General features: G+C 49.6%; 3 protein-coding genes, 1 long non-coding RNA gene and 1 pseudogene across 11 annotated transcripts; 4 read left to right on the forward strand and 1 right to left on the reverse strand.

Moving 5' to 3' along the window:
• Positions 1–6940: 6940 nt before the first annotated feature.
• On the forward strand, positions 6941–7248 carry LOC123858398 (large ribosomal subunit protein P1-like; annotated as a pseudogene).
• Positions 7249–65816: 58568 nt separating this feature from the next.
• CSF3R (colony stimulating factor 3 receptor) lies at positions 65817–80422 on the forward strand. Of its 3 annotated transcripts, none has more exons than XM_045898076.3 (17): positions 65817–65912; positions 67093–67147; positions 69157–69240; positions 71049–71345; positions 72284–72407; positions 72565–72752; positions 73572–73741; positions 73855–74008; positions 74096–74175; positions 74418–74625; positions 75549–75737; positions 76174–76275; positions 76894–77040; positions 77170–77310; positions 77547–77640; positions 77881–77959; positions 78497–80422. In XM_045898076.3, the coding sequence occupies exons 3-17, from the start codon at positions 69177–69179 to the stop codon at positions 78974–78976; spliced, it is 2517 nt and encodes an 838-aa protein (XP_045754032.1). In that variant the 5' UTR covers positions 65817–65912; positions 67093–67147; positions 69157–69176; the 3' UTR covers positions 78977–80422. The 3 variants fall into 3 exon arrangements, with proteins under 3 accessions (XP_045754032.1, XP_045754031.1, XP_054368957.1); XM_045898075.3 differs by having other exon boundaries at positions 77878–77959; positions 78497–80421; XM_054512982.2 differs by lacking the exons at positions 65817–65912; positions 67093–67147 and having other exon boundaries at positions 68876–69240; positions 77878–77959.
• A 676-nt stretch (positions 80423–81098) lies between these two features.
• On the forward strand, positions 81099–88158 carry MRPS15 (mitochondrial ribosomal protein S15). The gene is made up of 8 exons (XM_045898077.3): positions 81099–81341; positions 81637–81681; positions 82772–82847; positions 83948–83996; positions 84482–84566; positions 86156–86214; positions 87477–87668; positions 88002–88158. The coding sequence occupies exons 1-8, from the start codon at positions 81209–81211 to the stop codon at positions 88137–88139; spliced, it is 777 nt and encodes a 258-aa protein (XP_045754033.1). The 5' UTR covers positions 81099–81208; the 3' UTR covers positions 88140–88158.
• A 50-nt stretch (positions 88159–88208) lies between these two features.
• On the forward strand, positions 88209–117823 carry OSCP1 (organic solute carrier partner 1). 6 transcript variants are annotated; one of them, XM_064589452.1, is made up of 12 exons: positions 92417–92555; positions 94676–94748; positions 95679–95759; positions 100444–100598; positions 104731–104898; positions 105788–105868; positions 112965–113068; positions 113519–113647; positions 114187–114256; positions 115665–115804; positions 116758–116821; positions 117041–117823. In XM_064589452.1, exons 4-12 carry the CDS (start codon positions 100467–100469, stop codon positions 117155–117157), a joined length of 1005 nt encoding a protein of 334 aa, XP_064445522.1. In that variant the 5' UTR covers positions 92417–92555; positions 94676–94748; positions 95679–95759; positions 100444–100466; the 3' UTR covers positions 117158–117823. The 6 variants fall into 6 exon arrangements, with proteins under 6 accessions (XP_064445523.1, XP_054368959.2, XP_045754034.2 ...); XM_054512984.2 differs by lacking the exons at positions 94676–94748; positions 95679–95759 and adding an exon at positions 96483–96512 and having other exon boundaries at positions 91943–92555; XM_054512983.2 differs by lacking the exon at positions 95679–95759.
• LOC135364199 (uncharacterized) lies at positions 104814–107089 on the reverse strand. Its single transcript, XR_010411017.1, has 3 exons — positions 106957–107089; positions 105742–105910; positions 104814–104951 (listed from the first exon to the last, which is right to left on the reverse strand). It is a non-coding gene; the product is annotated as an uncharacterized LOC135364199 (long non-coding RNA).
• Positions 117824–121896: the final 4073 nt, after the last annotated feature.

Raw genomic sequence — 121896 nt, forward strand, 5'->3', positions numbered from 1 at the left:
TATACACCAACTCCCCTCAGCAATTGGCCAAGAGGAGAGCTGAGAAGCAGGGAGGGCTCCAGAGAAACTCTGCAGGCTTTTGGAAGTAGGGCAGGCAGGCACTACCTGGATGGAAGGCCCAACGGGTCTGGGCAGGGGGCCGCCCAGTGAGGAAGCGGGTATGGTGGTCCAAGAAGAGAGGAAGAGACGCGGACAAGGGCAAAGGGAGGAGAAGGGAGGCCTTTAGGAAGCAGAATGGACAGAGCCTGGGGATCTGACACTGTGAGGGTGTGGGAGGGAGAAGAGACTGGGGTGACCCTTGGATTTCTGGCCTGGAAGAGAGGATGGATGAGGGAGAGAGGACCTAAATGGAAAATCCAAGAGGTAGAGCCAGGATGGAGTCTGGAGCATCAGGGAGATGTCCAAGAAGCAGATGGGTACATGGGCCTGGGGCACCGTTGGGAGGTAAGTAGAGCATGGGGAGTCGTCTCTGAAGCCATTGAAGCTGGGGGTGTGCATGAGGAGGGTGCATGCTGAGGAAGGATCCAGATCAGGACTGGAGACAGGGTGTGCAAGGCCTCAGGGAACACCCCACAGATGTGCAGGAGAGATTGTGAGTGAAGCTCAACATGGGCTTGTCTCCCCCCTGGTTCCCCAGTGACTGAGAGGCCCCTCCCATCCTTCTGGGGCCAGGAGGGGTGATGCCAAGGGAGAGGATAGGAGGGGAGGGAGGGGACAGGGTGATGTGGATTCCAAAGGAGCCGACAGCTGTCAAATAATATAAAACCTCATATGTTAATAATTCTTACAATTTTGCCAAAGACTTAATGGCTGGCCTGTCAAGAGCAGTGACAGAAGCTATTATGGAAACAAGATGGGAATATTTTGGAGGCAGTGTCGACAGCACATCTCGTGCCGGGCCTCCAAGGACCAGGAGGAAGACAGCAGGGCCTCCTGCCCAGCAGCCCCAGGAAGGCCACATGCTCGGCCAGAGAGGAGCTGGGTCATTGTGGATTCAAGCCACTGACTGAGGATTGATCACCCATAAGGACATTTTAATAAACCGTCAGATCCCAGAGTTGCCCCATCCTGCCTGTCCACCACCCTGCCTGATCTGCAGCCACCTCCATTCCCAACACACACACACACATAAAAGAAATAAGCAGCCAAGAGCACAATCCAGCGAGAGGTAGGCACCAGGAGGGTTTCGGTTGCGGGAGGGAGGGGCTGGGGCCTGCTCTGGCTGCTCTAGGAGTCCTGGAGGGGTCTGGCACAGCTTGAGGCCAGCAGGCCTGGAACCAGACTCAGTTCTGTAGCTGACTCACTAAAGGAGCTTGGACTCCTCACTTGGTTTGAAGTGCCTCCATTTCTCATGTTTAAAATGGGAACAATAGCAGGAAGAGTAAATAAAACATATGCAAAAATGCTCTGAGAGCTTCAAAATCTCAGAATCCCCTCCCTCAACTCCCAGAAGCACCTTCGCTTCATCTTCCTGAACTCTCCAGTCAGCTCCAGAAGGTGGCATCATGATCTCCATTTCCACCGGCGGAGACGATGAGGCGGGGAGCAGAGCTGAAGCCGGTACACATCACTCACTTGCACAGCCAGACGTGGAGCCCCCCGCTTCTCTCCAGCACCAGAATCTGCCTTCCTGTGAGGGATTCTTATCACTAATGATCATGACAGCTACCACTTGTGAGCGTTTACCCTGTGCCAAGAGTTGTGCTAAATCAGAGCTTCTCAAACTTGGCTGTGCGCAAGGAACCTCTGGGCAACTTGTGGAAATGCAGACTCGGATGCAGCAGGTCGGCGGGGGGGTGCCTAGGACTCTGCATTTCTAATAAGCACCCAGGAGATACCAAGGCTGCCAGTCCAGAAACCATACTCTGAGTATCAAGTATCAATGCTTTCCCTCATCTAATTGGCACAACACCCATTTAAAAAGAAAACCACAGGGGCGCCTGGGTGGCTCAGTCGTTAAGCGTCTGCCTTCAGCTCAGGTCATGTTCCCGGGGTCCTGGGATCGAGCCCCGCATCTGGCTCCCTGCTCGGCGGGAAGCCTGCTTCTCCCTCTCCCACTCCCCCTGCTTGTGTTCCCTCTCTGGCTATCTCTCTCTCTGTCAAATAAATAAATAAAATCTTTAAAAAAAAAAAAGAAAAGAAAAAGAAAACCACAGTCTAGGGGTGCCTGCGGCTGAGTCAGTCAGAAAAGCGCGAGACTCTTGATCTCGGGGTTGTGAGTTCGAACCCCACGTTGGGTGTAGAGATCACTTAAAAATAAAATCTTAAAAAAAAAAGGAAAGAAAGAAAAAGAAAACCACAGGCTTAAAATGGCTTTGCTGAGGCCAAGTCATCCAACCTGGGGCTTAATACCTAACCCAATCGCAGTTTCAACCTCCCCAAGAAAGTTAAGTCTCAACCAGTCAGTCGGGAATTTTGTGATCAACACCAAGGAGGTAACCTGTCACCTGGGCCCTCTCCATCCCCCAAAGATGAAGTAATCCATCTAATGAGACCCCCTGCCCTGTTTCCACCTGAGGGCCCGTGGCCTTGCCTGAAAGAACCCTTTCTTTCCTTTTGCTAATAGTTTTCTTGCCCCACTGTCCTTCCTATAAAAACTTTCCATTTTGTACAACTCCTGGAAGTTCCCCTCTTCTTGCTAGACGGGATGCTGCCTGATTTGTGAATCGCTTAGCAAAGCCCATGAGATCTTCCTATTTACTCAGTTGAATTTTGTTTGTTAACAACCCCTATGAAATCAGCATTCTTATTATCATCCTGGTTTACAGAGGAAACTGAGGCCTTGGGAGATGGAATAACTTGATCAGGCCACAAGCTAACCAGAAGAACCAGGATTTGAACCCAGGTCAGTTGGCCTGTGTGCCCACTTAGCCCGAGGGCTCTACCACCTCCCCAGCATTTGCCCAGAAGGTCAATGACCAGGGGTGAGTCTCTGAGGAGGAGCAGGACCCACCTCCAAATACCATCACATTGGGCGCCTGGGTGGCTCAGTTGGTTAAGCGACTGCCTTCAGCTCAGGTCATGATCCTGGAGTCCTGGGATCGAGTCCCGCATCGGGCTCCCTGCTCGGCGGGGGGTCTGCTTCTCCCTCTGACCCTCCCCCCTCTCATGCTCTCTCTATCTCAGTCTCTCTCTCAAATAAATAAATAAAATCTTAAAAAAAAAAAAAAAAAACAAATACCATCACATGGACAGGTAGGGCTTTAACATGGGAATTTAGGAGGGCAGGGGGACACAAACTTTGAGTCCATAGCACCTGGTATGGGAAGAGGGTGCTTCCCCCAGGAGAGCCACCACCCCCCCCGCCCCGGGGTCCACTCTCCCACAAAGAACAAAACCACAAAGCTCCAGGCCGTCCCCAGTGCTCTCTTTCCTGCAGCCAGGAAACATAAAGACACCCTCTCGGGGTCCCCCAGGGCCCCACCTGATCCTGCTCCCAAGCCACTGGGCTACAAGCCCACACTGCCTGCAGCCGCCTGCCCAGGAGCATTAATTGAAAATTAATCCGCTCACTACGTGCCGACAAGCAAATCAAAGCTAAGTGTCTCAATTAGGAAGAGAAATGGAGTCAGGCACTCTTCTCAGGAGCCGGCTTATTTATGGGAATAATATCATTTTTAATGAGGGGAGCTACTAAAAGGCACAACAAATGCAACATTTAATAGAAAAATATTACAGCGTTCCATCAGCGGAATGCTGCTGGGAGGGTGGACTCGGGGCTACACGAATACCCGGCAATCTCTCTCCGGCTGTGTGGGCACCTGCGTACAAGCATCTGCGTGCACGCGTGTCCGTGTGAGCACACACGTCTATGGACGTACGCGTGCACGTCCGCACACAGGTCCATGTCTGGATATGTGAGCAAGTGTACATGTGTGTCTGGGCCTGGGGGGAAGGGTGAAGCGTTCCTGAGTTTTTGCCACGGAAGGTGGATCTCCCACCCAGGACCTAAAGTAGCCCCATTCAGGGTGCTGGGCCAGTCAAATAAGGATTCAGAGTATTTCCCAATACTAAAGGGGACCATTAGTCCCTGGAGAACTATTGGTCTCTGTCACCCACCTCCCTGGAGGGTCGTAACAAGGGAAATTAGATTTTGGGCGCCAGCCTCCTCTGGGTTCTCCTCGCCACCGGGAGCCATGGATGGTTCTAGCCCCCCCATCACTGACAGCTGCAGGACGAGGCTCTCGGGACACTACTGCACTGCCCCAAGCTGGTACTTGGGCCCAGCCACCCCCTTCAGCCTCGGTCTTGGGCTCAAGAGCCAAGGACTTTGCTGACCAGGCTCAGGTCCAAGTTCCTACCCCCACTGCCCCTCTCCTCCACCCAACTACAGCCCAGATCCAGACCCAGGCTCCGTGGGCCCCACCCAGGATAGCCTCAGCTTTAGCATCTGTGGAATGGGGAAACAATTGAGGCGGGCAGCTCAGAACCCATCCTGCCCTCCCCTTCCCCCAACACGGCATGCACACGTGGACCTGCTCGCCTCTGCTCACGTCAGAGCCCTCCTGGAGCAGGTCCCAAATCCTGCCCTCACTCCCAGGCCCGGAGGAGCACCCCACCACCTCCCCCCACCTCAGTCCCCACAGGCAGCTCCTCTAGTCACCTCGCCCTCCTCAGGCTCCCAGGGAGGCAGCTTGTGGTCCCCCCATCAGCACATGGGCCGGAGGGGCTGGTAGTTAGCACTAGCCTTATCTCTGTGACCCCAATGACAACATCCACCTCTGCCACCACTCCCCAGTCCCATACAAGCCTGTGGAGGCACACAGCAGGGATTTTTTAATCCTAGTTTCTCAGAAGAGAAACCTGAAGCTCAGAGAGGTTGAGAGACTTGCCTGAGGCCACGCAGCAGGTGTGAAACATCCGAGGGTTTGCGGAGGTTCCAGAGGGCACCAGAACCCAGGCACTTGTGGCCAAGACCTGGGCTGTCCCACCGCAGAGAAACTCAAAGAAGCCTCTAAGCCAGGGGACTCAAGTTTCACCCAGCAATGCTTTCCACCAGCTATGTGACTTTGGACTCGTTCGTTAACCTCTCTGCATTTCTGTTTCTTCACTGTAGGGTTTTGTCAGGGTTAAAAGAGCCAATACCCATCCAGTGCTTAGAATCGGATGGCACATGATAAACCTCCAGTATGTATTGAGATGTTGTTGCTAATATTAGGCCACCCTACCCCCAAATTGCTCTCCCCTTGGTCAGGTAGCAAAAATCATCCATCGAGCAGTCTGCGGAGGCCCTCGAGGCAGGGCCTACCCCTCCCCCAAAGTCTCGCATGGGAGCCAACAGTTAGTTTCCTGACCTAGGCCAGGGGGGCCCTCCCGTACGCTGTCATTCACTGGGTTGCTGCTTCTGTGTTCTGTATGTGGGTTGAATTTTTCAAAAGTAAAATAATAATAATAAAATAAAACCCAGCAGAGATTTGTGCCCAGCAGAGGGTACTAACCGGGCTGTAGTATTGGTGATTATTCATCTAATGTCTGCCTCCACATGACATGATGCTCCACGCGGTCAAGAACATCGTCCATGTCGGGTGCCTGGGTGGCTCAGTTGGTTAAGCGACTGCCTTCGGCTCAGGTCATGATCCTGGAGTCCTGGGATCGAGTCGCACATGGGGCTCCCCACTCAGTGGGGAGTCTGCTTCTCCCTCTGACCCTCCCCCTTCTCGTGCTCACTCTCTCTCATTCTCTCTCTCTCTCAAATAAATAAATAAAATCTTTAGGAAAAAAAAAAAAAGAACATCGTCCATGTCCTTTCCTGCAGTACCGTCCACATCTAGAAAATTGTCTGGTTGGGGTAGGTAAGCAATTATCATTGAAGAGAGGAAGGGACCTGAGGGTGGGCTCTTCCCGGGCTAGAGATCTGAGTCTTTGAACCCTCAGTCTCAGGAGGGGAGACTCCCACCCCAAACCAGGAGTCAGAACTGGGGGCCTCCCCTCCCCCCCCAGACCCTGGGCACCTCCAGATTGATGACATTTGAAAGTTCACTTCCCACAAAAGTCACTCTCCAGGATTAATATTTATTTCTTATGAAATTTAAATTTTTCAGTGTAATTAAATTTTTATTCGTCGTGAGTTATAGATAAAAATATTTATAACTTCCCCTTTCACGCCACTGAGAATGAGTCTTGGATGGAACCAATTACCCAGGCCTCCTCCTGGTGACTGCTCCAGGGTTGGGGGCAGGAGGGGGTCAGAGGGGCCGGTGGGGGTGAGAGCTAGCCTCCATCTCCCCAGGCAGCATGTCAGCATCCGAGCACCACCGAGCACCCTAGCACCGGAGGTGACTCGTAGAAGGGGAGAGCTCAGACCTACCCCACCCCCAACTTCCTGGCAAATAACTCAGTGGGAATTGGAATCAGGGCCAGACAGAGGCCAGAGGGAGGCCTAAGAATGAGAGCAAGGGAGGAGGGAAAGATTGCAGAGAGAGAGGACCCTCATCTTCCCACCAGGGCGCTAAACATGGTAGAACAGCCTATCGAAAGCAGCCCATGTTGCCAGGAGACTGTGGCTCTGGGCTCTGGGGCCTTGAATCATTTTGTGCCCAGAATCATCGTGAGCATCCTCCTAGGGGAGGAGCAGCCTGAAGGGCGCATCTTCAGCAGAGACGGGGAGAGGCATGGAGGGGGAGCCCCGGGTCCTGAAGCAAGACAGGCCAGCGTTCCAATCCTGGTTCTGAATGTCCTGGTATCCTGGTACATGTTACATAACCTCCCTGAACATCTGTTTCTTCATCTGTAAAATGGGACCTGAAGATCATCTGATGTGTGAAAGGCCTGACACACAGCTGGGGTTCCATTAATAGTAGAGGATGCTGGCCCTTTCCTCAGCTGCTGCTAAGGTGCTCGGTCCTTCCAAGGAAGCTAAGGCTGCACTGGGGTGAGGCCCTCACCTCCTCTGGCGGCGAGCACCACACCCGGAAACTCTCACTCAGCACTCACCCACACCATGGCCTCCGTCTCGGAGCTGGGCTGCATCTACATCCCACACAACGATGAACGGACGATCACAGAGGATAAGATCAATGCCCTCATTAAAGCAGGGGGTGTAAATGTTGAACCTTTCTGGCCTGGTTTTTGCAAAGACCCTGACCAATGTCAACGTCGGGAGCCTCCTCTGTAGGGGCTGGGGGAGCCGCCCCTAGCAGCTGGTGCTGCACCCAAAGAAGGTCCCACTCCCTCCACCAGGGCTGCCTAGAAGCAAAGAATGAAGAATCAGAGGAGTCTGATGTTGGTGTGGGCTTTGGTCTCTTTTGACCACACTTCTTCTGTAACCTGGTCAATAAAAAGCTGAATTCTTAAAAAAAAAAAAAAAATAGTAGCGGATCCTGGGCTGTCTATCCACTGACGGGGAACTCACTACCTCACAAGGATAGCTCGTTTGGAAAATCCATCTTCTCACTAATCCTGAACCCTTCACCCTTAAAAATGGAGCTATCTGGACCTCCTGCGATTTCACATGCGTTGCTCTAGAATACAATTCCCTCAGGCCCTGGAAGATCAGAACCCACCCTCAAAACTTGCCCACGCTGATGCTGACTGGCTGTCAACACAGCCTCAGATCCACCCACGAACTTGTTGCCTTGCTAGGAGACTACTTGGGTCCCACATGGTCCTCATGCAGTCGCGTTACCTGTGGCATGCCTCCAACAGCCTTCCCAAGGAAGACATACCACCTTCATGGCAACATTAACTAGGGAAGTCCATCAGGCCCTTGTCACCCCTCCCTGCCCCTCTCCTGTGTGCCAGAGCCCCCAGACTGGACAAGGGTCAGGACCCACTTCCCTAACGCCCCTGGGCAGGGACCAGGCTCCCTCTTCCTCCTCCCCTCACCCAACGGCTGTGGCTGCAGTTTGTGCTCACTAATTAGACCCGTCACTGGCCCTGAATCATTGTCAGGCCGGGCTGGGGAGGTCATTAAGCCAGAGATGGATAAGTGCTAAGCTGGCCCCACTTGGAGATTTACAAGGCTCAGGCTAGGGAGGATTTATAAGGTTTGTTAAATTTCTAATTGAGTTTAGAGTGCAGTGCCAGAGTCTCAGTGACCAAACCGTGTGGATGAGAATTAAAACAAGTACACCTATTCCTCACTTGTGGGAAGACAGGGGCCTCCTGCTCCATCCCCCTGTCCCGGCCAGCCTGGCTGCACAGGCCGGGGGGCCACCAAAACACCAGCCCCAGCCAAGCCACTCAGCACACCCCACCCAGCCTCAGGCCCAGCTGCAAAGAGGGGCAGGCCCAGCGTTTGTTTGCAGTTGGTTCATTGTCGGGATTTGTTGTTTGTTTTTTCTTTTTTTCAAAAATAGTTAATGGGGGGTGCCTGGGTGGCTCAGTCGTTAAGCATCTGCCTTCGGCTCAGGTCATGATCTCAGGGTCCTGGGATTGAGCCCCGCATCAGGCTCCCTGCTCGGCGGGAAGCCTGCTTCTCCCTCTCTCACTCCCCCTGCTTGTGTTCCTTCTCTCACTATGCCTCTCTCTGTCAAATAAATAAATAAAATCTTAAAAAAAAAAATTTAAAAATAGTTAATGGACTCACATGGTTCAAAATTCAAAGAGCAGAAAGGACACCCAGAGTAAACCTCTCTCCTGCCCTGTATCCCAGCCACACAGTTCTCCTCCCTGGAGAAAACAACAACAACAACAACAACAACAACAGTGGTGTTATCAGTTTCTAGCAAATCCTTCAAGATACACACACACAAGCAGATACATACATGCACACATACATACATGTGTATCCTTTTATACGTATGTATACTCTCCTTCCCCTTTGATATACACACTTATGTATCTTGCTTCTTTTCACTTAATACCAGATCTTAGGAATCTAGAATGCTGATTGATCAGCACCAAACAGGCCTGGGTTTTAATCTCAGCTTTGCCCCACCATGTGCTGAAGCTGGCTCGTACCCACACCCAAGAGCCGATCGTGAGCATCTCTTCCCAACCTCAAGTTCAGCGATGCCATGTTGGTAGCTTGAAATTCTGTGGGAATATGTGCACCACAGAGAGTGACAAACACCTCAAACTCAGGCTTTTTTTGTTTTGTTTCGAGAGCTAGTTGTTAAATTGACCAGCACACCACTAGTTTTGCCCCTTATGAGTTGTGTGACCTCAGGCAAGTCACTGAACTTCTCTGAGCCTCAGTGTGTTCATGTCTAAAGTGGGCATAAAATAGCGTCACGGTGTGTCGGTGAGGACTCAGTAAGATAACGTGGGTGAGTGTTCAGCACCATGCCTGGCACGTGGTAAGTTAGGGGCTCCCGTTGATGTTGTCCCACTCTGGGCAGCCCCACTGAGGAGGTACGGGAAGGGCCGGGAGTGCTGGATGGGTTCAGGGCAGGATGATGTGGATGGCAAGTTTGTCCCAGAGAGACCACTGAGAATAGAAATCAACCCAGTCTCAGCGACCAAACTCACGCGGTATCACCACCATATCTGTGGCGTGTCTGCCTCCATGCTGGGCATGATGGATGCAGAACTGAACAAAATTTCAGGCCTGCCTGCAAGGGGCACCAGTCCAGTGGTGGGACAGACATCTAAACAGACAATGCCATTGTGCTATAGACATCGGAGGAACAGGCTAAGTCCAGGGGAAGAAGAACCTGACTCCCCAGTTGGGGGGAGGGGTGACTTCCCAGAGGAGGTACACTTTAGGCTGGGTATTGAAAGATGGCTAGGAACCCAGGTCAGAAACGGCTGGGCCTGGATGACTGAGTTTCAGACACAATCCCAAAAAACAGAGCTCATTTCTTCTTAGCTCAAAGAGAGAAAGTCACTTGCTCAAGGTGGCACAGCATGGACGTGCCTGAGCCAGGATTCTAATTCAGGTCTTCTGGGCCCAAAGCATGACTCACCTCCTGCTGCATTGTCTGCTCTGCGCCCGAGCACCAGGCTGTCCTGCAAGCAGGCACTCACGGCTCTGGGAGGGATCTCGGGAACACCTAGCACTCGCACACAGCGAGGGGGTGCCCTCTGCAGCCTCCTGACAAGACTGGTCCTCTAACCGGGAACTCATATTCTCACACAGGGCAGTCATCATGGTCAGAAACCCCATCCACACACTTAGCCTGAGTTTGGAAAAGCAAAGGCATGGAACACCTATGCAATCCCTGGGCTCCCCTCTCTAGAACACCAGGTACTGAACCCCACCCTCAGGGTCCATTGTTCCCCTCCTACCTCCTCCCATATCTTAGCTTTGGTTCATAAATCAGACACGCCATAGCTTCCTGTCCGAGAAATATGCTGCTTATGGGGGAGAGGATGAAGGAGTAAGTTTTAATTTTTTTAAGATTTATTTATTATCATTTATTTGAGAGAGAGAGCAAGCATGCGTGCACACAAGCTGGGGGAGGGGCAGAGGCAGAGGAAGAGAGAGAATCCTCAAGTAGACTCCTGCTGAGCACGGAGCCTGATGTGGGACTTGATCCCAGGACCCTGAGATCATGACCTGAGCCAAAATCAAGAGTCAGCCACTTAACCAACTGAGCCACCCAGGCACCCCGAGGATGAAAGAGTAAGAAGCCCAGAGAGGAATGGGCACATCAGCCACAGAGCATCCCAGAGCCCGGGGCCTCCAGAGAAGGGTCAGTGTGACTCTGCCCTATTGTCTGGAGACCTGCACGGTGACAGGTGACTCTCCATCCTCCTCATTCACTCGTTCAATAATACCCATGGGTACCTCCTACTGTGTGCCATGTGTGAGACACGGCCCATCAGGAAGCAGGCAGGCAAGGTCCCCGCTCTAGTGGCAATTTCATCCTGACAGGGGAGATGCAGCATAAACCATAAACCAGGAAATTGACTGATTTCAGATGGTGATAAGTGCTCTAGAAGAAATACAACAAGCTGCTGAGATGCGAGGGACCAGGCGTGGTCAGGGAAGTTTTCTCTAAGGAGGTGACATCTGGTCTGTCATCCAAACGACAGGAAGGAAACAGCCACATGAAGATCTGCGGGAAAAGTGTTCCAGGTAGAGGCAATAGCAATGCAAAGGCTCAGAGGCCATGTCGGCTAAAGGAGCTAACGCTCTGGAAAAGGAATCGCCCAAAGGGGCATTGGACACACACCCAAAACAGAAGGTGCCGTAGAACCAAGTACACTGCACGCCGATATGCAACCTCAAACTGATCTTCCTATTCTCTGGGCCTCAGTTTCCCCATCCATCTATGGGTCAGTAGCAAAAACATTCCCACTTCTTGAGAGAATGAAACGAGCTTGTGTCCATGTGAGCCTCCCCACTCAGAAGGCAACTCCCCGCTTCTCCTGGGATTGCCCTGTTAGGGCCTCAGAGTCTAAGGGACAATATGCAGGCCGGGGGTCTTTCATGACCCGAGAAGGGACAGTGAAGGGCTCAACCCCAGAGGAAGCCAAAGAGCTGGAACAGGTTTGCCAGGTTTCTAGCTTCTTTGATGGACCTCAAGGATAATAGGGTCACGCTACTCAGTGATGTCAAAGGGTTTACTTGTCCAGTTGATTTGGGGGTCCCAGACATATAAGAAGCCACTGAGCACCCTGCACAGTTTCCATCTTAGTGGGCCCACTTCTTCCCTTCCACAGGAAGACACAAGTAAATCATTTCATGGGGTCTGTCAATGGGTGGGGAGCCATGAGAAGATGAACAGTGAGAGCTGAGACCCCACACCTTGAGCTCTGGAGTCAGGGCTCCTAGAAATGCCTTCCCATTCCCCACATGCATTTACACCACCTGCATGCAGAAGTCCTAACTGATAGTCAATCACAGTGACTTCTACCAACCCAAGAAGAGCTAGTGCACAGAGCCCATGGTCAAGAAGCTAAGCATCGAGCACCCCCTGGTGGTGATCATGGTGATCGGAAGCCTGAAGCCATCAAGCCCTGGATAGAAAACATCTGGCCCAACCCCCTCCAGTATGGTGGGGAACAGAACAAAGAAGCCCAGGGCTCATTTGGCATAGTGCACAGTGGGGGAGGATAAGCTGACATTCAGCCACAGCCCACTAGAAAATCTAGGACATGCCCTGAGGTGGAACAGGACTTGTCTACAGTCACACAGCAAGCAGACTGAAGTGACCAAAAAGAGCACTCATTCACTTATTCATTCATTCAATCTGCTTCACTGAGCATCTACAGTATGTCAGGCACTGTCCTAGGCATAGATAACCTAAGAGTGACCAAGACTAAGTCCCTGCCCTCGTGAAGCCTGCATTCTGTGGAGGAAAAGGATGATAAGCACATGAACAAATAACTATGCAGAGTGTCAAGTGAGGATAAGTTTTACAATGAAAAATAAAGCGTGGTACGAAGAGAAGCAGCAGAGGTGCTATCTGAGATCAGATAGCCATGGAAGGGCTCTATGAGGAGGGGACACGAGCTGAGACCCGGTGAAGAGGCAGACAGAGAAATGTCTAAGGGGAAAGCATTCCAGGCAACAGAAAGAGAAAGTACTCCCTGATGCAGGGGCATCCTTGGCATGTTCCAGTAACAGCATTTAATCTGTAACTCCAAACCCAGCAGAAATGTCTTTCCAAACAAAGACAAAATAAAGACTATTTCAGACATTCAAAACCTCAAAGAATTCATCAACAACAGACTTTCACTATAATAAATGTTAAAGAAAGCCCTTCAGTCAGAAGAAAAATAATACCAGATAGATATATGGATTCAAGGAATGAAAAACACCAGAAATGATAACTACACAGGTAAATATATTAGTTTTATTATTATTTAAACCACTTTTTAAAAATAATCCTCTACTAAAACAAAAACAACAACGTATATTGTGAGGTTTATAACAGGTATAAGTAAAACGTATGACAACAATAGAATAATGGCTGGGACATGGGAAATGGAAGCATGCTATTATAAAAGTCTTATACTATACCTGAAGTGGTACAATACTATTTGTAGACTATTGTAAGTTAAAGACATATAGTATAAATCCTAAAATAGGGGCTCCTGGGTGGTTCAGTCAGTTAAGCATCTGCCTTCAGCTCAGGTCATGATCCCAGGGTCCTGGGATCGAACCCCACATCGGGCTCTCTGCTCAGCAGGGAGCCTACTTCTCCCTCTCCCTCTGTCTACCTCTCTACCTACTTGTGCTCTCGCTCTCTCTCTCTGTCAAATAAATAAATAAAATCTTTAAAATAAATAAATAAATCCTAAAATAATGACTAAAATAATAAAACTAAAAGTTATAGCTAATAAACCAATAATAAAGTTAAATTAGAATCCTAAAAAATATAGCCAATCCAAAAGAAGACCAAACAATATGAGAAGGGAAACAAAGAACAGCTGGGACAAACATAAAACTAAGTAACAAGATGATAAGCTTAAGCCTAACCATATCAATAATCACATTAAATGTAAATGATCCAAACACCCCAATTAAAAGACAGAGATTGTCAAGTTGGATAAAAAAGCAAGAACCAACTACATGTCTCAAAAAAAACCACATTAAATATAAAAACGCATATAGGTTAAAAGGATGTACAAAAGTTATGCCATGCTAACACTAAACAAAAGAAAGCTGGAGTACTTATATTAATATCAGACAAAGTAGATACCAGTTCAAAAACTATCACCAGGGATAAAGAAAATCATTTCATTAGTGATAAAGAGATCAATTAATACAGAGGGCATAATAATCCAAAATGGTGGGCATCTAAGAACAGAGCTTCAAAATACAGGATGCACAAACAGAACTACAAGGATAAGTAGAAAAATCCACAGTTATAGTTGAAGACTTCCATAGTCTTCTCTCAATTGTTGATAGAACAAGTAGACAGAAAATCACTTATGATATAGAGGATTTGAATGACACTCTAAAACAACTTGACCTAGTCAACATTTATAGAACACTCTCCTCAACAACATCAGAATATACATGATTTTTAAGTATTCATGGAATATTTTAGAAGAGCCATAAATCGTCTGAATGAATTTTAAAAGATTCAAGTCATACAAAGAATGTTCTCTGACCATAATGGAACTAAATTTAAAATCTATAACAGAAAGATATGAGGGAAATTACCAATACTTGGAAACTAAAAACATACTTTTAATAACCCATGGGTCAGGGATGCCTGGGTGGCTCAGTGGGTTAAGCATCTGCCTTTGGCTTGGGCCATGATCCCAGAGTCCTAGGACCAAGTCCAGCATCGGGCTCCTTGCCCAGCAGGGAGCCTGCTTCTCCCTCTGCCTGCCACTCCCCCTGCTTGTGTTCTCTCTCCCTCCGACAAATAAATAAATAAAATTTTTTTATTTTAAAGATTTTATTTATTTATTTGACAGAGAGAGACACAGCGAGAGAGGGAACACAAGCAGGGGGAGTGGGAGAGGGAGAAGCAGGCTCCCCGCAGAGCAGGGAGCCCGATGTGGGACTCGATCCCAGGACCCTGGGATCATGACCTGAGCCGAAGGCAGTCGCTCAACCGACTGAGCCACCCAGGCGCCCAATAAATAAAATTTTTAAAAAAATAATCCATGGGTCAAAGAAGAAATCAAAAGGGAAATTACAAGGTATTTTGAACTGAATGAAAATGAAAACATAACACAAAATAAAAACACAAAATTCATGGTATGCTACTATGATAGTACTTAGGAGGGAATATATAGCATTAAACACCAATATTAAAAAAGAAGAAAGGTCTCAAAACATTGACTTCAACTTCCACCTTAAGAAACTGGGGAAGCGGGGCGCCTGGGTGGCTCAGTTGGTTAAGCGACTGCCTTCGGCTCAGGTCATGATCCTGGAGTCCCTGGATCGAGTCCCTGGATCGAGTCCCTGGATCGAGTCCCGCATCGGGCTCCCTGCTCAGCAGGGAGTCTGCTTCTCCCTCTGACCCTCCCCCCTTCTCATGTGCTCTCTCATTCTCTCTCTGTCAAATAAATAAATAAAATCTTAAAAAAAAAAAAGAAACTGGGGAAGGGGATGGGGTGGTAAGGGTCAAAAGATACAAACGTATAGCTATAAAATAAATAAATCCTGGAGATGTAATGTACAGCATGGTTAGGGTTAATAATAGTTAATATTGTATTGCATATTTGAAAGTTACTAAGAGTAAATCTTAAAAGTTCTCATCACAAGAAAAAATGTATAACTATTTATGGTAATAGATGTTAACTAGACTCATTGTGGTGACCATTTGGCAACATATACAAACACTGAATCATTATGTTGTATATCTGAAACTAACATAATGTTATACATCAATTTAACTCAATTTGAAAAAGAAAAGGCAAAGAAAACTAGGGTGGGAAAAGCAAATTAAGCCTGAAGTAAACAGAAGAAAGGAAAAACTAGAAATGAGAGCAGAAATCAATTTAAATAGAAAACAGAAAAATAAAAGAGAAAATCCCTGAAGCCAAAATGTGATTCTTGGGATGCCTGGGTGGCTCAATCCATTGAGCATCTGCCTTTGGCTCAGGTCATGATCCCAGGATCCTGGGATCGAGTCCCGCATTGGGCTCCTTGCTCATGGAGGAACCTGCCTCTCCCCCTGCTTGTGGTCTCTCTCTCTCTCTCTCTGACAAATAAATAAACAAAATTTTTTAAAAATGTGATTCTTTGAAGAAATCAGTAAAATTGATAAACCTCTGGGTAGGCCAGTAAGGAAAAAAGAAAAAACACAGATTATGGGTATCAAGAACAAGAGAAATGGCATCCCTACAGATTCCACACATATTAAAAGGAATAAGGGAATATTACGAACAGCTTCCTGCAAATAAATTTGACAACTTAGATGAAATGGACAAATTCCTTGAGACACAAACTATCGAAGTTCACTCAAAAAGAAGCAGATACCCTGAATATCCATGTATCTATTAAATAAATTGAATTTGTAGCTAAAAACCTTCCAACAAAAAAAACCTGCAGGACCAGATGATTTCAGTGGAGAATTCTAGCAAATGTTTTAGGAAGCCATAATAATGCCAATTTGGCAAAAACTCTTCCAGAAAATTAAAGAGGAAAGAATACTTTCCAGCCCATTCTAGGAGGCCAGCATTACTCTGATAACAAAGCCAAAGACATTATAAGAAAACTACAAACCTGGGCATCCAGGTGCCTCAGTCGTTAAGTGTCTGCCTTCGGCTCAGGTCATGATCCCAGGGTCCTGGGATGGAGCCCCGCATCGGGCTCCCTGCTCAGTGGGGAGCCTGCTTCTCCCTCTCCCACTCCCCCTGCTTGTGTTCCCTCTCTCGCTGTCTCTCTCTCTCTGTCAAATAAATAAATAAAATCTTTGAAAAAAAAAAAAGAAAGAAAGAAAGAAAACTACAAACCAATATCCCTCATGAACACAGAAGTAAAATGCTAAACAAAATTGTAGCAACTTGAATCTGACAATATATCAAATGGATTATATATAATGACCAAGTGGGGGTTATCCCAGGAATAAAAATTTGGTTTAACATTCAAAAATAAATCCATGTAATCCATCATAGCAGCAGAAATTATTAATGTCCTAGGGCTGCTATAACAAATTACTACAATCTTAGTGGCTTACCACAATACAAACTTACTCTCTCCCGGTCCTGGAGGTCAGAAGTCCAAAGGGGCTTCACGAGGCTAAAATCAAGGTGACAGCAGGATTGCATTTCTCCGGGAAGCTCTGGGGGAAAAATGTTTCCTTGCCTTTTCTGGCTTCTCGAGGCTTCCTGCATTTCTTGGGGCATGGCTTCCTCCTCCCTCTTCAAAGTCACTAGCAGCCTAACGTCATGGGAGAAAAGGACTCCTGGGCAGTGGCTGTCCAGGTGTTCTTTGTAAGATGGTATTAATTTTTGTTTGTTTGGGTAATGAGTATCCATAAGGATGAACTGTCACATAGTCCAGCCCCCTGCACCCAGAAAAACACGTACCCCAACCTCCAAAAGAGAAGAGTCTGATGTTAGTCTTCCTAATGGTCAGAGGTTGGGAGGAGCAGGACCCCCCAGAGGAGACAGAGAAGGGCAGCCAGTGAGGTGGAAGGAGAGCCTGGGTGTGCGCTGCCCAAGGGCAGAAGCTGCACAGAGTGTTTCTTTCAGGGAGAAGAGAGAATGGTCCAGAGAGGTGCGAGAAATGACTGCTGAGAAGTGACTGGGACTTTGGCAAGAGCTGTTTCACCAGGCTGGTAGGAGGCAAGGGCTGACTGGGTGGGAGAGTGGGAAGACGGAGGTGGTGACAGTGAGGACAGACGATGCCTTCCCAAGATTCTGCTGTGAAGTGGGGGAGAGACACACTGAGTGCCTCTCAGGGAATTTTTTTTTTTTTTTTTTTACAAAGCTCCCACTTCTAGAGCCAGAGTGACCACCTGGGGCTTGGTCACACTCAGTGCCCAAAACTTTGAGGATCTCTAGGAATGTTAAATGTTCTCCTGCCCCAGAGGAGTCTGGGACCTTCCCCCCCTAGGTAACTGCTTAGGGGCCACTGTCCCCCACCCCATCCCACCCACATCCTCAGCTCGCGCCCCACTATGGTAGAACAGTAGGTCCTACTTTACAAAATTCCAGGGGCAGTGGAACCCCAGAGGGGGCAGCTTATACAGAGAAAATAATTCTGGCTTCAGAGCCAAGAGGCCTGGGCTCCAGCACCTGCTCCATTCTCACTGCAGGACCCTGGACAAGTCCCCCCTGCCTCCATTTCCGCACCTGTAAAATGGGGTGTGCCTGACAGAGGAAGTCTCCCAGCAACCCGGTGTCCCCAGGGCCCTCACAGAGGGTGGAGGGGAGATGTGGGAGCCCCACGCGAGGACATATTGAGCAAAGTGATTAAGACTGTAGCTCAGGACCCTAGTGTGAATCTAGGCTGCCCACTTACTAGCTGTGAGACCCTGGGCAAGTCACTCCACCTCACTGAGCTCCGGTTGCACATTCTATAAAGTAGTGTCTACTTCCAAGTTGATGTGAGGATTGAATGAGATACTGCATGAATGTGCTTGACCCCATCCCCGGCCCACAGTAAGCACAGTGCATGGGGGCCATTATTTGCTTCCACCCATCTCACCAGGAGGCTGGTGCCCCCCTCAGTCTGAGTCTCCTGTGAGTCTGGGTTCAGAGAGCCAGGGAGCGGCTCCCTCCTTCCCTCAGCTCAGCCAGGGGCTTCAGAATAATAGAAATCCCCTAATCCCGCCAATCACCCTCTTGCGGTGGGATTAGCCCTGAGATCTCCAACTCAGCTGCTCTCCTGCCCCAGCCGGCCCCTCCCACCTCACCCCTGCTGCTCCCAGTTTGGGAGCAGGGTGGAACCCAGTGGAGGAGGAGACTCCTCGTCGCCCTCAGGCATGTAGTAGCCTAAAGGCTGAGCGGGGACTCTGGAGCCTGGCTCTGCCTACCCCCAGGCCTGTGACTTTAGGCAGGTCACTTGACCTTTCTGTGCCTCAGTTTCAGAATCTCTGAAACAGAGCTAAGAATGGCATCCCCTCAGGGTGTAGATCAAAACAGTGAATACATTCCAAGTGCTTACGAGAGTGCCTGGCACCACTAAGTGCCATGTAAGTATCTGCTCTTATTATGCCTATTGTCTTTATCCAGCACGCAGCCAAGCACAGAGTAGGTTCCAGGCCATGCTTACTGAATTAATAGGCGGATGGATTAATCAATAAACCAGCCAACCTCTGAGGTTCCTTAGGTCACTGATAACTGCTAACAACAGCTACGGATTTTGAGCCCCTCGCAGCGGCCAGTTGCTTCATAACACGTGATCTCAGGGAATCCTCCCCAAACCCAGTGAAGTGGCCACTGTCATGCCTGTTTCACAGATAAGGAAAGCACGACTCTTCGGGGTTAACCTGTCCAAGAGCACATAGTCATTTTTTCCTCCCCTTTAATTTTTAATTGTACCCATGGTACAAAATCGCTGAGGAAAAAATTTAAATAGAGAGAGGCAAAACAAAAACAATAAAGATAAAACCACCAGGGGTTCCACACCCAGAAATTCCCATTAAGTTTTTGCTGACTATCACGTAGACTTTCTTCATGCACATATATATATGTATATATAATTTTTTTAACAAAGATGGGCTCACATTATGCATACACTGCACTCTAATAGACTGTGGCTCTCTTTCTATGCCAATAAATCTGTGCCACGGCCAGCAGCTAGTATTCTATTGTAGAGCTGGATCACAATTTATTTAACCAATTTGCTGTGGGATATTTAGTCTGATCCAATTCTCACCATTTTATGTGATGAATATCCTCCTTATCCATACAACTTTCTGAACTTGTCCAATTATTTCTGTAGGATAAATTCCTAGAAGTGAAATTTCTGAGTCAGAGACAATACATTTATTTTGGGCTTCTCATAGATGCAAACCGCCAAACTGTCTCCCAGAAACACTGTGCGGATTCATGCTCCCACGGGCAATGAATGAGATATGAGCCACTAATGTTGAAGATACCCAAATAGGGCCGAAATGGCACATTAGTCAGGAAAGGTTAGGCCAAGCTGCAGGAACAAATTAACCCCAAATCACAGTGGCATCAAACAACAGAGATTTATTTTGGGTCACATTGCAGGCTCAACCTGGGTCAGCAGAACAAGGGTCCTCTGCCTCGCCCAGTGAACTTCAGGGACACAGGCTGATGAAGAGAGACCCCGCCATCTTGGAGGTCTACCATATGGAACACAGGACCTCCAACGTTGCCCCAGAGAGTAGAGATCTAAGAGAATTGGAAGAGTGAGCACCCAGGTTCTGAAATGCCTCGGCTCAGAAGTGACACATGCCACCTCCAGTCACTGTGTCAGCTAGAACCATCACATGGCCTTGTCTACCTGCATGGGAGCCAGAAAGTGTGGTCTTCCATGGGTCCAAACCTGAGGTGCATGAACACTAGTCAAGTCTGCTACGGGGAGGAAGGGGTCAAAGTCATGGAAAGTTTCCTTTGACAAGAGAAATCTGAATCGAATCCTGTAACTTGCACTGGGTATGGTTCTTCTCGAGAAAGAACTGTCTCAGGATAATGAAGACAAGGGGGAAGGCCAGGCAAGTGAGTCAGGCAGTGGGCTGGTGCCAGGTCCCCTCTTACCTTCAGGGCAGCCCACCCCCAGTGCTTATTCTGTGCTCCTCATCCAGAGCCATGTGGACCCCAGGAAAGCTGGGGACCAAGTCTATTCTTCCTGCAAAATCTATGGGAGGCACAGAAGCCGTGTTCATGAGAAATTCTGCTCTTTGGAGCCGACTCAGCCAGCCCCTGACTTGTCAGCAGACAGCTGCAAGAGGTCAGCCCACCCCCGTGCGTCAGGTGCAAACAGGAAATCCAGGGACAAGGGTGGTGAGACTCTCTGGAGCGAGACTACCTGGGTTTGTGAACCAGCTAAGCCACTTACCATTTCTGTGACCTTGAGCAAGTTATTTATCATCTCTGTGCCTCTGTTTCCCTATCTCTACATGGGGATAATTAAGAGTAGCTATTTCCAAGGGATGTTATGAAGCTTAAATAAGTCAATGTTCATTCCCTCACTTAACAACCATGCAACAGACACCCTTATAGACACTGGGAAGCAGAGGTGAACAAAACAAAGCCCCTTCCCTCAAGGAGTTTATATTATCTTAAGGGGACAAGCAACAAATAAACCAACAACAAATAACACAGCTTTTCAGGCAGTAGTAAGTGCTATGAAGGAAAACTAAGCAGGGAGAGGTGGGGAGGCAATGATGGGAAATGCTGTTTTAGCCAGAGTAGATTCCTCTGTAAAGTGACATTTGAGTAGAGATCTAAGTGAAGTAAAAGAGAGAGCCGCGTGGTTATCAAGGGACAGAAGTTCAGACAGTAGGATAAGTATGTGCAAAGGCCCTGAGGCACGGGGATACCAGCAAAAAAGCCCGTATGGTTGGGGCAAGTGAACAAGAAGCAAGCCAGGCTCAAAATCTACTCAACACATGGAGCTTTCTGTAAACTGTGCAGTCCAGAGTCACCTTCAGATTCCTCACCTCCGTGGCCCTTGGGTGCCAGCTTCTGTGCTGCCTGCCCTGGGCACGTCACTTAGTCCTCCACAGCCCACTGCCTATCAGGAGTCTTCAAGCCTGCAGGGAGAGGGACCTGGTTCCCTTCGCCCCAGGACAGCCAGGTGGCCACAGAGAGAAGGTACAGAGCATCGTTCCTATCTGTTTGCATGAAGAAGAGAAGAGGAAGGAAAACAGGTGGAAAGGAGACAGTTCTGAACGTAGTCAGACCTGTGCCTTGGCCGTCAGGAATAGTAACTGATGTTTATCGAGAGATTACCTGCCAGGCACCGTTCAAACCACCAGTCCTACCAAGTAGGTGTTGTTATTCTCCTGGTGACACAGAGGCGGAAACAGAGGAACAGAGAGGTTGACTTGCCTGAAATCACATAGCTGGAGAGAGACAGAGCAAGGATTCAAACTCAGGACATCTAGTGGGAGTTTGGGCTTTTATCATTGCCCTAGACTGCCTCTTGAAAGGCAGATTTCTGGGGTGCCTGGGTGGCTCAGTCGTTAAGCGTCTGCCTTCGGCTCAAGTCATGATCCCAGGGTCCTGAGATCGAGTCCCACGTCAGGCTCCCTGCTTGGTGGGGAGCCGACTTCTCCCTCTTCCACTCCCCCTGCTTGTATTCCCTCTCTTGCTGTCTCTCTCTCTGTCAAATAAATAAATAAAATCTTGAAAAAAGAAAGGCAGATTTCTTCTAAAAAATTAAAGAACTGAATCTCCCATCCCTCGGTCAGCAGGTCAGTTCACTGGGGAGCCGCTCTGGGCTGAGCTGGTCACCCAGCAGGATGCACCAGAAAGGGACTCACCTGCTGAAGGAGGGGCATGAACAAGGAGGAGGAGACAAAGGCGCTGTGGCACCCCACCAGGCCCAGGAAGGCGGCCTGTGCTATGGGCTGGTGTGTCCGTTCTCCATAGTCAGCAGCGTAGAAGCTTGGCTTGCAGATGTCCTATCACTGATCTACGGGCAGGGAGACAGGGCAGAATAAACGTGGCCAGGGAGAAGGGAGATGGGAGCCACAAGAAACTATGGGCCAGGGGCTCACAGTCCTCAGCTCCATCGGCATCGCTAAGCCCCGTGCACATCTGCCACCTTGCACAGACCCAGACCTTACACCGACCCGGAGTATGTGGGGGTTTCAGGAGAGGAGACCTCGGGGTGTGATAGGGACCCAGAGACAGGGCTGATGGCCCTGGAGGCCGCCAACCAGGACAAACCAAATCCAAACAAGGATACAGTCAAGGCTGTAGACCAGACCCAGTGGGGGAAACCCTACAGAACAGGCTCAGCTTTAGAAGCTTTCGAGACAGTGAGCTCGTCCAGTGAAATAGCTGCTTCTGCCATCTGGCTGGGAGTAAAGAAGGGTCCCTCCCAACATCTAGATACCAGAACTCAGCAAAAAATTCCCAAATGAAGCGAGCCAGCTGTCACCTCCCAGCTCAGGGCCGGGGGTAGGACTTCGGAGTTGACTGGAGAAGAGCAGGGAACAAAATGCACAGTCATAGATGCTCACCCAGGGCCCCGTGAGAGCCAGAAGAGAGAGAGGTTAATCCTGCTGAGCTCCGGGGCAGATCTCAAAGAGCTGGACTGTGAGGACTCAGAGCAGTCGTGATTATATCTTATCCCACATCCCGCATTTGCTATGTGGGAACATCCCAGCCATCAGGGAAGGCTACAGTCTCCAGGTATATGGACTGCAGAGAGCTCTCCCCACAAAACCTCACGCTGCTGGGGAGAGCCACCTTTAGTGACTGTCTAATTGTGCCCCATGCTTAGGTCAGTGCACGTGGCCACGGCGTGGAGATAGCCAGAGAAGGCACCCAGACTCAGTCTCCAGGGGAGAGAGAAAAGATGCCATGAACCACAATGCAGGTTGGCAGTGGGCTGAGAATCTGTTGGCTACAATCCCCGTGTCCCATTTGGGGCCACCAGCACAGGCCCTACAGACGTCCCAGTACACCACGATACCCAGTGCAGTGGGTTGCATTTGTAGCCTCCAAAGATATGTCCGCCTGTGCCCTCTGGCTTCCAGAGGTGATCCCTCCCTAGAGGTTCTGCCTCCCAGGTGCAGAGGAGGGTGGGGGGAGTGGGCAAACCCCAGAAAGATCAGGAGAACCTGTATTTGCAGAGCATACCCGTGCTAACCCTACTGTGTGCCTGGCGATTTCTGTATGTTGTGCCTCTTCCTGAATTTTCCTGGACTGGAGACTGAGGCAGGGCAGGGGCTAGGCTGGGGGCTGAGGGGTCCTGCCCAGGTATAAGGCGCTGGCAAAGACTGAGGGTGGGGATGCTCCTGACCCTGCTGCCCAGAGGTGGTTGGGACCCCTCCAGCCACATACCCCCACCCCTACTCTCTGATGGGCCCCTCAGGACAGGTCACCCCCCCACACCCAACTCCATCCCTGGCTCCCTCCCTCCCCTGGCTAGATCTCACCCTTACTTAATGAAGTTCCCCAGCTGACACCTCCTAATTCCCCAGTGATTAACTTTCAGCGGATTAGAACCAGGACAGCTATTTAATTAACACGCATGTCTGAGATTACTCAAGACTCATTAAGACTCCATGATTGACTTGTTAACATACAGGAATTCAATTACTTGCCTGGCACTGAACTCCTGGCCAGGGCGTGGGGGCAGGGGGAGGGGTGGCTACAAAGGCCCAGCCTGAGAACCCCAGTCTGAGGGAGGAAACAGGCCTGTCCCAGAAAAGCCCAAGTGTGAGATAGGAGATACAACTTGACCCCAGGGGAGCCCCAGTCTGAGCAGGAAGTCACAACCCTTGTTCCCAGAGTGCCCCAGACTGAGGGGGGAGATATAGCCTCTATCTTTGAGTGTCTCCAAGTATGAGAGGAGAAATAGATTTCTTACCCCCAAGGAACTTCCTGGGCCGGGAGGGGGGGGACCTAACTCATATCCCTAAGGGGACCTGGCCTGGAGAAACACAGCCTCCCTCTTTGGATACCCCCATTCTGAGAGGGTACAAGACAGCAGTCAGAAGGGGACAGTCTGGGGGACCTCGATGGAAAGACACACCCATCATTGGAGGCCCCAGTCTGAAGGGGGAGACAAAGCCAAGGCCATGGGACGTCCGGTCTGAGGACACATGGTCCCTTCCCAGGAGAGCCCCTGATCGAGGAAGGGGGACAGGGCACAAGGCCAGTATCTCCCTTAGAGAAACCCAAGGACCAGGAAGACTGAGCAGTCACGGGGTGAGGGAGGGGGTGTCTGGAATGGCCCTCCCTCAGAAGGGACCAGGGAGTGGGCCTCAGAAGCTGATGGGGAAGGGACGGGCAGAGTAGGGGACAGGACAGACAGAGCCAGTCCCAGGCTCCCTTCCTCAGGCCCAGCTGCCCCATCCACACACGGGAAGTTTCAAGGGTGGGACCAAGATTATTCTCCTCTATAGCCCCGGCCCACCCAGCTAGGACCTGAACTGCACCACTGGAGAAGGACTGAGGAAACAGGAGTAAAAGGGGGGCCTAGGTAACTGAAGTTCGACAAATAAGGTTGGGTTGACCACAATAATGATGGGGAATTTACTCACCACCTCCTTGACCCTGAGCATTTTCCACACATCCTCTCAGTTGCTCCCCCAGGATGGGGAAACTGAGGTCCAGACAGGTTAAGTAACTCGTCCAAGTTCACACCGTAGTAAGGAGTGGAACCTGGTTGACATTCAGGTGGTCTTGATCATTACCCTTCCTGCACTGTGCCCAGGCCCTTCCGGGGGCCTGTGGGAGGGCCGGCTCCCGCCTGCTACTGCAACCCCTGTGATTAAAACCCTTTCCACAAAACCACATGGAGGAAATCCGCAAAGGCAGAGCATGGGTCAGCCACTGAGCGAAGCCCTCTCTGCAGCCCCATGAAGAGGAGACCCCATGAAGAAGCCTGGACCCCTGAGCCCAGTGGGTCCAACAGGATGATGGCAGTGCAGGGACAGAAACTTGGCGCGGATCCCTGCAAAACTCTGCAGCACATTTTTCAGCTGACAGATAAGAGAGTTAACTCAGACCGTGGGGCGGGAGGGGGGGTGGCCAAGAGGGTGTGGGCTCTGGTGGGAGCCAGGGGGTGGGCTCCAGGTGTGGCTCTGCCTCCTACAAGCTGTGTGGCCTCAGGCAAGTGACTTCACCTCTCTGAGCCTGTTTCCTAACCTTGAAATAGGGCTGGTATGGGTACGTTCCTTAGAAGGTTCTTTGGGGGAAGAAATGACCTCAGGTGTGTGAAGTAACCTTGCATGGCAGGTGGAACTCGCTCAACCCTCATGGTCATTTGTTAACTTTTCAGGAAGAAAAGGGAAGTCCCCAGGAGCCAACAATGGTTCCCTTGAAAAAGTTCCACCTGCTAACCTCCACGAGGAATCGTGATTCTGGAATGATGCGTGGGAAGAGCACTAAGGATACTTCAGAAACACATCCAATGCTCTCCCGAGGGAGCCTCGTCGATCTCTGTCAAATGTGGGCTGGGTAAGATAGTCATGTGTTGACTGAAGATGTGCTGAGAGCTGATTAAATGGTGCAGGGGCCACGGCACTGGAGAGAGTCGTTGCAAATACATCTGAAAATGACAAGACGTCAGAAAGCCGGAAGGGCTGGCGGAGGAATGAAAACTGACCCCGCGAGTCCAAAACAGCGCATTCAGGCCAAGAAGACAACGTGTAACAGGAAAAGGGGAAAAATCTGCTCTTTGAAAACCAACAGGAAAAGAGTTCCACCTACATCTGCTGCTTAGCAGACAAAGCCGCGAATAAAAATGGGGCGTGGGATGGAAAACGTGTGTGTATGATTGTGTGTGTGTGTGTGTGTGTCCTCCCATGGCTTAAAAATACCCTTTAAAATCCTTTCAAATTGCCTTACAGTATCTTAAAAGATCTTAAAATAGCCTTATATATCTTAATATATCTCTGGAAATATCCATAAGAAATTAATAACTTTTTTAGTCTGTGGAGAGAACTAAGGCTACAAGACAGGGGTGTGGGAGGGAAATTTTCCCCTGAATAATACCCTTTTATGATTTTTAATTTTGAACCCTGTGAATGTATTGCCTATTCAAAAATTAAATTAAAGAATGTTAACACTGCTTATCTCTAGTTGCTGGGGTGATGGGTGGTTTTACTTTCTTCTTCGTATTTCCCTGTATTGTCTGAGTTTTCTTAATGACCATGTACGACGCTTTTAAATCAAGAAAAGTAAGAGCGCTGTTAACATTTTCTTTAAAAGTCTGCCTCACGGGGCGCCTGGGTGGCTCAGTCGTTAAGCGTCTGCCTTCGGCTCAGGTCGTGATCCCAGAGTCCTGGGATCAAGCCCCACATCGGGCTCCCCGCTCTGCAGGAAGCCTGCTTCTCCCTCTCCCACTCCCCCTGCTTGTGTTCCTGCTCTCGCTATCTCTCTGTCAAATAAATAAATAAAATCTTTAAAAAAAAAAAAAAAGTCTGCCTCACTTGTCTACACTGAGGGCCTGGCTGAGCCACAACTCATGTGACAAAAGAAATACTGGAGGCTTGAGGCTCCAGGGAAACCATTTAGAAATGGGACCAGGCTTGCTGGGTGGCCACAGACAGCAGAAGGAGGAAGCATGGGCAAGAAGGACATGCCACTGCTCAGGGTAGCAGTCAGAAAGAACTTTCTATTAAGGGTGTCCTGGGAGGAAATGAGCTCCCCATCCCTGGAGGTATGAAAAAAACAAAACAAAAAACAACCTGCTGTGCTTGTCAGGGGATTACAGAGAGAATTCCTGCTCAGCAAGGGAGCTCTGGGGTTCAAGGTCGGATCTCAGGGGTAGAGTTTTCTAAGCCCATGGGTGCTGAGCAGGAAGGCCACGTCAGAGGTTCGCACCTCGCTCACCATCCCAGCTGCCCGGACTGACCATCATTAGAGGTTCAGCATCACCCGTAACGCAGCAAATGTGAACCTGTTAATAATATAGAATCATAAATGGTCATAAAAATGGCTAATGTTTATGGAGCACAGACTGTGTGCCAGGCACCACCCTAAGCACTTCCAGAGATTATCTGATTTAATTTTCAGAACAACTGTAAGATAGGTACCATTTATCCCCATTCTACAGATGAGGACACTGGAGCGGGGCCAGGTCAAGGTGTTCTGGACAGAGAAAACTGTGCTGGAGAATTATTCTCTCCCAATGTTACGGGCTGAGTTGTGCCCCACCGCCCAAAATTCATATATTGAAGTCTCAAGACTTAGCACCTTATATGCATAATCTCATTTCATACTTACAAATGCCCTGTAAAGTAAGTGCCATTCTTGTCTTACAGGCGAGGAAACTGAGGCACAGAGTCGCTAAGTAAGTTCTGCGCGGTCACCCCGCTATTAAGCAGAAGAGCCAAACCCTCGCTTCTGACCCACCTGCTCTTTGCCTCCCTGTACACACCTTCTTTCCATCTTTCTTTCGCTCTGTGGGGTGTATAATTATTCATCAGACCATGGTCTAATATTAAAATGAAATTAGCAGCGACCCAGGCGTGGGCAGACATTTTGAAACTTGGCTCCCTCCCCCATTCCCTTCCCAGGGAAAGCCAGAGTGCTTTCAAGCGATCCTACATCTCAGCATAATGGCTTTTCCCTTTGTTCTTTTTCTTCCTGAAGAAGTTGGCCAGAACGCACACCTCTGTTAAACTCAGAGGCGTCCAAACCAGGTCTGATGATAAACAAGTGTTCAGGTGGGAAAGGTGGAAATGTCCATTCCCAATTGTCTGGTCTGCAGTCTAGAATCCCAGAATTTTCAAGTTTGGCTGATGGCCTATTTGGAAGATTAAAGGCGGAGCGAAACGCCTCCAAGACAAAGAGCAAAAGTCACAGCTACAAATTCCCTCCCCTGCCAAGGCCCAGGTGTCGCATGAAAATGGAGATGAAATTGGTAGAAGGAGATATGGACGTTATTGTCCCTTTAGGGCTTATAAAGGCCAAGAGGAAATCTTCCTCTCGGAGTCAAGCTGGACCCAAGACTTTGCCGACCCTCATCCCGTGGAATACACTCCCTATCGATGAGACTTCCAGAACATTCTGCCAGCCAAGCAATCTTGGTCTTAATTTTTGTCATGCCATGCACAATGCTAGAAGCCAGGCTTTGGAAGGATGGATCCCGATATGAAAACACAGTTATGAGACCACTGTTTATGAAGCAGCTCTTATGTGCCAGGAGCTGATGACGTCGCTGTGAAGAAGCCATGGTCCAGGTCCTCGTGAGGTTCGTGGTGTTGTAGGCTCTGAACAGGGGACATGCCACTGCCCAGTGTGACAGGCTATGGCCTGCATAGGAGCAGGGATGGGCTGCAGTGGGAGAGGCAGGGCAGATGGCAAGAGCGTGCCCCTGTGGACAGTCTGGACACACGGCCTGGAATCCCTTGTGCACAGAGAGATGCAGGAACGGTCCCAGAAAGGGCAGTGGAAACCCCAGGGATGTTCCTGTCAGAAGACTGAGAGGGCCCAGCTTGAGGGAAAAGGACCAGGCTCCTAATCATGCCCCCTCCCTACTCCACCCTGTCTTCTTTGCCAGAGCTTCTCCTCTCTCTCTCTCTCTCTCTATCGCTCTCTCCCTCCCTCTCTTCCTCTCTCCCGGTCTCTCTATCCTCTCTCTATCCCTCCCTCCCTCTCTCCCAGTCTCTCTCTCCTGTGTCTCTCCTCCTCCTCCTCTCTCTCTCTACCCCCTCCCTCCCTCCCTCTCTCCCAGTCTCTCTCTCTCCTGTGTTTCTCCTCCTCCTCCTCCTCCTCTTCTCCCCCCCTTCCTCTCTCCGTCTCTCTCCCTGCCTCTCTCCTCACTCTCTCTCTCTCCCCCTCCCTTCTCTCTCTCTCTCTTCTCTCTCTGTCTCTCTCTCTCACACACACACATACACCCTCTGGCTCTCAGGACAGATGGCCACTCCCACAACTAAAAAGGCGAAACAAAGACACCAAAGTGTCCCCCATGCGGCCTTCAGGCCCAGAGAGGACTCTGACGCTCATTGCCCACCGAGAGCAGACCAGAAGCCTTCGCCCCAGGGGCGGTCCCCACAGGCCGAGCACTGAGCAAGTGCTTCAGGGCCCTGTCTCACTTGTCTGCTGCACGCCCTCCACACACTGTCGCCCATGCCGCTCTTCAGGGGTGGCTTTCACGAGGCGCGCTCTGGGCTACCAGGCTAGAACCAGGGGCTGCCTGGGAGGACCCGTGGCCTACTGAGCGAAAGCATCTTTGTGGAGAAAGGCATCCCACTCAGCCCTGCAGCCAGAGCCCCAAGCAGCACGGTGGCTCTGCGGAAGCTCCTTCTCCCTCCACTCTATCCCGGAGCGCTGGGCCGGCAGGGGCGGCCTCGGAGGTCACAGCTAGAAGTCAGCAGATGTGGGATCCGAACCCGGGTCTCCAAAGCCAAGGCTCATACAAACTTTGCTCTTCGGCCTCCAAATGTGCACACTCCCAGATATGCATTCACAAGGTGCAAGCTGGGGGGGTAGCTGGGGGTGCCTGGGGACACCTGACACCCTCTTCAGGGGGGTCTCTCAATCTCAGAGCAAACCTCTCCACTCTCAAGGAAGCCCCAGTCGGAGAGGGAGGCAGAGCCTGACAGGGGGGCGGGGGGGGGCGGATCTGGCTGTGTCCTCGGGGAGCCCAGTCGGAGAGGCGGTGCCATGGCCGTGCCCTCAAGACATCCAGTCTGGGAGGGGAAGACACGACCCCAGCCCCAGATCGCCAGTCTCAGGAGGAGACATGGCCATGGCCTCAGGGAGGAGGGGGGAGACTGGACACGGCCTGATGCTGGGGTTCTACATGCTGAGGAGTGGGGAGACCAAGGTCAAGCAAAGAAGTCTTGCCAGACGGACTGTCCCCCGCAGCAGGGGTGGGGGTGGGGGCGCACGAGGGTCCCGGCAGCGCCAGGCAGAGAGGCGGAGCCGGGAACAGGCTGTCACTCAGCCGCCGCGGCTCCCCAGGGAACGTTTTACAACTTCACCTATTCCGCGTCGCCTGCTTGACGGAGCATCCAAAGCAATTCCAGGACGATATTTCATTGTCACATTTATTTGCAAGGGGTGTCAGTCAGGCCCCGGAAGGCGGCTGCCCTGCTGCTCCCGGCTCTTTGTGACACACGCACAGAGGTGCACACTCACCGGTACGCACGTCCGGGGACACCTGGAGACGCCCAGAGCACGCCCCGGAGCACCCGGTCATGCACACGCCGCGGACACCCAAACCTGGAGCGCCGGACGGGGGCCGTCGCATGACACAGCCCCGCGGGGCCCTCTTCACGTCACTGTTCCTCTCGCACAGGGTCATGTAGGTGCTCCCGGCAAGGCTCAGAGATGGTGCGTCCCTAGCGCGCGGGCACCCACGCACACAAACACCACCCTCCCACCCCCACCCCCACCCCCACCCCCGGCAGGACCTCTTCAGCTGCCCGGCGAGCTGCAGCCGGCCATCAGCACTAATGATCACGCTTGTTGGGGAAAGGATTTAATTAACTCTCCACTGGGGTTCGGAGGGGAGCCAAGGCCCAGGGCAGGCCCGCTGAGGCTGGGCCTCTCTCCCCTCCCTCAGGTCACTCACTCTCCAGCTGTGGGGGAAGCGTCTCCAGTGAGGGGGTGGAGGGGGCCACCTGTCTGGACAGCGGATATATACCGACACCTATCACATGCACTCAGACGTATGCATGCGTATGCACAGACATACTTGGTGGTGTCCCCACATACATGTGAGCCCAGAGTTAAAAACAGATGATAGATACATAGATAAATGGATGGATGAATGAGGAATGAATGGACGGAAAAGATAAATAGATAATAAATGGATGGATGGGTTAGTAATGGGTAAATAGATAATGGATGGTAGGTGATAGGGAGAGAGAGAGAGAGATGGATGTGAGTAGGTAGGAGGATGGTAGACCGATGGATGGATGAACAAATATAGTTGCATACAGTCAAGGACACTAGGAAGGACACAAGGACACAGAGCTACGTAGTCTACACCGTTCTACTCTGGGACATACACTATAACCACTCACATACTCACTTAGGTGCACATCCTCTCCTCCTCCTCCCCTGTCTCCTTCCAAGAAAGGAGGCTTCACGGCTTAGTGGTTGCGCAGTGAACTCTGGAGTTCAACTACTTGGATTTGGATGGTTCTGCCATTGCCTCGCTATGTGAACTTGGACACGTTCCTTAAGCTGTCCGTGTCTGTTTCCTCATCTATAAAAGGAGACAGTGATACCAGCATAGAGGGGTCCTCACACCCAAAAGATGAACAGTACCTAGAATACACAGAAGGTTAGAAGATGCCTGGTCCATAATAAAGGTTCAATATACCTTAGCTAATGGTGCTAAGGCGGGTTTCTTTCCTCCATGGAACAATCTGGAGGTCACAAAAATATCCAGAACAGGCCCATGTTCCCAGGGAAGGAAATTGAGGGCCTGTGGCTCCACTTCTCTTCCCTCCCAGCCCCCACCACATACACCCCAGAGACCAGGTCCTGAATAGAGCCTCAAGGGTGGGAAAGAGGTGCCCTGTGGATCCCGGGGGGGTGGGGCAGAGAAGCCACGTGTGCAGCCATGGGCTGAGCCAGGCCCCCAGCAGTCAGTCAGGGAGAACCAGCCCGTGGGGCCCCCAACCCCCCAGCCCCAAACAATGATATATATTTTCAATTTTCTCAAAGATTATATTTTTTTTCCTCTAGATGTTCATCTTGTGCTTTTTGACCAGGATAAACTGAAAAATAATAGAATCCAGATGGGAAAGAGATAGTCATTCATTCTGCACAGAATGCGGTGCTGGAACCAGCCCCCCAACCCCTGGGGGGGGACCACTGGGGAGCAAGTGGTCAGGCCAGTGCGGGATGTGGGATCGGTCAGGAGGCGGGTCACAGCCCTCTGGGACGCTGCAGCCCCCACTGGCCTCCTCCCAGCCTGGTGGCATGGAAAGAACCAGAGTATGGAGCTGGGACATCAAGGTCTTACCTCATAATCTGACCTTACCTAACCCACTCCCCTCTGGGAGACTCATTTTCCTCATCTGCAAAATCAGGATGATGATTCCTCAGTGGTCTACCCAAAGAGAGGATGGGAAACTTGAATGAGCTGCCCAGGAGAGGGCTTCTGAGATGTGACCCCCACCCACACAGGCAGCGTCTGGATCCTGAGGGCCCCGGCATCCCCCACCCTCACTCCCAGGGCTCTGGGCCTTGAGCCTAGGTCTAACAAATGGGCCTCCTTATCTCTTCTGCAATTTACCCTGTCAAGTCTCCCTGACTCTGTCATAGCCCATCCCTAGACCCTCAAACCCCCTTGGATTGGTTGGATTTCTGTAGCTCCAGAACCCTGTCTAGCTTAGAAAGACTAGCAAGATGGTTCCTCTTGTTCTGAAAGACGACCAGAGAAGGCAAAATCACAGACTCTCGTTCATCTATGTTAGTGCTTACTCCTTTGGGAAGTCCTTCCCAGCGTCTAACTCAAATCCACTTCGCTGCAATGTACTTGCTTACTCTCTTCTTTTTTAAGATTTCATTTATTATTTATTTATTTATTTATTTATTTATTTATTTATTTATTTATTTGAGAGAGAGAGACAGCTTGGGGGGAGGGGCAAAGGGAGGAGAGAATCTCAAGCAGACTCCTTACTGAGCACAGAGCCCAACGCGGGGCTTGATCTCACCACCCTGAGATCATGACCTGAGCCAAAAATCAAGAGTCAGGCACTTACCCAACTGAGCCATCCAGGTGCCCCATACTTGCTTACTCTTATTGCAGTCCCAATTAGATCAAAACCTGGTTGACCGAGGTCTATCATTTTCTATCAAACAAAGCCTTTCTTTTCCAATGCTCCTTTCACTGACTAAGAAATAAAAAAGACATTGGAGTTTGGAGTTCAAGTACCAGCCCTGCCACTTCCTGGCTGTGACCTTGGACAAGTTACCTAACTTCTCTGAGCCGCTGATCTCCGTAGGGCTCCGAATCCTGCCTTGCCTGCCCCCAAGGCCGTTGAGAGATGGGGAAGCCTTGGGTAAACTGAGATAATCCCTGCAAATTGGAGGGCTGCCTGGCTCCCAGGGATCTGTGTCCTCCTCTCCCATGCCCCAGCACGAGCCTCCCCGCCAGGAGTGAGGCTTTATCTGCCCAGAGCAGGAGGGCGGAGATCTGGAAGGCAAGGAGAGGGGCTGCTCACTCTCTGCCCAGAGTAATTGGTGGTAATCCTGCCGCAGAGCCTATCGCCTCAGTCCCAGCTGTGGGGAAGCTGTGGCCTCATCATCCGTCATTAACTGGGGCTCTTCTGGCGGCTCAATTGTAGAACATGATTTTAATAACCCTGGCAGGAGGGGATCATTTTTCTTTTGTCACTTAACTCCGATTCTGTTGGAGAGAGACAGAGACACAAAAAGAAAGACGAGCTGACAGAGCAGCAGAGACAGAGTAAAAGAGAGAACTGGGGACAGAGAGTTGGGGAGGGAGAGGCATCCAGATAGCCGGGAACTGGAAACGAGGTCAGGAAGAGGGAGAGGGATGCGCAAGGGAGAAGCAGGGTGAAGAAGCCGCAGCAGAGTGGGAGAGCAGCGGCTAGGACGGGCACCCTTTCTGTCCTGGTGCCCACTGTCACTCCCTCGTCCTGCCCCCCACCCCCTGCTCTGACTGCACGTGTGAAGTCTGGGTAAGACACCACCCCGCCCAGGCAGGCCCAGGCGGCTCCTTCGAGCTGTCCCTTCTGGCTCAGCCCAGGGTCTTGTGTGGATGGTCAAAGTACCCCAGGGTTGAGGTGGGGGAGGAGGAAAGGAGGGTCCCAGATTTGGGGCCGTTTGCCTAAAAGCAGTAATTTCTCCAGGACACGGCTACAGTCTAGTATCCTGCAGGTCTGGCTGTGCCACATCTTAGCTGAGTACCCTGACCTTGGGTGTTCTCATCCGGACAATGGGTACCGACTTCACACAGTTGTGTGATGAGTACCTGAACGGATGTGTGCACTGCAGTACGCAGGCACATCGCTATCGGCGGGGACTGAAACACCCAGGTCACCGAGAACAGGCCACCTGGGCAGCCGAGAAACCACTCAGGATAGCAAGGAGCTGGGATGAGGAGCATGCCATGAGCTCGTGTTGGCTCTGCCAGCCCCGGGAGACATCCTGTCCCCCCAGAAACCACCAGCAGAGGCAGGAAGAGAGCCACAAAGGGGCCTTGGCAGGATTCAGAGTCCCCCCAAGGCTGCAGCCCAGCCTCCAACACGGCAGAGTCCAACTGCAGAGCCAGACCTGAGGATGCACAAAGCTAGGGACACAGCACCACCTGCTGGCCATTGGGGAAAAGATACCAGCAGCCTGCGAGAGAAGGAAGCCAGGTTCTGGGCTTTCAGGAGGACCAGCTTTGGGAGCCTCCCCCAGGAAGCCACCAGAGTGGGTCCCAGGCTCCTTCTCTCTGCTTCAGAGCCTACCCAGATCCCCTGGGCAGGGCCAGGAGAAGGTGGTGGCCAGGTCACAGTTCTCCAAGTTGGGGGTGACGGCAACAGCAACTCCATCATTTAAATGGCACATTTCCCTCCAGGCTCCAGGGTCTGGGCCCATCACAGTGAAAGGAACATCTTCTTCAATTCAAGTCTGTAAGACTTTGCTGTGGACTGGGGGTCTCGGAGGAAAGAGGATCCAGTTCCCGTCCCAGGGGAGCCACAGTCTGGTTGGGGTGAAGGGGCTGAAAGCAGAGACTGTTGTGGGTCTCTCTGGGTCTCTCTGTTTCCCCATCTGTGAAATGGGACAAAGAGGACACAGGTCTTTGACCTGAGCCCAGGATTTACAGCCCAACAGTGCCACCTCTGATTTCTGCTTTCTCATGTCCAGGAGGAAGCCATGCTGTTCTGAGACTGCTGGTAATTCCTCTTTCCCAGGAATGGCAGGCAAGCCCAGGGGTGAGCTCAGAGCCTGGGCAGGAAGAAGGGACACTGACGTCCAGACCAGGGATTGAGCAGGGGCAGAAAGGACTGACCACATATCCTCATCCGGGGAAGAAAAGCTCACAGCCTACAGACCAGCGGGCTCGGTCTCTGTGGCTGATGAGCACAGGTCAGGGTGTCCCAGGACCCTGCAGAGCTTCCAGGACCAGTCTGAGGGACAGGCCTGTGGCCAGCTGAGGCCTTTGTCCCCAGGCTTGGACTTGAGTGGGAGGTCTTGCCCTGATCAGACTTGGGTCCCTGAGCTCCAGAGACTCCCCACACCCACCCAGTGTGGGGCTCCTAGGCTGTCCCAGCAGCCCCCTGACCCCAGGGTTGTGGCCTCCTGGAAGGGGGAAGCAGGCAGTCTCCATAGCCCCACTTGACCTCCCGTAGGGCCTGCTCATTTTTTTGTCTCTCCCCAGGAGCCTCCTCTGAACCAGGATATGCACGTTTGTTACATGGGGACCTGCCCTCAGAAAGGCCCCCCAGGGCATGGCTACCAGCATCACACTTCAGCAGCCAGGACCATCTTGGCATCCTCCTCCGACTGGAGGGAAAATGTGTCCCGTGTCATGTGCCCCGATCACATCCAAAGAGTGTTCAAATCCTCTTGATTCTCCCTCCTGGAAATCCTGCAAACCCATGCTGTTCTCTTACTCCCGCGGCCTGAGCCACCTACAGCGGCCTCTGCAGGTGCCCCGTCTCCCTCCACACCACTCCAGTGAGCCGTACCTTCCAACCCATGTGCCCCTCTCCAACCACAAAGGACAGCTCCAGGAGCTCCTCTGCCACTTCTCCCAGGCCCACCTGGAGGACGCGGGGCCAGCAGACTGATTGTCCCCTCACCCAGGAGCAGAGCACCCCAGCAAGGCACCCCAGCAGAGTGCTGGGGTGTTCTCAGCTCCCAGGCATCGGCAGGATGCCCCGGCAGCCCCAGAGCAACGGCCTGCTCCCACACGACTATCAGGAGTCAGGCCGGGCTCCCAGCCCAGGAGCCCAGCCCTCCCCCCTTCTCTCCCCACCAGCTTCTCCTCCAGTTTCTCCCTGTGTCAGTCCCAGATCTGTCTGCCCTCAGAACCCTTCCTTGCGCCTAGTACCCGGGTGCTGGTCCCTGCAGGCCGGGTGTCCCAGGCCCCTGGGACTATAGGAGGCATTCATGGGAGACTGGAGGGCAGGACGAAGGGAGAAGCCAGGGCATTGCCATCCTCCCTCCTTGGGTAGCATCTCTGACAATAGCTGTGTCTCCATCCAGGGCTCCAGCTCGGGCCTTACAGGCCCACCGTGGGGCGACCTGACCCAGCCCCTGAGTTTCAGGAACCCTGCTTCTTGCCTTGTGTCTCCATCCTAGGAGTGGTAATGGCTCCCAGCTGTTAACAGTGTCGGGTCCGCCTCACGGCCTCCTTGTTGGCTTCTCGCCCCTTCTATAAGCCATGTAGCCAATACCCTGCACTAAATTCCCTCTGCTTAAATACTCTGAATGGTTTCATTTTCCTGGTTGGCCCTTCCCTCAGTAGGGGTGCTGCACACCACACCCTGGCTCCCCTGCTTTTCTCCCACAGTAGCATCTGACGGACGGAGCTTAAGGACTGGCAGAAACCCACCGCCCCAGCCCTCCCAACATGCCATGCACTCACACGCACACACTCACTCCCTGAGGACAGAGGGGGACCCAACACTTGGAAACACAAAGGGACCTGGGCCTCCGCAGAAAAGTGATGTCTTTTCATTTCTTCCCACTGATTCAGCCTCCCCAGCCAGGGCAGAAGCAAGGGCTTCAGAAAAGAAGAAAAAATGCTCCCACCCTGTTAGACCATCTGCAAAAGCTATAACCTCAGAGCCTTGCAAAGAACATTGACCCTGGAAGAGAGGGACATGGCTGGTTGTGCAGGCTGGATACCAGAATTCCTGTTCTCAGCTGAGTCTCCCAAGACAGGCACTGTCCCCTGAAAAAGAAGACCTCGTCGTGTGGTTGTCCTACCCAGAGGACCTGGGGAGGAGCCTGGATCCTTGTTAACTCCTTGCTTGATGCCCCCGTCTTTCCTCACACCCCCAGGCTGTCGGCTCTGTGGAAAGACCCAAGGGCTCTGGTCCTCCCGCTCACCCTAGGTGAGTAATTCTCAAAGGGGAACAGAATTAAGCGCCCGGTCCAACAAGCCACTGCCCCCACATCGCAACCCTGACTCTCGCTGGTCTGTCGCCTCTCACTCCCTAGATCACTAGGGTCACAGTCCTCAGAGTCTATCTAGAGGGGGCCCATTTTCTGCCATGATGATCCCCATCCACCGAGCTACAGCAGGGGCACTTTCATCCTCGGGGCCGTCGGTCACTTTTTCTGTGGTTCCCCTGCACCTGCCCTGTCCCCCTCTACTTGTCCCATACACACCGGCAAAATCCCACAGCACCGGCAGCTTCCAGCACTGGGCTGCTTTATCCTTCCTGGGCGGTACTCATGCCCTTCCTGCAGTGACCAGCATCACCCAGGGCTGGTCTGTGTTGTTGCAGCAAAGGGCACCTGCAGCCAGCTGGCTCAATTCCTGAACTCACCCCTGAGGCCGGCGGCCCTGCGAAGCCACCGCACAGCCTAGTGAAGGGCAGCAGCAGGTGAATCCCATGGCAGCAACCCCAGGGCAGCGACTAGCAGAAGAGCTCCGGAGCTGAGCACACAAACTTAACTTAAAAGCTAGGTTGCCTGGGGGGCGCCTGGGGGGCTCAGTTGGTTAAGCGACTGCCTTCAGCTCAGGTCATGATCCTGGAGTCCCGGGATCGAGTCCCGCATCGGGCTCCCTGCTCGGAGGGGGGCGGTCTGCTTCTCCCTTTGCCCTCTTCCCTCTCGTGCTCTCTGTCTCTCATTCTCTCTGCCTCAAATAAATAAATAAAATCTTAAAAAAAAAAAAAAAAAAAAGCTAGGTTGCCGGGGTCCCCTCCCGGCTCAGACACTTAACTGGGCAACGTCAAGTTGGTTGCCGAACCTCTCCGTTCATCTATAAAATGGGGGTCCTGCTTGTAGGTGCCTTGTCGATTCTCACAAGGACTAAATGAATTAATACCTATAAAATGCTTAGCTAGAATAGTGACTGGCACATAGCAAGCCGTATATGAATATTACATGAATCAAAAATACTGTCAGGGCGGTTGGCTGGGTCGGTCAGTAGAGCACGTGACTCTTGATCTCGGGGTTGTGAGATCAAGCCCCACATAGAGCTTACTTAAACTTATTAAATAAAATTAAAGTGCTGCCCATTGGTTCCACTCGTGTTCAAGTCGGGATGCCCTCCATATAGGCACCCAGGTTCCGCAGGTTCCATCCTCCCTTGCAGCATGTCACTATGGCCTGGCCCCGAAGTGGCGTGTGGCCACTCCTGGGGCCTTATTTAGAAGGAAGTTGGAGCTTGCCTTGTACTCTTTCTTCATCCCGTCCTCCAGACTGTTTCCTAAAACGTGGATCTGCCATCTTGGACCATGAGGACGAGAGGCGCACCCTGAGGATGGGGGGAAATAAGCTGCCAGGAGCCAGAGTCCATGAACATTCCAGAGCCCCTCCAGTGCTGGACTTGTACATGACAGGCAAAGAAATTCTCTGTTGTCTAAGCCCCCAAACACACCTTCCCAGTTGCCATGTAATGGAAATGCCGGCCTCAGACGTGGGCTTTGCAGGAGGGGAGGCATTTCTCACAAACACCTGCAAAAATGTCCCAATTCAAGTCAATTCCAGAGGGAACCCACATGCTGAAGGCTGCCTTGCTCAGACCACCGAGGCCACTGTGGGTGCCTTCTGACCCCCACCCAGCCCGACAAGCCTGGGCATCATAGGAAACTGATGAATCCCAGGCAAGAGGTTTTGACTCTCAAAGACAAGGAATGTCAGCATGTTCACATCTGAGGCCCAGTGCCTGGAAGGATCACCAGGTAAGTCTCTCACAAGGCTTCTTCCATGAGAGGTCAGGGTTCCCATTTGTACCTGACACCCTCTGCCATCTTGGACCAGAAAGACAGCCCAACTAGCTGGAGTTCTGTCCATCTTCAAGTGGCCAAAGGTCAGACAGCAGCATTTGGGGGCAACCAGGTCTTTCCCCATTGTTCCCACAGCCCTTGGCAGTGTCTCACTGGTGAGCCTACCCAGTCCTGACGATAACACAGAGGTGCCCTTGGGGAGAGTCCTGATCCTTCCAGCCAGGCCCCCTGTTCTTGCTTTCCATCCCCACTCTCTGCCAGAGGTGTGGGGGGCCCACCGCTCAGCAGGAAGATGCACGTGGCCACCCCAGCAACACATGAACAGCCGCAGATCCTCACCACCTCTGGAACTCTCCTTCAGGAGTCCTCCTGACCTCGGAGATCACCCTGGTGGCCTGTGAGCAAGTCCAGCAGACAGAGTGTTCCCAGTCCTGAACTTGTTTTGACCTGTCTGAAAGCATAGAACTTACCAGACTTAGATCTGACGGCAGTCCCAGGCTGCCCAGCACGTGAGCGGGCCTGTCCCACCTCTGCATTTTGAGACCTCACCCACCCAGCGCTCTAGTCCTCACCTGAGTGGAATGCACCCTCTCCGCATTTGTCACACCCCTGCTTCTAGCTATCTGGCCTCCCCCAAGGACACCCCCTGCAGGACTCCCCAGGCACACAGAACCCCAAGGGTATCAGCAGCCACTTGGCAGGGTGGTTATGGGGGAGGTCCCCCTGGATCCATCACTGGCCCCAGGCTTGGGCGGTTCGTGCACCTGAGTCAGGTGAGAGGTGGACGCCCCTGTTACCTAGACCCATCCGAGATACCATGAACACGCACAACCTGCTGCTGCCCCTTATCCTGCGCATTAGCATCCCAGCTGAGAGCCAGCAGAGCTCCCCCATCCTCCTCACCTCCTGGAGCAGGGAACAGGATGGCACTCTTCATGCTGTGCCAGTGATGGGGATCCACTGGTTAGGATCAGGGCCGGGAGAGGATAGAGATGGTTCAGAAGCTCATCTGGAACCAGGAGGATTTTGTAGCAGGATGCGCCGGCAAGTAAGTGATTCATGGGGTTCTGTGCAAGCTGTGTCAGGCTACTGGCCCACTCTGGACTCTGTTTAACAGGAAGCCATGAAAAGTGACCCCCCTGTCGATAAGGTCCTCTTAGAAGGGATGATCTCATTTCTGGCTGATAGAGAAAGCATCGTCAGATTAATTCGGAGTCAGCCCAATGGGTAGACCCGGCACCAGCCCCCACCTTCAGGGAAATCATCCCTCCTCCTTTGCCTCCAATACCAAGACACTGTGGGGAAAAGTTGAGATTATTTTCCTCTTTCCCCTTCAAAGCTCAGTCTGTTGCTTGTCTTTTAGCTTTGTTTACGGTGTCATTTGTCTTACAGGAGATTTTTATTTTTATGAGGTCAAACTTGACAGTGTTTTCCTTTATAGCTTCAGAACTGTGTGCCTTGCTTAGAAAAGCCTTCTCTGTCCCCAGGACGTAGGTGCCCCACAGAGGGCCCCCGCAGCTGTAATGTGTGAGGCAGCCGCCGGCAAGCTCACAGACAGAGGACGCCCAGGGGACAGGGAGCGGGAGCCCGGGCCAGAGAACCCCGCCGAGGACACAAAGCACCTCAAGTTGGTCAGATCCTTCATGAACACCACGCAAAAGCCCCTGGGGGCTCCCAGAAATAACTGGATGAGCCCTGCAGACTTCTGGAAATCCTGGTGAACAGATGGGGATAGAAGCCAGCCAAGGACAGGTCGTGACTGTCAATGTGACTCCACTGGTCCTCTCCCAGGCTGGCAAGGCCTTGGGGGAAACTCTAAACAAGGCGCATGCACCCAGCCACCACCATCACGATTCTCTTAACACTGAATCTTTTTTCCCTGCTTCTTTTTTTTTTTTTTAAGATTTTTTTAATTTACTTATTAGAGAGAGAGTGAGAGAGAGAGCGCAAGAGGGGGTAGGGTTAGAGGGAGAAGCAGACTCCCCGCCGAGCAGGGAGCCCGATGTGGGACTCGATCCCGGGACTCCAGGATCATGACCTGAGCCAAACGCAGTCGCTTAACCAACTGAGCCACCCAGGCGCCCTTTTCCCCTGCTTCTTGTCTTGTGGTCCAGCCACCCAGGCTCAAGTGTTCGGTGCAATACCTTCAAAACAGTTGGAGATGGGGGCGCCTGGGTAGCTCAGTCAGTGAAGCCTCTGCCTTCAGCTCAGGTCGTGATCCCGGGTCCTGGGATCGAGTCCTGTGTCGGACTCCCTGTTCAGTGGGGAGCCTGCTTTCTCCCTCTCCCCCTGGTGCTCCCCCTGCTTGTGTGCACTCTCTCTCTCTCAAATAAATAAATAAAATCTTAAAAAAAAAAACCAAAACATTTGGAGGTTTATTCTGTGGCAGATCCCATGCTAAGTAGTTTACAGGAACTATGCTCGTTAATCCTCAGGGTGACCTTTTAAAGTAGAGACAATGATGATCCCTATTTACAACTGAGGACACTCAGAAAGGTTATCAAATGTGCATGAGAGCCGTCCGGGAGTGATGGGCAGAGCTGGGATGTGCACAGGGGCAGTCTGGCCCCAGGGCCAAAGCTCTTGCCAGCATCCCACCGATTCTCCCATTTCCCCCGCTCCCCATCTCTTTGTGTTGCTGCAGTGACTACCTGCTGTGAGTACTGGCATAGTTCTGAAACCCCTGTGTGCTGCATCTCTTTCCCAAAAGGGCACGAGACGGCTTACAACAGGAAAGACTAATTCGTTCAACAGATTCATATTGCTCAGGGCTGGGTGGCTCAGATGGTTAAGCGTCTGCCTTTGGCTCAGGTCATGATCCCAGGGTCCTGGGATTGAGTCCCACATCGGGCTCCCTGCTCAGTGCAGAGCCTGCTTCTCCCTCTCCCTCTGTCATTCCCTCTGCTTGTGCTCTCTGGCTCTGTCTATCTCTCTGTCAAATAAATAAATAAAATCTTAAAAAAAAATTCGTATTGTTCAAGAATAAAAATAGCAGGGGTTTTGGAAAAAATATGGCGGAGGAGTAGGGGACCCTATTTCAACTGGTCCCCGGAATTGAGCTGGATATCTACCAGACCACTCTGAGCACCCACGAAACCAGCCTGAGATGTAAGAAGATCTGGATCTCTACAAACAGAATATCGCAGGCGGTTGGTTCGGAGGTAGGAAGCAGGGAGCCGTGATTCTGCGGGCAGATACCGGAGGATAAACGGCAGCGGGAGGGTGCCTGGACGTGGGGATCCTACACCGCCGGTGAGGGACAGCCTCATGCGCTGCAGGCGGGGCACAGACTCGCAGACCGGAAGCCTCGGGAAAGGACTTTAGGGCAGCCCCCGGGGTGGAAAACCAGGCCCACGGGGTCGCGCCTGCGAACTGCAGCCCCCGGGATGGAACCCCGAGCGGCGGGGTCACACGCGCGACCTGGGAGCGGCTGGTGGTTTTAGAAGCACAAAGGGCAGAGACGGGCCGGACCTGGAGGCAGGACTGGGGGCGCTGCGGAGGGGCGCACAACCCAGGCCGCTGCAGTTTATAGCAGCATGCACAGAAACGGAGACGGTGTGGCCCGGAGGGCTCACTGAAGAACAGACTGCCATCTCTCTGCTCTGAGGCAGAGGGTTGGAAACGGTCTCTTCTGCTCTGACTCGCGGAAGATACGCGGAAAGCCGCCAGGGAAAGGCACCAGAGAACAAAAGCCCCAAAGACTGATTCCCACTGAGCCCATCCCCCGCCACAGGGGCCCAGGGCAACTCCGCCCAAACAGGGTTGCCTGAGTAACAGCACGGCAGGCCCCTCCCACAGAAGACAGACTGGAAAAACAAGAGGCCAGCAACCCTAAGGTCCCAAGAAAGCAGGTGCATCTTGCTTGGGTTCTGGTCAATAATTTGGACTCTATACATTCCCTCAAACACCCATCAACAGAAATGACTAGGAGGAGGAGCCCCCAAAATAGAAAAGACTCAGAGGTTATGACTTATGCTGCAGATTTACAAATGGATGCAGATATAACCAAGATGTCGGAGATGGAATTCAGGCTAGCAATTGTGAAGACAATGGCTAGAATGGAGAAATCAATTAATGGCAACATAGAGTCTCTAAGGGCAGAAATGAAAGCTGAATTGGCAGAACTTAAAAATGCTATCAATGAGATCCAATCCAATCTAGATAATCTAACAGCTAGGGTAACTGAGGCAGAAGAGCGAATAAGCGACCTGGAAGACAGTATAATAGATAAAAAGGGAAAAGAGGAGGCCAGGGAAAAGCAACTCAGAATCCATGAAAATAGAATCAGAGAAATAAGAGACACCATGAAGCATTCCAATGTCAGAATTATTGGAATCCCGGAGGGAGTGGAGAGAGAGAGAGGACTAGAAGACGTATTTGAGCAAATCGTAGCTGAGAACTTCCCTAATCTGGGGAATGAAACAAACATTCGTGTCCTAGAGGCGGAGAGGACCCCTCCCAAGATCAAGGAACACAGGCCAACACCCTGGCACGTAATAGTAAAACTTGCAAATCTTAGAACCAAGGAAACCATCTTAAGGGCAGTTAGGGGGAAGAGATTCCTTACCTACAGAGGGAGGAATATCAGAATAACGTCGGACCTATCCACAGAGACCTGGCAAGCCAGAAAGGCCTGGCAAGACATATTCAGGGTACTAAATGAGAAGAACATGCAGCCAAGCATACTTTATCCAGCAAGGCTTTCATTTAGAATGGATGGAGAGATGCAGAGCTTCCACGACCGGCAGAAACTGAAAGAATATGTGACCACTAAGCCGGCCCCGCGAGAAATATTAAGGGGGGTTCTATAAAAGGAGAAAGACCCCAAGAGTGATATACAACAGAAATTTACAGGGACAATCTATAAAAACAACGTCTTCACAGGCAACATGATGACAATTAATTCATATCTTTCAATAATCACTCTCAACGTGAATGGCCTAAATGCTCCCATAAAACGGCATAGGGTTGCAGATTGGATAAAAAGACAGGACCCATCCATATGCTGCCTACAAGAGACTCATTTTGAACCTAAAGATACAACCAGACTGAAAGTGAAGGGATGGAGATCCATCTTCCATGCCAGCGGACCTCAAAAGAAAGCTGGGGTAGCAATTCTTATATCAGACAAATTCGATTTTAAACTAAAGTCTGTAATTAGAGACACAGAAGGACACTGTATCATTCTTAAAGGGTCTATTCAACAAGAAGATCTAACAATTGTAAATATCTATGCCCCCAATACGGGAGCAGCCATCTACATAAGCCAACTGTTAACCAAAATAAAGAGTCATATTGATAACAATACGTTAATTGTAGTAGATCTCAATACTCCACTCTCAGCAATGGACAGATCATCTAAGCAGAAAATCAACAAAGAAACGAGAGCTTTGAATGATACATTGGACCAGATGGACCTCATAGATATTTACAGAACATTCCACCCTAAAACAACAGAATACTCATTCTTCTCGAGTGCACATGGAACTTTCTCCAGAATAGACCACATACTGGGTCACAAATCAGGTCTCAACTGATACCCAAAAGATTGAGATTATTCCCTGCATATTCTCAGACCACAATGCTTTAAAACTGGAATTCAATCACAAGAAAAAATTTGGCAGAAATTCAAATACTTGGAAGCTAAAGACCACTCTGCTCAAGAATGTTTGGGTCAACCAGGAAATCAAAGAAGAACTTAAACAATTCATGGAAATCAATGAGAACGAAAACACATCGGTCCAAAACCTATGGGATACTGCAAAGGCGGTCCTAAGGGGGAAATACATAGCCATCCAAGCCTCACTCAAAAAAATAGAAAAATCCCGAATTCACCAACTAACTCTACACCTTAAAGAACTAGAGAAAAAGCAACAAACAACGCCTAAGCCATGCATTAAAAGAGAAATAATTAAAATTAAAGCAGAGATCAATGAATTAGAAACCAGAAACACAGTAGATCAGATCAATGAAACTAGAAGTTGGTTCTTTGAAAGAATTAATAAGATCAATAAACCACTGGCCAGACTTATCCAAAAGAAAAGAGAAAGGACCCAAATTAATAAAATTATGAATGAAAGAGGAGAGATCACGACTAACACCAAGGAAATAGAAACAATTATTAGAAATTATTATCAACAACTATATGCCAATAAACTGAGCAATCTGGATGAAATGGAGGCCTTCCTGGAAACCTATAAGCTGCCAAGACTGAAACAGGAAGAAATTGACAACCTAAGTAGGCCAATAACCAGTAACAAGATTGAAGCAGTGATCAAAAACCTCCCAAAAAACAAGAGTCCAGGGCCTGATGGATTCCCTGGGGAATTCTACCAAACATTCAAAGAAGAAATAGTACCTAGTGTACTGAAGCTGTTTCAAAAAATAGAAACAGAAGGAAAACTTCCAAACTCATTCTATGAGGCCAGCATTACCTTAATCCCCAAACCAGGCAAAAACCCCATCAAAAAGGAGAATTTCAGACCGATATCCCTGATGAATATGGATTCCAAAATCCTCAACAAAATCCTAGCTAATAGGATCCAACAATACATTAAAAGGATCATCCACCACGACCAAGTGGGATTTATCCCTGGGATGCAAGGGTGGTTCAACATTCGCAAATCAATCAATGTGATAGAACACATTAATAAGAGGAGGGAGAAGAACCATATGGTCCTCTCAATTGATGCAGAAAAAGCATTTGACAAAATACAACATCCTTTCCTGATTAAAACTCTTCAGAGTATAGGGATAGAGGGAACATTCCTCAAGTTCATAAAATCCATCTATGAAAAACCCACAGCAAATATCATCCTCAATGGGGAAAAGCTAAGAGCCTTTCCCTTAAGATCAGGAACACGTCAAGGATGCCCACTCTCGCCACTATTGTTCAACATAGTACTAGAAGTCCTAGCAACAGCAATCAGACAACAAAAAGAAATAAAACGTATTCAAATTGGCAAAGAAGAAGTCAAACTCTCTCTTTTCACAGACGACATGATACTTTATGTGGAAAACCCAAAAGACTCCACCTCCAAATTACTAGAGCTCATCCAGCAATTCAGTAATGTGGCAGGATACAAAACCAATGCACAGAAATCAGTTGCTTTCTTATACACTAACAATGCAACTGTAGAAAGAGAAATTAGAGAAACAATTCCATTTACAATAGCACCAAAAACCATAAGATACCTCGGAATAAACCTAACCAAAGAGGTAAAGGATCTATATTCCAGGAACTACAAAACACTCATGAAAGAAATTGAAAAAGACACAAAAAGATGGAAAAATATTCCATGCTCATGGATCGGAAGAATAAACATTGTTAAAATGTCTATGCTATCCAGAGCAATCTATACCTCCAATGCCATCCCGATCAAAATTCCAATGACATTTTTCAAAGTGCTGGAACAAACAATCCTAAAATTAGTATGCAATCAGAAAAGACCCCGAATCGCCAAGGAAATGTTGAAAAAGAAAAATAAAGCTGGGGGCATCACGTTGCCCAATTTCAAGCTATATTACAAAGTTGTGATCACCAACACAGCATGGTACTGGCACAAAAACAGACATATAGACCAATGGAACAGAATAGAGAACCCAGATATGGACCCTCAACTCTGTGGTCAAATAATCTTTGACAAAGCAGGAAAAAACAGGCAATGGAAAAAAGACAGTCTCTTCAATAAATGGTGCTGGGAAAATTGGACAGCCACATGCAGAAGAATGAAACTCGACCATTCTCTAACACCATACACAAAGATAAACTCAAAGTGGATGAAAGACCTCAATGTGAGACAGGAATCCATCAGAATCCTAGAGGAGAACATAGGCAGTAACCTCTTTGACATCGGCCACAGCAACTTCTTTCAAGAGACATCTCCAAAAGCTAGTGAAACAAAAGCAAAAATGAACTTTTGGGACTTCATCAAGATAAAAAGCTTCTGCACAGCAAAGGAAACAGTCAACAAAACAAAGAGGCAACCCACAGAATGGGAGAAGATATTTGCAAATGACACTACAGATAAAGGGCTGGTATCCAAAATCTATAAAGAACTTCTCAAACTCAACACCCAAAAAACAAATAATCAAGTCAAAAAGTGGGCAGAAGATATGAAAAGACACTTCTCTGAAGAAGACATACAAATGGCTAACAGACACATGAAAAAATGTTCATCATCATTAGCCATCAGGGAAATCCAAATCAAAACCACATTAAGATACCACCTTACACCAGTTAGAATGGCAAAAATGGACAGGAAAAGAAACAACAAATGTCGGAGAGGTTGTGGGGAAAGGGGAACCCTCTTACACTATTGGTGGGAATGCAAGTTGGCACAGCCACTTTGGAAAACAGTGTGGAGGTTCCTCAAAAATTTAAAAATAGAGCTACCCTATGACCCAGCAATTACACTCCTGGGTATTTACCCCAAAGACACAGATGTAGTGAAAAGAAGGGCCATATGCACCCCAATGTTCATAGCAGCAATGTCCGCAATAATCAAACTATGGAAAGAGCCGAGATGCCCTTCAACAGATGAATGGATAAAGAAGATGTGGTCCATATATACAATGGAATATTACTCAGCCATCAGAAAGGATGAATACCCAACTTTTACATCAACATGGATGGGACTGGAGGAGACTATGCTAAGTGAAATACGTCAAGCAGAGAAAGTTAATTATCATATGGTTTCGCTTATTTGTAGAACATAAGGAATAGCATGGAGGACACTCGGAGAAGGAAGGGAAAAATGAAGGGGGGGAAATCGGAGGGAGAGATGAACCATGAAAGACTATGGACTCTGAGAAACAAACAGGGTTTTAGAGGGGAGGGTGGAGGGGGGATTGGTTAGCCCAGTGATGGGTATTAAGGAGGACACGTACTGCATGGAGCACTGGGTATTATACAAAAACAATGGATCGTGGATCACCACATCAAAAACTAATGATGTATTGTATGGTGACTAACATAACATAATAAAATTTAAAAAAAAAAAGAATAAAAATAGCAATCTGAAGGGTTGTCATAGTTGTCATAATTGGTCCTGAAATCTGGCTTTGAGCTTCCAGGTAGTCAGGGCAAGAAATGAAACACTAAGTTCTGATACCGATTATCAGAAAGGAGGAAGCAGATCAGTTCCTCCACAGGTACACATATTTCCAGGAACGAATTCTGAAAGAGACTTCTCATACCGGGCCTCGTGTCAGGGACATGGTGTGACATAATAAGAAAGCAAGTTTCTTCACGATTTGACAGCAAGAGCAGATGGAGAACCTCAGTAGAAGCATAGAGGGCATCATGTAATCTTGGAAACAACAGATTCGGGGGCCCCAGCATGTGGACTGCCTGTAGGCTAAAGCTCAGAAAAGAATTTTTTCGAAAATTCTAGGATTTCCCCCCACGTGTCTGACCTCTTGCTGGGTTTTGTCTTTCGAGAACAGAAAGCTGTAATTGGTTTTGACAGATGCCAAAGTACTGTGGGGTGGGAGTGGGGCGGAGTCACAGGCTATGGAAACCAGAGATCCCCAAGAAGGGTAGTCCCGTTCTGAACGTTGAGGTTTCACACACACAGGCACTTATCAGACTTTTAGTGTATCCTTTTGTGGCAGGTCTTGAACTACAGGGAGTAGGAACCAAGGAAATAAATAACACGGGGTTTCCAACCTCAAGGAATTCAATCATTAACAGAAGAAAGGACCTAGATTTTTTTGAGTGCCTACTGTGTGCCAAGCACTGAGCATTATAGCACCTCATTTACTATTTCTAACAAACCTATATAATAAGTATTATCACTTCTACCACAATGGGCACAGGAGGGCACAGAAACTGAAAGAGTAGTGGACCCACAATGGCACATGCCCAACAAGGAAGCCAGACACCCATCAGTCTGTGCATCCAACAGACCTCATCTAGCTAAAGGAACTTTCTTATATTCTGAGTCCTGGTAGGGAACCTCACATGCACAACATTAAATGGTGTCCTCATATGTAAAAGTGCTTCTAATCAACAAGTAATTTCAGGATGGGAAAAACGGGTCTGTATGTTCAATCCAACAAATATTTATGGAGGAACTTCTCCATGCCAGGGCTGTGCCAAGCAGTGTGAATACCCAGACAGTGAGAAGCTATCCCTGACGTCAAGAGGCACCCCCGTTTAGTGGAGAAGCAAATGCATAAATGGTAACTTTCAACATGAGTCTGTGACTGCTGTGAGTGAGGTAAGCCCAGGGGGCTTTGGGAAATGGCAAATACACCAAGAGGCAAGAGTGAGCAGATATAACAAACAATAGCCTGAGATCCCCAAGGATGTCAGAAATTGCAACTGTTATAATTATAGTATATTAAATAACTGGTTGAAATTTTCAAAGAAATAAAAGATGAAATCATAAGAGTTACCAAGTAACAAGAGACAATTTAAAAAGTGACTCGCCAGCTCTGGAAAAGAACACACTGGAACTTTTAGAAATAAAAATGGTAACTTGCAACTGAAAGTCAACAAATGGGTCCCACAGTAGATGGGACATGATGGAAGAGACAAAGGGTGAGCTAAAAGAGAGATCCAAAGAAATCACACAGAGCACGGCACAGACACAAGCAGATAGAAAATGTGAAAGACAAGGGAACGGCCAAGGTGGCCCGAACCAAGGTTCCACAAAGAGGCGAGAGAGAAAGAGGGACGGGGCATATCTGAAGAGATAATGCCTGAGAATTTTCCAGAACTGCCGAAAGGCACGCCTCCACAGATATGGAGAGTAAAACCTACATCTAACAAGGCAGATGAGAAGAAATCCACGTCTAGCCACACATAGTGAAATGGCAGAGCAAAGTGCATCCTAAGACAAAGATCTTAAAAGCAGCTACATGGAAAAGCCACAACACCTACAAAGAAAGGATAATTAGATGACAGCGCACCTCTCAAAAGCAACCGTGGAAACCAGAAGACAGGGAACAGCTTCAAAGCACTGAGAGAAAATAACCATCAACCTAGAATTGTGAGCTTAGCCAAACTATCTTTCAAGGCTGAGGCTGAAATGGAGATTTTTTTTTTCAGATAAATAAAAAGAGCCATCGGCAAGTCTTTACTAAAGGAGCCTCTGAAGGATGTGCTGTAAGAAAAAGGGAAATTATCCCAGAAGAAAGATTGGGTGAGCAAGGAAGAATGGTGAGCAAAGACCCTGATAAACATGTAGCTAAGTCTACACATACATTGTATAAAATAATAACAACAGAAGGGAACAGAAGGAACTAAAACGCTGCCTACAAATAGTATGTGCATCTGTAGGCAATCAAAGTTCAAATGTTCAAAGCTCACTGTATTCTTTAGAAAAGGGTTTTAATATAAATAAGCCTTAGACTTCATTAGGTATGTGGGATAGAATTTCAAATTTCATATATTTCACTAGAAATATAGAAATAAAAGTATATACATTTCAAATCAATAAAGGGAGTAGAAAAGGATAAAATAAGAAAATAAGTAAACAAAAACTCCAAAGTGGGGAGAAAGGATAAGGAAAAAATAGAATAAGTAAGAAAACAAAAATAAGTCAAAAAACAGCAATAATCACAATAAACTTAAAAGTACTAAATGAGCCATTGGAAAGACATAGTGTTAGACTGGATTTTTTAAAATACAGCTTTTTACTGTTTACAGTTTATGAAAGCTGTTTACTAAAAGCATTATTGGGGGAGAAAAGGTGGTACACAAAAACTAAAAAATTCGCTTTTCCTGCAAGACAGCAATTCTAAATCTGCATGTACCTAATAAAACAGCCTCAAAAATTCAGCAGCAGAGGGACGCCTTGGTGGCTCAGTCAGCTAAGCACTTGCCTTCGGCTCAGGTCATTATCCAGGGGTCCTAGGATCGAGCCCCACATGGGGCTCCTTGCTCAGTGGGGAGACTGCTTTTCCCTCTGCTGCTCCCCCTGCTTGTGCTCTCTCTCTTTCTCTCTCTCTCTGGTGAATAAATAAATAAAGTCTTTTTTAAAAAATTAGGAAGCAGAAATTGATGGAAGCACACGGGAAGATAGAAAAACCCACTTCATGGGGGTAAATTTGAACACTCACCTCTCCATTATTGGTAGGCCAAGCAGAGAGAAAATTAGTCAGAGGACTTAAACAACATAATAAGCTAGATTTAATGGAAGTTTCTAGAATTCTGCATCCAACAATTAGAGATTATACTTCTCAAGCACCATTTTTTAAGGTGTTTTAATTGATCACATACTAGGTTATAAAGCAGGTCTCAATTCCAAAGAAATGTCACACAGATCATGTTCTCTGACTGCAGTGCATTTAAAGTAGAAGTCAGTAAGAAACCGATCAATTTAAAATCCCCATACATTCAGACATTTTAAAGTTTTCTCCTAAGTAATTCATAAATCAAAGAAGAAATCCAAATGAAAATCTAAAAACACTTAGAACAGCACGATGAAATGAAAATAGTGCCTGTCAAAACCATGGGGTAGAGCCAAAGTAGTATTTCTAGTAAAATAGAGAGCCTTGAAAGTTTCTATTAGAAGAGATAAAAGCCAAAAAATTTAATGAACTAAGCACTCGACTTAAGAATTATAAAAAGAGGCGCCTGGGTGGCTCAGTTGGTTGAGTATCTGCTTTCAGCTCAGGTCATGATCCTGGGGTCCTGGGATGGAGCTACCCCCACACCCCCTGCCTGTGGAGCAACCCCCACACTCCCTGCTCAGTGGGGAGCCTGCTTCTCCTTCTCCTTTTGACCCTCCCCCTGTTCATATTCTCAAGTCCTCTCTCTCTCATAAATAAATAAGATCTTTAAAAGAAAAAAAAGAATTCATAAAAAGAACCACAGAATAAGCCCAAAGAGATTTTTAAAAAGTAATAAAGCTAAGAAGAGAAATTAATTAAATTAATGCAAAGCAAAGCAAAAACAATCAACAAAGTCAAAATTTGGCCTCGTGAAAAGAATAATAAATAGACAAACCTCTGGTGAGATTGATCCAAAATTCTGTATTAAAAAAGAATTTTTAAAGGAACACATGTATATATCCAGAAGAGATTTGAAAGACAGGAAGTGAACACTATGAATGACTCTATGTCAAGGAAAAGATCATTCCAACCTATACAAACCTACAGAAACTAGAAAAAGACAGAGCACTTCTGAGCCCATTTCACGAGGACAGTATAACTTTGATTCCAAAACCTAACCAGGAGACTACAAGAAAGGAAAATTATAGGCTAATTTCACTCAAGAGCTTAGACGCAAAAAAATCCTAAATAAGGTAATAACAACCTGAACCCAGCCGTGCATAAAAATGATAATATATTATGGCTAGGTTGGGTTTAACCTAGAATTGCAAGGATGTTTTAATACTTTAAACCTACAAATGTTATTCATCACATTAACAAATTAATTGAGAAAAGCCACATTATCTTTTCATTAGCTGCAGAAGAAGCATTTGATAGGACATTAACAGCTTACTTTTTTTTTTTTTAAAGATTTTATTTATTTATTTGAGAGAGAGAATGAGACAGAGAGCATGAGAGGGGGGAGGGTCAGAGAGAGAGGCAGACTCCCTGCTGAGCAGGGAGCCCGACGTGGGACTCGATCCTGGGACTCCAGGATCATGACCTGAGCCGAAGGCAGTCGCTTAACCAACTGAGCCACCCAGGCACCCAGGACGTTAACAGCTTACTTACGATTTTTTTAACTCTTAAAAAACTAGAGCTAGGAGAAAATTCTTTTTTTTTCCCTAGAGGACAAAATTCTTTTTTTTTTTTTATTCTTATGTTAATCCCCATACATTACATCATTAGTTTTAGATACAGTGTTCCATGATTCATTGTTTGTGCATAACACCCTGTGCTCCATGCAGAATGTGCCCTCCTCAATACCCACCACCAGGCTAACCCATCCTCCCACCCCCCTCCCCTCTAGAACCCTCAGTTTGTTTTTCAGAGGAGGACAAAATTCTTAAATAATAAGGTTACCTACCCAAAACCTTTAGAAAACTTTATTTTTAATGGGAAACATTAGCATCTCCTTTAAAATAATAAACATGACAAAGATGCTACTTCCACAGCTTCTCTTCAAAGCCAAACTGGTCATCCTAGCCAGTTCATGAGACAAAAGAATGAAATAAAAAATGTAAAGATCAGAGGGAAAGAAATGTACGTCATTCACAGATTATATATTTATTTCCATAGAAAACCCAAAAATCTACAAAGAAAGTGTTACAAGATGTAACAAAGTTTCTAGATTTTTTCTTTTTTTTTTAAGTAAGCTCTATGCCCAACGTGGGGCTTGAACTCAGGACCCAAGATCAAGAATTTCAGGCTAGACTGACTGAGCCAGCCAGGTGCTCCCAAAGTTGCTAGGTTTTTAAAACAATATATAAGAGAGAAGGAGAAAGGTATCTTTTCCTGAAGGGGAAAAAAAATCAGCTGCATTTAGGAGACGCAATTTTAAAATATGTATCATTTACAATGGCAACAAAACCATAAGGTAACCAGGAGTAAATCTAGTAAAAGATGTGTAAAACCTGAATGGAAAGAATCTTAAAACTTAAAGACAGTAAATAAAATCAAAAAGAAAGAAAGAAAGAAAGAAAGAAAGAAAGAAAGAAAGAAAGAAAGAAAGAAAGAAAGAAAGAAAGAAAGAAAGAAAAGGAAAGGAAAGGAAAGGAAAGGAAAGGAAAGGAAAGGAAAGGAAAGGAAAGGAAAGGAAAGGAAAGGAAAGGAAAGAAAAGAAAAGAAAAGAAAAGAAAAGAAAAGAAAAAAGTCCTTCATGGATAGGGAAACTTATTATTTAAAGGTGTCAATTCCTTCTAAATTGGTCTATAGACTCAATGCAGCTCCAATGAAATTTACAACAAAATTGTTTTGGATCTAGACAAGCTAACTCTAACCACCTTAGAAGAGCAAACACCCAAGCATAGATGCTGCTGGCAAAATAATAATAATAATAATAATAAGGCAAGGGGACTTGCTCTACCAAATACTAAGACTTCAAAGGTCAAGTAATAAAAATAATATGGCATTGACATAGGGATGGTCAAATAGATGAACAGAACAGAATGGAGAGCCTCAAACCACAAATATATGGAAATTTGATCTATGACATAGAAGTACCACTGCAGATCACTGGGAAAAGCAAGAGCTATTATACATGAGCAACTGGATATCCACACAGAAAAAAATGAAATTGGATCCTTTCCCCAAACCATAAATAATACCAGTCCCAGGTGGATTAAAGCTTTAAATATGAAAGCCAAAACTTTTAAACTCATAGGAGAATATCTATATGACTTCAGAACGGGAAAGGCTTTCCCCAACCAAATAAAAAGTTCCAGTATTTATGAAAATATTCATAAATTCAATTACCTTAAAATGAAGAACTTTTACTCATCAAGACATCACAAAGAAAATGAAAAGACAAACCACCAGCTGGGGAGAAGTTATTTGCAACACACACAAATGACAGCCCAGTTGAACACATGAGCAAAAGACAGGAACAGGCATTTCTCAGAAGTAGGACATGAAAGACAATCAACATATGAAAAGATCAACTTCATTAATAATCAGTAAAATGCAGACAAAGACAACATGAGCTACAATTTCACACCATGTTGGCAAAAAATGAAGAAGTCTGACACCGCCAAAGGTTGTTAAGGATCTAGATCAATAGGAGCCCTTACACTTAGCTGGTAGGAATGCAAATGAGCACGTTGGTAGTGTGTTGGAAGACAAGATGGTGCCCTTTGCAAGTTGGAATATTTGTATATCCTACTTGCTGGGTAATTTCTCCAAAGAAACCCAGGAACTCATGTGTCAGGGAAGCTGTGCAAGAATGTCCCTAGGAGCAAAAAAAAAAGGGGGGGGGGAACTACCTCAACCTGTATTAATAAGAAATAGATAAAACTAATTTTTGGTATGGCTACACAATGAACTCTACAGAGATTAAGTGAAAAAGTTCCAATCACCCCGAGCAACATGACAGAAATATAATGCTAAGAGAAAAAATCAGGTAGACTATATATAGCCAAAGACACTTATTCTAGACCTGAAGTTCAGTGACTGATGGACAGATGGTCACTTTATTAAGATGCTTCATAATTTTCGGGGCACCTGGGTGGCTCAGTTGGTTAAGCGACTGCCTTCGGCTCAGGTCATGATCCTGGAGTCCCTGGATCAAGTCCCGCATTGGGCTCCCTGCTCAGCAAGGAGCCTGCTTCTCCCTCTAACCCTCCCCCCTCTCATGTACTCTCTCTCTCTCATTCTCGCTCTCTCAAATAAATAAATAAATCTTTTAAAAAAAAAGATGCTTCATAATTTTCAAGCATGCTTACATATCGAATAGTAGAGAATAACTTTTTAGTAAATTTTCAAAATATATCTAGGGACAATTGGTGAAGTCTGAATAAGATCTGTAGATTAGATAATACTACTAATTTTCTGATTTTTATCATTGTACTGTGGTCAGGTAAGAGAGTGTCCTTGTTTTTAGGAAACACACAATGGTAGAACTTAAGAGTGATGGAGGATCACATGGGCAACTTACTCTCAAATGATTCAGAAATAAATTGTATTCGTATATGTATACACACACACACATACACACATATTGTATTAGTTTGCTAAGGCTGCCATAACAAAATACCACAGTTCAAGTGGCCTAATAACAGAAATGTATTTTCTCATAGTTCTGGAAGCTAGAAGTCTAAGATCAAGGTGTCAGCAGGGTTGGTTTCTTCTGAAACCTCTCTCCTCAGCTCGCAGCTACCTTCTGGCTGCGTCCTCACGGTGAGAGGTCTTTTCAATGTACGTGCGCCCCCCTAGTGTCTCTTCTTATAAGGACACTAGTCATAGTGAATTAGGGCCCTATATGAATGGCCTCATATTAACTTAACCATCTCCTTCAAGACCTTATTTCCAAATACAGTCACATTCCACTGGCGGTTGGGACTTCAACATATGAATTGGGGAGTAGGGCACACACCTCAGCCCATGATAGATAGACGATAGATAGATAGATAGATAGATAGATAGATAGATAGATAGATAGATAGATAGGAAGGGAGGGGAAGAGGGAGGGAGGGAGGAAGGAAGGAAGGAAAAGAAAGAAAGAGGGAGGGAGGGAGGAACAAAGGAAGATAGATAACAAGCGTATCTGGTAAAATGTTAAGGATCTGGGTGAAGGATAGATAAAAGTTTTCTGTACTATTCTTGGAACTTTTCTACAAACCTGAAATGAAGTCAAAATTAAGAGCTTAAAAGTACATACATATATAGTTAAAAACACTTAGAAAAAAGTCAAAAAATACACTTACAATTTTACAATGGTGCATATACGTTATTCCTTAACAAAAATCCATTAAGTCAAAAGGAATAGGAGGTTGACATTGGCAAAGCCAGCAACCCAGATGAGTAAGGAGAGGACTGAGAAGAGTCTGGTCACCAGAAGGCTGTGGGTAATCTGGAGAGAGACATTCTTCTGGACTGATGGAGTGGAAGCCAGATTAGACTGGGCAGTAAGGAAATAGAAAGAGCACATGTTGACAAATGTATATCATATTTTGACTTGAATGGGAGGAGAAAGACAGAGTACTGAAAAGGAGGTTATGTTAAAGGACTGGAAGAAACTGGATCATGGTGAAATGTGCTGGCAGAGCCAGAGAGCAGGAAAAGCCTAGAAGCCCATGGTGTACAAACACTGGAGTCAATCTGCCTGGTTCAGAACCACATCCTGACTCTGCCACCTGCCACCTCTCTCAGTTTTCCCATCTGTGGTATGGGTTGATGTGAGAATAGATCCTACTCATAGAGCAGCCATAAAGATTAAATAAATGAATAAATACAAAGCACCTAAAGGAGATTATGGTAGTTACTATTAGCACAAAAGCAGGGGAGAAGTGATGGAAAAGATGGCGAGGAGGGGCACCTGGGTGGCTCAGTCATTAGGTGTCTGCCTTCGGCTCAGGTCATGATCCCAGAGTCCTGGGATCGAGCCCCACATTGGGCTCCCTGCTCGGCGGGGAGTCTGCTTCTCCCTCTCCTGCTCCTCCTGCTTATGCTCTCTCTCTCGCTGTGTCTCTCTCTGTCAAATAAATAAATAAAATCTTTAAAAAAAAAAAAAAAAGATGGCGAGGAAGTGGAGAACTTGGGAGAGCAATGGAGGGTGAAGTTGGACCATGAGAGGGATCCCCTTATCCTTGGGAAATACCAGGATACGCATGTTTTGATGGCGGAAAACCGAGAGTCGTCTCTCTTCCCGGACAACTGAGGGTTGGGGGGAGGGGGGAAACTCTTGAGAGGGAGCCTCAAGTGTCTCAAAAGCACTGAAGGGACAGTTTGAGGACGAAGGACAAGAACAGAGTTTGAGGGGCAGCTTGAAGGCCCAGGAAAAACTGGCCCCAGGACCAGGCCCCCGTCTGATCTTCCAGGAGAGTCTTCGCAGGACCCACAGCAGGCCTGGGGGGGGCGGGGGGGAGTAGCTGATTATAGCCAGGTACGTGAGGCCCTTCTGGCCAGGGAGGTGGGAGCACAGGCCTGCAAAGTACTGAGCGTACAGGTGAGAGAATCACCAGTGAGTTCAGGCTGGGTTCCTGAAGCAGGAGGAAGGGAAAAGACAAGGTCAAGGCTGATAACAAGGGAACAGGGGAACTGGGGCCTGGAGGTCTCCCCGAGCTCAGAGAGCAGGAGCTGTGGGGGTGGCTGGGAGGAGAGCTAGACAAAGGGAGGGAGATGGTCAAAGAGGGAGGGGTGGGGTGTAAAGTCTTAGAAGTTGAGCAGTACCAGGTGATGGTAAGGCCTACCGTGTGACCTGTTTTAGTGGCTAAAGTGACAAAGGCTTTGGAGGTGACTGGTCCAGGAACTGAACAACCAGCATGTGGGTGTACCATCCATGTGGCTGAGAAGACCCCCCAGATGGTGGCAGGATGGTAGTGGAGAGGATGAGGAGGAGGAAGGCACCCAAGTCACGAGAATAAGGCCAAGTGACCGGAGAAAAGCAGAAAAGTGACAGGACCGAAGAGGGTGTCACAGCTTCACGGGCAAGAGCTTCAAATGAGGACCCAGGAGCCATGTCTAGATCCAACACTGGGATCAGGAGGAAATTCGACCATGCTTCTGGCTCCTATCATACCTGGAGTTTGATAGAAGGAGCTGCCTCCATTCATAAGGGCTGCAGGGAGGCATCCCTTAGGGATGGGAGGCACTCAGGGGTTCTGTGAAGAGCTTGAAGGGATGGCAAGTTTGTTTGTCAAAGACCACACAAGCTGGTCTTTTATTCATACACTATCCTCAGGCTCACATGCAGGGCTTGGTTGGTAGTAAGTGCTCAAAAATATTTGCTGAATAGATGGATGGGTGGATGAGTGAGTGCATGGGTGGCAAATGAACAAATGAATGGGAGTGTGATGGATAGATGGGTGGATAGACGAGTGGATGGATAGATGGATGGGTGGTGGGGATAAGTGAGTGTGAGGGATAGGTGGGTGGAGAGATAAGTGAGTGGATGGATGGATGGATGGATGGATGGGTGGATGGATGACTGAGTAAGGGGGTGAATAGAAAAAAGAGTGAGAAGGTAGGGCATAGGGGTGAGTGAATCAACAAATGCCTGAATTAAATAAACTGGGCATTCCAGGAAACATGAGCGGCCAGCCAGGGAGGTCAGAGAGGTGACAGAGGGCACCCGGGTGGCTCAGTCGTTAAATGTCTGTCTTCGGCTCAGGTCATGAGCCCAGGGTCCTGGGATCGAGCCCTACATCGGGCTCCCTGCTCCGCAGGAAGCCTGCTTCTCCCTCTCCCACTCCCTCTGCTTGTATTCCCTCTCTTGCTATGTCTCTCTCTGTCAAATAAATAAAAATCTTAAAAAAAATAAAATAAAAGAAAGAAAGAAAGGTGACAGAGATGATACGTCAGGCCCTTCCCTAGCAGTCCAAACCACTCATAAGAACAGTTATAAGCACAAGGAGGTTGCAAAAGCCGCCACCCCTCTGCTCCCTGGTGCCCCCCAGCCCAAAGGCTTATCTGTGGCCAGAAGCCCCCATCTGTGGCCCTTGCATCTAGATTGGTGGGGCAGAGGACATGGCACAAGGGAGCACTGGATACTGCTGGGGACACTCTTCCCTCTCAGGATCCAGACGGAGAACCCCAGGAAGCAGGGGAGAATGCAGACCCCAGTTCTCATCACAGAAGTTATGGATCTGCCTTCACCTCTCTCTTGCCTTAAACGGGTTATCTGGCTTCTCCTGGACACTCTTCCTGGCAAGATTTTTTAGGAAAAATGCCCCTGTCTTGTCCCTTCCATGGGCCCACCCCAGTGCTGTAAGAAGGTGAACTAGCTGCCTGATCTAGCTCCCCCCACCCAAGGAAGCCCAGGATGAGGGCAGTTGCTGGCCTGGCTTGTGGACTCTCCCCTTTATCTGGCTGCCCCCCACACTGCCTGCCTGCCAGCCACAGGGTTGCAGAAGGAATAGGTTTCCTCCAAGCCAAGATAAGTATCTGAGCTTTATCTCCCCTCAGCCTCTGATCTTCCCACACCCTGCCCAGGACTGAACCCCCTCCCCAGCCACACCATGGAGAGCAGAGATAAGGCCCTCCTGGCCAGCAGACCACAAGGGAGGATGGGGGGGAGGTCCTCCCTTTTGCCCACCCAAAGCTCAAATTCTGCTTCCTTCCCTAGAGGCAGGCCCCAAGAGAGCATCTGGACAGCCATCCCAGCCCCTTCACAGCCTGGGCCCTGCACTCTGCACTCTAGCATCCAGCACTGATTACATCCTAACTGACTCATTTCTCATTTGGGGGCACCAATCAAAGGGAGAAAATCCAGCCAATCTGAGCACCAGGGAAGCAGAGTAGTGGAGTGCTGGCTGCCACAGGGTGGCAGAGACTCCTCCAGATTCTTGGCAGGAAACCTGATGGCTGCTGGGGACACCTCAGGCCTGAAAACCCAGGTCCAACATCCCAATTGTTCAGCATCCTTTCACGGACACCTCCTCTATGCTAAGTCCCGTGCTGGGTACTGGAGTCACAGACCAAGTCCCTGCCTTCACAGAACACCTGGGAGCCCAGGTGAGCAGCAGCTAACCCAGTCTGGGAAATCCAGGGAGGCTTCACAGAGGAGGTGACATTTCCCCTGGGGTTTAAAGGATGAAAGGAATTTCTTTAGACAGAAATAAGGGGAAGGGCATTCCAAGCAGAGGGAACAGTGTGGAGAGGTCTTGGAGCTGTGAAAAAACAGCACATGATTGAACAGTGGTAATAACTGGAGCAGCAGGGCTGTCGGGTCCATGAAGGGGAAGAGGAGGCTTAGAAAAGGAGCATGAAGAGGGATGCCTGGGTGGCTCAGTCAGTTAAGCATCTGACTCTTGATTTTTGCTCAACTCATGATCTCAGGGTCGTGAGTTGGAGCCCCATGTCTGGCTCTGCGCTCAGTGAGGAGTCTGCTTGGGATTCTCTCTCCCTCTGCTCCTCCCCCCCCCCCCCATTGCTCTCTCTCTAAAATAAATAAGTAAAATCTTAAAAAAAAAAAGAGAGAAGTATGGTGGGGAGCGTGAAGAGATGAGGCTCCAGCACCAGGAAGGGTGAGAGGCTGGTTCTGAAGGCCAGGAGGCAGACTTGGGACTTTATCCCACGGATAACGAGGCACCAATGGAAGGTTTTCACTGGGACAGTGGCGAGCCGGGACTGCGTTTTGGAAGAAGCTGAGCAGCCAAGTATAGCAAGGGCAGCATCGCAGGAACGAAGACGGGGAGAGCAGGCGGAGGCTGCTGCCGTGGTCCCGAAAAGCGAGGCTGGTGGCCTGACTCCGGCCGGCGTTGGCAGGGAGGTGGGAGAGAAGGACCCACACAAAGGGCTGACGGGCTGGACGTGTGGCAGAAGGGACAGCAAGGAGTCCAGGCTGAGTCCAGGTTTCCAGATGCCATTCACCGGGACAGAAAAGCAGGTTGTCAGGGGAAAACGTGGAGGAGCTCAGTGGGGGGGCATGTTTAGCCTGGGGTTATCTCTGGAGTATCAAGGGGCAGATGGGGATCTGAGAGGCAGGCCTGTGAGGTGTCACCCGGGGACATAGAGAGTCAATGCCACCTCTGGGTCTAGAATGCAAGCCTGCCCTACCATGGTTCCCGGGCCAGTGCTGCCTCTTCCTACGATGGCCTCCATACACCCTCTTCCTGTTCCCGGCCTCTGTGCCTTTGGTCTTGCTGTTCCCCTGTCCAGAGTACCCCTTCCTCCTCTGTATCATCCCACTCACCCTCCAGTTCCAGCTGGAGTCCCAACTTGGACCTCAATTTAGAGGCTGGAGCACAGATCCACAGTCAGAGGTGAGTGGGGTTCAAAAGAGGGATGGTGAGTATGACAGGATGCACAGAGACCAGCCTCAGAGCCCAGCTTTGCCGCAAGCTGGCTATGTGACATGGGAGAGGTCACTTTCCCTCTGTGGGCCTCAGTTTCCTAACCTGTCTCAGGTGAATAAAGCAAGGTCCTTGTCCCCAGGGAGCTCAAGGTCTAGAAAGGGCCACAAGGTAAAACAGGACCATTGATTTGGAGGTGTATCACGTCCCATGAGCATGCAAACCAGGAAAAAGTTTATGGAGAAAGACTTAGTGGTATTTTCTCTGAGCCATGAAGAATGGGTACAATTTCAGCAAGTGGAGAGAGGCCGGAGAGGGCCCTCGGGCAGAGAGACTGGCCCCAGCAAAGGCCGGGAGGCACAGAGATCAGGGTGTGTTCAAGGAAGAATGAGTGTCCAGATTCTGGTTTCTCTCTGAGTCAACAGCTCAGGCACTTTTTGTAAGCAGGCAGTCCGAGGCAGGCAGCCTCCAGTAAACACCTTTTTGCACAATCGAGGTCACACACAGGGACGTGTTTGCACAATGACCTGTTTGCACAATCTCAGCCGACTGCTATATTCCAGCCAAACCAGCCCAGGGCAGATGAGCACAGCCTCCACTTCCGGACACACACCCTGGCTGGCCCACCCATTCCTGCCCCTTGGGGACAGGCAGCTCCGTGACCCACTCAGGAGCCCCACGCACCACGGGCAAGGACAGAAACTGAAACGATCCAGCCCGCAGATGGGCTGCTAAGAGAAGGGATCCTCCCCTGGGCTCCCTGCCTGGGCTTTCCAGCCCACGGAGGTCACTCTGTCTGACGGAGGAGGGGGCCAGGGCCAGGCGAGCTGAAGGAGGAAGTATCCACAAAGTAGACACTGTGTGTGATGGAGGGGATGACCACATCTGTCTCGTGCTTTTCAGCTCACCAGACTAAACACTTATTGAGGACTTACTGTGTACCTGGCTGTGTTCCACGTGCTCCACATGCATTATTTCACCAGTTTCTCTCAAAAAAACCCGTAAAGGAAATACTACTATCCCCATTTTAAAGATGACAAAACTGAGGCTCAGAGAGGTTAAACAACGTGCCCGGTGTCACACAGCTAGTAAGTGACAAAACCCAAGCAGTCCGACTCCTCAGCCCTGCTCTTAACCTCTCGACGCTCATGGGGCACCTGGGTGGCTCAGTCGTTAAGCGTCTGTCTTTGGCTCAGGTCATGATCCCAGGGTCCTGGGATCAAGCCCCGCATCAGGCTCCCTGCTCCACGGGAAGCCTGCTTCTCCCTCTCCCACTCCTCTCCCACTCCCCCTGCTTGTGTTCGCTCTCTGGCTGTCTTTCTGTCAAATAAATAAAACCTTTTAAAAAAAAAAAGAAAAGAAAACCTCTGGACGCTCATATAATGTCTCTAATGTCTCTCCCCTAAGGAAAGTTCTTCCTTAAATCTAACTTTCAATTTCAGCTGCTGAGTTTTGTTTCCTGGTGCAGGTCTTCGGTGGAGAATGGAGCACAGACAAGATCAGTAAAATCTTGCTCTGAAATACTGAACTATGCACTGGGGGGAAAGGAAAGGAATTTTACTGAACACCTACCACACTGAGTTTTATACCTCCCATAGACCATTTAATCCTCACAAAACCCCTGGGAGGACTTATTTTCCCTGTGGCAGGTAAGGCAACAGACAGAGGCTTGGAGAGGAAGATTCTACAGCCCAGGAGATCCTCTATGAGGAGGCTGGAGGGAGAGATGAGATTATGGTTTCTGGGGCATCGTGGCTCAGTCATGAAGCGTCCGCTTTCGGCTCAGGTCATGATCCCAGGGGTCCTGGGATCGAGACCCACATCAGGCTCCCTGCTTGGCAGGAAGCCTGCTTCTCCCTCTCCCACTCCCCCTGCTGTGTTCCCTCTCTCGCTTGTGTGTGTGTCTCTCTCTGTCAAATAAATAATAAAATAAAATCTTAAAAAAGAGAGAGAGAGAATATGATTTCTGCCCTCAAGGAGTTCACAGTCTAATGGAGGAGGCAGCCAGCCAACGGTCCGCTGCAGGAATACAGGATCGCCAAGGAAGGAGGACACCTGAGCCAGCCTGGAGAGACGCTCAGCACAGGCTGGTGGTCTGAGCGGGGTCAGAGGCTAGAAGCAGCCAGCCAGAGGTGACAGGAGGTCAGCAAGAGCAAACACACAGAGGTGTTCAGAGCCTGGGGCAGGTAGGCAGACTATGCTGCATGACTACAGCCCCCAAAGAAGTGGGTCTGGGGAAGGGGAGGCAGGCAAGGCAGGAGAGGGAGGTGGGGCCTTGATTGTCCTGTGAAGGAATTAGGATACATCATAGGGCCTCCGAAGAAAGGGGACCAGCATGGTCAGCCGTGCCTGCGTGTAGGAAAGCTCATTCTGCCAGGTGCTGACAGAGGGTGGGGGGAGAGAGCCTAGAGCAGGGAACCTACGGGGAGCCCCAGTGAGGGCTGGGGAGACCTGACAAAGGCAGAGGGAGGAGATGAATTCCAGAGTTGTGGACAAGACAAAAAGCTCCATAAAGGCAGGAATGAAAACTGCTTTTGGTCACCATTATACCCCTGCACCTGCTCTGGGAACACGTTTTTCTGAATGATGAACCAAAGGCCCATTCTCCTTCATTATGGACTGGTTGGATATGGGAGTGTGGAGAAGAGGGTGTGAGGAAGGACTCCTAGATCCCTGCGTTGGGTGACTTGAGGAAGTGGGGATGGTGATATATTTTACCAAGATGAGGCACATGAGGACAGGGGACAGGTTTAGCGAAGTGGGGAGAAGATTCATCCATTCAGTCATTCATTCAGTACGCACTGAGGGCTCACTAGGTGGCAGGCAGTGTTGTAGACAGTAGAGATAAAGTTTTGAACAGACTAAAACCCTTGCCTTCATGGAGCTTCCATTCTAGTGGGAGGTGGAGTGTGGGGAAAGCCAATGACAGATGATGAAAAGGGATATGGGAAAAGAGAGAGATCGGGAGTAGGGGGTGCAATTTTTTTAAAGGGTGGTCAGAGAAAGCCTCAATGAGAAGTTATATTTGAGCAAAGACCTAAAGAAGGAGAGGGAGTGACACATGTCATTATTTGGGGGGGAAAAAATCCAGGCAAAAGAAACAGCAAGTGCAAAGGCCCTGAGGCAGGAGGGAGCCTAACACATTCAACAAACAAGAAAAACAGAGTAGCTGGAGCAGAGCAGCAAGGGGGAGAATAATAAGAGAAAGGCCAGGGAGGGAATGGGGCCCCTCACGTTGAGTGGGGCCTTGTAGATCATTGAAAGAGCCTTGACTTTGACTTTGAGTGAGATGGGAACCACTGGGGGTTTGGGACACAGGATGACATGAACTGACCTGACATGAACTGACTTTTTTTTTTTGGTCAGTATCATACTGGCGCTGAAGGTACAATAGACAGATTTGGTGTGGGACAAGGATGAATGGAAGTAGGAGACTAGGAAGGAGACTACTGCAACGATCTAAGAGATAAGGGTGGTTTAATCCTGACTGGTATTGGTTTAAGTGATATTTATATTTTCAAACTTTTTATCATGAAAATATTGAAACATAGAGCCAAGTTGAACTCTATAGGGAATACCCATCTACCCAAGATTCTGGTTATATTTTGAAAGAACAGTCAATGGGATTTGCTGAACATGCAGGGCTTATAGGACATCTTGGGGACGTTGCCACAGACAGGTGGGTATTTCCATCTGGACCCTCCACTGCAGCCCAGGTCTGCCCCTCACACCAGACTCAGAAGCCCTCTTTTCCTAAAAAGGATCATATATGTTATGGTCATTCTGCTAGTCGGTTGGTACCTAACCTTACTGGGTCATAAATCCAACAAACTATGAACAGTCTGAACCCTCTTTAGAAAAATGCACAGAAAATTATTTGTAAGCAGTTCCAAGGGGCACCAGGGTGGCTCAGCTGGTTAAGCGACTGCCTTCGGCTCAGGTCATGATCCTGGAGTCCTGCTCAGGGGGGGAGCCTGCTTCTCCCTCTCCCTCTGCCTCTCCCCCTGCTTGGGCTTGCTCTCGCTCTCTCTCTCTGTCAAATAAATAAATTTTAAACAATCTTTATAAGCAGTTCTGGGGCAATCATGGATACAGACAATGAAAGACACAGTATTTGGTCTACTGCACTCGATCAAAAAAATATTCAGGGTAGCGGAATTGTTGAGAGTAAACGAATTTCAAGGTAGCATACGAAGACCCTGAGCCTCCCCAGGTCATCCCCCTGTCTTGTTTCCAGAGTCCCCATTTCTCCACTGCCAGTCAATGGTGGAAAATATGCAGTCAAGGGCGGCACAGTGAGTCAGGTACAAAATTTCCCATAACCGGGAGGCTGCCCCGAGTACCGTGAGGATCGGGGCCCTAAGGCTAGAGCCGAAAAGAGGCTTAAGGCAGAGTGAGCCTTCGAGCCAGGGTCTGCCACCCACTGATGCTCCCCCAGGGGTGGGGGCATGGGAATGGCACCCAGGCAGCTTGATGCCTGGGCCCTGGCCAGCCACAAAGCTTTGAGGTCAGGAAATCCGGAGGCAGAGGAGAGGGACACCGTTGCCACACTGCCTGGCCCCTTTGAGACCCCCGAGGCAGGAAGGCTGCCTGGCCTCACCAGCTTCCCTCCCAGCCTCCTTCCTGGGAGGAAGGGGCTGCCCTGTGCTTCAGTGGCTGACTGACAGTGCAAGGGAGGGAAGGAGGCCGGGCAGGTGTTGCAATCGGCAGCCCCTGGGCCTGTCAGAGACCGAGCCATTAACGACAGGGTTGGGGAGAGAAGCTGGACCGCGGCTGTTTTCAGGAACTTGCCCTCAAGAGGAGAGCAGAGACCAGGGAGGCCAGGCGGGTGCCCGCTGCAGGCTCCAGCGTGAGTAGGGGATCTGCAGGGAGGGCTGTACCTTGGGCCTGGCGGGACCCTGGAGTCCCGGGTCCACTCCCCCCAGCTCTGCCAAGTGCCCATGCGCAGGCCTGGGACCAGGTCTCCTGCCTTTAGCGTTGGTCTCTGGGAACCAGGAGCCCCGAACACGGAGTCTCTTTTACCAAAGCTGCCCCCACCTTTTTTGGGGGGGTGTGCATTGGGGAAGTCACAAACCACTGAATATCTCTTTGAGGACACGGAGCTGGGCTCAGGGAAGGGCATGATCACCATCCCTCTCCACGTCCCCGTCTCAGACCCTATGTTTCAGCCTGTCCCTGTCTCCCCTGTTTCTGTCTTGCCTCCCCAGCCCCTCCCTGGCCTATCTGGGCTCCGGGTCTCTGTCTGTCCATGTGTCTTGGAGTCTTCCTGTGCCTTTCCCTGTGTCTCGGAGTCTTTCTGTGCCTTTCCCTGTGTCTCACATTTCCCTCTCTCGAATCTTAAACTCTCCTGGGGACCTCTTGCTTCTCGGCCTTGAGCACCTGGGCCAGCGTCCTTGTCCCCCGGGGGCTCCTTCTCTCTGCGCCTGTCCTGCCCAGGCTTCCCCGTCGTCTGCATGCCCATTCCACATTCTCACTCCTTCTGCAGAGCTGCCTCCCTCTTTCTCAGCACCACATCTGGGAGGGCCTCTCCCTCTGTTCAGTCCCAGCCCCCTCCTCCCACAGGAAGAATCTCCCTGAAGGAGACGAGACACAACAGGGCAGAGAGGGTGTGAGCCGGGGCAGCGAGAGCAGGCGAGAAGGCTGAGTGCAGGGAAAGGAGAAGAGAGCAGGAAAGGAGGGTGATGGCAGTGCCTCCAGGAGGCAGCGGGTTCTGCTGAGACTGATCGGGGAGAACCGAAATGAAGGGGAGACTGGGGGGCCAAGGAGCTACAAGGAGGGGACCCAGAAACGGGGCTTTGAAACCATGCAGCGCGACACAGACGAAAGCAAGGTGGCAGTCCTAGGAGGCTGTGACCACACGGCCTGCAAGGGGGAGAGGACCCACATGCTGGGTTCCATGATACGGTGTCCCACTTCAAGGCGCATGAGAACAACTTACGGTCACCAAGTGCGCTTTTATCCCAGCCCATCTCGGTGCCTCCTCACTACCACCCTGAGAAGCGCGTGCTAATGTTTTCCCTCTTTCACAGATGGGGAAACCGAGGTTCAGAAAGGTGAAGTAACTTGTCCAATGTCACAAAGCTGGTAAGTTGCAGAACCGGGGTTCAGAGCAGCTGGTCTGGCTCAGAGCTGGGCTCCCACCCTCTCCACATACTGGCCCTCAGAGAGTGCGACCATGCTCCAACAGGTCCCCGATCACACTCAATGGGGATGGGGGGCACCCCGGGGTGCTGTAGGGGACCAGGGACTGATGCCAAACATGCCAACACTCAGCAACCCAGGGGTAGGATGCTGGGGCCTCTCAGAGTAGGGTTTGGTTGCCCATTCTGGACAGGAGCCAGAGGAGAGGAATGAAGTAGTACTTTGCTGGGCATAGACTAGGCCTGATGCTGACCCTCACGGGGGCAGCAGGGTTGGGATATGATCAAAAGCACATGGAAATGGAAACCACTGTCCCAAAGTCTGGGCCTAGGAGGCTAAATTTTCCCCAACAAGTGTGCATGGGGGATAACCAAACTACTATGCTGTAGTAAGAAAGTTGCCAACCACTGATTGGTAGACGGCGATGCTCTGAACGTTGCGCAGGTTTCTCACTGCACTAAGCTGCCCAATTGAAGAGCAACAAGAGGCTGAAATTGGGCGCCTAGGTGGCTCAGTCGTTAAGTGTCTGCCTTCGGCTCAGGTCATGATCCCAGAGTCCTGGGATCGAGTCCCACATCGGGCTCCCTGCTTGGCGGGAAGCCTGCTTCTCCCTCTCCCACTCCCCCTGCTTGTGTTCCTGCTCTCGCTATCTGTCTGTCAAATAAATAAACAAATCTTTAAAAAAAAAAGAGGAGGCTGAAATTCAGCCTATTCTTCAGTTGCCAGGTCTTAGTGTGGGGCTACATCTGTCCAGAGGAATGGGCACTTTTTTCCTGATTTGCAAAAAAAGTGACTTATGGGCTAGCAGTCTCCTGGCATCCTGATATGGAAACGTACATGAATAGCCCAGGGGTTGGGGTAAGGCCCCCGCGAGAAGGAACAGCCTTGGGTATCTTGGGCAGCTCTTATTCACACCTCTGTCTGGGAGGGAGAGAAAAGGGAGAGAAGCTTTCCTGCCTCTAAGCACAGGGGATCTTCTGGGACACCACCTACGTGCATGTATGTGTTCCTGTATATACACGCAGGCTAGTCAGTGATTTCCACTGACCTGTTGCCAAGAGTGCCAATTGGTGCTGGAGAATCAGATGCCTGGTCCCAAGACCCCCATGGGAGCAGAATGGAGGGTGAGGCTAGACGCCCACCCCAGTGGGAGAATACTTTTGCATAGTTCCTGAGACAGGAATTAATGCTCCCAACATCCAGACACTGTCGCCATGACTACAGGGCACCTGGCACCTGGCCCCAGAAAACCTCCAGAGCTCTGCGCCCAGACCCTTCTGGCATGGGTCATCCAGGAGCACCTGCCTCATACTCATGCGTGTGCAACCTGGATGTGCCAGGAAGTTAATACCCCAAAGAACATCCCTTGACCGATGGGGGACAGAAGTCAGTAGGTAAATGTTCCCATCCTCCCTCCTGTTCAAGGGATAAATTTTCCCTGGAGTGGATAGTCCTGAGGTGTGTTCTACACGGCTCCTTGGAAGGTTCCAGCAGGATGGAGCCCCCGTCGTCCACAGAGATGACCCCAATTCCATGATGTACCCTTGTGCTGGCTTTCCCTCCTTACCCGTTTCATTCTCCCCAACTCCTCCCTCTGTTCCTGGGATCTTTCCAAAATAAACTACCTGCATGCAAGCCCAGCTAAGATAAAAGGGAAGTGGGGAGAATGCTGTTCCTTGATGTTCCTGTCCCTGCTCTCTCCTGGAAGGCAAATATAATAACAACAGGGGCTGTCACTTAGAGAGTCATTTCCTATGTGCCTTGCATCATTTCGTGTCTTCTTCCCAAAGTCCGGTGCAGTATAGGCTGTTGTTACCTCCATTTTGTGGACAAAGAAACCGAGGCTCAGAGAGGTCAAGTTGCCTGGCCAAAGCCACACTGTGGCAGAGCAAGGGTTAAGCTCAGCTCTGACTCCAAAGCCCATGACCTTCACCATCCCCCTCTGCCTCCAGGTGAACACCAAACTGGCGCTATGGCAGGGCCGGGAACCTGGAGCCTGCCCGTGGCCACCGTGATTATCTTGCTGCTCCCCAGAAGTGAGTACGGCCCGGACAGGGGTGCGGTGAGGAGAGGGGAGTCACAGAGATACAGCAGGTAGAGGAGGGGATCATTTGCCTGCACCGCCATACCACTCCTGGGGTTCCCAGAGACTCAAGGCTGGGCCCACGATGTGGGGTAGCCAGGCCCCCCCCCACAGACCTCTGCGGGCAAACCACCACCCATGCGGAATGGCCAGAGGGCCCGGGCTGGTCAGCCTGGAAAAGGCCAGGGGACCCAGGTCTTGTCTGCAAATCTCTGCCAGCCTCGTCAGAAGGAAGCTCTGGGTCCTCTGAAGCCTTCACGGGCAACAAAGGAATCAGGGTGGAAGCCACAGGAGGCAGGTTTCCTCCTGGAATAAGGAAACCCAGGCAGAGCTCTCCAACTATGGAAACTATCTTGAGAGGTGGAGAGCTTCCCATCTCTGGTGGTATGCAAGCTGAGGGCAGGACTGACAGGGATGCTGCATAGCAAGGGTCAGCAAACATTGTTTGATAGTCATATTTAGGCTTTGCAGGCCACACACAGTTTCTGTTGCATGTTCTCATCTGTTTTCTGTTTTGTTGTCTCCCTTTAAAAATGTAAAACCCATTCTTAGCTGGCAGGCCATATAAAAACAGGCCATCCTAGCCCTGCTGAAGAGGATGCAATGTTAGGTGGAGTTCTGAAGTAAATAGTTTTGCGAGGTTCCTTCTAGTCTGAAATTCTGAGTCAGTGAAGCGATAGGAGCCTCATGTTGAAAATCATGAACTTGCTCTGTGATCCCGGGCAAATTCCTTCTCCTCTTAGGGCCTCAGCATCTTCATCAGCAAAACAGGCCTCAGACCACATGACAGAGGAAAGAAGGCCTGGTGGGCAAAGTGCAGTGCTTCCTTATTTGTTTATACAATAAATATTCACCAAGGGCCTATTCTGTGCTAAGCTCTAGGAATACAGTAATGAGACCAAAAGCCAAGGTCTCTGGCCTCACGGACCTCTGGCCTAACTGGGGAGACAGACAAGCAACTAATCACATGGCTCTACAATTATGAAGGAGAATAAAAGCTTTGGGAAAGTTCAGGGCACTTGGCCTGGTCTGGTTGATCAGGGCCTGGTCTGGTTCCCCCAAGATGCTAAATGTTAATCAGGTGAGCAACATGAAGGTGGGAACTATTTTTCATCCCCATTCTACAGATGAGAAAAATCGAGGCACAGAAAGCCTCAGTAACCTACCAGGGTCATATAATTAATAAGCAGTAGAACAGGCTCTAACCCCATCCGTGCTCTTATCCAGCACACCACTGAAGTGCGGGAGGGCTGTCTGTGGTCCAGATGGGGTAACACAATCAGATTTGGATTCTGAGAGCTGTGTGGCTGTGGGGTTCTTATCATCCCAATCATTGCTTTCACCACCTCTGGGGAGGGTGCTGCGGAGAGGCCTAGTCTCTGCCTGGTGGCATGTCGCTGCCGGCTGGCGAGACCTAAGCGTGCACATTTCCTCCCATGTTCACGTTCAGTGATGTCACACTGATAGCTTGAAAATCAGTCTTGGTGGGAATATTTATACCGGAGAAAGCAGCTTATACTACCAATCAGGATCTGGTTTTCTCATAGAGCCAGTTGACAAACACTGACACATCACTAGCCCTCTCTCACTTCCGAGAGCCCCTCACCATCCCCATAGGCATTCACCCCATTCCAGCCCCCATATCTTAGGGGGTGAGGCGAGGAGGTAAGGGCCTTGAGTCTAGGAGTACAAAGGCCTAGGTTTATAGCTCAGCTCTGCCAGGCAAAGGAGGGACTCATGGCCCGTTCTCCTCGACCCCAGGCCTGGAGGAGTGTGGGCGCATCAGCCTCCCAACCCCCACTGTCCACCTGGGGGACCCCATCACAGCCTCCTGCATCATCAGCCCGAACTGCAGCCACCTGGACCCCGAGTCACAGATTCTGTGGAAATTGGGAACAGAGCTTCAACCCGGAAAGAGGCAGCGGCGTCTGGCGGATGGAAGGCAGGAATCCACCATTACCGTGCCCCGCCTCGACAGCCCATGGGTCCTTCTCTCCTGCTGCCTGCGCTGGGGCAACAGCCTGCAGATCCTGGACCAGGCTGAGGTGCAGGCAGGCTGTAAGTGCCCGCAGCCATCCACCCACTCTGCCTCCAGGCCCTCCTGCCACCACTCATAACAGCTATTATTATTTACTGAGCTCTTGCTCAATAAGCACGTTATGGGCATGGCATCAGATAATCTTCCCTACCATTGGATAGTGCTGCTTAGCCCCATTTTGCAGACGAGGAAACTGAGGCTCAGGGAGAGTAAGTGACTTGGTGAAGGTTACAAACTGAGGATGTAGCTGAGATTTCTATCAGGCAGTGTGCCCCCAAGTCGGTGGAGTAACCACTCCTCCACGTGGCTGGCAAGTAAGCCCAAATACCCAGTCACTGGACAGTGTGCCCACGAGGACACCTGACCAGCTGGGCCTGCTCCTCGTTTCTCCCCATCGCGGTCTCAGCCTTCTAATCAAACCGAGAAGCGAGGACTTTCTGCCAGGCCAATGCATAAGAAAAACACTAAGACCAGTTTCTTTGTTAAGAGTCACTCATAGTACTGCTAACACTTACACAGCACTTACCACGTGCCAGGCATGGCTCTGAGCACTGCGTAAATAGTAAGTCATTCAGCCCCCACAACCCCAAGGGGTAAGCATATTACCATCACCCCCGTTTCACAGATGAAGAAACTGAGGCACGGGGCCGTTAAGTGACTTCCAGATCGCAACGGCTAATGAACGGCAGAAGCATGATGAAAAGCGAGGTCTACGCTATCCCTGTCCAAGGGGGCAGAGCTGAGGGGGTGGGAGGCTCTGTGGCGCTTGCCCCTGTCCTGGCCGGCATTTGACTTTCCCCAGGGCTGCCCCTCCAGGGTCACCCGATAGGCAGAGAGCGAATAAACAGGTGACCCCAGAGGGAACAACCCAGAGCAAGGAAAGAAAGCTGACTGGTTCCAGTTGGAGCTTTCTGAATGGTCCTACCCAAAGCCCTCACTCTCCCCCCGCCATGTGCAGACCCTCCCGCCGCACCCCACAACCTGTCCTGCCTCATGAACCTCACAACCAACAGCCTCATCTGTCAGTGGGAGCCAGGACCCAACAACCACCTGCCCACCAACTTCACCCTCAAGAGCTACAAGTAAGTAAGGGTCTCTACACTAGCCCCCGGTTCATTTGGGTCCTAGGGTGGGACGTGGGCGGGACTGTGGGATGGGGGAACCAGAGGCAAACACGGGAGGGAGAAGGGAGGCTCGCTTTCTTCTTCTGCTAGACACCCAAGGCTGGCCTCTTGGCAGGAGCCGGGGCAACTGTCAGACCCAAGAGGACGCTATCCCCGACTGCGTGCCTAACAATGGCCAGAACCACTGCTCCATCCCACGCAGACACCTGCAGCTGTACCAGAGCATGGGCATCTGGGTGCAGGCCGAGAATGCGCTAGGGACCAGCAAGTCCCCACAGTTGTGCCTCGTTCCCATGGATGTCGGTGGGTGACACTGGGTATGGGGGAAGGGAGAGGCCCCCACAATGGGCCAACCCAGAGAGGCACAGAGAAGAAATCACAGACCCAGACACAGACAAGGAGACAGCGGAAGACCTAGAGACAGAGGCAGACAAGAGAGACAGAGACAAACTGGAATGCAGGTGGGGACAGAGCTATGGAGACGCAGACACACAGACACGAAAGAAACACAGAGGCAAGGAGACACGTTCATTAATTCTTTCAGCAAGTTTCTTAAAGCGCCCACTAATTACTAGGCATTGCTCTAGATGCTGGACATACAGCACTGAACGAAATATCAAAACTCCTGTCCTTGGAACGTTACATTCTAGGGGGCAAACTAAATAAAATGGAATGTCAGGCGACAAGACGTGTGACGGGAAAGTTAAAACAGGGAAGGGGGTAGGGAAAGCTGGGGGTGGGGGACAATTGCCCTTTCAGTAAGGTGGTCAGGGGTGGCCTCACTGAGAAGGTAACATCTGAGAAGATCCTTGAAGGAAATGAGGGAGCAGGCCACTGGATATCGGGAGGAGAAGAACTCCAGGCAGAGAGAACAGTAAGTGCAAAGGCCCTGGGGCAAGAGGATGAAACAGACCTAGAGGGAGACAGACACATATACAGAGACAGACCTGGAGATAAAGAGACACAGAGAGACAGAGAAAGAGAGAGACCGACGGACAGAGACCCCAGGGATGGAGACCCAGGGCCGAAAATGGAGCAACAGGTAAAGAGAAAAGCAGGAGTAAAGCAGACCCCCTACAGGATGGGGCAGGGGACGTTTCTGACAAGCCCCTCTCCTTGCAGTGAAGCTGGAGCCCCCCACACTGTGGGCCCTGGCCCCCAGTCCTGAGGTGGCCGCACCCCAGCCAGGTTGTCTGCTGTTCCACTGGGAGCCCTGGAAGCCAAGCCTGTACATAGAACAGAAATGTGAGCTGCGCCACCAGCCACAGCTTGCAGAAGCCAGCTGGGCCCTGGTGAGGCGGAGGGCAACCTCGAGAGCCTGGCATGGGGGTGGCTGAGGGGAGGGTGGCTGAGCTGGCCCTGAAGGACACAGGATCCAGGCTCAGAGCCACGGCCGCCCCACCAGGTGGGCCCCCTGCTCTCCCAGACCCTCCAGTATGAGCTCTGCGGGCTCCTCCCATCCACAGCCTATGTCCTGCAGATGCGCTGCACCCGCTGGCCCCTGCCTGGTCAGTGGAGCGACTGGAGCCCTAGCCTGACGCTGGCCACCGCGCAACGGGGTAAGTAGGTGGTGAGGGGCTGGGAGCAGCTATCGGGGTAAAGGCCAGCCTCCAGGGCCCTCCCCGACCCTCTTGCTCCCTCCACAGCCCCCATCGTCAGACTGGACACATGGTGGCGGCAGAGACAGCTGGACCCCAGGACAGCAGACGTGCAGCTGTTCTGGAAGGTGACCCATTCTGATACCCCTCCTCCCCTGAGACTCCTTCCAACCCAGACGTATCCCTGTGGGCTGGGGCTCCGGACGAACAGGGGCACAGGGTAAACAGGGGAAGAAGGAAGGGAGGGAAGAAGGTTGGCTCTCAGCCTGTGGGGCTCCATTCCTATGACCCATCCACCCCAACTAGAAGCGCCCCTCCCACTCAAGATGACCTGTGCAGCCCCCTTATCTTCTTCCTGTGCCCACTGCAGCCAATGCCCTTGGACAAGTACAGCGGGCAGATCCAAGGCTACCTGGTCAGAGCTCCAGACCAGGCTGAGGCTGTTCCCCCCCTCTGCAACACCACGGAGCTAAGCTGCACCTTCCACTTGTCCTCGGAAACCCGGGAGGTGGTCCTTGTGGCCTATAACACAGCCGGGACCTCTCATCCCACCCCAGTGGTCTTCCTGGAGAGCAGAGGTAAAGGGGGCTGGCAGCTCATAGAGCGTTGTGGTTAAGCACATAAATTCAGAAGCTAGACTGCCTGGGTTCACATCTAGTCCTGTCACTTGCTAACAGCGTGACCGGGGCAAGTGACCTAACCTCCCTGGCCTCTGTTTACTCACCTAGCAAAGGGGGATGATACAGTGCCTACCTCAAAGCATTGTTATGAAGGTTACATGCGTTCAAACATGTGCCTGGCACCAAGTTACTGCTCAATATGTGTTAGCTACTATTATTATCACAGGCCAGAACAAAGTTAAGCTGGTGGTGGTAACACACACACACACACACACACACTCACTCACGAGTGCAGACGCTCATAGACATACACTCCCATAAGCACGCACACAGAGTCGATTCTGCCAAGGAAAATGGGAAGAAAGCCCTGAATTTTTCCAGCTGAAACACGGTCCCTGAGTTAATTGCTCATTCTCAGGGGATCAGCCACCACCATCACCCCCAGGTTCCCCCGAGCATGGGTCTTCACCAGGTGAGACTAGTGATAACAAGAGTGAATATTCCAACTTATTAGCCGTGTGACCTTAGACAAGTTACTTAACCTGTCTCAGTTTTCTCCTCGATAAAATGGGGCCAGGGTGATGCTCCCCCACAGGACCCTTGGTGGACTCAGGACATTAACACGCACCAAGGACCACAGTGATACATACCATGAATTACACCACATTAGCATTGATCACCGTCAGGCACTCCTTGGCACGGGGCACTGTGCTAGGCTCATCCTATGCATCATCTCATGTGATCGGCACCAGAACCCTTGCAATGAGCAAAATGAGGTCCTGAGGTTGATTGACTCAAGGTCACCCAGCTTGTAAGTAACAAAGCCAGGACTGGAACCCAGACTTTGCGCTTTGTTCTCTCACCTCCTACTCTGTCTCCAGGCCCGCCCCTGGCCAGACTCCACACCTTGGCTCGAGATCCCCACAGCCTCTGGGTGGGCTGGGAGCCCCCCAGCCCTCGGCCTCGGGGCTATGTGATTGAGTGGGGCCTGGGGCCCCCCAGCCCCAGTGGCAGCAATAAGAGCTGGAAGATGGAGCATAACGGAAGCATTTCTGGGACCCTGCTGCAGGGTGAGGTGCAGGGTGAGGCGGGCCCAGGGGGCAGGGCAGGCTGGGGGTGGGGGGAGGAAGGGGGTGGGTTGGGCGGGCTGGGCCTGGGAAGCAGGGAGGCAGTGAGGTCTGACGGCAAAGGCAGCCTGAACCACCCCAGAGAAGTGAACTCCCCAGTCTTTCTAGACTCTTTACTGTCATTTCCTATCCCCAGAATCAGGACATTCTTCTCCCAGTCTAACCGGACTCTCTTTTCACAGCCCTGACCCTGCCACTTTTCTAGCTTTCCCACTTTTCTGCCCTTACCCCCCATCAAATGATCAGAAGAAGAGATAGAAGAGGCTAGCTCTGCAGCGTGAGGCCTGGGTTATCCCCAGCTGGAGGTCTGAGGTTAGCTCATGATCATCTGCAGAGGTCAGCCCCTCACCAGGGGGCCTGCCCCATCTTCTCTCTACAGAGAACATCAGGCCCTTCCAGCTCTACAAGATCACTGTGACCCCCCTCTACCAGGACACCATGGGACCCTCCCAGCACATCTATGCCTACTCCCAAGAGATGGGTGCGTCAGCCACCTGGCCCCTCCCAGAATCCTCTCCTCTCAGTGCCTTCCTGGGCCCCAACACTCAGGATGATGAAGGAACATTTCCTCCCTCCCCCACTGCTGGCCCAGAAGAGGCTCTCTCCCAACCCCAAGATTACCCCTGGCTTACACTGGACCCCTGCAACCAGACAGAAGTCAGGTGGTGGGGTGACAGAAATTAGGGAGTGGGTTTGGCAGAATTCGGGAAGCAAGTCTGGCAAAAATCGATCAACTGCCCTGACAGAAATCAAGTGTCATGTGTGGCAGAAATTAGACAGAGGGACTGGCATAAAGTCAGAGAGCAAGCGGCAGAAATCAGACAGTGAGCCCAACAAAATCAAGCCTGGCAGAAATCAGGTGGCAAGGCTTTGGAATCAAAGAGAAGCAAGTTCAGATCCTGACTCAGCCATTTTTTAGCAGTCGATGGAATTCAGTCGAAGGTCCTGGCAACAAGAGGCTTAAGGCACGAGTCCCCTTGGACTCTCTTTCTTTACTCCCCACCACAGTGTGTCTCAGTTCTGGCATCTGGGGAGCCACAAGATGTCTCTCCACTCTGTCCTGCTCCGCATCAGCCCCTGTACCTCTCTCTTCCGGCAGCCCCCTCCCACGCCCCAGAGCTGCATCTAAAGCACATTGGCAAGACCTGGGCCCAGCTGGAGTGGGTGCCCCAGGCCCCCGAGCTGGGGAAGAGCCCCCTTACCCACTACACCATCTTCTGGACCAATGCTCAGGACCAGTCCTTCTGTGAGTCTCTCCTCAGCACCCCACAGCCCCAGAAGGCCTGGGAGGGGGGACACGGGGTGGGGGGCCTCAGCAGCCTCGGAGGGAGCCTCGGCATCTGGGCCCAGGCTGACCATTCTCTTGCACTCCCAGGCATTGTCCTGAATGCCTCCTCCCACGGCTTGGTCCTCCGCGGCTTGGAGCCTGCCAGCTTGTACCATGTCCACCTCATGGCTACCAGCAAGGCCGGGGCCGCCAACAGTACAAGCCTTACCCTGATGACCTTGGCCCTAGGTAAGAGCAGAAGCGGGCCGGCCAGACAAGGCTGCTGGGAAGGTTCCTCACCCAATGGATCTTTCATTTGGAGGCTTTGCCTGGATCCACTGGTCTGAGGGAGAAGACCCAGCCCTGCCCATGAAGCTCAGCCTGAGGGAGGCGGCCCAATCCTGCCCTCAGAGCCTAATCTGAGGGAAGAGACCCAGCCTTACTCGAATGCACTCTAACCTCTTCTGGCTTTCCCCTCACCCCAGAGGAGTCTGAGCTGCATGTCCTCCTGGGCTTGTTTGGTTTCCTGCTTTTGTTCACCTGCCTCTGTGGGGCGGCCCGGTTCTGCTGCAGACCCAGGTGAGTCCTTTCAAGAGACCTGACACTTAACTACCCCTGCCCACAGGGACTGCAGGCTGGAGTGGGCCAATCCAAGTCCCTCTTCCCCTTCTCAGGCCTCAGGGCCCATGTCTGGATCAGGCCCTGCACCAACTCTTCTCTGCCCAAGGGGCCTTCAGCTGCTGGGAGTGGGTGGGAGAAAGAATGGAAAGATGGGAGGGCATGCCTGACCCAGCCTTCACCTGCCCTCTTCTGCAGCAGGAAGAATCCCCTCTGGCCAAGTGTCCCAGACCCAGCCCACAGCAGCCTGGGCTCCTGGGTGCCTACCATCATGGTGGAGGTGAGAACCCCAGAGGGAGAGGGAAATGAGGCTGGGGGTGCTGGTCCAGGCTCAAAGTGAAAGGATACTCCTCCGAGGATGAGGACTCAGGCCCCCCCATCACTTCCTAGCAAGGTCCTCCCCCTCTGGAGGAAAGCAGATCTGAGTTTGAATCCCAGCTGGTCCAGGCTCAAAGTGAAAGGATACTCCTCCGAGGATGAGGACTCAGGCCTTCCCATCACTTCCTAGCAAGGTCCCCTCCCTCTGGAGGAAAGCAGATCTGAGTTTGAATCCCAGCTCTACCCATTTCAAAGCCTCGGCCATCTCACTGTGAAATGGGACGTATCTCACACAGAATCGCTGGGGACATTCACCAAGCTAAGTCTGAAGCACACAGCACGTGTCAGGAAAGTATGAGGCGCTTTACAAGTGTCATCCTTTGGGTTCCAGCAGAGAGCAGGAGGAATAGCCCCACAACTGTCCCAACACAGGAAGGGGCGGTGGTTGGGATGAACATCTGAGATGAATCATGCCCTCACCCTACGTCCTTGTGTCCAGGAGACCTTCCAGCTGCCCAGCCTTCGGGACTCCAGCATGCCACCCATCACCAAGATCACGGTGCTGGAGGAAGAAGAGAAGAAGCCAGGGCCCTGGGAGTCCAATGACAGCTCAGGGACCTGTGGCCTGCCCACCCTGGTCCAGGCCTATGTGCTCCAGGGGGACCCAAGAGCACCTTCCACCCAGTCCCAGCCCTCGTCTATCACCAGTGACCAGGTCCTTTACGGGAAGGTGCTGGGCAGCCCCACAGGCCCAGGTCCAGGGCACTACCTCCGCTGTGACTCTACTCAACCCCTCCTAGGGGGCCTTACTCCCAGCCCCCAGTTTTATGAGAACCTCTGGTTCCAGACCAGCCCCCTGGGGACCCCAGAGCCCCTCGTCCCAAACCAGGAGGATGACTGTGTCTTCGGGCCATTGCTTGACTTCCCCCTCCTGCAAGGGCTCCAAGTCCATGGGGTGGAGGGGCTAGGGGGTGTCTAGTGCTTCCTGGGACCCCCTCCTGGGCCTGCCTCTTGAAAAGCCTGGGCTGTCCACGGGAGAGTATCAGTAAGCCCATCATGAAAAAAATCACCTAGCCCCAGAAGGGCAGAAAGGGTACGGGGATCTCCCTAACTCTGGCCCCCAGCACCCTTCCTCTATCTCCCCAGTGCCCACAGGCTGGGCCTCTCACTTGAGTGGCCAGAGAATGTTTCATCCAACCCTGCCCACTAGCCTCTTGTGCTTATTTCCTGTAATTTCAGTCTCTTAAACCATTGATCCATGATTTGGTTTGGTTTGATTTTGAGAAACTCTTGAGTGTGCCTTTGCCTCTGTTCTTTTTCTTTTCAGGGCCCTAGCAGTGACAGGGGTACTTATCAGAAGTGTTCATTTATGTACTCCTTCCTTCACTCATTCACTCCACCAGCCCTCACCTAGCATGTAGGCTCTGTGCTAGAAGCAGGGATTCAAAAATGATTTGGCTCAGTCCACCCTCAAAGGGCTCCCACTCTAGTGGTAGAGACTTGAAGACTGGTCATTAGGGCACAGTGGTCAGGGTTGAGGGGGGTCACAAAGTGCTGTGGGACATGGGGAATAGACCTCAGAAAAGACTAACCCCTGTTGGAGAAATATAATTAAAAACAAAATCTACAGGGGCACCTGGCTGGCTCAGTGGGTGGAGCATGCAACTCTCGATCTCGGGGTTGTGAGTTTGAGCGCCATGTTGGGTGTAGAGATTGCTTAAAAATGAAATAGTAAAAAACATAAAATCTCCTGCCAACCTAGAAAACCCCTCCAAGAGGGTAGAAGAGGGCAAAATCAGTTTTAGTACTGAATGAACGTCAAACCAGAGCAAGGTTCTCTCCCTCTGTGATGTGATGTGCATCACCAGCAATCCCCTAAAGAGTTTGAAAAGACAGAAAGAAATCTTACCTTTGTATATAGCCAAGTGGATACAGGTTATTGCATGCATTTTCTCAAGATAAATAATACCTAGTCCTCAAGCAAAAGGACTTTATGGCACCATCTGTCACACAGAGTTCATCCTAAATTCACCCGGTAAGTGGGGTAGCCACCCGTGTTTGCTAATTGCCTTTATCCCAAAGAAAACGAAATTTCTCATATCTTTATGAGAAGAGGCAGGTTGGCAACTTAGAGCCAGGCAGAAACTGGGAGACAGGGCCACTGTCTTCCTAATGATTACATTTCAAGAGATGGCTCCTAGATCCTTGAGAAGAACATTCCCGTGCTGTAAAACCAGCAAGAGCCTTATTTAGTTTTTGAAAAGATTTACATAGGTCTCAAAAGGACAGAGGAATAATTCACAATCACAACTTTTCAAAAGTAAATGCTTTAAGAAAAGTGAGGGGGAGGAGAGCTTTTTCCCTTTTTGCACCAAGGGAGAATTAAAATGTTATTTTTAATTCATTAAAAATTTATTTTTCCTGCTTTTAATTTGTAGTTGTCTTTACACCCCTCATTTCACAAATATTATCATAGCAAATACTTACTGAATGCCTACTATATAGCAGGCAGGTCCCTTGCACACAACTGCCTCAGTTAATACCCCAACAACCTAAAGAGTAGATACTGTTATTCCCATTCCCATTCCCGTTTGATGAATGAGTACACCGTGGCCCAGAAAGGTGGGGTGGTTTGCCCACAGGATCACAGTGAGTAAACAGCTGAGCTTCAATTCCAGCCCAGAGCTGTCTCATTCCAAAATAAACGACCTTCATCACGAGGCTTACAAGGCTGCCCGAGAGGAGGCTGAATGAAACCCAGTAGCTCTTACGGGGCCTCATCCTGGAATGTGGTGGGAGAGGAGGTAGAAAGACTAGGTTGGGGGAGAAGACTAAGGCAGGCCCTAAGAAAACCTCCAAAATAACCGGGGCTCAAGGTCAGGAACATAGAGTGGGATTAAGGGTGGGATGCATGCCCAAGGAAAAAACGGCATCTTAGAATTTATACAGCACCGCACACCACTAACCAGGCCCGCGACCACCCAGCCTCCTGCCCTGCGCAGCTGCTAACCAGACCTCTCCCCTGGACCCAACCCCGCCGCACCCCGAGTCTCGCCTTTCTAATCCATTGTCTCGGTCCTCATCTGCTCCGGTCTCGCAACTGCGCTCCATTGGTCGAGCCTGAGTCAGCATGGCGGCGCCCAGGTAACCCGGTCCGTGCCGCGAAAGGGACGGCGGCCGTGGCGCCGGCCCCGCGCGGTCACGAGTCACCATGCTGAGGACGGCGTGGAGGGCGCTGAGGTCGCTTCGGACCCAGGCAGTGGCCCAGGCCCCAGTCCTTGGGCTGCCGGGCGGAGCGTGTGCCAGGCCTCCCTCTCTCCAGTGGGGCCTTCCCTCTCCTCGCGGTGAGGCGCGGAGAATCGGGGCAACGCGAGGAGGGAAGTGGGGTTGGACGGAGATGGCGGATACGGGGGACGAGGATAGGGGAGAAGAGCAGCGGCAGGATGAGGGAGAAAGGTGGATGGGGAAGAAGTAAGACGAGGTGGGAGAGGCGTGGGGCAGCGGGGTGCGGAAGAACTGGGGCGGCGGTTAGGCGCCGAGGCGCAAAGACCATGCAGGAAGGGTAGTGCAGGGGCCATAGAAAGGAATGGAGGCTGGGCTAGTTAAGGAGATGGCCTGAGCCCTCTCTCTTCTGCGTAGGTGTCATCCTCCCGGCCGTTCGCGGATATGCCACCCACAAACCAGGTAGGAGCTCTCGGGTGGGACTTAGGCGGAGAGGGACTGCCTGGAGGGGCGCCGGGTGGCCAAAGGGAAGGAGGTGGCTAGTTAGAACCACCTGATGGGGTGGGCAGACGCGTAGGCCAGAGGGCCTGAGCAGAAGCCCCCCACGTCCGCCTTGCCACCAGGCTGTAGCCTGAAGCCTGTCTGGCGCGGGGGAGAGGCGGGGCGGGGGGGGGGGGGTGCGGAGCAGGAGCCTGCGGACGGGGTTTGAGTGAGAATGAGCTAGCCCGAGGGAGGGCGTGCTGGCACCTCCCAGGTCTACCTAGAGTATAGGTAGGCGCTTTGTGTCCTTCTGAGGTGGAGGGCTTGGTTTCCCATTCCAAGGCAGTCTGCATGGTGGGAAGATCTCTCTTCCTAGGTAAATGAGACTGGGCAAGTTACTTTCTCTCAGTGTCATTCTAAAATGATTATAAAAGTATCTGAAAGGATTGTTGTTAGGATTCAGTGCTAACACGTGAAGAGAGCACTCTTCGCACTGGGTGCAAAACATGAAGTATATATTAGCATTTACTGCTGTGATTGCATAGCGGCAGAGCAGGGGCGGACTGGAGAGGACCAGTTGATCTCCCTCGTGCCTCTCTCTCACCTCCCAGGGAATGACACACACCAAGGCTTAGAGTTTCCTATATGTGGTCTTTGGTGCTTCCTGTGTCCTAAAGCTCGGGGCCCTGCTCAACCCCCTTATTTCATTCATGCCGTCAGCCAGCAAGTGTTTGTTGAGTGTCTGTTTTACATGAGGCCATAGACCAGACCAGGGGATTCAAAGAGAGTCAAACTCAGGCCATCCACAAAAGGACCCATTCTGGTGGGGAATCTAAAGTGGTGTGAGAGGTAAAGGCACAATATGGGGCCTTAGGAAAGCTCATCTACTCCCAGTGTGAAATATCAAGACAGTTGCCTGCAGGGTTTGCAAAGGAGAGGCTGAGCCCAGAGATCTCTAGTGCCTCGCTTGAGGCCGTGGCTGTCTGTGACAGAGTTGGTGAAGAGAGTCAGGACAGGGAGGATGGGCAGTGCGAGTTGACTCGGGGTGTTTTTTTGTCCCTACACTTGACAGTCCAGCCCAGCCAAGAAGATGACCCGCCCCCTTCCACGCTGCTCAAAGACTACCAGAACATTCCTGGAATTGAGAAGTAAGCAGAAAGAAATCTCTCTGATGAGGCAGGGGGCCCGAAGAGGATTGGGGAGGAGAGCGGGAAGACAGTGACTTCAAGGCCTGGCCCGCTGTATCTGAAGCTTAATGACACAACCGGGCAGAGAACTACTGAAGCCCAGGCTTGATGAGGGGCAGCAGGGGCAGAATGGAGTTCATGGAGCTCAACTGCTTGCCTTTTTTCCTACTGTGGTTCAGATAGAGGGAGACAACATGCAGGGCTGAAAGACACCCAAGCCAGGATCCTTCTGCTCGGCCCCTGCCCTATACAGCAAGAGCTGGGCAGTCCCTTCCACCGTACCGTGTGATAGGGGTAAAAAACAATGATGATAGAATTGAAATGTCTCGGGGCACCTGGGTGGCCCAGTCTGTTAAGCATCTGCCTTCGGCTCAGGTCATGATCTCAGGGTCCTGGGATAGAGCCCTGCATCGGACTCCCTGCTCAGCAGGGAGCCTGCTTCTCCCTCTCCCTCTGCCTGCCGCTCCCCCTCTGTCTGTGTCAAATAAATAAATTAAATCTTTATTAAAAAAAAAAAATGAAATGTCTCAAGACAGACTGACTGAACCATATTCTAGCTGAAATGAAAATCCTCCCTTTGGGGGCGCCTGGGTGGCTCAGTCGTTAAGCATCTGCCTTCAGCTCAGGTCATGATCCCAGGGTCCTGGGATCGAGCCCCAAATCGGGCTCCCTCCTCTGTAGGAAGCCTGCTTCTCCCTCTCCCACTCCCCTTGCTTGCGTTCCCTCTCTCGCTGTGTCTGTCCCTATCAAATAAATAAATAAAATCTTAGAAAGAAAGAAAGAAAATCCTCCCTTTGCCCTCCCAGTGAGGAGCCTGGAACAGTCAAGCTGACAGCCCCAATTTTGTGCAGTTATCACATCATTCCATGTTCTCAGCACAGCAAATCAGATTCTGGCTGACTTTTAATCCCTGAGAAATGGCTCCCCACTTCTACAGAGACACTTTTGTTATAAAACAAATTTTCAGTCATTCTTGCTTTTCGAACTAAAATGGAACCAGCACTGATTCCCTTGTCCCCTCTCCCCCACACCTGTCTCTCATAGCTATGCTTTTCCCACAGGTTTGACGATGTCGTGAGAAGACTCTTGTCTTTAGAAATGGCAAACCAGGTAAGTGACCTGTGCCAAACCTTGGCCTCTCCCAGTCCTCTCCTCTGGGACTCCCTCCTAATGTGGTAACACCTCCATCCCATGCTTCTCAACTCACAGCATTTATCCCACTGTCATTCTGGGTCTTCTTGTCCATCCCCCAGACGAAGCATGTCTAGGGCAGGGACTATCTTGTTCTCTCGTTGTATCCCTAGCACCCAGCACCCAACAAACAGTAGGTACTCAGTAATGATCTAATGCCTGAATGATTGAGCACGGTTTGGAGATCCTCATCTAACAAGCTGTGTCACCTGTCATTGGTCTTGGGCTCACCTAGGTGTGAATAACCACGGGCTGACCAAAGGCCGTGCCCTGGTGAACAGCGGGAAGCCAGGCGCTGAGCTTTATGGCCTAGTTTCTATGACTGCAGCCAGGGCCTTCGAGGTATGAAGGCTAGTTCTTAGTGGGTGCCAGACCTCACAGATTCCCTGTCTCTATCTTCACAGAAGGAGAAGCTAAAAATCAAGCAAGAGCAGCTGATGAACAAGATTGTGGCAAACCCTGAGGACACCAGTTCCCTGGAGGCTCGAAGTTGGTCAGGGGGCCCTTGGGGAGTGGGAGTGCAGGGGAGCCTGCTAGCTGGTACTCGATCCAGGGCCCTTGTCTACAAGGGCACCGGGTATTAGATGTGGCTTGATGAAGCGAGAGATAAGAAGGACCCAGGGCAATGAAAACTGGACTCTGTGATGCTGGAGTCAGCGCCCAGGTCCCACCTCATACCTCTGTTGTGAGCTCAGGCAAGTCTCCTCAGAACCAAAGCTTGTCTCTCTCTCTCTCACTCTGCAGCTAAGGTGATGCCAAGGGCCAGGTGGTCAGGGCCAAGGTTCCACCTCACTCTACAATGCTGCCAAAACTCATTGTGTATACAGGAAGGGCCTGCTGTAGTGAGAGCGTCTCCTTGGGGCCACCTTCCGCTTCTGCCTTTGCCCCCATCTTTGCAGTACAGGCAGGAATCAAACAAGAGGCCAACTAAGGAAGGATATTGCAGGGCTTTAGGAGAGGAGTGGGAGCTGATAATTCTGAAAACTCATTAGTGAAAACAGAGTTAAGGGTGGCAGCTGGAAGGGGAGAGGCAAGGAGTAGACCCTTGACATTCTGGAATCTAATCTTCCTGCATTGGCTAGGACCTCCAGCACAGTGTTGAATCATTAAGAACGATAACGTGTATCGTAGACTAATTCCTGAATGTAATAGGAATGCTCTGAAGTTTTACCATTAAGAATGCTATTTGTGGGGGGCGGCTGGGTGGCTCAGTCGTTAAGCGTCTGCCTTCGGCTCAGGTCATGATCCCAGGGTCCTGGGATCGAGCCCCGCGTTGGGCTCCCTGCTCCACGGGAAGCCTGCTTCTCCCTCTCCCACTCCCCCTGCTTGTGTTCCCTCTCTCGCTGTGTCTCTCTCTGTCAAATAAATAAATAAATAAATAAATAAATAAATAAATAGTCTTTTAAAAAAAAAAGAATGCTATTTGCGGGGCACCTGGGTGGCTCGGTCGTTAAGCATCTGCCTTCAGCTCAGGTCATGATCCCAGGGTCCTGGGATCAAGCCCTGCATCAGGCTCTCTGCTCAGTGGGGAACCTGCTTCTCCCTCTCCCACTCCCCCTGCTTGTGTTCCCTCTCTCGCTGTGTCTCTGTCAAACAAATAAAATCTTAAAAAAAAAAAAATGCTATTTGCTATGGTCAGGGGATACCTTTATAAGATTAAGGAACATTCCGGGACACCTGGGTGGTTCAGTCAGTTAAGCAGCTGCCTTTGGCTCAGGTCATGATCCCAGGTTCCTTGCTCAGCGGGGCTCAGGTCCTCGGGCTCCTTGCTCAGCGGGGAGCCTGCTTCTCCCTATGTCTGCCACTCCCCCTGCTTTTGCTCTCTTTGTGTCTCTCTGACAAGTAAAAAAGTAAAAGCTTTAAAAAGATTAAGGAACATTCCTTCTTAGGGTTTGCTTTCTGAGGGAAAGATAATCCAAAGTCTTTGGAGATCTTGAAATTCAGAGTGCTTTGGGAATTGTAGAGAGCTTCACCAGAGCATTGGTGATTGTTATTCCTTGAGGTCTTAAAACATAACCCAGGCCGGGGCCCTTCCTTCCTCTGTGCCAGCTCTCATCCTCTGTGGTTTGTGGTTTCAGTTGTTGCCTTGACTGTCAAGATCCGCAATTATGAAGAACACATGCAGAAGCATCGAAAGGTAAACCTTAGGCATCGCTCACGGCTAAGCACCAGCAGCTGGGGGAGAGGAGTCTAAGAGGTTAAGGGCCCTGGGTCCAGAGAAGCAGCTGGAGAAGCCAAGTGGCTACAACACCAGGGTGCCCACCCCTCAGCTGCAGTGGGGAAAACATTTCCCTCCTGCATCCAGTGGGAAATGGGAGCCTTACAGGGCAGCGCTGAGTGTCACCCATGGTCAAGAACACAAACTTCAGGACGTGGTCGCAGTGTCTGGCACGTAGTGGGTGCTCAGTAAATATTTCTTGAATATTCTTGGACTTGGTTCAAATTCTCAGCTTTGCCATTTCCACTAACCAGATGTGTGACTTTGGGGAAGTTACTTTACGTGCCCAAGCCTCAGTTCTCCTGTGTGTAAAGTGGGGATCATCGACGTACCTGCTGAGAGGATTGCGAGGACTATATGGAATAATAAAGCACCAGCATGGTCATGTGAAGTACTAGGCCTTGTGCTGAGTACTTCACATACATCAGCTCGTTTAACCCTTATAACTACCCTATTCCATTTTACAGGGGAATGATCTTGTAATGGGGTGATTAGGTTCTTTCTGAAGGCACAGCACTGGGAAATGATGTGCTAGGACTTGAAACTGGGGGTCTTGCTCCAGGGCTCACACTCTTAACCATGATGCCATATCCCAGCACAGCACTGGGCACAGAGCTGCTGTAATTAGGCAGCTGCAGGTGTTTTTAACAAACGCACCATTGTAAGCCAGACTGGTCCCAGCACCATGCTGGGGTGGCACCTCTGTGTTTCCTGGAGCCGGCTGAGCCTGCTCTTTGGAGATGAGATCTTTGCTCATTCGGAGTGTGGAACAGCAGCCCCCCTGCAGAGGTCCCTCACAGAGGAGCCCCAGGCCTTCTCTGCACCCGAGCTGACGGTTGGCCGAGCTGGGGGGAGGCTGTGCAGGGGGGTGGGAAGGGAAAGAGCGTGAGATTCGGAGTGAGACCCGTAGACGCATATGGAAGACCTGACCTCACATAAGGGCCCTACCCTGCCCAGTTCTAGCACCTTATGTGAATCAGGTGGATATCTTTGAGCCTTTTCTTTGCCCTGTCTATAAAATGGGAATAACAATGACGATACCTACCACAGAATTACACTAATATTTGTGTCCGATTGTCGGGAGGTTCCAGTGAGAGGATAAGGTGACTGTCCTTTGTTACCGTAAAGTGGCATACCACTTATGTATATAATACTAAAAGTAACCCACCACCTCCTCACAGGACAAAGCCCACAAGCGCTATCTGCTGATGAGCATCGATCAGAGGAAAAAGATGCTCAAAAACCTCCGGAAGACCAACTACAGTGTCTTCGAGAAGGTATGCAAGGAGCTGGGGATTGAGTACACCTCCCCCGCTCTGTACCACCGGAAAGGCCACCGACGCTGGGCAGCCAAGAAGGCCCTGTGCATTCAGGTACGAGTCAGAATTTCTCTCTCTCTCCCTCTGCTACTCTGTCTCTCTCTCTCTCTCTCAGTCAGGTAAATAGATAAAATCTTTAAAAAAAAAAAAAAAATTGCTGCTTTGGCTGGCCCCGCTCTGGGACTGTGGTGGGGAGAGCAGCAGGAGGGTTGTCTGCTCCTGCCTGAGGCACGGAACTGGCCCCAGGCCCTGAGGAGACCCACAGGCCATCACCCCCGCGGAGAAAGGCTGGCGTGCCATCCAGGGAGGTCCGTTCCCGCCCCACCTGCGCCAAGCCGGAGGTGCTGCATAGGATTACAGTCTCTTCCTGCTCCTTTTCATCCCCAGGTCTTCCAGGAGGTACAAAAGCTCAAGAAGCAAAGAAGGGCCTTAAAAGCTAAAGCAGCAGCGGCCCGGAAACAGGGCCAGAAGAACCCAGAGAGCCCTTCCAAAGCTGGACCAGAGGCAATCAAAGAAAACCAATAAATTGTATTTGAGTTCTGTCTTTCTGCCTTAAAGGATAATAGGAGAGAAGGGGGTGCTCTGTGTGGCCTGAGGAGGAGGAGGAGGAATTTGTTCTTTCATTCAGCTCTGAGATCCCAGTCTTGTCGGAGGCAGAGCCTCTGCCCTCACACACCAGAGGACACATTCTCACAACACACCTCACACACACTCATGTAAACAGCACCCTGTGGTCCAGGTGACGTCCCTGCGGAGGTGAGGCCGAGCGCCCAGCTGCACAGAGGAAGTGGGGCCAGCTGACTGCCAGGCGAGTAGGCCAGCTATAAGAGCTGCCTTCGGGACTGGACCCTGAAGGATGAGTGGAAGTTCACCGGGCAGAAACGGGGTGGGAAAGCATCCTGGGCAGAAGGCATTGCAAATGCAAAAGCAAAGAAGTCCACAGGTGCATGCCGTGTTCAAGGAGCAGTGGGACCAGGAAGTAAAGCTTGACAGGTAAGCTGAAGCTGGGCGGCGAGAGGCTTGATGTGCTGGCTGCCCTCTAGGGAGCGGGGAGACAGTTAGGGTTTAAAACAAAGGAGTGATGACAGCACCAAGTCTGTGTTTTAGATGGTTAAGCAGTAGCTGTGTGGAGGGTAGATGGGAGGGGGAGACATCAGAGCAATTTATTGTTTGGGGGTCAGGGGTACTGGTGTTCAGATTGAGAGTCTGATAAAAGCTACAAGTCCTATCCCCAAGAAACTGCGCATATGCAAAACGTTCCTTATAAATTCTGGGGAGTTACGGATACCCCTTTTCCTGCAAAACTCACCCATCCACACCAAGTGAAATGTCAAGGCCTTGATGTCTGAGTATGCTTGGCATGTTTGAAGAACCCAAGGAAGACAGTGTGTCTAAAACTGAGTGAACAAAGAGAAGAGTAGGGAGAGATGAGGTCAGAGGGGAAAGCAAACACCAGATAATAATAGAGTTTTCTGGGTGTATTGGTCTGCTCAGGCTGCCATTAAAAACCATAAACTGGTTTAAACAACAGAAACTTACTATTTCAAAGTTCTGGACGCTGGGAAGTCCAAGATCTAGGTGCTGGTCAATTTGATTTCTGGTGAGGAATCTTTCTGGCTTACAGACTGCTGCTTTCTATGTCCTCACGTGCAAGGGCGGGGGGAGATCTCTTCCTCTTCTTATAAGGGCACTGATCCCATCGTGAGGACTCTACCTTCATGACCTCATCTAATTCATTACCTCCTAAAGGCCCCACCTCCAAATACCATCACGTTGGGGCTTAGAGCTTTGATACACGAATTTGGGGAGGTATACAAATATTCAGTCCACAACAGTGGGGAAAAGACTTTGGGCTTCATTCTGAGAAGAAAGCCAAAATGGGGGAAGGTATATTAAAGTGACATCCAAAACACAGTTGGAAACTTAGATCTGGGACTACAGCGAGACCTAAGCTAGAGAGAGGCTTAGGGGTTAGGTTTGGATGGTGATTGAAGCCATGGGTATGAGTAAAATTGCCCAGAGAAGGAGTGTAAACAAAGAAAGGGCATGTCAGGATGGGAAGGATGATCTTAGGAGCAACTGAGGGTCTGGCGGGGTGGGGGGGGTTGAAGTAGGGATAGAACAGAGCGTGGGGTCCTGCAGAATCAGAAGTGAGGGGGCGCCTGGGTGGCTCAGTTGTTAAGCGTCTGCCTTCAGCTCAGGTCATGATCCCAGGGTCCTGGGATCGAGCCCCGCATCGGGCTCCCTGCTCGGCGGGAAGCCTGCTTCTCCCTCTCCCACTCCCCCTGCTTGTGTTCCCTCTCTCGCTGTGTCTCTCTCTCTCAAATAAATAAATAAAATCTTTAAAAAAAAAAAAAAAAAAAGGAGATGAGAGGCTCAGTACTGCAGACTTGCTGTTCAGATGTCACCTCCAGGAACAGGGAAGGCCCTTTATGGGGCAGGACTTTGAGTGGACACAGCTACGTGGAGATCCCGCACTGAGGGGCCAGGTGCCATCATTTAGGGGGACCAGTGGAGAAGGTGAGAAAAGGGACACCATGGAGCAGGCACTACAGGAAAGGCATCATTGTAAGTGCTGCCTTAGGCACAATATCTCATCTCCTTAAAGCCACCTTCCTCATCCATCCACCCCATATTGGCATGATTATCCTCATTTTACCATGCGAGAACTAAGGCTCAGAAGTTAGGTAACTTGTCCAAGTTCACACAGCTGGTTAAAGACAGGCCTGGGAATCAAGGCCACATCTGTCTTTACTCCATGCCTGTGTTCTGCTCATTATACCACACTGCCTAGGGGCAAAACATGACCTGAGATGCTATGGGCGGATTCTATGCTATAGCATACTAAAATGCCTTTAGCAATCAGGCAGGTCATGTATGAAGACCAGGTATAAGATAGTGATGCCTGGGTGGCTCAGTTGGTTAAGCGACTGCCTTCGGCTCAGGTCATGATCCTGGAGTCCCTGGATCGAGTCCCGCATCGGGCTCCCTGCTCGGCAGGGAGCCTGCTTCTGCCTCTGACCCTCCCCCCTCTCATGTGCTCTCTCTCTCTCATTCTGTCTCAAATAAAAAAAAAAAGATAGTGATGCTAAGCTGCTTGATATATCCCTATCCTAGTTATTGTCCCTTTTAAAACTGCAGAGACCAGACAAAATCAAATCAAAGCCTTGGACTGCCAGCTGTCAACTACTGTATAGTATCCAATGGTGATATGTTGGCTAAGGGGAAAAAAGTCTTCATGGTAAAGCAGTTTCAGTAGGACAGAGAGAGCTGAATCCTAGCTGCAGTGACATAGGGAGTGAAGATGTTAAGGAAATTCAGGTTGTGAATGTAGACTACTCAAAAACTTGGCTGGGAAGGAAAGGGGGCCAGAGAAGGTGTGGGAACGACTTGAGCTTGGCAAATGTCAGGGCAAAACTGTGGTGGTAGGTGTGGTTAGGAGGAAGAGGTGATGTTCCATTGAGGGGGCAAAGCTGATGAAGTAGATGAGTTCGGCTGGATTAGGGAGCAATGAGGGAGTGCTGAAGATGTCTCTAAAAAGGTAGTTGGAGGGGCATCTGGGTGGCTCAGTACGTTAAGCATTCAACTCTCCATCTCAGCTCAGGTCTCAAGCTCAGGGGTGTGAGTTCAGGGTCCATGTTGGGCTCCACACTGGACATGGAGCCTACATATAAAAAAAAATAATAAATAGAAAGGTAGTTGAAGTCTGAGTGGAGAGTCTCGAATGCCATGTTGAGGCATTTAAACTGTGATCTGGCAAACAGTTGGGAGCCACTGAAGGGATTCCTCATATTGACAATGGCAACTGCTGAAATTTAGCCTAGCAGCCGGTGCCTGTAGTAGACAGAAAAGAGCAGTAACACGGAGGAACATACTAATGCAGGCAGAAAAATAAATGAGATCAGTGTGAGAACGATTTTGGAGGAAAAAGCAGAAGTAGTGACTGATAATTGGTAATAGCACCCAGGGAAACACAGTTGGAAGCCAAGGCCCAGATTTCAAGCCTGAGTGGCTGGAGGGAAAGATGTTTTGTAGGTTTTAGAAGTATTGAAATTTACAGAAATGGTTGCTCATCGAAGTAAAAATGTACAGCAGATTATAGGAAGGTGATGCTGGAGCTCAAGATGGGGGTAAACTACAGGACGCCCTCAAAGTAGAGAAGTAGGTGGGAGGCCTGCTCAACAACGTGAAAGAGCTTCGGAGAAGCCCCAGCACGCGTCCTGCGGGAGCAGGACAGACAAGAACAAGCCTGGTTTGACTCACTCCAAGTAGCTTTTAGGAAGGAAACGCAAACTCAAGGACTTCCGGCCCTCCCCCCATTCAAAAGAAAAGTCCATTATTTTATTGAGCGCCTTCGTGGCATTTTGCACATCTCATGGATTCCCCTCTGCACCCATGAGAGGTGGGTCACCCCTCCACGTTCCGTGCCCAGAGTCGCACAACTAGGAAAGGGCGGAGCCGGGATTCCACCTCAGGTCCGGCCGCCCCGAGCTCGCTCGGAAGTTCTGCTCGGGCCTTCCTCGTTCTCGGGCCGGGGGGGACGGGAGGATGTCGGGCGGACCTGCTGGGCCAGGCCCTGCCGCTGCCTCTGCCTCCGCGCCGGAGGGAAAACCACCGCTAGAGCAGAGCCGGGGACCCAGCCTACCGCGGAGGCCGCTGCCACCGGCCCAATCAGCGTCCGCCCCGGGCGCCTCCCAACAAACGGCCCGCTGATTGGCTCGTTCTGCCATCCGCCGCGTTGCCCTAGCAATCAGGCGACCGGACGCGGAGGCCGGCCTCCGGCTACCCAGTCCCGTGGCCCTTCGCCTCCTCCGCCCTCATCTGGCACCATGTCGCTGCGGACACTACCGCTGCTCTTCTTGAACTTGGGCGGGGAGATGCTTTACATCCTGGACCAGCGGCTGCGGGCCCAGAACATCCCGGCAGACAAGGCCCGCAAAGGTGAGAGGCGCCCGGCCCGCACAGCCCACCCCACGCCCGGCAGCCCGTCCCCCTCCCCGCCGCCGCCGCCGCGCGCGCAGCCGGAGCTCCACAGCCAGGCCCCCCTGCAGACTGACCAACACCCCTGCGCCCCGCGCTCCTGTAGCCAGGGACCTTTCTCACAACTCCACGGCGCCATCCGCTCAGGGCCCCTTGGGAGTCAAATTCCCCAAAAGATGTTTTCACAGCAGAAGGATTTAATACCCGCGCTAGGGTATATTATTAGGGAACCTGACACACGCACACACACACACACACACACCACACACACACACCCCATTTCCTCATCCCCTCAAATTGGAGAGATGATTTCCCTATCTCTCTTGACAACCAGTCCCTCCCAAATGTAGGAGACCGAGCTGCCCACCAGCTATAGAAACAGTTTGCTAGTCCAAGCAACCTCTTCCCCCCGCCCCCCACCCCAACAGGTGCTGATTCTCCTGTCCTCTGCATGGTATCCTCCATGAGCCGGAGGCCAGTTTTGCTAATTTCAGAAGCTATTTCTAGAAAGGTGGGGTTCTGAAATAACAGATGAATAAGAAGACATAAGAAAGTTACGTTATTCCCTTCACAATTATTGGAAGAGAAGGCAGTTCTGGAAATAATTATATGAGAGCTTATAAAATGCAAAATCTGTCACCCATATACACCACATCTGATCTCCAGAGAAATGACCACCCAGAACTCTCTGCCACCATTTTCCTCTTCTTTTCCTCCCTTCTCAACCAACAACTGCTTTCACCAAGTTTCCTGGGATTAAGTACGGAAGAAATATATATTTCAAGGTAGAGAAAGATATGGTATAAAGGTAACTGACATGACCCCAGATTAAAAATGTATTCTATCCAGCAATCCGTATGCTCAACTGATGTTAAACGTACATATTCAGATGTTAAGCATACATATTCAAATATTCACTATTGTGTCTGTGCAATTGAGTCCATGTCCATGCACAAAGAGATCAAAAGAACCCACTATCCCATACCCCCTCCATTCATTCTGCACACTGCTGCCCATGAGCGTGCTAAAATGCAAATCTGTCCATACTCCCTGCTACTGAAAACCCTTTGTCAGCTTACACTGATGTTTGGATGGAGACCAAGTCTTTGGCAGGACATTTCAGGGCCCTTGCTGACCTAATCTCTCTCCACCTCTGCAGTCCCACCTTCCACCACTGCCCGCCTCCTACTTTGTATCCTAATACCAAACTGCTTATAGGCCTACATTTAAAACATGTTCATTCACGTTTCCATGCTAATAATCCCCATTCTACCCCAAAGCTCCCATTTCTATGCTAATGGTTCCTCGTCCATTCTGCATTATTCAGCTTGAGAATCAGCTCCTTCAGGAAGCCTCCCCACACCGGGAAAGGGTCTGAGAATACTCCCATAGTACCCCATGCATGCCTCTCCCTATCTTATCACTGGCCAGGTTATACTGAAATGGTCTGTGGGTGTCTCCCCCGCATGTGATTATCATCTTCATCTTTGTACTCCAGCACCTAGCATAGTGTCTAGACCAGAATAAATTGGGTTCAGTCAGTGTTTGTTGAACTGATGATCTAAATTGGCTGTTTTATATGATGTTGCCGTTTCTTCCTCAAGAGGGTTCTGTTTTCCTTGGCACACATGTGTTGTCATTGCATTTGGGCTAATGGCACCACTGAGCTGACCTTGCACTGGTGGTCTGCATCTTAAAAAACGGTATAAATTAGCAATTAAGAGCATACTCTCTGCAGCCATGCAGTCGGGTTCCAATTCCAGCTTTGCCCTTTAACTAGCTGTATGTCCTTGGAGTGTAACCTCTTTAAGCCTGTTTCTTTTTCCATAAAATGGGCATCATACATACTCACAGCAAAGTTGTCAGAATTGAATGAGATCATGTTTTCAACATGTTTAGCACAATGAGTGGCAGGTGTTGGCTTTCAAGAGGGGGTCTGGGCAAGACCCTGTGAATATGAAGGGACTGGTTTCCTTTGTCTTCAGGAGCTACAGTTCTTCTGGGTTTGCTAAATACAGCTTTAGGGAGTTTCAACCATTTTTAGTAATTCACATTCACACACTCTTTCCCCCCTTCCACAGTTTAGATGAGTGTCAGACATCATGTGAGATGCTGGATGGAGCCTGAGCCAGCCCTTCTGTACATTCACTGGAGGTAGGGCTTTGCATCAGTCTCGTCCAGTAACTGCTTCTAAAACCGGGGGACATATCTTCCTAACAACACCAACATTTATTAAGCACTTACTGTCTACCAGGGACTTCTCTGAAGACTTTAATCCCCACAACTATACTATCATGTAGGTAATGCTATCCCTATTTTACAGATGGGGAAACTAAAGTTAATTTGCCTGGGGTTACATAGTCAGTAAGAGGAAGCGTAAAGGATTTGAACCCAGGTCATCAGGCTCCAGAGCTCACACTCTTAGCCAGTATGTCCTTAAGTGCTACACTATACTTCCATATTTGGGGGGACTGTATCAGAACCTTTGGGGGTGCGGGAAATGGGAGGTCGGGAAGAGAGGGGGAGCCCTGAAGAAATTGTCCAATGGACCCACTGATTTTATGAAAGAAATGACAGAAAGTAACTGGCTCATGGGGACTCGTAGAAGATAGCGAAAAAACAGGGTGGAGAGTGCAGGATTCAGAAAGCTGGGAAACACCCATCTATCCCACCATGTAGAGCTGGTGTAGCTAAAGGAGCCGCTGTGACAGTTGCTGGTGCACAGAGGCCTATAAAACACGAGACACTGTAAACGAGTCCCCCGTTGATGCTGTGAATGGAAACCATATTTCTTCAAGGTGTTTTCATTCTCTTACACAACTAATTGGTCTGGAGGCCATGCCGTTCCCACGAGGCCATTGCAGATACTGCAGTTTTTCACCACAGTGGAGGCCTCTAGTTTGGCATTCAACAGAAAGGAAGTGCTCTCGCCATGGGGCAACTTTTGAGTGTTGCATATGAATATTGTCCCCCGTTTTAAGCAATAGCAAGAATAATAAAAGTGCCTTTGCCTCACTCCAGTCCTCTTAAAAATCCTCATAAATAAAACCCTATTACATTTTGTTTACATTCCTCATTTTACAGAAGGGGAAACAGACACACAGCCAGTAAGTGATTTTTCCAGGAGGAGCAGATCACAGTGAAGTACTGAGCAACCAAATGGTGGTGAGGTTCTGTTTTTATTTTTCTAGTTCCAATTTAGCAGGCAGCTCTGGATAGCCTTGGGCCTTCCTCCCACTCAAAATATAACTAAAGTGAAATTGGCATAAGCAAGTCATCTGGAAAAATAACAACAGACAGACAGAACACGGTTTACTTTCCCCGGGATCCTCGGGAGGACCGGGGCGGGAGCGCGCAGCACTCCAGCGACCTCTGCTGGAGCTGAGCGTCATTGCCCTCAGGAGGGCGCCAACGCGGGACATGCTTTTGCCAGCTCAACAGCCGGTAGCCACTGTCCCTTAGAGTACTTGAGCCCCTTGTGGCACCACCGCCCCGGTCCTCCTGAGTCAGATGCTTAACTGACTGTGCCACCCAGGCGCCCTTGTAAAGCCTTCCTTTGAATGAGGTGTATTCTTATAGCATTAGAGAAAATGACTTCTCGGGCCTTTCAAGATAAACCCAGGGGAGCTAGTTCCGGGTTTCCTCTCCCACGAGGTTCCTCTCGGGAAGGTACAGCCTCTCCAGGGCTTTTTGGGAACTTGTTATTTACCCGTCATCCTTTTCAAAGTTTCAAATGGAAGGCAGAGAGTATTTGCATTAGACATTAATGCAAACATGCAAAGTAAAGTTTCATAGACCAGATCATTGGAATTTCTATTTTTAAAGCCTCCTTGAAAAGAATGTTCTTGCTTCATGAACTGGTGTTTTCTTTTTATATGCTTCATGTAGATGAATGGACAGAGGTGGACAGAAAACGAGGTATGCTATCTCTGGGCTGCATGCGTTCAGTCTGCATCCACAGGCTCACTCGGTCCTTCATCATTGGGCTTACTGGGGGACCACCCTAAATATGTCTAAGAAAGACACAGGCGTGAGTTTCTCTTTAGCCAAGAGACTGGTTGTACGTTGGAATCTCTTACTTAAATAAATACAGCATGTCAGATGAAAACCAAGCACACTTTGGCCGAAGGACCATATGGCACCTGAGGTATTTGTCCTTTCGTCTGTTCCAAGTTTTGCAGGGCATTAGCTACACTTCTGGGTCGGCTGCCCTATTTGATAGTCCTTAAAATAATTCTGTGACAGTATCGTGCAGCCAAAGAATTGTGCTTCGACACCAGGGCTCCTCCCTGAGCCATTCTGCTCAGCACCCAGAGATCTCTACCGAGCAACGGAGGGACATGGAAGCAGGTGGCTGCATGCGAAGCGCGCATGCGCTATGGCCTTGTCGTGCCGAATCTTCCATTTTCCCTTCACCCACGACTAGCAGCAAACTTGAATAAAACCTTAGCCTTTCTCACCCTTAAATGTCGCAAGGACCTTCCATCACTTGACATTTGGGTGCAGTTGATGCATGTCATCAGCCATTGTCCTCAATGTTTTCAATGCTCTCAGCCTACCAAGTGTGCTGAGGAGATGACGCGTGTAATATGTAAGAGCACGGGCATTAAAATCAAACACCCCATCCTAATTTCACTTCCACCACCAGCTGTGTGACCTTGGACTTTAACCTATCTAAAACTCAACGTTCCTCCTTGATAGAATAAGGAGAATAATTCAGAGTTGTCTTGGGGTTTAAATGAGAGAATGCATTGAAACTTCTAAGGCCAGTGCCTGGGACATAGTAAGGATTCAAAAGCCGTAACCATCCAGAAGTAGTAGCTTCTCCCTTTTACCCTGGGTTCCAAATTGCGTGTTCCCCAAAACAAATGTATAGCGGAGGTAGCTGGCAAAAACTCAGTTGCTTTCATCAAGAGAATTATTTCATCAGGCCAGGCTCAAAGAAAAACCCAACTGAAGTGCTTGATACACTTTTACTGACTTTTACCATTTCCTGTGAGCAGTTTTTGGCCCACCTCTTGACGCAGGGCAGAATTTCAGGCAAGAGGTATGGATTATGAAGGCTGTTAGCATACATAATTGAATCATTGGAATTTATTTTAACTTAGGCATGACAAAATAATGAGGAGAAACTGACTTCAGAACCCAGGACGAGCAACCTTATCTGTTAAGAACTCAGTTACTAACACTTCTGATGCAACTGTGAAAATTTATTTCCTTCCCTGCCCTTAGTCTCTGTCCCTCGAAACCTGGCTCCTAGTGCATTCCTGCCTCATGAAATTATGCAAAGCTCATGCGAGTGCCAAAAACTAACACCAAGACTGACTGACAGGTCTGCTTAAACCCATTTCTCAGGTTTAACTTAAATACGACCTGGGCTACTTCTCTAGGGCAGGGATAGCTGCCAGTTCCGCTTTGTGCCCTGGTGTTCATCTCACGTCTGGTACAGATTTAGGCCCACCTCAACCAAGTGCTAGGTAAAGCACAGGGTAAGACGTAAACTTGTCAATTTGTGCCCCCATAGTCTTTCCAAAGACTTAAATTCGAGAGGCGGGAGCTCTGGGTACCAGGGCCCAATCATCAAACTGCCATTTCCTCTGTGGGGTCATTTGTGTTCACTGCTCGGCCCACAGGGACAGGGCGTGCTGTACTCTTAACGACAGGAGAACTTTCTGGTTGTTAGGGTGCAAGGAGCCGTGATGATATATAGCCTATTCACTTCCCAGGGGGAAAGGCTTCATTTTGCTTTTTACTTTGCCAGAGTGACTAACAATCCCCCTGCAATTTTCTTTCTTTTAGAACTGATGTATTTGAGTCTAAGCTATATTCATAGATACTGCTAGGGACTCTTAAAAGACTCTAGAGAAATGGCTCAGCACCCACGCGAATAGCAGCTTCCGAAAGCATTGACATAATCGGAGCTGATGCGATCCTTCAACTGGAATTCTTCCTCTTGGGCACTCCTCTTTGCCCTACATAAATCTGTAGAAAGTTCTTCAAATTCTTTCTTTCAATGCCTTGTGTGTGGCTTTTCATTTGTACCTATTTCCTTGCAAATTCTGCATTTGATATAGGCTATGGTAAGAAAAAGGTAGAAAACCCAGTTTCTTACCGGTCCTTGCTTGCTTAGGTCAAAGACAAAAGACCATTCATGAAGCAAACCCAGAAAAGTTCCTATGTCTCCAAGCTGTCCACACTGGGGAAATGTTAGTGCACATTAAGGGCAAGCTGCGATGGGTTCAAATTGTCAGATGTGAGAGACAACCTGTGTTGGTAATGGATTAGGTTCTTCCTCACAAAGAGGATGGAGCCTCAAGTAAAGTCCAAGGTCAAGTGTGAGTTCAACACATCTGTAGGGAGTCAGTCATTTAGTTCTTTTGTGTCAAAAGGTGGGGAATCCCCTCCCCTCCCTCTAAATTTAAATACAATGAAGAAGCTCCCCCTTCTCCCCAAAAATGCTCTTTGAGATGCTTTTAATATTTTATTTGTTTGTTTGTTTGTTTATAAGTAGGCTCCACACCCAGCGTGGAGCCCAACACAGGGCTTGAACTCACCACCCTGAGATCAAGACCTGAGCTGAGATCAAGAGTCAGACTGAGCCACCCAGGCGCCCCAAGATTTTATTTTTTTTAAGTAATCTCTACACCCAAAGTGGGGCTCAAACTCACAACCCCACGATCAAGAGTCGCATGCTCTACGAACTGAGCCAGACGGACACCCCAATGCTGGCCTGGCCCCCAGGGTACTTCTATCAATTATTTAAAGCTGGAGAGGTTGCCTGAAACCATGACCTGAATGAGCCACCTTGCCTTCCGTCTCTAAAATACACGGTCACAACCAATCACCTGGTGCAACCTTTGGCAAGAGAGAGGGGCATTTGTATCCTTCAGTGATAATCACTCATGTTTAATAATTGATTTTGTATAATTATTGTAAATTATCAGTTTCCTTTCAAATTTTAATTACCGTGAATGTACATTCTCAGCATCCTTATCCTGTCACCCTTAGGCCAGGATATATCTGGCTTAATTAAGAATAATCTGTGTTCATGCATACCTGTTCCTATTTCTTGTACCAGAGGGTTTTCCTAGCCTTCAATTAATATTATTTGAGTAGCACAAAATATTGAAATGAACAAGTGAATAAAGAACTAGAATTATAGACACTTTGGTTTGCACATGCCTTAGGATTTTTATTCTCACCAGATGGAAATTTTCCATTTGAACAACAATATGAGACACATCACCATAGTGTAATATCAATATTATAGATCAAATGTAGAAATTAAGACATTCTAAAATGGTGCTGATCTGAAGTACATGTTTGTAGAAACATTAGAGATATTTTCATCTCTCACCAGTGGGTAGACTTGTCTATTTTCATGAAATGTTTTTTCTTTAAAAAGAGTCAATTACCGTTATTGGTTCCACTTTTATGAAATTTAATTTTAAGTAAAAACATTATAGATTAGCTAAACAAACCAAAAAAAGAGCAATGTTGTTTCTCATTTTAAGGAAGAGATCTAATCTAAAATGTTCATAGGAATTTTTTTAAAGAAACATCTCCCCTATCATCAAGTGAGATAATGTATGTGCAAAAGTGGTTTGTAACCACTGAAGCACATTGTCACATTTATGTTTGCTCAGAGACAGTCTCATAAAGCACTCTGGACCCTGCTTTCTATTGGGATACCTGTGTGGTTTCTCCTGAGGGAGCAGATCTCACCAGCACATCAGCATCCCCACTCTGCATAGACCCAGCTCCTGCATTCCATTCATATACAGAGAGCATTTCCTGAATAAAGCTTCCTCCAGTACTTGCTTAGCTGTATTCTCTCTTGTCTCTACAGTTCTGAATGACATCATCTCAACCATGTTCAATCAAAAGTTTATGGAGGAATTGTTCAAACCGCAAGAGCTCTACTCCAAGAAGGCCCTGAGGACTGTCTACGACCGCCTGGCTCATGCTTCCATTATGAGACTAAACCAGGCCAGCATGGATAAGGTGAGCAGAGAGCTGCCTCTGTCCCCCTGGTTGCATTTCTTGTACCTTTGGTGCATGAGCACAGACTGGGTCAAATGAGATGATGTATGCAGTGGTGCCTCGCCAAAAAAAGACACTTGTAAGTATCAGTTGTTGGTATTGAGTTCCAGAGTTAGAAAGGACCTCAAGTCATCCATCCCAACCCCTCTGATGTTCATGTCGTTCCACCTGCCCAGAGAGAGAGCTGGTGTTCATGCCCATATTCAGGAACACACACCTCGACCCAGTGCAAGTGCCTATCCCTAAAAACTTTAATTCTGCTTCAGAACAAATCTCAGCTCTGTGATGAGGAAACCGGGCATTTTTAAAGCAAATTCAAAACTGCTCAGTCTTTACTTAGAACATGAACATATTGGGGCACCTGGGTGGCTCAGTTGGTTGGGTGTCAGCCTTTGGCTCGGGTCATGATCCTGGGGTCCTGGGATCAAGCCCGTGTCAGGCTCCCTGCTCAGCAGAAATCCTTCTCCCGCTGCCTCTCCCCCTGGCTCGTGTTCTCTCACCACACTCTCTCTCTCAAACGAATGGATAAAATCTTTAAAAAAAAAAAAAAAAAAGGGAACATGAACATATCTGTTTCTTTCTTTCCTTCTTTTTTTTAAGATTTCCTTCATTTATTTGGCGAGAGAGAGCTCAAGCACGGAGAGTGGCAGCCAGAGGGAGAGGGAGAAGCAGGCTCCCAACTGAGCAAGGAGCCCGACGTGGGGCTCGATCCCAGAACCCTGGGATCATGACCCCAGCAGAAGGCAGACGCTCAACTGACAGAGCCACCCAGGTGCCCCTGAACATATCTGTTTCTTTGGGACACAAATTATTGGGGCATTCTGCAAAATCTCCTATTCAAAAAACTCTCCTGTTCAGAATATAGGTACTCCCCTCTCCCTGTATGGGGGCTATACTCAGTGACTTCCTTCCAAAGGGACAGTATGGAAAGGGAAGAGAACAGCTGACTTACAGTGGAAAAATGACAAACACTATAAGGTCAATGACAATGGTGGTAAGTCACATTGGTTGTGTGTACCCTGATATAGTGTGATGAGGATAGCACTCTACCTCTGTGGTCTTCCTCCTAAAAACCCACACCCCATTCTGATTGTGAGAAAAACGTCAGAGAGATGGGGCATCTCGGGGGCTCAGTCGGTTAAGCGTCTGCCTTCGGCTCAGGTCATGATCCCAGGGTCCTGGGATCAAGTCCCACATAGGGCTCCCTGCTCATGGAGAGCCTGCTTCTCCCTCTCCCTCTGCTGCTCTCCCTGCTTGTGCTCTCTTTATGTCAAATAAATAAAATCAGACAGATAACATTTGGAGGTCATGTTACAAGTACCTGACCAGTACTCAAAACTCTCAAGGTCGGGACGCCTGGGTGGCTCAGTTGGTTAAGCGACTCCCTTCGGCTCAGGTCATGATCCTGGAGTCCCAGGATCGAGTCCCGCATCGGGTTCCCTGCTCAGCAGGGAGTCTGCTTCTCCCTCTGACCCTCCCCCCCTCATGCTCTCTCTATCTCATTCTCTCTCTCAAATAAATAAATAAAATCTTAAAAAAAAAAACAAAAACTCTCAAGGCCACCAAAAACAAGGACAGTTAGAGAAATCATTACAGCCAAGAGAGGCCTAAGGAGACCTGATGACTAAATGTAACTGGGGTCCTGGAACAGAAATAGGACATTAGGGGAAAACTAATGAAATCTGAATAAAATATGGACTTCAGTTACTTTTAATATAGCAATAATAATAATTTTAAAAGGATTCATTTTTTAGTTCCTCCATTATGTGAATGTTTGTAAGTCCTGAGGACTGACAGTGAGTGCCAAGTATACAAAATCCGTGCTCACTTCCGGCTGGTACCTGGCAACCTCAGGGAGCTGTCTCCCTTTAACTGTGCCCTTACCTCCTCTCACTTATTTCTGGAAAGCTCCTTTATCTCCTTGAGCCTCCACTTTCTAATCTATAAAATGGGGATAATAATAGCTTTTTCATCAGTTTCAGGAGGATTAAGTGAGAAAACATAAAACACGTAGGCCTGGCACATAATAGATGTTCAATCAATGTTAATCATCTCCTCTGCTGCTTGCTCTTCTTCTGCCTTTGAGAAGGTTTAGGTTTCCATGGAGAAAGGACACAGAATTTGGAATAAAAAAATCTGGTTTCAAGTCTTAGCTCTACCATACTAGCTGTAGACTCAATTTACTGAATAACTCTGAACTTTCATTTCTTTGTCTTCTACCTGGTTTTATCCTTTATTCCTCTCATGGGGTCCTGTCGACAACAGGTGCTTAACGTGTGATAATGATGGCAGAGAGTCCCAAGTCTGTATCTTTAGTTTTATACATTCCGCCCCCACACACCCCAGGGTGTTCCTGGGTATTCTGCTTTCCAAATGAAATATTTAGCTGCATGTTGGAGAAATGGGATCATGTAGAAAGTTCTAGCAAATGCCTTAGGATCTGAACATCCTGAGCTCAAAGCTCATCCTGCCATTTATTACCAGCTGTGTGAAATTAAGCAAGTCCCTTCATTTTTAAACTGGGGCTAGCATCTTCGTCATAGAGTCCATGTGAAGATTAAATGGGACCAAACAAGGTGATGTATGTGAGTGCGCTCAGCACTACACTCCGTGGGTGTAGATTATCCTCCATCCTGCGTCAGTCATGCCCTAGCTTCTCTCCCAGACCGGTTCCTTCCACCCCCATCCCCCAGACTGCCCTGCCACTGTCAGCATCGGCCTTCTCCCAGGCACTAGGTGGAAAACACTGTGGTCATTTCATTTTTATTTTATTTAAAGATTTTATTTATTTATTTGAGAGAGAGAATGAGATAGAGAGCATGAGAGGGGGGAGGGTCAGAGAGAGAGGCAGACTCCCTGCTGAGCAGGGAGCCCGACATGGGACTCGATCCCGGGACTCCAGGATCATGACCTGAGCCAAAGGCAGTCGCTTAACCAACTGAGCCACCCAGGCACCCCCACTGTGGTCATTTCAGAAAGCCCTCATCTTCAGCCCCAAACCTACTCAGGCAGTCGCCATATGTGACAGTTGGTGTGAACCTATGCCTGCAGCCTTCTGCTTCCACAAAACCTATCTTGACCACTTTGGTCCTCACCAGTGTCTCGCCTCTGATGGTTCGTGGACAGCCAGACCGCACGTGGGGCATGCTGATATCTCATTAAGGATTGTTCACCATTTAAAATTGCTCTTACATGGTTGTAGGATTTCACACTTGCCACATGCACACATACTCTCCCCTTGACTCCTCTCAGCAGTTTAGCAACGACAGGAAATTAGGGAGTAATTCTTTTAAGATTGTATTTATATATATACTTATTTATTTGAGAAAGAGAGCTCGAAAGGGGGGAGGGAGAATGAGAGAGAAAAATCTCCAGCAGACTCCACACTGAGCAGGGAGCCCAGACTGTGAGATCATGACCTGAGGCGAAATCAAGAGTTGGCCACTTGGGTGCCTGGGTGGCTCAGTCGGTTAAGCGTCCGCCTTCGGCTCAGGTCATGATCCCAGGGTCCTGGGATCGAGCCCCACATCGGGCTCCCTGCTCCTCAGGAAGCCTGCTTCTCCCTCTCCCACTCCCCCTGCTTGTGTTCCCTCTCTCGCTGTGTCTCTCTCTGTCAAATAAATAAATAAAATCTTTAAAAAAAGAACAGTTGGCCGCTCAACCAACTGAGCCACCCAGGTGCCCCAGGGAATATTTTTTACAGATGAGAAAATTCAGGCTCAGAGAGGCAAAGGGACATGGCCAGGGCCATCCACAACACATCGACCACAACAGCAGAGGGCTGGTTTTTGAACTTGCTCTCCCTGAGGCCAGCACCCAGTCCAGGGCCCCACGGCTGCCAATACTGTTCCAAACATGTTCCTGTCAGCAGCATACGTAAGCTGACCAGAAATCCTGGCTTTCCCGGGAATGCCCTGGTTTATACCTGTTGTCCCAGTTTCATTATTCACATCATCCCCTTTTACACTCTTGGTTTGAGTGATAACCGACATGGTCACCTGAGCTGTATGAGATGCCCAGAACTGGTTTTCAGTAAATGCTTGACTGGACGATTGTGTGGAGGTGCTGATGTCTGCTTCTATTTTTTGTGCAGCTGTATGACCTGATGACCATGGCTTTCAAATACCAAATACTGCTGTGTCCCCGGCCCAAAGATGTGTTGCTGATCACTTTCAATCATTTAGACGCCATCAAGGGTTTCATCCAAGACTCCCCAGCCATCCTGCATCAGGTGGAGGAGACTTTCCGGCAGTTGACTGAAGTAAGCGGGGCGCCGGTTCATCACCTCTCAGCCCCATTCTTGTTCTCATTCCCCTGTTAAAAACAGCCAGATTCGGGGCACCTGGGTGGCTCAGTCGTTAAGCATCTGCCTTCGGCTCAGGTCATGGTCCCAGGGATTGAGCCCCGCATCAGGCTCCCTGCTCCGCGGGAAGCCTGCTTTTCCCTCTCCCACTCCCCCTGCTTGTGTTCCCTCTCTCTGTCAAATAAATAAAATCTTTTTTTTTTTTTTTAAGTTTTGTTTTTTTTCTTTATTCTTATGTTAATCCCCATACATTACATCATTAGTTCTAGATGAAGTGTTCCATGATTCATTGTTTGTGCATAACACCCAGTGCTCCATGCAGAATGTGCCCTCCTCAGTACCCACCCCCAGGCTAACCCATCCTCCCACCCCCCTCCCTCAAATAAATAAAATCTTAAAAAAAAAAAAGGCCAGATTCTATGACAGAACAGGATGACGGATGCCAAAGCCTGCCACTCTCCTGAAGAATCCTAAAAATCTACAAGTATCCATTTGGTCATATAACAGGCATTACCGTCTTAGGCCCTCTCACTGTGGGCTTCCACATGCAGAAAGCAACGACACAGGGCATGGCCATTTCCTCTTGACTTTTCTGAAAGGGAGCTGGCGGGGGGAAAGGCCCCTCCAGGTCTGGGGGGAACAAGAGAGGTGAAGTATCCCCCAACTTGGCTGTGGCCCACTGGGGTCGGCCGCACTGGCTCTGCCGCTGCCCCTCTCAGCCCCAGCAGCTGAGTCCCCTGCCTGCTTCTGTGGCTCCCGCCCCCCAGTGCCCGCCTAGCCTTGCCCATCTGCACTTCTCACCTCACTTCTGGAAGTGAAGCGCTTCTCTCTGCTTTGCATCCGGCAGATATACGGGGCACTGTCTGCGGGGGAGTTCCAGCTGATCCGGCAGACACTCCTCATCTTCTTCCAGGACCTGCACATCCGGGTGAGTGAATGGGCGGCCCAGGAGCACGCTGCCACTGCCGTCCTAGGGAAGCAGGGTGCCAAGTGGTCAGGCAAAGGAGGGCTGAGGTTGCCCAGTTAGTGATTCCTCCATGGTTGGCTCCATGATGATAAACTTTCTGATAACAAATCTCAGCAGTTTTTAAATGGACCAAGGAAGACAATGATACCACCATTCCTTCCCAGTTACTTTATGTGTTCCTTTAAAATATGATTTATTCTCTTCTCTGGAGGAAATGTGTTCTCAAGGCTACCAGCCTGATATCAATGAGAAAGCCTTTTCTCAAACCGTTAACATCCTTGACTTCTCCAGTATCTGCCCCTGGCAGGAGGCTGCCCTCCCACTCCATGAAACCCACCTTTCCTGGACTCTCATGGCGCCAGACCATCCTGGCCTTGCTTTACCCCTCCCAGCTCTGTGCCCCTCACTCCTTCCTCCCCCTTTCCTTCACCTTCACCTAGGATTTCGGAGTCTCACCTACACCCTCCCCTTGCCCTAGCCCTGCCACCTAGACCCACATCTCCACCTGCTTGCTGAGCTCTCCATGAGGAGGCACCCAGTGCCTACAATGTAAGGTCTGCAGTGAAACTCATCTCCAAAATTCCAGTCCTGCACCACTTCCAGCATCCCGATTTCTTGTGAGGGCCCCACGACTTCTTCACTCACTCAGCTCAGAAGCAGAGCATGACCTTTGATTCCCCTTCTCTGCTCTTCATCTAAAGCTCTCCCAAGGCTGCCTTTTCAGGGTCCACATCCTCCTTCCCCTCCCCGCTGCCCCCAGGCTGGCTCAGGCCCCCCTCTGCCTGTTGGCTGTGGCTCCCAACTGACCCTGCGTCCTGACCCTGTCAGGCCTACTTGGGACAACTCCACACACTGCTGAGCTCCTGAATGTGGGGCCTGTCTCTCTTGGACAGGACTTCGTTCCTCTGCATAACTTAACACGATGCTCAGGGAAGGATGGGTGATAGGGCCAAATGAGCCGAGGCTCTGGAGTCAAACATCCTGGCGTCTGAATCCCAGCTCCAACACAGCTCCATGAGCTTGGGCAAATTACCTCTCTTGAGCCTTACCTTCTTCATCTGAAAACTGGACATGATGATGCCTTATTGCGAGCGTATACTGATGCATCGTGTGTAATATGTGTGGATTTGCTTGTACGTTTCCTTCCAGAAACTGGTCACAGTGATTACCTCCTGGTTGTGGAGAACTGCATGGAGGATGGGAACAGGACAGAGACTTATGTTCCATCATATATCTTTTGAACCTTTTGAATCTTGTACTTGTGTAGGCGTAACATATTCACACAATAAAATTCAAAAAAAAAGAAGCAGTAGGATGCACTTAGTGCCTGATCATTATTTCCCTTCCACGGACCAGGGAAGACAAATAGATTTCAACTCAGAGGCCAATTTTATGTTTAACCCTCATGAATAATTTTATTTGCTATGGATCGAGTAATAATAACACCAATATAAATTAAGATCTCTAATAGTCATCGATTAAAATAAAAAATATGAAACTACAAATAAGATTAAGTTTGGCATTGCTTTAAAATATTGAAAACTCTGCATCAGATTCTTATCAAATGGTGCCTATTTGGACATTGTTTCATGGATTGTAGCAATATGAGCAGCCATATTGATTTCTCAGTTCTGACAAGATAAAATTCATTATAATGAAAAGACACTCCTAGTAATAAGTTTATAACAAAATCATTAAAATACATTAAACTACAAAATATATTAAGCTTTAATTGCTAAATAGGCAAGCAATGAAACATCAGAATGGTCATGAAGAAAAATAGGAATCACATATCCTGACGATATTCAGCCACCGCTGTGACACTTGGCTGGTCTTCCAAATCTGGTCTTGAATGGTATTTCTGCTCAGCTGCAATTTGTGCTTGCCAAGGCAGATTTTCTCTGTTTTCAAAACAGCCTTGGTAGTCTTTAGATTTGTTAGTAAAACCCACTAAAAGTCAAGAAAACACTGGTCTGATCTAACACTCCCTTGCTTACTGTTTAACCAAAGCAAACGCAAAACGCCGCATCCTGATATCCACAGCTTTCTGTGGTATCAAGAAACAACCTGAAGTGGTCTGAATGTGCTCAAGGCCCTGACCTGCACCCAGGCCTGGCCACAGACCGCCCAAAGACCACTTCCACGTGGAATCCTGAGCAGTTCTTTACAACCATTCCAATCCCCAACCCCCTCAGCCCTCCAGAGTCCTTCCAGAGTTGCCTCCGAAAGGGTAGGCGCCTCAGCTCAGCCACCCTCTCCTGTACTCTCATTCCATTCATGCTTCCTTCCCTCGAGGACTTTCCTCGTGTGCCTCCCGTTGTTTCAGTTGTTGGAAAACATCATGCCATCTTTGCCTCTTCATAGAACGTTCCCTATCCCTCCCCTCCACGACCCGCTCTGCTTGGAAACAGTTCATCCCTGTGACACTCGTCAGTCCACCACAGGTTTATAGAGCGCACCATTTTCAGTGTTAGAGATACAGAAGTGAACAAGACCGAGGCCCTGCCTTAACGAGGTTCTACGCCTAGTAGGAATAGACAGGGAGGATAAGTAAGTCATGTTCTTGTTCTGATAACTTTAGGAAGATGGCAAGATAAGGTAAAGTTATAAAGGGCAACAGAGATGGGATGTCGCCTGCGACCAGCGCTGTCCAATAGCCCTTTCATGATGGAGAGTGTATCTGTGCTGTCTAGTACAATAGCCACTAGCCACAGGTGGCCACTGAGCACTTGAAATATGGCTAGTGTGACCGAGAAACTGAATTTTTAATTTAGCTTAATTTGTTTAAGATTTTATTTATTTATCTGTCAGGGAGAGAGAGAACACACGAGCGGGAGGAGGGGCAGAGGGAGAAGCAGGCTTCTCCTCGAGCAGAGAGCCCAATGCAGGACTCGAGCTCAGGACCGTGGGATCATGACCTGGGCCAAAGGCAGACGCTTAACCGACTGCGTCCCCCCGGGTGCCCCTAATTTGGCTTAATTTTAATAGCCGCACTCGACTAGTAGCTACTGTACGGGACAGCACATCCTTATGAGAGAGTTAGAGTCGAGTCAAGGGCAGCCTTTCTGAGGACAGACATTTTAGTTGAGAACGTAACTAACAAAGACCTCAGGGAAGCACCTCTAAACGGAAGGGACAGCAAGTTCAAAGGCCCTGAGGTGGACAGAGCACGACGGAGAGGAAGCCAGTGTGAGTGAAGCGCGTGTAGGCAGGAGTGCTGCAGTTCACAGGTGGAGTGTGCAGGGGGGGCACTAACGGATCAGGCCAGACGCCAGTCATAACCGAACTGGCACCTACCAGCTGACTTTAGCTTTATACCCTAGTGAGGAGTTTAGTTTGTTCTTAGAGTAAAGAAAACATTTCAGGCCTCCTAAGGTAAGTGGTAACATGATCTGATTTGTGTTCTGGAAGATGAACTGCATGGGACAGAGTTGGAGGTAGGACAGCAGTGAGGACACTATTGTAGAAATCTAGGTAGAAAATGAAAGTTCTTAGCGTAGGTGCTGCCACTGGAGATAGCGAGAACTCGTCACATCTGGGGTATCCCTTCAGGGCAAGAGCAGTAAGACTTACTGAGAAATTGAACGTGGGGAGGAAGGAAAAGACAAACGAAGAATGACTACTATGTTTCTGGCCTGAGCAGCTGCTGGTGCCTAGTGCCGTTGAATGAGAGGCAGAGGGACTGAGGGAAGTGTATTTGGGTAGAAAAATTAATTAACTCTATCTAAGTTTGATTTGCCTATTAGACCTCCTATTTGGCGATGTCAAATAAGCAACTGAATATGCAAATTGAGAGCCCAGAGGAGAGATGGTCAGCATACATCATAGAGATGGCATTTGAAGACTTCTGGCTCTTGGTGGAGGCTGGTCATTCTCCCTCGTCCACCGGTAGGATGTGAGAAGCAGGGTCGGCATTCTGCCACCTGCCCCCTCACTTTCAGATCTTTATTCTCCTGCCCTCACCAACGTGGCCCTCCTCTAGTGAGGCCAGACCAGCCACTACAACACCGTGCAAACCCTGCACTCAGCACTCACTGCTGAAACTTCCTGCCAAGCCACTCACCTGTGTTCCCAGAGTGTTCACATCCCTGGCTCCCTGTCCTCCTGGCCACCAGAGCCCTGTCCCCACCCTCGGGAACATGCCTCATCCAGCACTCTGGCCCCACAGCTCTGTGACCTTCATTTCCTCTTTCCATAGGAAACATGCTTCCTACCCTCAGGAACTCATTAGAGAAGGGGAAAAGGCACCAAGTGCCTTGCAGATGTTTGATTTTAAAACAGGAGAGTATAAAGAGAGAGGCCACAAAGGAGGGAGTGGTCAGTTCTACCTAAGAGAATCAGAAAAGTCAGGGCGCCTGGCTGGCTCAGTTGGTGGACCATGCGACTCTTGATCTCTGGGTTGTGAGTTCAAGCCCCACGTTCAGTGTAGAGATTACTTAAATAAATGTTTTTTAAAAGAAAAGAAAACGAAAAGTCTTCATAGAGGATCTGACATCTTTTTTTAAAAATGGGTTTTCACAGGCCCATGGGAGATAAGGGGAGGGGTTACCTGGACACCCTAGGTGAAGGACACCACCCCAATAAGGGCATGAGGCACGTAACCGCCTGGGGTATTTGGTGGTGCAGGGGGTGCAGAAGGCTGCAAGCGTTTGGGTATGGCTGGAACATAGGATTCAAGGAGGAACATGGCTACAGAGAAGAACAAGGGCCAACTGGACATTATCAGGCAGGCAGTAGAGAGCCACTGAAGCAGGGGAGGGACATGGTCAGATAGAAGTTTAGAAGAGTCTCTGCAGCAGCCCATTGGAGGAGGGATCACAACCGGGTGAGAGGGCAGGCAGCGAGGTCAGTTAGGAGGCACCTGCAGTGGCCAAGTCAGAAACAACAAAGGTCTGCACCAGGGACCAGGGCGGAAAGGAGGGGCCAGATACAAGGAGGGATACTGGGGAGGCAGGGCTTGACGACTGAATAGACATAGGAAGGTGGGGGTCAGGGGAGCTCAGACTGCTGGCTTGGTGCCCTCATGGTGTCATCCACTACGACTGGAAACACCAGAGGAGGATCCATGATGACCCCTGTTCTGAGCAGGGTGAATTTGAGGTGCATCCCACGGAACCTATAGGTGGACACGTCTAATAGGCAACGGGATAGATGCATCAAGTGCCCAGGGAAGAAGGCTAAGTGGCAGCTCGAGATCTGGGAGCCATCAGCACGGAGGTGAACACTGGGAATACATGGGATCAGCTGGGGGAAAAAAGGGTGGAGTAAGAGGAGAAGGACAGGGGAGAGTCGCACTTACAGCTGAGGGCCAGCAGAGGGGCTGGGCAAGCAGACAGACCCAACAGTCCTGTCCAGCCAAGGGCAGGTTGTTGGGTCAAACACAGCTACACGTTGGACTGAAGTGTGTCCATTTCAGACCTGCTGTGACATAGTGTGTTAGAATTAGTCTAACTGTGTTAGAATTAGGCTCACAGAGGGTCCAGCACATATATATACATTCCCACGTCTCTAAATTTTCTTTCTCTGTGCTTGTATTCACATTCTTGGTCACAGAATCTCAAGGGCAAAAATTCCTTAACAGTTGTCCAGCCAAACCCTCCAATCAAACCAGTTTACACATTCCCCCGAAAACATACCTTCTGCCCTCCCATCTCTGCTTCTAAAATGTCTTTACACCCACCTTCCTCTAGGACCAGCTCCAAACCCACAGTTAGCCCTACCACCCCCATGCCTGTGGTCATTCTCTTCAGTGGGTCATTTAACTATGCATATGCTACCCAGCATCTCCTGCTTTATACTGTCCCTTTTTCCCATTTTATGCTTGGGTCCTGTGTCCAATTAGACTGCAATACTGAGAGTATTAGCTACCATGTATTGAGCACTTACTATGTGTCAGACTCTGTGATAACTGCCTTTTCATTATCTGATTTAGCGGGTAACATTTGCCCATTAAATAGATGCTATTATTACCCCTAGTTTACCGAAGAGAAAACCAATGCACAGAAAGGTTGTGTAACTTACCAAAAACCCAGAGCCAAGGAGTGCCCCAGGCGGGGCATGAGCCGAGCCAAACTGCCAGCTTATGAATTCTTACCGCTTCCCATTGTCGTTTGTTTGCACGCAACAGATGCTTACTTTTGATGATATTACGAATATAATCTTGTAGCATTTTAGAGTTAAGGGATCTTCAAATTTATCTCATTTTACAGATGAGGAAGCTAAGATCCAATAAAACTGATTAACTGCTACAGCCTTTATGGGATTTAATCTGACCCTGACCTCGACATGAAGTATGCAAACCAGGGGGTGCCCGGCTGGCTCAGTCGGTAGAGCAGGCGACTCTTGATCTCTGGGTTTTGAGCTTGAGGCCCATGTTGGGTATAGATATAGAGATTACCTAAAAAAAAATAAAAATAAATTTTTTTAAAAAGTACACAAACCAGGGAGTAGAAATAAGCATAATGTGGTGTTTTCAGTCACATAGAAAAACTTCAGACTCTAATGCCAACTGTATCCACGTGCTCTGGCCTCTTCCCACCAGTCCAGCACATGGCCAAAAAATTGGGCTCCAGAGTCAGAAACACAAGGGTTGAATCCTCAGCTCTGCCCCCTGTGAGCTGGCTGGCCTTGAGAAAGTGCCTCAACCTCTAAGCTGCCAATTCCTCACCTGTAAAATGAAGGTTTGGATAGCTCAAGCCTCACAGATGTATGGGAAGTTCGGCAGGGAAACAAGGAATGGGTGTGGAATTAGTTTTGAATCGTGGCCCTGTCTCTTACTATTCTCTTCGGGCAAGTCACCTCACTCTGGGAGCCTCAGCTTCCTCATCTCTAAAATGGAGGTAATACAGTTCACCTGGAAGACTTGCTGTGCACTTCAAAAGGTCTGTTTGTAACAACACCGTAACTCTGCAGGGCTAGTTATGCTGAGTCTTTCTGTCTCGTTGTTATAAACTCACTAGGTAACATCCCCAAGCCATTATACATCTACCCATCCTCAGAGTGCTTGTGTCTAGAAAAATATACCAAAAAAATGACAATAAGTGTATTTTTTTTCCAGGTATCCATATTTCTAAAGGACAGAGTCCAGAATTCTAATGGTCGCTTTGTGTTGCCCGTGTCTGGGCCTGTTCCCTGGGGAACTGAAGTTCCTGGACTCATCAGGTGAATTCTCAACTGTAACCGTCAGACCAACGTTGGGGTGCCAGGGAACAAACACGTGGGCCACCACAGAGAATGCGGCACTGCTGGGCGCCCCCTTCCTTCAGTAAAGCACGGCAGGTAGAAGGTCAGGTTCTCATCCCAGCTGTGCCACTGAGCAGACACTTGAGGCCAAGCACCCAGTTCTTCAGGATTCACTTCCTCATCTATTAAATGGTTGCTGTGAGGGTGAATAAGATAATAATGCTCTAAAGTGCTTGCACAGCACCTGGCACATAATATGCGCTTGGTAAATATTATTATTATTGTATTATTATTATTATTGCTTCAACCAGCATCTTTATCTTGAAGGAGTGCACGAATTCCTTTTTGTCCCATAGTACAAAGAATAAAGAAGCCTCCAGGACTCCCCAAGCTTGGAGAACATTCCATCATGTCATATTTGTATTGTAGAATATTCGACGACAGAGGCAAAGAAGTGAAGAAGATAGAATTCAAGCATGGTGGACACTATGTCACTGCACCAAAAGAAGGTTCTTTTGAACTTTATGGAGACCGAGTCCTGAAACTGGGAACCAATATGTAAGCAAATTCTCCCTCCCTGAATGAATTCAAGTCTGAGGGAGGTCACTTCACTTAAAAAACCCGCTTGACTTCCACTATGAAAATCCCTGCTGACAAGTGAAATCATTTCCCCTCTCAGATACAGTGCATGCAGAGCGCTGACATTTTCAAAGGGCCCCCAACATTTCCAAACATAAGGCAACGCACCAGACTGAAAAGATATATAATTGTCAGTAGCCACGGAAGAGAACTAGCCCAACCCTGTGTCACAGTGGAGGTCAGAAAGGCGAGGCCTTCACGTAGTGTTCACATTTTCTGCAGTAAAATATGTTCCTTTGCCAGAAGAGCCACTTCCACGCAGCCTCGCAGGTATTTTTCTTTGGGAAAGCATGAAGTCTGTATGGTTGGCACCCACTCAGTTATATTCTGTACTCCCAGCACATTTCTGGATGCTTTTTAATGTCTCACAATAGAAGTTACGCGCTCTGTTTATGAGTTACAAGGAAGTCGGTGTGAAAGGGCTGGGCAGTGTTTTTACAATTTTCCGTTGATACCAGGTACAGTATGAACCGGCCCGTGGAAACCCACATGTCTGGAGCATCCAAAAACTTAGCTTCCCGGACACAGGTGAGCTGCTGCCTTCCTTCTTCATCTTCAGAGCTTACTTCTCGACACACAAATCTAGACGGGGAGAAGGGTGGAAGCTCTAGACTTCAAAGCTAGCCAGCGTTTTTCCCTCATTGTCTGCCATCTTCTCAGTTCAGCCTTACAAGGACAAAGGTTTTTAATTGTAGTTTCTCATGAAGACTTCCAGTGATCTGACTAATTAGGTAATTTTAGGCTTGGCTCAACCACCGTAACTAAGCCGGAACCACACACCAGGCCACGTGAAATAGCATTGTACCAGCGCCCCCGGGTCTGTGGGTGCGGAGTCCAGCACTGCCGTGTCTTCTGATCCTGACAGCAAACCCTTCTCAGTGCTGCCCTCTACAGTGCTGCGGTAGCTACGTTCAAAACGGGGTTTTAGATTCTCTGAATTCCATCTTTGTAAATTCTCACACAAGTCGCTACTAGCTAGCTCTAGGACAGATCAGGAAATATTCAGTTATTTGGCAAACATTTACTGAACTACTGCTATGGGCTGGGAACCCAGGGACACAAAGCTGGCTTAGAAGGAGAAACAGGCATGCAGACCAAGGTGTCAGTATAAGCAAAGGCGCCAAGGGACAAAAGAGCAGAGTGGTATTTGGGGGAAGCAGGGAGGCAGCGTCTCTCCTGCATGGCTAGATCATAATGCAACTGAGGCAGGTGGCCAGAGATTTGCCTATACCGGGGCACTGGGGCTTGATTCCAAAGAGGCTTAAGCAGTTTGGACTTTGCCATTTCGGCAGAAGGCAGAGGGGGTTTATCTCCAGCAAGGAAGAAGTAAGAGGAGAACTCTACTTTAGATAACTGGCGGCAGAGTGACAGGAAAAAAAAAAAAAAAAGACAGTGGAAGAGGCAGAGCAGGGGGGCAGCTCGGTTAGAGGAGCGGGCTTGGAAGGAGGCGTGAGCGTTGAATGGGCCAGACTGCAGCAGGAGGGACTGGATCCCGGGTGTGTTCACCACAGTCACCACCTGAGGGCAGTGTGGTAGCTCCGATGGAAGGAGGGCCCTAGGCCCCAGGGCATTTGCTGAGGCTGCTTGGAAATGCCCAGGGAACTAGATTGACAGAAGAGGAAGCAATGTTCTTCTCCTTCAAGGAGGAAGGTTGTTGGAGGAGAACGGGGATGCCTGGGGCCCTCCACTCATCTTGAAAGTGTGAGAATCTCTGGTTTGCTGCCTTGCTAATAAGGGTCCTTCTGCTTCTGATGTGGACTTTTTCTGTTTGGGTTTAAGCCTGTTTTCTATGCTTTATTTGGACCCAGTTCTTCCTAGGATAATTTAAACAGTTATTGTTTTGCCTGGTTCTATAATACCACCGTGGGTCTCGAGGGTCTCAGCAGGAAATGTGATCACCTTCATGTGGCTAAAAATCATGAAATTGTTTCTGCAGGAAAGCATTGCTCCAAACCCTCTTGCTAAAGAAGAGCTGAATTTCTTGGCCAGGCTGATGGGAGGGATGGAGATTAAGAAACCCAGTGGCCCTGAGCCAGGATTCCGGTTGAATCTCTTTACCACCGATGAAGAGGAGGAGTACGTTTTAAACCTGCTTCTTACAAGGCATATCTAAAAATCCTAAGTGTGATAAGAACCAAAAAATGGCCATTATAAGCCAGTAACACTTATAAATATAGATGTAAAGGTCACAGAGGAAAACCCAGCAAATTAAATAACCTAGTTAAAGAAGAATCCACCAGTATTAAATAGTCTGAACCTTCTGGATTCATTCAAGAAATAGTTCTAATGTTTTACTTAGCAAAGCATAGCTGAACAAGAAGTATTGGAAGTCAAGATAATCATAGTAAGAAAAATCTGTTAAGAAACCAGAGGGGAGTCAGAGCATGATTGATGTCTTTGGGATAAGACAGTCTCCCCCAAAACCAATAGGAAGAGTCATCCACCCAGATTTATACAGAGCTTTCCAGTTTATAGAGCACCTTTGCACCATTATCTCATGTGACCCTCCCCACAACCAAATATTTGGGGTGGGGGCTGCCTTCCAGTTCCATATCCACTGAACTAACTTTGGTGCACCTGTGTGCTTACATGGTAAGTGCCGGGGACACAAAGATGGGAGTGTAAGACCTAGAGCCTGTGCTCAGGAGCTCGCAGGGTAGGAAGAGAATGTACCGGACACAAGTTATTTCAGTGCCATGTCATAAATGCGCTAAGGGAGGACTCAGCAATTGACTTTGCACCGGCAGATGGAGGGAGTTGGCATCTGGGCTTGGTGTTGGAGTTTGCCAAGCAGAGGAAGGGGAAAAACATTGTTGGCCCAGTTCAGTACATGCAAAGGCACAGAGACAGATAAGGACTTGACTTTCCGGAGCATCGGGTGCACTGCTTGGGAAAAGGGCAGAAAGCTGAAGGGAAGTGGCAGAAGGTGAGGCAGAAAAAACAGGCAGCGAAATTATCAGATGCCAGTGCGCCACACTGGCAGGGAGAAAACCCTAACCTTTGACCCGTTTCTCTACCACCTCCTGCAGACAAGCAGCGCTAACCAGGCCAGAAGAGTTATCCTATGAGGTTCTCAACATACAAGCTACTCAGGTGGGTGCAGGCAATTACACAAGCCAAGCGTCAGTCCCCTCCTCATCTCCTGCCAACCTCGAACGTCCCACGCCCTCCCTTCTCTCTCACCAGCACGTGTCCAGAGTCCCTATTCTGACACGCATCACAGTGGCGGGACAAAAATTCAACACCATCTGCTCGGAGAAGCCGCCTTGCTGAAACACCCTTCTCAGCCTTGCCCTCTCACTTCTCCAACAGGACCAGCAGAGGAACGAGGAGCTGGCTCGCATCATGGGGGAGTTTGAGGTCATGGACCAGCCGAGGCAGAGCGCCAGCAAGGGGGATGATCTGCTTGCCATGATGGATGAGTTATAGCTGTGCTGGCCCGGCTCGCCCCCCCAAACGCCCCCTATGGGACAGGCTGCCGGATGAGGACCCTGGGGATGCTCCAGGGAGCAAAATGCTGCTGCGAGTTTTATACTGAGCGTTAACTCCCATTTCTGTCTATGTTGTAATGAACTACGCAAGTCTCCCTCAAGGAGTGCCATGTCTGGAAGGCACACACATACGGAGGTTTTCGGCAAAATAGATTCTGGCTTTTAAACTGGACCTTTTCTGATTTCTTCTGGCTTTATGGCAACCACCCAAAGCATCCTGGGCCATAGGTTCAAGCACCAGAGTCGCTGAGGGGGCGCACCTGTTGCTGCTCTCAACTGTACCTTTCCTGTGGACACGTGCAGCCCACAGACGCCTGTCTGTGGGTCATCACAAGACTTCAGAGCTTCCTGGGACGTACTCAGCCTTGGGAGTGAGTTTGAAATAGGTGGGAAGGGCGGTTGGGGCCCAGTTTAGACGGTCCTCCTCTGCCCTGGAAATTGTAACCTCAGAGGCTGAGTAAGCCAAGCCGTGACCGGGAACACGCAGCTGGGCCCCACGCGGAGCAGGTGGGTGTTCTCTGTCGTTCTCTGCACATCTCACTATCGGTATGTGGTGTGGGCTTATCCCATATGGAAATGTGTAACAAGGAAACGGTTTGCTTGATATGTACGCCTCACCCCCAGAGTCTTCCTCTGCCACTTAGTGTTCTTGCCTTCTAAAGACCCCCCAGCATGACGCGCCATGATATCCCTCTCCACTTCACCCTCAGGGGCCAGGCAGAGCCGTAAGTGAATGGGATACGTGGGAGGCACTCGTGGTGTGCCACTTTCCCTTCCACGGACCAGATGAGTTACTTCCCCTGGCAGGAGGCCAAGTCTAATTAAGATCCATGTAAAATATCTCAGGCCAGGGCTGCCCAAACTGCTTCAGAAAGGAGCATTAGCCCTCCACCACATGATCCTCCTGGACTGAGTAACTGGCAGGCTCAGGGCCAGCCAACATCTAGAGGTCAAGGTCCATTGAGTCCCATGGAGGGAATATCCAGAATGGCGGAAGGCAAGAGAGAAATGGAGCTGAGCTGGTCATTGCCTGGGATGGAGCCAACCACAGGGACCACTCTGGCCCCTCACACCGCGACAAGAGTGGAGGCAGACGTACTTCTGGAACGTGAGGGCCAGGGAAGCTGTCTTTAGCCTGCCTAAGGCATAGCATTTGGATACAGAAAAAGATAAGTCACCAAATGAACTTCACGTTGCTTCCTACCAATGAGAGTTACACTTCTTACCTGCAGAACCCCACAGAAGGTCTCTTGGGGAGGAGAAGCATAGCATGCCATAAGCTGCTTGTTACAGCTTATAAAGTACCCTCTGTTTTAGTCTCTTTTAAGCAATCTGGACACTAGTTGGGGTGGCCTGAAAAGGTGACAGATGAAGGAAAAGGTTCTATCCTGTTCTGAGTCAGGTTCCCACCATGCTGCTACAAACCCAGGCTTCACTGCTTGCTCCAGGCCTGTCCTAGGGCCTTGGAGGTGGGCCACCAGCTGCCGAGAAGCAGCCTCCTCCCCTCACCTATCCCAGAGCCATTCGGATGATTTCAAACGTGTCTGTTCCCTCAGTAAATAAACAAGATACAGATCTCCAGTAGGGCAGCCTTGTGATGAGGCAACCTTTGACTTTCATGTCTCTGTACTTGCACAGATATTGAGAAAAACAAGTTTACCTGTGTGGTGTTTGAGGGCATGCAGAGAAAGGAGGCAAGAGGAGGCAAAGAAAATGGAAGACAGGGATTGCTCTGGCAAGAATGTGGGCTGGGTACTAACTGGGTACTAACAACACAATAGTGTTCATTTAAAACCAGGCCCCCGCGTACGAGAGTATCCTACCGTAGTGCCCAGTGCGCTTCAGGGGAAGGTGGCCTGTCGTCAGAGTCAGGACACTGGGCTCTGGCCCCAGCCCTGCCCCAAATTCACCATGACCTCTTGGGCAGTCATTCTCACTGAGCCTTGGTTCCCTGACCTGGAAGAAAGAGAAAGAACTTGTTCACGGGCTTAAAGCCGGCTCGCCCAGTTACAGTGATGAGTGTATAGATTGCTAGGCCCTGCCCCAGGTGGGAGCTGAGAACTGGGATTTATACCCACACCACCCCCCACTCCATGCTTCAGGGGTAAATTTGCTCTCTTTCAGCTCTCCTGTGACTAACCTCTTCACAGCTGAGTTTCAAACTATTCCATTCCTGTTCATATAGTGTTGGCATGCCCTACAGATTATGGAAGGCAAAGTTCTAGAAAAGTCTTCTGAACGAAAGTTCTTTAATGGCTCCCAGAAGAAAGGTGTAAAAAGTGAGAGTGAAGGGGAAAAAGAAAAGGGGGATAGGTGTATTTAGCCCTGCCCTCAGTTCTAAGAGGAAAGCCACCTAGTCCACATATGTATCTAGCAATTCTTTTTTTTTTTTCAAGATTTTATTTGTTCACCTGACAGAGAGAGAGAGCACAAGTAGGGGGAGTGGGAGAGGGAGAAGTAGGCTCCCCACTGAGCAGGGAGCTCAACGTGGGGCTCAAACCCCAGACTCTGGGATCATGACCTGAGCTGAAGGCAGACCCCCAACCAACTGAGCCACCCAGGCACCCCATGTATCTAGCAGTTCTTAAAGGTGAACTCACTTTTTCCATCCCCAACATGGTAACCAGATCCCGGAGATCCTCAGGTCTAAACAGGGTCACAGTCCCTCATCCACTTGCACCTGCTTTATCACTGGTTTATATCCAGGATAGAGGTCAACTTAAGCCATGGAAAACCACAGAAAGAGAAATGCAAACTTTAGAAAATATATCTATTTACCATAGTACCTCATCATAAAGACCCAAATTAAAATCTGAAAACAAATACAACCTTTATTGTAACCTTCACTCCCTTTGTATTGTGCCCTGGGTAACTCCTCCTCAGGTGCCAAATTCCTGGATGGCTGGCAGGAGAGGGGGTTAAAGGAAGTGTTTACCAGGGGTTGGAGTACGGAAACCCCGTCACAGTTGGATCTTGCCCTCACAGCTTTGTGACTTAATGTGAAATAAATTCTCAGATCATAACTCCCCCTTTTCAAATGAGAACATCAAAATGCATTCCAAGGGCCAATGGAAATTACTCTGAATTATTTGATTAACACTTCCCCCCACCACTCTCTCTCTCACACACACACACACACACACACACACACACACACTACATTCTTTTTGTTTCTGGCCAGTGGTGCCTCTGCTGACAAAAATAACATTACCTTCTCTGTCAGTTCCCCAAACTACATGAAACCCCAATTGCATTAGTCATGGTGAAGCTACTCCGCTAAGAGCTGGGGCAGGCCCAGGACTCCTAAATCCGAGACACGCACATTTGCCTCAGATCACTCTGCCCTCCTTTGTCTTTATAAAACTCTCTAACTTTTGAAATATTGAGGCCATTGTTTTTTTTGTGGGGGGCGGTCCAAGGGGAAGTCATGGTGTCCACCAAGGACCTTTGATGCAGGTTTTCTGGATGTCCTATCCTAAAGGCCTCTCAGCTTCAGTTACCACTTTTTTTTTTTTTAGATTTTATTTATTTGATAGAGAGAGACACAGAGAGAGAGGGAACACAAGCAGGGGGAGTGGGAGAGGGAGAAGCAGGCTTCCCGCCGAGCAGGGAGCCCGATGCGGGGCTGGATCCCAGGACCCCGGGATCATGACCCGGGCCGAAGACAGACGCTTAACGACTGAGCCACCCAGGCGCCCTTCAGTTACCACTTTTTCATGTGCTTTCCTTCATTTCTCCTCCCCACTTCAGCATATCTTTGATCTGTATGTACCCTTTCTTCTCTCAGTCACACCCAGCCTTCTTTCTGCACCTCAGACATGTATCTGAATGGCTGCTGAGGATGAACTCCCAGCCAAATGCTCCCACCCACACCTTGGGACTCTGCTTCTCCAGGTGGTCCTTGTTCCTCTGTTCACTCAGCCACACTCCAGGCTTCCTGGTCACCTCCCGCATCCCCCCAGTCCTCCAGCTCCTGTCACCACACAGATCCTTCTCCCTTCTCCTCCAGCCCTGACTCTGACTCTGCCCGATGCAATGGCCTGCTCTCATCCCCATTCCCCTGGGCCTTTGGAAGGCTCTTCTTGACCCTGCTAAACTCCATTTTCAGGGCGCCTGGGTGGCTCAGTCATTAAGCGTCTGCCTTTGGCTCAGGTCATGATCCCAGGGTCCTGGGATCGAGCCCTGCATCAGGCTCCCTGCTCCGCGGGAAGCCTGCTTCTCCCTCTCCCACTCCCCCTGCTTGTGTTCCCCCTCTCGCTGTGTCTCTCTCTGTCAAATAAATAAATAAAATCTTTAAAAATAAATAAATAGGGGCGCCTGGGTGGCTCAGTTGGTTAAGCGACTGCCTTCGGCTCAGGTCATGATCCTGGAGTCCCGGGATCGAGTCCCGCATTGGGCTCCCTGCTCGGCAGGGAGTCTGCTTCTCCCTCTGACCCTCCTCCCTCTCATGCTCTCTGTCTCTCATTCTCTCTCTCTCAAATAAATAAATAAAATCTTTAAAAAAATAATAAATAAAAATAAAAGTAAAAATAAATAAATAAATAAACTCCATTTTCTTCCTCAAACTCTCTCCCCCTTTGGCCACAGTGGCTCACATCCTACTTTCTGACCACACTTCCTCTCTCTCCCTCAGTGGCTCCTGATTGAGGATTGCCCTGCATGGTACAGATGTTGCTG

The sequence above is a fragment of the Mirounga angustirostris genome, unplaced genomic scaffold (assembly GCF_029215605.1).
Source record: "Mirounga angustirostris isolate CCGP_5_RB_7025 unplaced genomic scaffold, mMirAng1.0.hap1 SCAF_4, whole genome shotgun sequence".
NCBI lineage: Eukaryota > Metazoa > Chordata > Mammalia > Carnivora > Phocidae > Mirounga > Mirounga angustirostris.

Excerpts from the sequence above, each read along its gene's own strand:
- CSF3R (XM_045898075.3), top strand. The coding sequence starts at position 69,177 with ATGGCAGGGCCGGGAACCTGGAGCCTGCCCGTGGCCACCGTGATTATC. Across the intron at positions 77,041-77,169 it reads TGCTCAGGACCAGTCCTTCT|GCATTGTCCTGAATGCCTCC; the intron begins GTGAGTCTCTCC and ends TTGCACTCCCAG. Across the intron at positions 77,960-78,496 it reads TGCCTACCATCATGGTGGAG|GAGACCTTCCAGCTGCCCAG; the intron begins GTGAGAACCCCA and ends CCTTGTGTCCAG.
- MRPS15 (XM_045898077.3), top strand. The coding sequence starts at position 81,209 with ATGCTGAGGACGGCGTGGAGGGCGCTGAGGTCGCTTCGGACCCAGGCA. Across the intron at positions 81,682-82,771 it reads ATATGCCACCCACAAACCAG|TCCAGCCCAGCCAAGAAGAT; the intron begins GTAGGAGCTCTC and ends TACACTTGACAG. Across the intron at positions 84,567-86,155 it reads CAGTTCCCTGGAGGCTCGAA|TTGTTGCCTTGACTGTCAAG; the intron begins GTTGGTCAGGGG and ends TTGTGGTTTCAG.
- OSCP1 (XM_054512984.2), top strand. The coding sequence starts at position 92,444 with ATGTCGCTGCGGACACTACCGCTGCTCTTCTTGAACTTGGGCGGGGAG. Across the intron at positions 104,899-105,787 it reads CTTTCCGGCAGTTGACTGAA|ATATACGGGGCACTGTCTGC; the intron begins GTAAGCGGGGCG and ends TGCATCCGGCAG. Across the intron at positions 115,805-116,757 it reads ACCACCGATGAAGAGGAGGA|ACAAGCAGCGCTAACCAGGC; the intron begins GTACGTTTTAAA and ends CACCTCCTGCAG.